The sequence below is a fragment of the Tenrec ecaudatus genome, chromosome 13 (genome assembly GCF_050624435.1).
Source record: "Tenrec ecaudatus isolate mTenEca1 chromosome 13, mTenEca1.hap1, whole genome shotgun sequence".
NCBI lineage: Eukaryota > Metazoa > Chordata > Mammalia > Afrosoricida > Tenrecidae > Tenrec > Tenrec ecaudatus.
In genome coordinates, this window is record NC_134542.1 from 67085809 (window position 1) to 67229987 (window position 144179).

Below are 144179 nucleotides of genomic sequence, written 5' to 3' on the forward strand. Positions count from 1 at the left end.
CAAATCAGGGTAGCCAATAATCTTGAACTTCTCAGAGAGAGAAAAACTAATCAAAAAGTGAAAAATCAGCCAGATACTTACAGCTTTGTGTCCCACTTAAAAGTGTAACTGAAAATAACAAATAAGCTATTTGTTTCTGTAGCTGAGTATTCCTTAGAATTCTAACGAGTACAGAGCTGTGATACACTTTTCTATTCAGCTTAATGTTGTCAATAGATTTTACATGTATGTTTTTCTGCATATTTTTGCTATTTGGTAGCTAAACTTGAAAGGTAATTCCCTACATTATATTCATCTGTTCCTAAAAATGCAGACGAATGGTGAATGGGCAAAGGTCCACACCATACTTTTGGGGGAGGGGGTGCTGGAGTGATTTTCCAGAAGCAAAAAAACTCTTTTGATATTAAGTATTTTTGCAAATACTTGGCAATTTAATTCCTTTTTCGTTTTCCTCCCACAATTGAACTAGTCAACTTGGGTCACTGAGCATCCAACAAGCCTTACTACTTGATTTCCTACTTGTTTAAAATCATGTTTTAACACATAGGTAGTTCTTCTTTTCTAGTGATTTTTATAAACAGATTTTGAAACTACAATATTATAATCCCATGAATTTTTCTATACAGTGTGATCCTGTAGAAATGGATCTTCTGATAATTCGGGAGGTTCACCAACTGACATAACAAAATTCACCTTGGTTAATAATAGAAAATTATGGGGTGGCAGTTTATGAAAATCAGATAATCAGAAGAGGCCTGGGGTAACTGGAATGAACTGTTGCCGATCTAGGATGAAATTTAGAAACAATCTAATCCAAAGGCATTTCCCAGATGCGGAGGGTAAGGTAGAGAGCCAGCAAGACCTGACGAGCCCCGATGGCCGAGCCCAAACTAGAGCTGGCTCTGGCATCCAGTTCAATTACTCCTCATGCTATGTAATGACCAGAGCCAAGACGTTCCATTACTATTTGTAAACTTCTTTCTTACCAGGTCTTTGTTAGGATTATTAACAAAAACAAAACAATACTGCTTAAATTCTGATTTCTAATCTTCCCTTCTAATTCACGTTCTGGTAACTAAAGAGGTGGTAAAACTTTAGAAGAATAAAGGTTGGAGATCAAGGAGAGGGCCCTTATAGATCCTAGTGCTGGCTTCTGATCCGAAAACAGGTTGATTTCAATACTAATCCTTAGGAGCGGGTCAGCTACCTTTCAGATGCATAGACAAAGTGGCCCCAACAAGGTTCAGAGCTCAAGATGTGGAGCTGATTCAATGATAACATGGGGGCTCATGTGAGCACTTCCCTTCCTGGCTACAGCAACCATGACATCAATTCTTCTCAGGGGAGGTTTCTCCCTCTCGGTGGGCTCACATTTCCTAGTCATCTCAATCAGTGCAAATAATAGGCAGCTTTCCATTTATTCTTTAAAATAAGTATGTTTTACATGCAAAGAAAATAAGATATCAAAGCACAGGTTAACTTGGGAATTTTTTACACTGAGATTAAACACCAGTTCGCGCTGCATGGGGAAATGGACAGGATATTCTGTCTAGTGTATTTGAGGCGTAGAGCTTTAAAGTTTCTGAGGTGGCTGATCACAACAGGGCTTAAAGGAGGATGTTTAAAAAACCACTTAGACACTTTAGAAAGAGATGGGAAAATCCAAACTGCAAGGAGTAAATCCAAATAAAAAGTTAATGCATATTTGCTTTTTATTTATAGATCGCTACCACGTGAATCATAAAGAAGAAAAGGGGTACTAGGGTAGAACTTGGGTAGATGTATTCATGCCAAGGTGAAGAAGAGACAATGTTCCTATACGTTATGGTTAGTTTAACAGAGAACTGCGACCATTTAAAAATATGCAGAACTTATATAATCTGTGCTTTAGAAAGAGCTGCAATAGCGTTGTAAATTGAAAAGGATTCAAAAGGATAACTAATATGAAATATATAACTGTATATAAGAATTCAGAAAAGGCTGCATTTTGTAAAGTCAGTCAGCTGTATTAAAAATGACACAAACGCCAAACCAGATGCATGTTCTATAAAAAGGGCACTGTAAGATATGTTTGCGGCATTACATCCACGTGGTTTCCTTTTAATTATCATTGAGACAGAAGCATGCACATACTCGTAGGATCTACTTAGCGGGCGTCCCAATCTACAAAGGCTGTGCCTCCCACTTCAGGAACTAAGCAGGAATCCGAGCGGCTGCTTCCTCCTCGGCGTCGGCTCGGTTTGCGTTAATTTCCGCGAGCGTGCGGCCAAACCGGGCCCACTCATCATTGCGGGGGACAGCAATCTGCTGTAGAAGAAAGATATTGTGAAATAAAAGATCATCTTCCCCATTATCATTCAGTTTGCTTTCAAACAGTTGTTTAACTCCCCCACTCCCACCCCCTCCCCCTCCAATTAAAAAGTATTAAATGGCCTGATGACCTTTCCATCGTTAGAGGGCTACAACACTGACGTACACTCTGAACCAAAGGGTGGTGTTTGTGAAGCGTGTTGTGCCAGCCTCAGGAGTGACTGCAAAGGTGAGCGTCCGCGCGGGGAGAAAGAGCACAGTGCTTTGTCACCATACGTCTGGCTATCGGCAGCTCATGCAGTTTGCTGGCAGGGAAGAATTCCTTCAACTGTTTTTCACTTCATTCTTAACACCATTCCTACCTGTGTAGCTTTTTAAGTGTGATTCCCAAAAGCTGATTTATCTTAAGTAGTCATTTTTGTGTGGGGCATAAGATAACCTTGACTAATGTCTCAATCACGCCATCAGATCTGACGCCAATTCTACGTCTTCAGTGTTGCACCAATGGAAAAGGGTGAGATGTAAGAGGTTTGTGATGCTTTCCTCCCTGAAGCAGCTCATGACTATTTGGTAATTGTCGTTACAAAACAGTGGGAGTCTGTCAAGGCTAGATTAGAGCACAGGACAATCAGTGGGGCAAAGAGGGGCACCTGCTTCTAAGCCAACAGGGTCTAACCTGATAGAACATCTAGCCCTCAACTCTTTATACTGAATTACTGAAACTTAACAGAAAGTTAAAAATGCAGTTCCTCGGTTGAACTAGCCACATTTTAAGGGATCGCTAAGGTTAGTGGTCAGGAACCCTGGTGGTGTAGTGGTTACGTGCTAGATTGCTGACTGCCAAGGTCAGCAGTTAGAAACGACCAGCCATTCCTCAGGAGAAAGATGAGACTTTCTTCTCCCATCAGGTTAAGTCTCAGATGCCACAGAGGCAGTTCCACCTTGTCCTACAGGGGCGTAATGAGTCGGAATTGACTCTATGTTAGTGAGGGCTTTTTTGATTGTCATTGGCTATAAGAGTGGATAGTATCTCTATAGGATAGTTCCATCATCATGGACAGTGATGTTGTAAGCAATTTAATTCCTCTCCCTGCAGACCCAGTTGCTGGAGACATTGGGGCGGGCAGGAATCATGAGGCACAGCAAAATGAAGGTGCTGGCCGGTCCCCCATCGGAGGAGCTCATCCCAGGCATTGGGTAGGGGCAGGTTGGGCACTAAAGGAAAGCAGAAAGCAGCGCCTCAGGTTAAATTTGATTCGCCATGGTTGTGCAGTACAGTTCAAGGTTCACACTTGGCTAGAGCCATCGGATGACTCCCAAAAGACATTGCTTCTGGTTTCTATGACCTTGCCCAAGCAAATCTATGGACACAGGAAAACAAAATCTGGTCTCATTAGCTATTACATGCAGTTCAATTATAACTACGAACTTCTTTTTCCACCCAAGCAGTTTCTAATTTCTAGCTAATGGGCTTCTAAAAACAGGCTACTGTCAACCTGTCAGGCTCCCCTCAAAATCTGTTGCACGGGACACAGAACACCTGCAGGGTTGCGTCTGCAGTGGAGAGTACGTTTTGCTTTACAACCACATGGTTTCTACAAATGCATGCGCCTCAGAGCCTAGGCTTAGTCACAAAGATACCTCCACTGCGTTGCTGTGAAAGCCAAATGGATGTGTCAAAATTATAGGCAGCAGGTTCCATACCTCTCCCACATCGTATATAACAATCTGTCCTTCAGAATCGCCCACGGCAATCTCCCTTCCCGAATGGGTCCATCTTACACGATTCAGAGCAGGATTACCCTCGACAGAAATGCTGGCAGTTGGCACCTAAAGTCATTGAAAATACAGCGCAGTGTTAAAAGTTTCATCAAGATTTCTATAAACATGTAAAACAGTAATTCTTCTTTCTTCCAATCTGGCTACATTTTTAAAAACGAAGATGAAAATAGGTAGATAAAGAATTTCTCCAACTTTCTTCCTGTTCGATGATATATTATAGATGGCATTATAGTCAATCCCTGAAAAATGGTTTGGCAAAAATACTTAAGTCCTTAGATAGGAAATTCTCACCTGACCAGACACATCACTTTGGGAGAACTGTCCTTTAATAGAATATTCTTTGTTGTTTTAAATTCTTTAAGAAGTCAGGTGTTTGAAAACATACAGCTACAGCTCATTAGAAACAAAGACACGAAGCCACACCAAGACAATCCAGGTCTCCACACACAAATGAGAGTCCAGCTGTGGAGGATTGGAGCTGCTGTGGCAGCTTGCATTCCTGTTGGCAGAAACCTGTGGGCTAATCCCATGCCTAGAACGGGTTCTGAGAGAAGGTGCAACACAGGCCTTTCCGGCTCCAGTTCCAGAACTGACTGGAGGGAGGCAGGCTGCAGGTCCCAGCAGTGGCACCAGGCCCTTCTAATCCACGTGACCTCTCCCATACTGGAGAGACAGTGACATGCAGAGCAAACAGTCACTTTGTGATTGTGACTACATACTACAATAACAACTCTTTAAAAAACACAAAACTTAAAACATTTGAAACCAGATGAAAAATAATCCTTCTAAAAGAGAATGTGGTTTTTACACCAAAGAATAAGACTTTGATGACTCTGAGGAGGCCAAGGATGGGGGTGGGGACAGGGAGAGGGGAGAGATAGGATAAGAGAGGGAGGGAGGAAAGAATCGCCTTCATGGGGCTTAATAGGCGATTATTACTGATTTCATTTGTTGAGGTGGGCTGTGTAACTATACACAATATGTTTCATTAAAACAAAATAACCCAAAAAGCAAAATAGAAAAAAAACAAAACAGTGAAGACTTACAGTCAAAATAGAAAAATCCCTCTGACCTAAATCTTCTTATACATAAAACTGTATTTAGATATATTATTTATTTGACTGTGAGAGGAAAGATCCATATTAAATTGTGGCCATAAATCTACAAGCTCAAAACCCGCACCAAGAAAGTAACCTTCTAAGTAACTGGAAAACATACAATCACATCCAAGTATTTAGCTATTGGTAGCAGTATTTGTACGTGTTTCCCTAACAACTGAACACAACATTCATGTTCTTATATTTCCAATATATTATTCTTCATTGCCCTGTGTAACCAACTATTAGAAAGATACCACCAGAGAAGAGGTGGAAGAGTGGGTTTGGGACAAGACACTGAGCAGCGTTCTCCTTGTTGACAGAACTACTAACATGAAGGCTGCTGCCACAAAGCAATCTACGTTCTAAGGGCGTTTTAAGTCTCCATGAGCTGATAGAGATACACATGGCTAAATAGAAATAGTTAAATTGTACCGCTAATAAGTGGTTTTAGTACCACAAATTGGATATCTAGTGGCTTTTTATATTCATTTTATATGAACAGTAACACTATTTTCAATCCTGCATGGGAAAAAAAAGTCATCAAAATACATTTTTGCTTCAATCACACGTCAGTCTTAGACTAATGCTTATAGATGATACACAATTCTATCAAGGCTAAGAGATAATTTAGAAATCCAGAATTAAGGTTAACATACTTCAACAGTCTGAAAGTACCTGCTTTCTAGCCTGTGACAGAAAAATCTCCCTGTTGCCTTATAAATGAGACTTTGCCAGGCCATTAGAGACACGATGGTGCTGTTCAGAAGGAAGAGGAAATGCCCCGGGAAATGGTCTTGGTCACATTATTTCTGCCTTCAGTTCTGCACAGCATGCTGTTTATTATTTAGGGTACAAAGCTTATTTAGCTTCTTTGTGATGAAGCCACAATCACTGAGCCCTTTTACATTCCTTGGGATAAAAGGAATTTCACAAATTATTCAATAAATCTCCAATTTTCTGTTTTTCAGCTCAATTTTGGTTATTTTCCTGCTCACCTCTGTGTCATTATTGAGATTCCACAAATCCAGTCTCCCCATGCCATCCACACAGGCAAATAGGGCTGGGTGGGTGGGTGACCACATCACATCATAAACATAGTCTGAGTTATCTTCAAATGAGTACAAAGGCTTGTTATTCTGAAAGGGAAAAGTTGATTCTTAGCACGGTCAATATCTGACAGACATTCAACAGGCATGAAAACATTTTATGATATTTAACTCAGCCTAGAAAAAGTTCCTATAATTTGTTTCACTAGAATATTGCTTGTTATGAATTATGGATTAAAGAGGAAACTACTGAACTGCTTTATTTTTTCCCTTTTAAACTTGCCGTACTGTTTTAAAAAAGGAATAGAATGTGTTTTCAGAGCAATTGCCAGTGGCACTGCACGTTTTGACTTGTACCTAAATCGTCCCAGAAAACTAGGCAACACGGACAATACTAGGAGACAAGGTGTTCTCAAAAACCTCCAGGTACAACCCCCCAAATGCAAACTTACTTCAATCGAGCCAGTGCCGACAGTGCCCCCAAGAGGGAACACCTTCAATCCACAAGTTCTCGACATCACGAAGCATCAGACTGTCATATCACGTAGGCCTCTCCTTACTGTGTGCCCACTCGCTTCCCCCTGCATTCAAGTGGGCTCCAACTTGCTCCTCTGCATTTCTGGCGAGAGCGGGTATGTGTTGGGCTGCTAATCGCAAGGTCAGCAGTCTGAAACCACCAGCCGCTCCACGGGAGGAAGAAGAGGCTCTTTATGCTCATGAAGTGTCACAGTCTCAGAAACCCGCAGGCACAGTTCTACCTGGTCCTGTAGGGTTGTTATGAGGGACAACCACCTCCCTGGCAGTAAGCTGGGTTTTGCTGGTTTTTTTAGTTTCTCAGAGAGTAACTTTTTATGGGAGCAGAAAGCCACTTGTATCTTAGGAGAATAACCTACCCAACATCATAAACGCCAAACCACATCCCCTGCTGTGGAGTCAAAGTAACCCTAACGGACACAGTAGAAGCATGCCCACAGGATTTCCAAACTGCCACTTTCTCCCGCCAGAGCTACTGACCTTTCAGTCAGCAGCCAAGCTCTTTAACCTCAGCACGGCCAGGGGTCTTTGTCCCTAACGCATCATTCCTGAAACAACATGAACACACAGGGTCCACAGACACAGCTGAAAACTACAGCGCTTGAAGCTGAGTGTCCTTCCCAGGAAAGGGACTCAGCGCCTTGGGGGCCCTGCATGCTGCATCTTTAACAATTTGCTGACAAACATGATGAACAAATTCCCCCTGCTCCTTTTTGAGTAAAAGCAAGATTCGTCTCCTCTTCTAATTTCCTTCTTTAGCCAGAATAGGTAGTGACGTAAGTCTTTCCGCAAAAAGAAGTGGTGTAAAAGGAACTTTTCTCAAAGGGCATACTTGTACTTCTCTTTACTGCACAATATTCACGTCCATTAATCAGCGTTTGATGTGCTGTTCTGGAGAGCTCTGACGACCAATGGCAGACTTCCAGGATAGGTTACTGGGGAACCTCCGAATTACACTCCAGGTTTGTGAAATTTCTGGCACAGACTAATTGGCAACCCATCCCAAGGTGCCTCAGCCTGGAGGTCGGCTCCCAAGAGCCATCGCCCGGTTGGCTTGCACTGACCACTTTGCAGAGACCAGTCCATCATCAGGGCTCCTGCGGTGCCAACTCATAGCGCCCAGTAAGACAGCAGAGCTGCCCATAGGGTCTCCTGGGCTACCGTCTTTATGGGAGCAGATGGCTAGGTCTTTTCTCCTGTGAAATCACTGGGTGGACTTGAACTGCCAACCTTTCAGTTAGCAGCAGATCACCTATGACTGCACCGCCAGGGTTCCTTTGTACCGACTCAACAACTCATTGCCACAGAGTCAATTCGGATTTACAGTGATGCTAACGGATAGCGTAGAATTGTCCCTCTGGGTTTCCAAAACTGTGAATATTTATGGGAGTAGAAAGCCTCATTGTTCTCCCTGGGTGCCACGGGTGGTTTTAAACCGCTGACCTTGCCATTAGCAGCGCAGCTCGGAACGCTCACACATCGTTGGTGGGAACAGAAACTGGTAGAGCTGCTCTGGAAAATAGTTTGGCAATTCCTCAAAATTGTTCTCTCAGGTAAAGACCCAAGAGAAATGGCATCATAGGCTCACACGAAATGCGTACACTAACACATTCATAACAGTCAGAAAGTGCAAACAACTCAAATGGGCATCAAATGAGAAAATGGAATAAAAGGTGGTATAAGGACATGCTGAAACATGACTGAACAAAGACACAAAGTTTGGACCTGCATACAACATAGATGAACTGTGAAAACATGTCCAGCGAAAGAAGCTAGTCACATACTATCTGATTCCATGAAATGACCATGAATCGCTGGCCATCTCAGGCAAATCCAGAGCCTGGAAGCAGACTGGTGGTTTCCAGGGGCTGGGAGAAGGGAGGCATGATGAGGGAGCACTCAGGAGGATGGTGATCTATTTTTTGAGATTTGAAAATGTTAAAACAATGAGATTGTGGTTATAGCCGTGCAAGATGCTCACATGCATTAGATTGCACATTTTAAATGGGTAAATATGATGGTCTGAATTATATTTCTTTTAAGGCTGTTATTAAAAGAAGAAAGGATGAAAGAGCTAAAGAAAATTTTAAAAAAGAAAGATTAGCAAAGACACACTGATAAGCAGCCCTAAATAAAGCTGGTGCAACGTTCCGGAACAGACAGCAAAAGCTGTCCCTCGAGAGAATGCTCGTAAAATAAAAGGCAGCTTGAAATTACATATTGAAAGGATATTCTATGTATCTAGGAAAATTGACCCATTTAGGACAAAAAAACCCTTTGAACACTCGGGTAAAAAGACCGAGTCACGGGCCATGGAAAGAATGACCAGCACCGGCTTTGTGATGTCAGCGCGGTTTCCTCAGAAGACAGCAGTTAACACAGGCTCAGAAGCAGGAAAATGTAAGTCACCGACTTTATGTACGACCAGACTGACCTTCATAAGCAGATTCGACTGCTGTGAACATGGGAATTTTGTGTCCCTGAGTACATGGACATCTACTACAGAACGTGGCTCAGATGACGGGAAAAAAAATCCCAAAATGTGAGAAGGCATGAACATATGGACTAGTGTGGGTCCTCTTGGCTGTTAGCTACTAGGCAAAGAACTAAAGTATTAAAATCAATTGCAACCCTACGTGTGTTAATGGACCCAGGCAGGATCATCACCCAAAAACACAGCAGCCAGAGAAACCAGTCATTATGAGAGAAAAAAGTGAATGAAAAGGTAATAAAATTTCCCAGGAACTATTTGAAGCCCCCTGTATACATATCCCGATGGAAGCAGAGACCACCACCTAGGAAGTGGTTGACTGAACCTGTGTCTATCTCAAGGTTTTATGCCTACGCATAAAACAAGAAACACAGGCAGTAGAGGGGCACAACAGGAGATACCCCAGAAACACAAAGTCCACATCATGAGAAGCTCTGCAGGCTGACCAACTGTATTTTCCTCCAACACAACAAAGTAAGAAAAAAGAAGGGAGAAGAAAACAACTTTTTCAGATGATAGTAAATTATCAACACCACTATAATCTTAACATTAAAAGGGTTTGCGCTTTAATGTTTCGAAAAGCATGAAATGAAACGTAACAGCAAATTGAAAACCCAAATGAAGAGTTTTTCCTCCGATGGAGTTCTAGTTGCTGTGGGAGGTGCTGGGCTGCTCCCTGCGTGCTCAGGGTTCAAAGTCACTTGTCCAGAAGGGGAGAGACAGCTTTCTCCTGCTGGGAAGGTTGATGGCCTTGACAGGGCACAGGAGGTAGACTCAGCTCAATGACATTGGCTGGTTTGGTTTTCAGATCACAACTTCCCTATCCCTCCCCTTCCTCCCGCCCCGGCAAGTAGGTCCTGGGGGAAGCCAATGATTTGCACTTGGGTATCAATCTTAGAGGTTGGGGTTCAAAACCCCCTCCCCCTGTGGCCCTGCAAAAGAAAGGCGTGTCAATCTGTTTCCACAAAGATCTGAGCCAAGGTAACCCTGCGGTAGAGCAGGTCGACTTTCTAGCATGGGGGCTGCTGTGAGCTGCAACTGAGTGTCTCCCTGGAAACTACACTGGTGCTGTGGCTGGGGCTTCCCCAGCACCGCGCTTTCACAGTAGAGTACAGCCGCAGGCGCACTCTTCAGGTGCACTCCATCACAGTCAGGCGAGGCTCCACACGTGATGCTGACGCACAGTAACGGCTCCGGACCATTGTGCTAAGGTCTGGGGCTCATGAACTAGATGCAAGAACACCCCATTTTCAAGTAATAGTTCACCCATTCAAAGAGCGACTTTGCAAGCAAGAACAGAAGCAGGACAGACTCTCGTTAAAGGGTTTCGTTAAAAAGAAAATACTGCAAAATGCCATTGCCTTCCCCCAACTTTACAATTGTAGTTTAGACAATGACCAGCATTGGAAAAGTGGCCTCACCTAAGTCCGTTTCAGAACGTAAGCAGTTTGGTGGCAGAGTGAGCTACACAATGAACTGCTGTCCTCAAGGTCAGCCGTTTGAACCCAAAGGGGGAGTTCTATTGTGTCCTAAAAGGTCGCTGTGAGATGCAATGGACTTGATGGCAGTGAGTTTGGGTTGGCTCTTTCCTTACTTCTAGAATAAGGTTTTGAACCTTGACTGTAATCCTCTGGGGAACTCAAAATTATGTTGTTGTCTCTGAGTCACCCTACTAAGAGAGTCAGACTTAGTTCATCTCAGGGGCCAGGTGAGCACTGAGAGCGTTAAAAATTGCCCAGGTGATTCTAATGTGGGGCCACGTCTGAGAACCACAGAAATGGATCTCTTCTAATGATCACTGCAGCTCTTAACTACTTACATGTGAAAGCTTCTCAAAATATATTTGCAAAAGGATGGGGAAGAAAAAGAGAGCTAAGCTTCTTTTGAATGACGGCCAGCATCTGAATTAGGGAAGCTGCCTCGTGCTGTGAGAATAAATCAGTACGAACGACCACGAGAGAGGCTATGCTTTTCTGGGGGGGGTCCCAGATTAATTACAAAGAGTCGCTGCAGTACATACATGAACAAACGATGACATCCTCCATCACTGTAAAGTTACGTCGCTAGGCTGGATGAGGACAGAGACAGATGTCTGGAAACAATAACCCACAAGGTCCAGACGCTGTTGTAGGGTGTCCTCGACTACCCCTCGGTCCCATGCGCCAGCAGAACTGCCCCCTAGGGTTTCCTGGGCTTCAGTCGTTAGGGAAGGAGCGCAACAGGTCTTTGTCCCGTGGAGAGAGGTGGGGAGGCATCAGCCTTCCAGTTCACAGCTCAGCGCTAACCACTGCACTGCCAGCGGTCACTGACCTTCCCATCAGCACCTGATGGAAGACATTCACTTCTGGAGAAGCAATGTGCCCTTTAGAAGCAACAGTAATGTCAAACGGCAATGTCTTACAAGGAAAATGAGGACAGCAACTATTCAAGCGCTGTCCAGGCGAGAGGGCGTCTCCAGCAGGGGAGCTTGAGAATTACCACCCCACAGCAAGGCTATCTCTCTAGGAAGATGAGTGAATCAAGCTATCTTAGCTTGATGCCATTAAATATTCAAATTCTGAAACTTCTTTTGTTCCAAATCCTTGCTCACCAAGCAACCTTCTGATTATAATTTGGCTTCCCCTGTAGGTTGTCTGTAGGAAACAATGAGCTGGTCAGGCTAACGTGAGGATGCGGGCCTTCTAGCAGCTGTGCTTGTCATCGTTAGCTAAAAAAAATAATAATAATGAACAAGGAGTAATTTATAATAAGAATGGTGAAATGTAGAAGAATATTAAGCTAATTTACTAGGCCTACTGCACATCAAGTTTCTATAGAACCCTTAGGTTACCTTGAAGCACTTTCTCTCACCTAATCTCCTTAGCAAGGAGGCCTGCCTGAGCATTTCTGCTCTGTACGAAAAATGTTCATATTTAGTATTTGAGAAAGTAAGATTCCTACACATATACTAGACGCAATGTCGTGGCTGACTACACTTCACCACCATGTGGAAAAGTAGCTGTTTATGTTCCAGACACAGGAGCCTGGGGCGCAGTGGTGAGAGAGCTCGGCTGCGGAGCATCAGGCTCAAGCACACTAGCTGTGCTGAGTGAGAATGCTGCGGCAGTCTCTGCAGCCTTGCAAACCCAACGAGACAGTTCTACTCTGTGTTACATCAGGGTCGCTATGAGTTGGAATGGACCTGGCGGCACTGTTTATTAGGGTGGTGGAGGGGTGTGTGTGCTGTGATATTCTGTACTAAAAATAGCCTAGCTCAAAAAAAGGTAAAGAAAATAGTGTGAAGAACCAGAGAAGTAACTCTGTGAGCGCGTTATCAGTTCCCAAGTAGGTGAACAGTAGAGGCTGGCAGATGACTTTGAACTAATTTTGAGGCAGTGCTAAGTGACCTTTCAAGGAATTGCTGGCAGACCCACAGAAAGGAACAGAAGGAGTCTTGTTTTGTGTTTAAAGGACACAAAGGTACAGCAACATCTACTGGGTGATGCTTCCAATTTCTTCCAAAGTCAGAAATCACGGCAGAGGCAAATAAGCACGGTTTGAAGTCTGCTAACTACTTGCAGTCTGTTAGATCCACGAAGGTGAAGACCCTGGTGAAAGCAGCTTGAGGCAGCACTGTTGCTGGGGCAGGGAGCACTGCGCCGGAGAGCACGAAGGGTAGGGATACGGAGCAGCACAAGCACCCGGGGGGGGGGGGGGGAGCACAGTCACAGCATGGCCGAGAGAAACACATTTACTCCGTCCAGTGTTACCGAGCTACTTCTCACAGTGTACCGCCATTTGTGTAGACAAAAGTTAGGATACAAGGTAATTCTTCCCAGTAAGTTTTAGAGAGTCCTTGAGCATGGATGAAAATATACTGCTCTACGTATCCAAAACAAACCCTGTGGCCATTAACATGGGCAGTGAGGGGGAGGGTGTTGATGTGTGTGGAGGAGGGGAGGCATGCATCATGGCTGAATGAGTAAATGAGTTTTCTTTAAGAGGCTCAGAGAAGGGAGGAAAGTTGAGCCCAGGTAGCCTGACATTCTTATTCAGAGGACAGTTCTGTGTTGAAATACAGCAGAATACAGGTACAAAACCACCAACCACAAATCAATGAGCCATGTAGTACCACAGTGGCCGGCATCAGTCAGTCTGCTCTCGTAGGGAGTCCTGCTCTTGTTCAGGCAGGCTGAAATGTGAGGCAGCCCCATACAACAGAGCCAAAGGAAGGCTGACAGCTGAAGCCCTGCAATACCAAAAAAAAACCAAAAAAAAAAAACCCCAAACCTACAAACAGACCTAATCATTCTTTTCAGCTATGAAAAAAAAAGCAGGCTAACCACCTACCAAAGATGCAGTGTCCTCTGTGTCTACATATACAGGACTAGTAAAGGACATCCAGAAATCTAGCAACTTACAGGCTGCCTGCAGCCTGCTGAAAAATAGCTGGCTTGTTCATCCTTCCACAGATCTGGGCTTTGTTTTCAATGTGTGAGCTGTAAGTCTGCATTTCCTTACTAGAGTGTGTGAGACTCTCCTCCCTCTGCCTCCTCTCCGGTTTTAGTTTCATTTTAGAAAACCACAAAATTCAAGAACAATCCCAGAAAGAAACCTAGTGATTTATTACATGCATTCCAGCTCTGTCTGACCCCACGGAAAGGAAAAGGAGGAAGTGAACAGTTGTTAAGTGCCTGTGACATGCTGGACACTGTCTTAAGCACTTTTAAAACATGGCTCCTTCACTAGTCTTAGGGTAAGTACTACTTTCTGTGCCTACTAACACCCAAACTGAAAACATTCCATTTTCAAAAGGCAGGTTTTGAACCCACTTTGATTACACTGGAAGGAAACACCTAGAAGCGAACAAGAGTGAAAAGTGCGTTCTGTGAAAGTGCATTCTTCCCAGATTTCTGAGGCCAACACTTAGTAAGTCTACACCAGTGTGGAGCATCTCCTACGAGGACTAGGAATTCTTAAAGAAATGAAAGAGCCATGCCTCTCATTCAGGGTAAGATGGAGGAAAACATGGGGAGAGGGAAAGTTTAAAACTGAAACAGTACCTGATAGACAATATGCAGTTTCACTAGCAACAATGCAACAAATAGTAAGCTCAAAGCACTTTAATTTAAACATGGGTGGAAGGAGACTGCTGGAGTGTCAGGAAGCACTTTATCATCTAAGTGGGCTTTTCACACAGCTGAAGCTTACTAAAGCCCAAAACAAACTACTGCATCCATCTAGTGTAGAAGATGAGGGTTAAAACGCACCTATGCCTTTACACGATGCTTTCCTAATGACTGCTGTTTCTGAGTTATAACCTTATTTGATAGGACCTTAAAGTACGTCAGCTTTCCTCTCCCTTTCCTCCACTTCTCCGTCAGTTCTTTGATCTACCGTAACTCCACATAGATGCCTCACAGTTCTAAGCGGTGTGACACGAGATGCTGCTGCTGTTATGTGCCAGGGAGCTGGTCCTGACTTACAACGACCCGACATTCAAAAGAACACAATACTGCCCAGTCTTGGGCCACTGGGGGTTATCTCCGCAAGTCAGGGCAAGGAGCTCTGTGTTCAAAACTCCCGAAGTGCTGGGAAGTCTGGTCCAGGTGGGGGTTTACACTTATCCTGTGTAACTTTTTATCTGGCTTGATCTACCAGCAAGTAACTCCAGGCTCCTTGAAAGCTTTTCATCTCTCCTACACAGTATTAGAGCACCACCTTGTGTCAGAAACTCGAGCAAATGAACAGACAGCTATAGTTTGGGTACCTTAGTTGTCCACAGTTTTACTGTCCAGTCAAATGATGAAGTGACAAAAAGATGTGAGAAGTCTACTGCTCCAACAGCTGCATGACAATGGATGCCCGTGATTGGTCCTTGATGCCCCTCAAACATTTCACTGATTCCAGCTTTGCTATTTTATAAAAGTGAAAATGTTAGTGAAATCTCTGTAAGTAGATAAGTTACAAATACAGGGGTTGAGTATCACACCTTGACATAATTCATCAAACTCCAATTCTTAAACATTTTTTTGGTTTGTTTTTCTACCCAGATTTGGCAACACAGGCCTACCTCAGAGAGATTGCAGGTTCAGTTCCAGACCATTGCAATAAAGTGACTATTGAAATAAAGCAATTCACATCATTTATTTTTGCTTTCCAGTACATGTAATAAAAGTTATGCTTATACAAAAGCCATGCCTATATTATGTACTACGTTAGGTACAAATGGCATTATGAAGAAGGTGAAATGTGATCCTTATGAAAGTGTGACACGGGCATAAAATGCGTCTAAGCTGTGGGAAAAATGACACCAACAGACTTGCTTAAGGCAGAGTTTTCACGAACCTTCAATTTGTGAAAGACTCAGTGTGTGCCAAGTGCAATACAGGGGAGCACACAGAAAGGCGGTGGAAGAATACAAAGTGATGCTGCTACATGTGAAAGAGACAGCTTGGGCTACCTTTACATCAAAAGCCTTGACGTGGTGGTGATCTGTATTGAGTGGAAATCTGGACAGCCAATTTTATGTAAGGAAGCAATTGATAAGGCACAGCTAGACAATCTGAAAACAGATTGAACAGCATGAGAAATACTGGTCAATTTAAAATATGTATGTGACATTACTGTACAACTAACAGGAGGGTGGAAGTAATGCCCCAAGTCCAAATGCATCAAACCGGGAAAGCAGCTGATCATCTTCTTATTTACACCTTTATGGATGGTATATTTGAATTTGCCAAATAGTTTTTTCTACCACTAGCTTGTGCACATGCACTCGTACACATAAAAAAACAACCAAAAAACCCCAAACCACAGTCTACACCACAGTCTAAAAAACCTTAGACATACCATGAGTCCAAAATGATCTGTGGTTAAACAAACAAACAAACAGTAAGTTTTAATTCTCTAGGCCTGAACATAAATAATTTGTCACATATAATAAGTGGTTGTAGGGCAGATTTCCATTTAAACAGGGGGCAATTTGTTTCAATGAGATTATTCAAGGGAGAATATTCAATAATTGCAAATTCTAGTTTAGGTTTACCTGCCGTGGCGGCATGCTGTGTACACGGAGCCTTCTTCACTCCCAACCACAAAGTTGTTGACGTCTCCCACAGGGAAGGACATAGATGTCACAGCTACTGCCTTTGACTGCTTATGCACCAGCTCCATGCTATCCTGTACAGAGGGACAAAATGACTCTGTTTTGTAAACTTGCCAACTCTACATTTTTATAAAAATACTCTTGAGAATGACTGGGGCAGGGAATGTATGGATGTGCTTTATACAATTGATGTATGTATATGTATGGATGGTGATAAGAGTTGTATGAGTCCCTAATAAAATGTAAAAAAAGAAAAGAGGAGAAAAAAATGATTAGGGCAAAGACTGTACAGATGTGCTTTATACAATTGATGTATGTATATGTATGAACTGTGATAAGAATTGTATGAGCCCCTAATAAATTGTTAAAATAAAAAAAATACTATCTAGTTTTAGTTCATTTGTAAATAATGCTTTTACTATCCTCCTTACATTAATCTACTTTGATGATTAAATGAAGTTTGAAAATAGAAGGTATATACAATGAACATATCATGTTTAGGTTTATAAACAGTTATAATACTACTACTATATAAAATAGTTTATTAAGAACAAGCTTTGAGTTGGGATATGTAAACACTGACATAATAGCAGTATTTGCTTCACAGTATCAGTTTCTGAAGCTGATCCTACCTGTGGATGGGAGAGCATGTCCAGACTCCATGAACAAATTTTTCCATCAGTAGAGATGCTAATCAGATTGTGAGCGTTTTGCGTTCCAACTACATTTACACAATATACAGGGTGCTGGAGAGACAGAAAGGAAAGGTTTCAGTTATTTTACTTTCTCATGCCGTGCTGTCATAGGTATATCTCATAAGGAACAGTCTCCAATAACTTGGTGGTATTGTTCATGTGAAGTTTCCTGTGGTCCTTTGGGGTAGCCAAAAAATTCAGCCTCAGAAAAGATTCAGCCTTACAGCCTGTCAGTTTCTAATAAAGCAGAATTCCAAAGCAAGAAAAACAAAACAATACAAAACATCACCCCTTCGTTCTGGGTTGCTAAACAAGGAAGATTTCACACATCAAAGGCAGTGCATTCTGAGACGCCTCTGGTGGCCACCGCTACACACATAATGGGGAAGGCGCACAGACGTCTAAAGGACACAATCCGATTCACTTACCGTGTGTGCAGCAGCTGACAGTGGAGTCCTTTGCACGGGAGTTCGTTTATTGCTGCGGTTATCCCAAAGCACAATTTGGCCTGAGTAAGTACCACCAACAACAAGGTTGGGGTGAAATTTTGCAAATGTAGCAGACATCACAGCCGACTGCAAAGGAAGGAAGGTTTTTACACTTGCTGTTCAAATGGAAGAAGCTGACAAGTTATACAAATGCTTCCTCCATTATTTAAGGTGTTAATGGTTATAACAACAACACAATAAATTCATTAACAATTTATTTTGCTTCAGGATTATAAAAATATATCGTTAAGAGTTTTTTGGCTAAAAAGTGAGTGTAATGATTTTTTAAGATAAGCATGTTTAAGAAATTTTTCTTAAGAAAACTTTTGCTTCAAAGAAAGCAAAAATTATTCTATTTGATTATAGTATTTTTAAAAAATCATTTTACTGGGGACTCGTACAACTCTTATCACAATCCTTCCATCCACTGATCCATTGTGTCAAGCACATTTGTACATTTGTTGCCATCATCATTCTCAAAACATTTGCTTTCTGCTTGAGCCATTGGTTGATTATAGTACTAAATAAAGAATTTACCTATTTGATTATAGTAATAAAAGAAAACACAAAAAGAACTGCATGAGCCGTTGACAGCAATGTATGAGCTGGTTTTGATCCAGTTAAGTGTTGTTGTCCCCCCTAGAATTATGACATTATTAACAGATCTTAACTTTACAACTAGACAAGGTTTGCAAATTCTAAGTTTGCAGTAAATCCACTTTAAAAATCTGCATCTGTTCTCTTTTTTAAACATATGTTTCTACTTAAAACTATCTAATTCCAACTCCTCAGGCCATGTATAAGTAATTCAGTGGGCCAACCGTCTAATTGTGTATTCAGCTAGGAAGTTCCTGAGAAACTCCCTGTAGAAAAGACATTTTATAAAAGATTCCTTTTATACAATCAATCACAATAACAAGGGAAAAATCACAACAGCAAGGGACTTTAGGTGTGATTAAACATTATAAGAGATGTCAGAAAAGCTACAAAAGGCAGATCATGTTGAACTGAGAAGTCTTCAGTTTTTTGCTAACATCTGTTTGCAAATATGGAGTGGTTTTAGTAAATGCCAATCCAATGAAATCATTATGTTGACAAGAAAAGAAAAGGGCATTTGTCTAAACTCATCAATGAATTCTCAAACTTGGGGAGACTGTTAAAGCCGTCCTACCTGGCAGTGGAACACATACTCGGGGGTAGTTTTCTTGTATTTCATGTTCCATACCAGGGCTACACCATCAGGCTCGTGGGGAGCATCTTCATTGTTATTATAGGAAGCAACAAGTAACTCTGGATACTGGGCACAAGAAACAAGCAGAGAAGAAAGCGTACACATTTGTAAGAGCTATTTTGTGTTCTTTGTTGTACAAACGTTTCCATCAAATTACTCTGAAAATACAAGTATTGGAGACTTTACCCACAAGGGTATCTCACGTTATGCTCATTGGGAACCTAGGGTAGTTTTATATTAACACAGTTAATCCTTTAAAATGTTTCAGTATTAAAAGATTTTATTAAATTTGGTTCTAAGAATTTGGTGAGCAATTGAAATCAGTAACAGAGCTGTGGCTTAAATGAAATGCTGAGTATTAAGTATAAGTTTCTTCCACAATATATCAAACAAAACAAATGGTAACAAATGGACTATGGTAACATTAGAGACATTACGTTGTTATTTTTAATTATATATATTGATTTTACTACCAACAGTTCCCATGATGGAAACCGCTGGTTAATTATAAATAGCAAATGAGTTAATAACATCTAATTTTTTAAGCATTTACCTGAGATGACCAATCCAAACAACTAACAACACGATGCTTTGACCAACGCTCGTCAAAAAATTGTCGATTTAACGACAGCTTAGCACCTGCTTGAATCTCTCTACAGAAAAGACCAAATCCAAAATTAAGGGTTATACATAACTTATATGACTCTTAAATCTTCAAAGTAATTTAATACTGCTGAAACTATAAAGTTAACAATGAAATATTACCCTTCTTTGTCTTCCAAATCTCTCCCACTGTAGTCAAAGAAGATGTTAATCTGCTCGGAAAGAGCTCTTTCTACAATTCTTGTAGAATGGTCAAAGAAACTTAGAAATTCCTCAGAGTGCAAAATTTGTTGCTTTTCTTCTTCAGTGAGCTCATGAGGGGGAGCTGGAAAACAAGGACCTGGCTGAAGTCTAATTTACATTCGCTCAACTCATGTCAACTCACAATCGAGACCACCGATCCTTTTTCGACTAGGGTTACCGCTTTGACTTAGAGCAGCTATTTTTAATCATACATAATGCAGTCAAGCTCAACAAGAGTCCACAGACTTCTTAAAGTTCAGTCTTTTTCAAGTACCTTTACTATCACTGTCTTCATCTGTCTTTAAAGTTTTCTCCTCCTCAGGTTCGGTAGGTGGTTTAGGTGCCACGACGTCATCTTCTTCTTCTTCATCTGAAATCATCAGAAGAAGGCAAACATTATTTCTATGAAAAGAGCCAATAATTGTTCAGGTACTTCAAAATGTACCACACCTTACAACATTAAGTGCGAAAGTAAATCATTCATCAGACAGAGAAGCATAAATAATACAAATTGGTACTAGCCACTTTTAAAGACAGAGTTAAGCCGAAGCACTTGGTTAAATTTTTATACATACCTATGCATATGTATACCTTCATCAACAGGCATGCCAAATTCTGTAGTTACATAAACCGAAATAAGATATGTAAGCAATTGGGAGGAATTCCTCACAGAAACCCCTGAAAGCTCGCAAGCACTTATCATTCAGGACAGAACGACATTGCAACTCCAGCACGGTTTTATGTCGCATGCTGACACATTAATGCTGTAGAATGAAGAAATCAAATGTCTAAAATAGCCTACAGAGCTGGCTGCTTCCTTGTGATCTCAAACCATCAGTGTCTAATGGGTCTTCATAGAGCATAAAGATGGCTTACATTAACTCTCCGGTTGCTATTTGAACGGCAGATTTTAAAGATAATAGCTAGGAAACCACATTTTCTATTCTGTCATTTTAAATGCAAGTCTCATTATCTACCTCTATATGATGTGGCAATAAGCACTTAACATGTTTTCTTAATTTGAATCAAAATTTATATGGATATAATATGCAATGTTTACACTTTTTTTCCATCACTAAATATTTCCTTCTTTACCTGCCCACGAAGGAACTTCAAATGCAATCTTGTAAAATGTTATAAGACATACCCCCACCATGCCTACCTTTCTCCTTCTCTTCATCCTGAAATGGAATTTTTTTAAGAAAAAAAATGTTTATTTTTATTGTCTAAACAGTTGTGCCATTTGTCAATAAGGGAATGGCAGCAGGCGTCGGCAGCAGAGTGCCTATCTCAAGTAATGAGCGCCTATTCACTAAGGGGACTTGTTAGTTAAGACTTACAGTCATTTCCCTGACCCATGTTCCAAATGACCTGAAACACATCCCCAGATGACGTTCACAAAAGAATGGTCAAGGATGGGAACCAGCTGCCAAGTCATGGTCCCAGCAGCCAGGCCAGCTGACTAGATAGCAACAACCAGATGGCACTGCTGGGATTGTGTCTTTCTGTACAAGGTGGCAATGGGATGGCATAACATTCTTCCGCCTGACTGCTTCCAATCCTGTCTCTCCCCAATGTGGAGCTCCGGCAATTACCCGCACTCCAGGGGGCCCACAGACAAGCCTCTACCCTGCAAACAAAATGCAGCTTGTAGGCCACACCAGCTGCCAAACCACACACATAGTGTAGATTTAGAAAGCCAGGAAAATCTTCTGACTCTATAGAATAAGCAGTAAAAATGCAACTGTACCTGTAGGGAAGAAAGCTTTAAATGACACTGTATAATGCACACAATGATACAACCTCAACTTAATCAAAATGATAATGACGTATGCCAATCCTACATTACTTGAAATTGAGCGATTTTTACGTTCTGACAAGTTTACAGAACTAGGATAAATGGCACGAATGATTTCAATATATGCTCATACTTTTGAACCAAATGGTGAAGGTTAAAATTTTTCCTTTCAAGGGCCTCAATCAGCCACAAAGGAAAACAGTAATCACTGTCTTTTCAGCCAGCCCAACTACATTTGTCAGCCCTTTCTCCGTCAATGCCGCCAGAGCAATCAACCTGCCAAACATTCAGAATGGAAAAACAATCTGAAAATACAGGGTATAATGCACCTGCCAGGGAAAATGGCCATTTCAAGAAAAGCTAGTGATCTCAGTGACCCTGCTGAGGAGGCGGCGGTGCAGAGGGGAAAGAACACGCACAAGAATTCTTCGTGATCGCCACTCTCCTGCACACTGACACTTCCTTACAAAGCATGCCAATTACAGCTTTTGTGCTACTTAAAAAAATGAAAGCTTTTTTGGGCAAATAATCACAGAGAGAAACAGAAAGACAGTACTCCCTTTTAGATGAGTTCTCATATACAATGGATTATTAGTCTGAAAACAGTCTAACTGGAGGCGATTCTATGCCGCACTACTCAAACATCAGGAGATTCTGCCACAAAGTCACCTCTGGGTGTGATGTAATAAAATCATTTAATTACACTTAACTTAAAAGTTGACTTTTTAAATAAATGGATATTTATGCCCACTGAACATTCACTTTGGGAATATAAGCCGTTTTCCATTTATGCTAATACTATTAAGTTAGTCTAATATATTTTATTTACTAGGAAGGTTCACTGTATGCAAATCCTAAAATCAAAGATTAGGGTTTTGAATCACCCACATAAGGTCATTGTTAAGCATTGTGGATTATAAATTATAGCCTCCTTCTCCACATATTCTTCTTCCTCAACTTTGCTGCATTATCCGGCTTCTAAGTACCATTTCCAATGACAGGTGTCAAATTCCTGTCATAATGCGTATGGTCAGTACTTTAGTGCTAAGTGACCTCACAATCTACATATTTAACAGAAGAGATCTTGTTTAGACTCCTTTTTCCTAGTAAAATTTAAAATGCAGATGAAGCATACTAGATGCATTCATATATCTGTCTTACTACATGGCATTTTCCATGCCTATCTGATCATATAAAATATTTTAGTTGTAGTTGATATATCAACTACTTAAATATATGTTCTCAGGATTTTATTTTAGAATAAATATACAAACCTCCATTTCTATGGACAGAAAAACTGATTCTACAACTATAATAGGTATTTCAACCCAAGTTTCATAAAAATTATGAATCTAAATAAATTTTAGGGATCATAAAATGATTTGCAATTCTTGAATTATCTATATATACACCAAATATTTGGCAAAAATATAACACATCAAAGATATCAGATAAGAGCATGTTCTTCAGAAACAATACAACTAATATGATAGGTATTACAGTATGATTAACATGACCAAAAATATAGTATTCAATTGTAAGGATTTTCTAAGCTAGTCCATACTACATGATAAACTATAACATATTTATAACTGGAAAAGAGTGCAACAGAGCAGGAAGACTGAAAATGGGACTGCCATGTCACATCAATTTATGGATGAATATTCATTACAATATGCTAAGTGGTTAACTCCATGCTTTCATTGACAGGGAAGCTAAGGTTATAAACTGAGCAGTAAAGAGTGCAGAAAAGTGGGATTCGGGGAAGATGGCCGACAGGGACACCCGCATACTCTGAGAGCTCCTCCAAACAAAGCGGGATTGGCGACCAGGTAGCTGAATAGTAAGAGTCTGGTGAGTGAAATATCCCCCTGGGACAGCACCCCAGTCCTACCCCACGTATTTGTCCGGAGCAGGGGTCTAGGTCAATGAGGACCGGACTAGTGGGACATCTCTGGCCACTAAGCTGACGTGAGCTCACTGGCGACCGGCTTAGGCTCCATCCCCAAACGGACGCCAGCCCAGAGCCACTTGCCTGCCCTGCCTACTCCAGCGGCCCACTCCCCACTCCCCATACGCGGATCTCCACTGGGAGAGAAGCTTTCCTCTCCCGCAGTTCCCCTCTCCCCGCAGGGCAGCGATCTGCCCTCGGGCCCACGTCCCTCCCTCCATTCATCCAAGCTCAGGGGAGCGGACCCGCGGGTTGTCTGGCGACCCCCACGGGGGACCATCCACCCGCACCGCTGCCGCGGACCTCTCCACCTGCCCTCCGTGCGCTGGCCTCCCACCCCCGCCCGCCCCCGCCAGCCCCTGGCAGCCTAGCGCCAGCTCCACTCCTGGCCGGGACCCTGCGCTGAGCACTTCCCGCCAACAGGAGCCATAGCCCAACCCGCGCCTGTCCCGGACCCTGAGCTTCCGCGGAGCGCCGCGCCCCGCGCTGCTGAGTCTGCCCACCAAGGGCCCCCCCCTGCGCAAGGCACAAGAGTAGGTGCCCTCCCCAGGGTGCTGCGGGGACCCCGGCGGCCGCGACTCTGAGCCTGAGCAGAGGAAGGGCGCCATTGCCCCCTGCGGTTTCGCGCCAAGCCTCCTTTGCCGGCGCCATTACCCCCTGCGGTTTCGCGCCAAAAGGGCGGAGAGCGAACACCATTGTTCCCTGCAGTGTCCAGCCCGGGCAGATCAAACACTCCACCTGCAGTCTAGGCTTTGCAGTCCCTGAGGAGCCCTCAGTGAGCTCCAGCCAGCTCTCACCACCTGGGGCCCTGTTGGGTCCCCAGTGCCAGCCCTAAGCCTGCCGCAGCCCGCCCCAGCCACCCCAGGAGACGGCACAGTGGCCTGAGCCTCCACACAATAAGGTTACTCCTGTCTCCCAGAAGCATGGGGCCTATTAAAGGATCAAGGAAAAATCAACAGACCACATCACTCCCAACAAAAAAATCAGAAAAACGAGGCACTTTAACAGACCTAACGTCACTCATAGAAGAAACAGATATAGATCAGCCACAAAAGGAAATCTTCAGAACTCTGCTTGCAGTAATACAGGAGCTAAGAGAAGAAAACCAAAATAAGGATGCAACGATAGAAGGGATGAAATGCACAATAGAGGGGATGAAGTCCACAATAGAGGGGATGAATACTATCCACCAAAAGGAACTGCAGAAACTAACAGAGGAGGTAGCAGAGGCCACACAAAAGGTCACAGAAGCTATATCTAGGCTTGAGGAGGCTGAGAACCGTATCAGTGAACTCGAGGACGCTCAAAACAAACGAAGCAAGCGAGAAAAACAATCAGATAGGAAAATTAAAGAAACAGAAGACAGCCTGAGATCAATGACAGATGCTATGAAGAGGAAAAATATTCGAATAATTGGTCTACCGGAACACAACATAACACACAAATCGACCGCCAAGATAGCAAAGGAATTCCTGGAAGAAAATTTCCCCAACCTAACAAAGGAGAATCCGACTCTCATACAGGAAGCAGAGAGGACGCCGGCTAAGTTAAACACCAAGAAGAACACGCCAAGGCATATAATTGTAAAATTATCCAACTTAGAGGAAAAAGAGAAAATTCTACGAGCATCAAGAGAAAGGAAGACAGTCACATACAAAGGAGCGCAGGTAAGGGTATGCTCAGACTTATCAGCTGAAACCATGAAGAGGAGGAGAGAATGGAGCAGCATCTTCCAAATTCTGAAAGATAAAAATGCCTCCCCCAGAATCCTATACCCTGCCAAGTTATCCATTAAGATAGAGGGTAAGATAAGGGTCTTCCAGGACAAGGAAGAACTCAAAAAATATACTGCAAGTCACCCGACCCTGCAGAACATACTGGCTGACTCACTATGGCCAGAAGATCAAGCTCCAACTAGAACCTCCAGGAGACCACCATATATCCCATCTCCATCTAGAAGCCAACATGCCAGCAACACGTACCAGGACAACACGGTCTCAGATGGAAAAGAGGACAGGATAGAAACCCTCCACTCAAACGCAGTACACTGATATGAAGGAAGATAGGCAAAGACCCAAAACACAAAACAGAATATGGCAACCATGAAGCCAGAGATTGTAATAATCACTTTGAATACAAATGGGCTCAATTCATATGTTAAAAGAAAGAGGCTGGAGGATTGGATTAGAAAACATAACCCATCAATCTGCTGCCTGCAAGAGACACACCTTAAGCAAGCAGACAAGCATATGCTGAGAATAAAGGGCTGGCAGAAAGTTTACCAAGCAAATGGTAACTCCAAGAAGGCAGGAGTGGCTATCTTAATCTCCGACAAAATGGATCTCAAGATCCAAAACATAAAAAGAGACAAAGAGGGACATTACATAATGCTCAAAGGCTCAGTAAACCAGGAAGCAATAAGCATACTGAATATTTACGCACCTAATAATGGTGCGGCAAATTTCGTCAAACAAACTATTAAAAAAATGACAGAAGAAATCACGGAAACAACAATAATAGTGGGGGACTTCAACACTCCACTATCAGAGAAAGACAGGTCACAGGGAAAGAAGCTCAGCAAAGAGGCCAGAGAGCTAAACAATGTAATTAGGCAACAGGGCCTGATAGACATCTATAGAGCCTTTCATCCAAAAGCAAAAGGTTTCACATTCTTCTCCAATCCACACGGATCTTTCTCAAGAATAGATCACATGCTGGGGCACAAGGCCAGCCTGAGTAAATTCAAACACATAGATATTATCCAGACGTCTTTCTCAGACCACCATGCCATAAAGCTGGAGATTAATAGAAGGGCACCCAGAAAAGCAAGGGCCACCAATTGGAGAATAAACAACGATCTCCTGCGACATGAATGGGTTAAGGTCCAGATCAGAGAGGATATCAGGAAATTTCTAGAAACTAATGAGAACGAGCATACAACATATCAAAACTTATGGGACACTGCAAAGGCAGTTATCAGAGGTAGCTTGATATCACTGAATGCATACATGAAAAAAGAAGAAAGGCGTATGACAGATATGTTAACACAAAACCTCCAACAACTAGAACAGAGTCAACAGAACTACCCCTCCAATAGCAAGAGAAAAGAAATAATAAAAATCAGGGCGGAGTTAAACCAGTGGGAAGACAAAAGAACAATGCAAAGGATTAACGCAACTAGAAGCTGGTTTTATGAACGAATTAATAAAATTGACACTCCCCTGGCAAAGCTTACCAAAGATAGAAAGGAACAATCATCAATAGCCAGGATGAGGGATGAATCGGGGGCAATAACAACAGACCCCAATGAGATAAAAAGGATAATCACAAAGTACTATGAAGGTTTGTATTCTAATGAATTCAGAAACCTGGAAGACATGGATAAATATTTAGAAAAACAATCTATCCCTAGATTATCTGAGACAGAGATCAAGAACCTCAACAAACCCATAGCGAAGGAAGAAATAGAGAGTGTCATCAAAAACCTACCAAGGAAAAAGGCCCCAGGGCCAGATGGCTACACAGCAGAATTTTACCAAACATTCAGGGAAGAGCTGACACCGATCCTCCACAAAGTATTCCATAACATAGAAAAGAACGGCAAGCTCCCAAACTCATTTTACGAAGCCAGCATTACTTTGATACCCAAACAGGGAAAAGACCCCACAAGCGTAGAGAATTATAGACCAATATCTCTAATGAACATAGATGCAAAAATCCTTAACAAAATATTGGCCAATAGAATACAAAGGAACATCAAGCATATCATTCACCACGACCAAGTAGGATTCATCCCAGCGATGCAGGGATGGTTTAACATCCGAAAATCCATCAATATCATTCACCACATCGAGAAGAAAAAGGATAAAAACCATATGATAATATCCATAGATGCAGAAAAAGCATTTGACAACATCCAGCATCCATTCCTAATCAAAACACTCATGAAGATAGGATTGGAAGGTAAGTTCCTCAAGCTCATACAAGCTATCTATGAAAGACCAACAGCCAACATCATAGTCAATGGAGAAAAGACAAGAACAATACCACTGAAAAAGGGTACAAGACAAGGATGCCCCCTGTCCCCTCTTCTATTCAATATCGTTTTGGAGGTTCTGGCTAACAACATAAGACAGCGGAAGGACATCAAAGGGATCCAGTTGGGAGAAGAGGAGGTGAAACTATCGTTATTTGCAGATGACATGATCCTATACATTGAAGACCCCCAAAACTCCACAGTTGGAATACTTACAGCAATAGAGGAATACGGAAGAGTAGCAGGATACAAGATCAATAAACAGAAGTCGGTAGGGTTTCTATACACATCGGACAGGGCCATGGAAGAGGCGATTAAGAGGGAAGTACCCTTCACAGTAGCCAAGAACAAACTGAAATACCTAGGAATATACTTAACAAAAAATACTAAAGACCTATATAAGCATAATTATAAAACCCTATTACAGGAAACCAAAAGTGACCTTCACAAATGGATGAAGCTCCCCTGCTCATGGTTAGGTAGGCTGAACATAGTAAAGATGACAGTTCTTCCTAAAGCACTCTACAAGTTCAATGCTATACCAATCCAATTACCATCAACCTTCTTCAAAGAATTGGAAAAACTGACCACCAACTTCATATGGAGAGGGAAGAAACCCAGAATTAGCAGAGAACTCCTCAAGAAGAAGGACACAATTGGAGGACTCGCCCTACCTGATTTTAATGCCTACTACACAGCTACAGTGGTCAAAACAGCATGGTACTGGCACAATGATAGACACTCAGACCAGTGGAAAAGAATAGAAAGCCCAGGAGTAAAATCATCAGCATATAGACAACTGATCTTCGACAAGGGCCCCAAAAACGTCAAGTGGGAAGCAGATGCCCTCTTTAATAAGTGGTGCTGGAAACAATGGATATCCACATGTAGAAAGTTGAAACAAGACGTCTACCTCACCCCATGCACAAGAATACACTCAAGGTGGATCACAGATCTAGAAGTCAAACCCCAAACCATCAGGACCATTAAGGAAGGAATTGGGACTAATCTCAGAGCACTGGCCCAGGGAGCACATAGGCTCACTGCAACAGGGAAGGGGACACACACAGGTGATCTGGAAATCGACAAATGGGATCTAATAAGAATAAAACACCTGTGCACCTCGAAAGACTTTGCCAAGAGGGTGACAAGGCAACCCACAGACTGGGAGAAGATTTTTAGTAATGACACGTCAGACAAAGGGCTCATTACTAAAATCTACAACACCATCATGACCTGCAAAAAGAGGAAAACAGTTAACCCCCTAAGGAAGTGGGCAAAAGAAATGAGAAGAACTTTCACTAGAGAGGAGATCAATATGGCCAATAAATATATGAGAAAGTGCTCGAAGTCCCTTGCCATAAGAGAAATGCAAATCAAAACAACCATGAGATACCACCTAACACCCCTGAGGCTAGCCCAGATCAGTAAATCAGAGAGCAACAAGTGTTGGAGGGGCTGTGGTGAAATAGGAACCCTCCTCCACTGCTGGTGGTCGTGCAGATTTGTACAGACACTGTGGAAAGCAATCTGGCGATACCTAAAGAAAATGGAAATCGATCTACCTTACGACCCAGCCATCCCTCTACTGGGCATATACCCGGTTGAAGCAGCAAATAAAACACGACCAGTCATATGCGCTCCAATGTTTATTGCGGCACAATTCACAATAGCAAAGACTTGGAAACAGCCTAAGTTTCCATCGATAGACGAGTGGATTAGCAAACTTTGGCACATACACACAATGGAGTATTATGCAGCATTGAAAAGCACCGATGAGCACATGAAACACGTTATTTCATGGGAAGAGCTGGAAGGAATTATGCTAAGCGAGGTAAGCCAGTCCCAAAGGGACAGGTACAACATGAGTCCCCTGAGGTAAGTACAATCAGCATGACAGAAATGGGGCATTAATCAACCCAAGGGGAGGGTATTGTTTATATCTCCACAGGGAAAGTGGGACCAGACTTCAACCCAGTGTCGCAAGGTGTGAATGCATTATCCCGGCGTGGAGGACAGAACCGGTGGAGAGGTCTGGGAGGCAGGCCCCAGCACCATAAATTAAGTGGATTCCTGCCCCTCCCCCGAAAAGAACTTGTTCCAAAGGACGACATTGACCCTGCAGCTATGGGAGATGGTCATATTTGACCAGAGCACACGGGAGCAGATGAAGGGGCAGGAGGAGAGAGTGGAGCACAGCCTGGCCCACCAGGCCGTGATGATGATGTTCCTGAGTAGAGCAGCCAGTCCACAGAGAGAACAACATGGCTGGCCCTACTATGAGACATGATGCCCCTCAGTGACTAAGGGCGATACAGGGGACAGCACCGGAGACACAGTGTGGGAATTGCACCTGACCTGATCCCACCACACCGAGGCAAATCACTGGGGGAGTGCAGCGGAACAGCAAGGGAATGGAGTGGCAAGGTCCCCAGGGAATGCTGAAAGTGGACTTTGGGGCCAGGGCGTGGTGCCCCAACAGACTGGACTGGAAAACGCTCCTAAGGGCCAGCAAAGATCCCTGAACTAACTACAAGCTTTTCTCTTGTGAACTGTTTTGTTCTGTTCTTTTTCAGTGGTTTGTCTTGGTTGTTTTGTTGTCCGGTTATATACTGTTGCTTTGTGTTCCTCTGTCTAGTTTTCGTGCATGTTAGTGACTCCACAGGTCTGTCTGAATAGGACAGGCTGGATGAACTATCGGGAGGAAAAACAACGGGACCGACAGTTCCGGGGGGACTTGGGGTGGGGGGTAGGGGGGGTAAGGAAGTGGTGTTAACAAACCCAGGGACAAGGTAAAAACATGGGACCCCAAAGGGTAGAGAAGGGGGAGTGGCAGGCCTGGTGGGAAATGATCAAGGGTAAGGTTGATTAGAGAAGAGGTATACTCTAGCCCAGGTGGCAATGAAGCATGGTAGTAGGGCAGGAGGAAGGTCAAGGGAGATGGAGGAAAGAGCTAGGAGTCAAAGGGCATTCATGGAGGTCTAGACAAAGACATGTACATGCAAATATATATAGGAGGTTGGGGAAATAGATCTTTGTGTCTATATTTATAGATCAAGTATTAAGGTGGCGGAAGGACCTTGGGCCTCTACTCAAACACTCCCTCTATGCATGAATACCTTCTTTTATTAAATTGGAACTCTATGATGCTCACTCTCCCGACACAACAGCTGGAGCCTACATGGGTGAACAAGTAAATGTGGTGAAGAAAGCTGATGGTGCCCGGCTATCAAAAGAGATAGTGACTGGGGTCTTAAAGGCTTGAAGATAAACAAGCGGCCATCTAGCTCAGAAGCAACAAAGTCCACATGGAAGAACACAACAGCCTGTGTGATCGAGTGGTCCCAAAGGGATCAGTTACCAGGCATCAAAGAACAAAAAATCATATCATTGACTGCACACCTCCATGATAGGATCGCTGAAGACAAATGGGTGCATAAGCAAATGTGGTGAAGAAAGCTGATGGTGCCCGGCTATCAAAAGAGATAGTATCTGGGGTCTTAAAGGCTTGAAGGTGAACAAGCGGCCATCTCGCTCAGAAACAAATAAGCCCACATGGAAGAAGCACACCGGCCAGTGCGATCACGAGGTGCCCAAGGGACCAGATATAAGGCATCATGCAAAAAAAAAAAATATGTGTGTGTATGTTTGTGTATTTATGTGTATATGTATATATGTATGTGTATATATATATTATATTAAATGAAGGGGGAAGTGCAGAGTGGAGACCCAAGGCCCAAGTGTCAGCCAATGGAGATCCCCTCATAGAGGGGCTTAGGAGAGGAGATGGGTTAATTAGGGTGTGAGGTAGTATCGATGAAGAACACAGCTTTCCCCCAGATCCTGGATGCTTCCTCCCCCCAACTACCATGATCCGAATTCTACCTTGCAGGGCTGGATAGGACAGAGGCTGTACACTGGTACATAGGAGGGTTGGAGATACAGGGAATCCAGGGTGGATGATACCTCCAGGACCAAGGGAGTGAGGGACGATGCTGGGAGAGTGGAGGGTGAGTGGGTTGGAAAGGGGAAACTGATTACAAGGAGCCACATGTGACCTCTTCCCTGGGAGAGGGACAGCAGAGAAGGGGGGAAGGGAGACCCCGAATAGGGCAAGATATGACAAAATAACGAGGTATAAATTACCAAGGGCATATGTGGGAGGGGGGAAAAGGGAGGGAGGGGGGGAAAAAAAGGAGGACCTGATGCAAGGGGCTTAGGTGAAGAGCAAATGCCTTGAGAGTGATTGGGACAGGGAGTGTATGGGTGTGCTTTGTACAATTGATGTATGTATATGTATGGATTGTGGTAAGAGTTGTTGGAGTCCCTAATAAAATGTAAAAGAAAAAAAAAAAAAAAGAAAATGATTAGGGCAAAATATGTACAGATGTGCTTTATACAATTGATGTATGTCTATGTATGGATTGTGATAAGTGTTGTATGAGCCCCTAATAAAATGTTTAAAAAAAAATAAATAAATAAATAAAAAAATAATATTACCCAAAAAAAAAAAAAAAAAAAAAAAAAAAGAGTGCAGAAAAGTAGAAGCGACTTTTAACATGACAAATCTCTTGTCAATGACTGCTAAAACTAGGTTTAATGAACCACTGAGTTTTTACTTTGAGTTACATCAAAAGTGTGATGTATTCTGGTGAGCTGGAAAGAAGAGCTGTGCTGGAAATGAAGCTGCACTTGGACATAACACCAAAGAATGAAACCCTCGTCCTCGGAATAGTCTGTTACAATGGTGCAGGTCAGTCAAGGTTAGATCGGCTGTGAGATGGGTGCCTTTTGTTAAGCGAAAGGAAGGAGTCTTCAGGGCAAGTTTTCTCTTTGTCATATTACACTAAAAACACTTAGGATTCATTAAAGCTACGAATAAGCTACAAAAGCACATTCAGAATTACTTCAAGATATTATAAGTCACTGGAAAGGTTTTATATGCAAGAACCTAGAAGTTCTTATTAAACAAACATTAATACTGATCCTTATGAATCTATCACATATAATGAAGTCAATTCTCAAAAACAAATATCAATATTAGTGTATTAATATTGTTCAGGGACTACATTTACTATCATCTCAAATGTAGTTTTCATTATATAGGGATGTAACCCAATAACCTATTACGATATCCTAATAAAGCCATTTGATTATTCATGGCACAAAGGAAGCTGAATTCTAACAAATCAAGATATCTGTCTGTGACATATAAAAAATAACTTGATTTACAAAAATTCAATGTATGAATAACCTCACAAACATCTTTCATAAAATGAGAATTTGACAGGGAAATGCTTCAATTATTAGTTTAAAAATACAGGTTAGATATGAACATTTTCCTTGATATTATATATATTTTTTCATTTCTAGATCAGTATTTTGAATCACTTCATATCAATCTACTTGCCCATAATATTTCATCTCCTTATACTTTTGTATTTAAGAAAGAGTGATGTCAGGACAAAGTTCTATGGGTCTAGCAGTGAAATCTTTTTTCTTTAAACAGTAGAAAGTGATACAAGGCTACTTGGGTTTCCTTACTCGTGTGGCTCCTTAAGAAGGGAGCATATGTAGCTGACTTGTTAATCAGGAAATATTCTGAACGCAGATAGAATGCTGATTTGGGGGAGAAATTTAAAAAGAGTAATTTATTATACTATTTAATTGACTTGTACCCAGATTCTTTTCCTTTATGCAGTTTTAAAAAAAAAAAAAGTAACATACTTTATTTGGGCAGTACTAGCATCATTTAGCGAGCTAATTCTAGTGATGATTTCTTACCAAATACTATGTTTTTCTGAGGCCATAGTTTCAGATCGGCTGACTAGTGACTTGGAAGTGAAAAAATAAGGACAACGGCTTCAACTGTCAATGATATTTATATTCTCATGGATTCTCTGAGGAGTAAAACTAATTTAGTAAATGTGTCCACTTTAGGTGAAGGTAATATTAACCAGAAGGCCCCCACAATTCCTCTCTTGGGAAGTGTGGGTTCCAGATGTTAAGATTACACCACAAAGGGTTATGAGTTCTTCACACATATTAGAAATGCTAATCAACATTAAAGATACCGAGAGGCATGTACTTGAGGGAAAATATCTGACTACCAAACTAATAAAGACAATCATTATAAAACCTCAACATCTCTGAGAAGCAGAAATCCAGGGGCAGGTTCTACTTGTAGCCTGACACTGACTCATCCTGAGACCTCAGGATCATACATTTACTTCCCTGGGTGGGTCTCAGTTTCCTCAGGTATAAGAAACTGATTAGATTAGATAACCTCAAGCTTTTCTTCCTCCTTTAAAAATTCTGTTTCTTAAAAAGAGTAAAATTTAAAAAAATCATACCGAACAGGTGGATAAGAAAAAAATGTCACTTCAAAAGAGTTAAAAACTTACCTTTCTACGAGTGTGTCTGTGGGCGCCATGCCCCTGCCATGAGAAGCTTTTTACCTGCCGAGCTTGAAATTGACTGAGGTCACATGGTCCTGGTCAATTTCATTCACAGTAGGGGCTTTAAGACGGCAAAGCCCCTCAGTTCAGAAATAGTACTACCAACTTACAGCGTCAACTTGAAAGCAAGAAGATGGCCAGAACGGAAAAAAGGATGAGGCAGAATAAAAACTACTGCTTTAAAAAAAAAATTGGTTCCGCCATTAAAAAAAAAAAAGATAAGTGTTAAGTCTAAGACCAATTTTGATCTTCAATTTGGTAACTCACATTATTTCTGCACTGATTACTCCTCAGCCTACCCAAGCTTAATTTACTATCTGTTACACTCAAATTGTGATTTCGGCAATTTTGTCTCATGGTGAGTTTTGGAATTTGTTACATAATTCTGAAGTGGAAACCAACCAGGCTAAGTTTAAGAACCACTGTATTAAAGCAATGGGTAAAGAATAAGGACTATTAAGCACAAAGTGTTTTTATTATAAAGCCTTAATTTCAGAATTTTTCTCTTTCTCATTCTAAAACTTGTACAAATGTGGAAATTAAACTTAATGTAAGAGCTATACACATGAAATAATTTTCATGATACAGGAAGGAAATTATCTCCTTTAAAACAACACAAATGCCAAAGGCTGAGGACGACTCCATGGTTATCAGGGTACGATGTCACAAACCTCATCGGGTCAGGAACAGGACAAAACTGAAGAAAGAAGAGCACCTGTGTGCAATACCACTGAGAGAGTCAATGGCGAGTTTGCTGACTAGGCACGGATGTGCACGGGCCTTTATAAAATTAACATCTACACTAGTGCTGACGAAGAGAAATCCGTTAAACATTGGACTCAGTTCACTCATTTTCTCCTTCTATAAGTGAAGATAATAAAATAAATTCTATTTAGCATCATGGAAGATAACAGCCACTTAATTCATATATTAAAATTATATTTTTCTGATGCAGACAAACTAATGTATAAAAAAAGCAAACAGTTTTATCCTCAAGTGTTTTTCAGTCTATGGGTTCAAATACATTCAGTGTGTCATGTTCAGCTTTCTAAGACAACGAAAAGAACTGAATGGAAACCACGTGAAGGCCTTGTGGCTGACGCGGAGGAAGGTCACTGTCTCAGAAAACTTCTCAGCTCCACACAGGTGTCTGTGCTTGAATGAGGCTGTACTGGAAACTGAACGTCTCACTGGAATTGCGATTAGGAGAGCATGACGGCTGCATGAGGCAGCAGGGGAGGGAAGGCCCACCTCAAATCAGGTAGACCGTGGGACTTTCAATTGCCTCATAGGCCTGTGAAAGGTACACAATGAAGGCTGAAGAATGGGTGTTTTTGAATTATGGTGTTGGCAACGAATATTCTAAGTAGCATGGAATGCCTGAAGAATACACAAAAGAAGTTGTAAAAGAAGTACAGTTCTATTGCTCCTCAGAAGCTCGGATGGAGTCTTCATCCCATATACCTTGGACATGCTCCCAGGAGGGCACATGTCCCGGAAGAGACTATCACGCGTGGCAAAGCAGAGGGTCAGCGGGTGGATGGGCAATAGCCTCGAGCATAAAGATTGCTCAGGGTGGCCCAGGATCGGGCAGTGGTTTGCTCTGTCCTGCACTGGGGTCACTCACAGTCGGAACTGACTCCGCAGCACCCCAAACATGGATCTTACAGACATTTTCCTCTCTATATCCTTGCAGTATTCTAAATTTTGATGATGTTCTGCTATAATTACAAAAAATTATTTTAAAAAATGAAAGTCTTCGCTTACACTGAATATAATTATAGGTATATTATAATAGGTATTACCCAAAATAGCTTCAGAACACTTTTTATTTCAAACAATCCAGAATGCATTTCAAAAGTATGATGATCTAACTAAAAATACAATTTCAAAATTAGCAGGTGAAGAACAAAAGCTAATTTATTTTTTTAAGAGTCATTGTGATCTCATTTAGACTATTTTGCCTTCTTTCTGAGTTAACATATCCAATGACAGAGCTCCAAAAGGATAATTAAAATGCTCATCCAATTAATCCAGTATTATTAGTACCTTAATATCTTAAGAAAACTATGGAGTCCTGCAGTCTTCATACTGATATTCTCCATATTGCTAGCATAATACTCTTTTCATTCTTGGCTTCTTAAAGAGCTTATCATCAGTGGCTGTTTCCCCTTCACCATGAACAAGGATTTCACAGGTGTGAAAGCTATCTGACCAACTAATGGAGCAGGAGGAATAAAATATTACTTGAATGTGATCATGATCATGAGCAATTAAAAAACACTTGGATAAAAGTGTCACCCTGATTTCCTCAGATGTTTCAGAGTGTAAATGAATGAGAAGGCTTCAAAAAATTCAGAGAAAAATCCCATAATCTTTCAACTCCATTTTCCATGAAATTTTTGACGGTCCCTTATACATTTGGCAATATCAACTCCTTTTGGGATGAGATGAAAGTGAAAGGAAAAACCTAGGCAATTTAATTTCCATTTTTAGTGAGCAAAAAAAGGAGAGATGAAAAAATGCATATGATGATCTACTGAGTCAAACAAAGTTGTAAATAGTTATAAGTTTATTTTGAGGTATAAAACGAACATAAAAACATAATGTTTTCTTTGGTAATACTTAAGGACTTCAAGTCATTTCCCCCTTTCACTTGCCATTGTTTTCTGCAATAAAACTTATTTTTGTTTTTCCTTAGTGGAGAACTATAAAAATATAACTAAAAATTTAAAAATAAACACCTGATAAATAAAGTTTTTATGCCTGGTTGCTTATAATTGATTAGGAGTACCTTTTCCTGGCTAAAGAGAAAAAAAAAGTTCCTTATACACAAACTGTTTAAAGAATAATGAATAATTTATTATGGGCAGACAATGTCCAAAACGTCTGTAACTCTAAAGTTGAGTATTGGGTCCACTGACACATGATGGAGCTCATTGGGTGGTGAGCCCTGACATAACAGGAAGGAGGCAAAGCTATTTATAGTCGGTATTTATTTTACTTAGTGTGAACGTTCATTATATTTTGCTGGCAAGATATCAATGGCCAAGACCCTGTTGATATGTTTGTATATTGTATCTATCGTATTTTTCTAAAATCTGAAACATTCTGCATGCTAATACATATATGGTCCCGGAAGTTTCAGAGAAGAGATGTGGACCTGTATCAGGGATCTCATATAAACCGGCTAGCTTTAAGATTACAATAAAAATAAACAAATTATTTTATACGGAATCTTAGGTTATTGGTAAGATTTGATCATTTATCCCCAATTAAAAAATGGTAACTTTTTGAGTTTATTTAAGAGCTAAAGGGTCCCACATTCATGACAGTATCTGTGCATACGTCCTCCGTCACACATGTTACAGGCTGCTATACAGTCTATACAGCAGAGCTCTGACAGCACCAGAGAAGCTGCGAATCAGGGCTAAATTTGCTCATCAGGATGGATAACAACGATAGCATATCACACCCAGTAGGCACTAAAGAAGGGTAATTTACATAATTTCATTTACTGTGGGACCCCCTTTTGGGGGAGGGGAGTAGTGCGCTCAATGACAGAAACAGAACACGGTTGAGCTTTTCAGCTTCTAAAAGCGGCCCACGTAAATCACAACACGAGAACTCAAGTCACCATAGTACAGTTTATATAATCGACATCTAAAAGAATGTTTAAAACTCTAAAATATAAACATACAGACATCTCAAAGCACTAGCTTTGAATTTCTCTAATTAAATATGCCTAAATAAACAACACAAACCGTGCAGGGTGAAAGGCGAGAAAAAGAATTCACTTATGTGATAATCATGTCCAAGGCAGACACTGACCTTCTTTGGGCTGCGCCATAGCTGGAGTCTGAGTTTCCTTTGTATATGTGACAATCTCTCGCGGAGGAAAGTCAACTTGTGTAATTTTCGCCATTCCCAGTTTAATAGGTCCTCTTCTACATGAAGGAAATACAAATGCTTTAAAATACAACAAGTGATACATTTTAACTACATCAAACCAGATTATATTGGAAAATTAAGAATGAGACATGCACATATATCCAACATTGTAATTTAAATCCTTAATTAATGAGCAATGAATTGGCTTTAACACAAGAATTAGAAGGTAGCAAAAAAAAAAAAGGGCAAACCAAGCAAAAGGCATTTCTGAATCATTCAGGGTGTTTACTTTTCACTCTATAAAGGCAAATTATTTCGTTTCTTAGAGCACATGTGTGAGTGGTACTAGAGCAAGAAGCAGGAATTTCTACATGGATTGTTGGCGATGGTTGGTCCTGAGGACTATTTTCAGGAGCATGATATCACTTGACTTGTTTTTGAAAAGTTAGAAATCTAGATCTCATTTTGATCAAGTTTTGTGTTCTTCAACAGATGTTCATATTAATTTGTTTGAAAACTTTAGTTATAGCATCACATTTCTTTACCAAGGAAAAAAATGAAATAGTGCTTATTGTAGAAATCCCAGAAAATCATTGAAGATCATTTTTTTCCTACTTCTTATATTGGATAGAAATTGAGAGTTGTGTTGTCAATTTAGATTTTAAAGTAAAATATTAAAAAATCTCTAATCTCCCTGGTTAATAGTCTCGTGGTTAGTGGAAAACTAAGGAACAAATATATTTAACCTAAATGAAAGCAACAGATATTTTGAATACAATAAAGCTCTTACACCCACTTTTGTTTAGTTAGAGAGGGAATAAAGTATTGTTGTTGTTGTTGAAAGGTGGAAGGAACAGAGGATTATGGCTGAGAAAAACGGACTGAGTGAAAGAGTTCTTAGTAGATATCTGAATGATCTTTTCTTGGTCATTATATTAGATGCTTAAATCCTAAACCAAATAAAGTATGCTTCCAAATTCCTATAGAACTTCTCAAATGAAAGTCTGCCTTATAAGGAGATCCAATATCCACTATCAAACTTCTACAATATCAAGCAGGATATCTGAAACATAAGTATCACTGGTAAAGTATTAACTGTTTTTCACATAAATATCCTTTTCAATTTAATAGTCATCTAAAAAAATCCTGAACCCAAAACTATAAAATTAGCACATTTAAAAATTAATTTTTTAAGGTTCCAAATGTGGGCTAAAAAATTTCTAATGGGGGGGAGGGAGGGGGGGTTGGGAAAAAAATTTCTAATGTGTTTTCTTAGAGAAAATGAAAAGCATACTGAAAAATTTAATGGGAGAGTTTACCAACACTTAGAATAATCTGGTATTCTTTTTTTTGTTTTTTATTTTTTTGGTTGTTTTTTTTTCTTTTTAATCTGGTATTCTAAGAATAAAGGAGTCTTAAAGCTTTATAGTCTGATTTGCAAGATGTGTACGATATGAAAGGAAGATCACTCACATATCTGAACAAAAAAGATCAAATCAACAGAGTCAGGACCACGTTACTAATATGTACATTTAAGCTCTAATGAACAAAAATCACAATATTAAAACACAGAAACATATATTACAGGATTTATGGGTAGCAGGGTAGGGAGAAAATACCTCACTTATCCAAAAGCCACCTTTTTACAGAGAATTAAGGAAGCAATGGGGGGAAAAGCCTCAGGGCAGCCAATTGAGAGGCTTTGCAGTTAATGTATTAGAGGATCATATGATTTTCTTTTATGTCCTAACGTGACCTATTTACTCTTGCTTTAAACACAATTCTAAAGGTCTGGTCATATGGTTTAGAAGCTGCAAACTGTCAGTGGGAAATGAGCTAGCTGAGCCTGGTACAATGGCAGCAACCACCATTTACAACTTGCACTAGAGGTAAGGAAAGGTGACTGAATGAATGGAGGAAGGAACAAACAAACAAACAGTCAGGGGTTAGAGTGCAGACATCAATGGCTCTGCACCTCTAACAACTTTATAAAGTATAGGTTAATTTTACTATCGGAAGCAAACTAATAGATCAAATGACCCCCCAAAAGGTTCAATCATATGCAGACTAGGTGTAGGAAACAATCTGGGAAGTTTGTTATATATCTCAGAGAATCTTACATTGGAAATACAGGAATCATAAAAGGACCTTGGGTACTTAAATGGGTAGACTCTAGAGAATCAGATAGATTACTTCTTTCACTAATAATAACAGGATAAATGAGGTGTCAAATATAACTTTTTCCCCTAGCTATATGTTATATATTAGAAGTGTAAGCAAAGTAAAATTAGGACAGTTTCACAAAGAATCAAATTAACCATGAAAGAGGGAAGGTAATAAATCTATTCAATACCCCAAATCGGAATCTGAGTGAAGCTGGAGAACTGATGGATCGGTATCCCAATGCAGCGTCCTAGATGGTTGTAGGACAACCATGAAGCATTAGCAAAAAAGGCCATAAGTTAGTCAAGCAAATACAGTCTGTGAACAGCTAAAGCTAAAGTACGGTTTACAATTAAAAACGACATATCTTGTTAGTAAGAAAACCAAACTCCCGAGTATCACTCAATGTTTTAGTGCACGCACTAGGCTTAAGATGGTTAAAGACACAAGCATATAATCCAGAAAAGTAAAAAGACAGTGCATATTTTTAGGGCATAGAAAACTAATATTGCATGATGGATAAGGACAACTAAAAGAGCTAACAGTCCAAACACATTATTTATAAACCATAATAAGCTAGGATAAACCCAAGTTTAAATCCTAATAAAAAAAATAGTGAACAAATCTTGATCAGCATTAAATATGTGCAGGATATTGCCATATTGGTAAAGGAAATGAGTCAACACATAAGCTTTTCGGTAAGGAAACCAAAGACTATTCCACTGGGATACAAAATGGCTAAAGTTTCCAAAACGTGACCCTTCTGTAATTTATGGGTTAAGCACTGCCTTGGGCTTACATGTCATCTGCTTTAAAAAGCAACTAAAGATTTCTGTCTCTAGGAAAAAATAGATTTTTGTTTTAGAAACAATATTTGATGTTCAAAGGATTTATTTTAACTTGTAGTCTTCTGGAGAATATCAATTCTAAGTGAACGATCAGTTGTGCTTGAGCCTCGCCTACTGGGGAAACAACTTCCAGAGATGGAGTGTGCCCCATTTAGGTCATCTCTAGCGATCACTAGTACAATGGCACTTTCCCACATCGGCATTCTCACAGGTCAGCAATGTAAAAATAACTGTAGAGTATTGCACGGGAGGTTTTTCTGCAATGTGAAAAAGTCCATAAGCACAATGTATTTAGTGCCACCATTTTTGTCAAATGTTTTTCTCACATAAGATAATATACTTTAATATACAATTAAAACTGCTACAATGTTTTAATTCATATATAGATTTCTCTATTTTACCTGTCTGTACAATCTATCAATAAACAATTGCATGAATTAAACTAGATAAATCCTTCACTTAAAAAGAAAGTTCCTGGAATTTATATAGGATTGTGTGTATGTAATGAACGAAGAAGCCAACATGAAGATCTACTTTGTGCTACCTAATGAACAGCAACAAACTTAGGCTTCGTTAAACCAGAAGGGGTCCTATGAGTTGCTCTCCAAGGAATGTTCTGTCCACAGCCTTTAATATTATCTGAGAGCCCTAGCTGTTACCCATGACATAGAGTTCCTTGTTGAAGATGTCATGTTAGTTTAAAATCAAGTAAGACCTCAAAATACTGGCAATACATTGAAGAACCTATGTGAGTATAGTTCTTAACAATATCTGCAGACATAAAGTAAAATTCCAATATGATTCCAAAGCCTGAGAAATAAGCTGTTCAACACAGTAAAAAAGAATAGAAGGCACAGAATATGCCTGCCACTTAGATTCTGTTAGAGACGACAGGGCTGGCTAGGAAATGCCATGAAATACAACTTTCTAATTTGCAAAGCTAGAAAAATACCAGATCTCATGCACTGACCTTTATATTTATTCATAAGTTACCATCAGGACCAACAGAAAATCTTAGCACTTTAAAACACTGGCTCAGACATGTTTAGACAACATTTGGCCATGTCTAATCTATCTAATCTATCTTTTCTTACTCCCTATGTGCACTAAACCTAGACTAAACCTAGTAATGAAGCTGAGTGTACAGGCTCGTATATCTGTGATATACCTTCTTCTCCTTGTTCTTTCTTGTTATCAAACTCACTCAATTCAAGTTTGTTCTTCTTCGTTGTTAGCCTCTAGTAATAGTCTTTTAAAATGCCATGTAATTAGAAATACTATTATTTTCCTGCCAATATCACCACCAGCAATATTAATTCTCTCTGCATTATGGAATCTGGAAATGATTTCGTGGAAACCACAGCTTTCTACACAGAGACAAAAAGAATATACGTGGCTCTCTCCAAAAGCTGTGTACTAAATGTACCCCGGCTCTCAAAGGAGAGAAACCAGGCATGGACTTCGATTAAAAGATACGTGGTCACCTCTTTCAAGATAGGACTTTCCCCCCCTCTTCAGTTAAATATAGAAGAACATTTAAGTGTATTCATTCTCTAATAAGAACAAATCCCTAAAAAAGCTATTAAACTTCTCATTTTATTTTACAATTTATAGTGAGAAAAAAAAACAACAAAAAACCTATAAGCTACTCTCAGAAATTTTCAATAAACTGAATCATATCTTTAATCGCATAATCACTAGATGTAAAGTCTTTGAAGGCCAGGGCCTGAACATCTAACTTTTTGTGGTAACGGTATTTAAAACAAAGTGGGCAATTCAATTAGTATTTTGCACTATACATCAATAAATATTTTAAGAGGTTTACTCCCTGCTCCAACTTATAATATTCCAAAGGGCATTTAAAATTTACAATATTCCAAAACTAATCTCTGTGGCCTACGCAATTCCAGATAACATGAATTTTGAAAATCAAGTATATGTTACATAGCACTTTTTAAAGCTAATTTTACATAACCTTCCTACTCCTATTAAATTTCAGAAAGTCTAGAAATGAACAAAGTATAGTATCAAGATAAAAGTAATAACCAAAGCAAACAAAAGAAACCTAATAAATGTAATAGTTGTTTTAATTTTGTGAAACATTTTAATCATAATGTTGCAAAAGGAAAAGAAATCTTTTCTTTGAAAATAGCACTTAGCAACATATTTACCTAAAAATACATAGGTATAAAACAAATATAGTCCTAAAATATAATTTAGATTAAGAAAATCTACTCTGCAATATATACTATTTTATAAGGTGATATAACATTATTTCTTTTTTTTATAACATTATTTCTAAAAAGAACATTTTTAATTTTTTTAAAGAGCTTTTGTCATTGATTTCCAATAATAGTACTGCTTAGCTTGGCAGGGTCTGTGATGTGGGCTCTGGGTACAGACAGATTTGGGACGCAAAGAAACACTATTCCCATGTGAACAAGTACAATGAAGAGTAAGTTATACTTTGTCCAATATGCCCTCTAGAAGGGAGCTAAAAATCTTCCTGGACTTTTGAAAGGAAGTGCCGACCTGGGTGCGGCTCCTAAAATGGACCTGAAATATAGCTGTACAAGGAAACGCTCCTCCGGAAAACTTGGCAGTAAACATGCTTAGTGTCTTTAGCACTTGTTTCTTAATGTTGGTATTTTATACACTATTATTTTCTCTTAATTAGCAGAACTAGTGATTTAACAGAACAGAATTGGACTGCTTAACTGAATTGTTTAGCTCTTCAAATACTGAATGGGTAATTAAATTAAGCAGAGCAGAGGTTTTGCACTACTATGGGGCTTCAAAAGTTTGTGGAAAAATACCATTAGGTTTAATTCCATTTTTCCACGAACTTTTTGAACAATCCTCCCCCATGTTTATGGCTAAAATACTCAAATAATAACCAGTATCAAGTATGTTTAAATGAAATAACTTCAAATACATTAAAACTTTTTAATTTAACAGAATTAGCATAAATCAGTTAACTACTCAGTACTAAGTTAATCGAGTGTGATAGTTAAAATACAATTTACAATAGTCAATTTCCCTGTCACTTAGAGTTTAACATGCTAGGACGAACTCAACACAACTTTTGAAGAGCCCATAGCACGGGCTCAGTGCACACCCCACCGCTGACACAGGAAAGGGAAAGGACTGTACCTCGATCCCACGGCGCCGTCTCCGGAGTCTTGGCTTCCAGCTTCGCTTGGGGTGCTCACAGATTTGGAGGATGGAGACATAGGAGGAGGGACTAAATAGTGAAATAGACAGGTATCCGCTGTTACTACACGGAGAGGTTGCTCAGCTTATGAAGTTTCAAAAGTAATTTGCCATGAAGTAAGTAACAAAAGGGAAAAACAAAAAGGCAAGCCAAAACCAAAAATAATACATGAATGAAAATGAACAGTAGAAAAAAGAGGGAAAAGACACAGTTAACAATGCATGCTGAAGATTCATGCACTTTCTCAGGCAAAATGCATTTGAACTTTATATTAAAAAGGGGGTGGGGTGGGCAGGACTATGGAAGGATGCATCTTCATCTCACCCATCACCAAACGTGGGCCTTAATTTTCAGAGGACAGCCTTCCTTCTCCTCTAATTTTGTGTTTTTAAGATCACCAGATGATTCATAATATTAAAATACGCCAAAATTAAAGCTCTGAAATACACTTTAAGTCATTTAATCTCTGGTTTCCTGGCATCTCTTTTAAAATGTTGATTTTTATCCAACAATTTCTCTTTCAAAACATAAGGTTTGAAATGATTTTATATCCCCCCACCAAACAACAGGTCAGTTTAGAGAAATGGCAGCCCCTAAAGGAATGACTCCACTAAAATGTCTATTAGCCTCCAGCAATTTGGGTGAAAAATGCAAACAGGCCACACCCAACGTGCCTTCTAGACATGCGTAACGTAAAGTGGTGCATGCAGCGTAAACCAGGCAAGACTTATGGGAACGTCCTTACCCCAGCATTCAGAAAAAACTGGAGTGTGCAGACAAAGATACAGACATCCAAAATAGTCTTAACCCCTTCTTAGAGATAAGTACACATTTCTCATAGCGCATAAAACAAACAGCAAATGTTTCCCCTACACGGTCAACTTGTAACAGTTAAACGTGCATATTTCATGCTATTACATTTATAAAACTTTTTGATTGCCACTGCAGGGAGTATAGAAGGTTCATCACTGCCATCTTCTGGTTAAATTTTACCGTAAATGTCCCCAATCCCAAGTTATCTTTTAAAAATAATTTTTCAATGTACAATATTAAATTGCTAATAATATAGCTTATGTTGAGCTGCAAATCCTTCTTTTCACAGTCTGCTCAACCAAAGCTGAGTAGCTCTACAAGAATGAATCTAATGAAAAGCCTGAGTTTTTTGAATACTCCGTCACTGACCCATTAAAGTCAAGTTTTCATGCTGCAGTCAACAGTGGGTTTGATCATCTAACACAACGTGTAGCTGTAGTGGGTTGAAAAGAAGTGTAAAACTGATGACCCACATTTTTTCAGGAACAAATTCTCAGTAAACTTTCACACCAATTATAGAAAAACGTGAAAAGAGAAAAAATAATGCTAAGATTAAGGCTTGTGAGGGTGGGTGAAGGAATCATAGCTAGAATGCTCGATTCCTGAGATAAAACAGTTAATTTTTGCTTAAATTTCAAAGGACTATACAAATATCGCTATCTGTTTTCAGTTTTGTGGTTTAATCTCTCAAAAACAGGTTAACAGATCACATGACAGAGAGATCAGATATGGAAAATACTGTGCTGGGTGCTGTGTACACACAACTCAAAGTAGCTAAAAATGTCTTCTATCTGAAGTAAAAAATATTAATATTCCCTAGCTTCTCTTAGGGTACATTTCTTACACTTTTTATCCTTCTTTCATGGTGAGGTTCTTCTGAGTCTTAATTTCTGACTGATGAAGGAATAAAGAAAATCTACCACCTGTTGGCTGCCTACTGCATTGTATGTGAGAATAAGTCTTTGTGAAGTTATTGTGAGTAATCACGATGCTTTCATATTAGAGAATTTCAAAGGAGAAATTTTGTATTTTTAAAATTACATTTTAAATGTTATATTTAAGAAAATGTGTTTTAAGTGTGGTAAGCAGTAGAAATATTCCAATGAAAGAGATTCCTTATGCTGAATTATGTACAATTCTTCTCCAGTTTAATATCTCTTTGCCCCCTTTCCTGTGGCTTTAAGTATCAACAAGTCTACTCGAATTCAATAGCATCTTACTGGGGTAAGGTTGCATTTAAGAGAATATGCCATCTCAAATTCCTATGGAACCAGGCTGAGTAATAATAAGACATACACAACTATATTACCCTAGCCAGTTTTGAAATTAAAAATTCTGGAATAAGTTTTAGTTAGATAAAAGTCTCCATCCCAGAACTCACTTCTACCAAAAGTTGAGAGAGGATGCATACAGGGCTCTGGTTATTATCTGGCTCACCAACTTCATCTTGCAATAATGATAGCTAACACAGAAGGGACAAACAAGGAAAGAGAAAATTGTCTTGAAAAAGGAAGGCTGTTAATAGTGAAAAAAAGGGATGGTAGCTATCATTTTGTGACTACAGTAATTCAATCCAATTAATCTAGATAAATCACAGAATAAAGTAATTGTAAAATAAGACAATGCCACTATATTCCCAGATTTCAATAAATGATCAGGGGGTTCGGGGGTATGGAGGGGGAACTAAAGCATTCATTTAGAGAAGTAAAAATTTGAGCAATGCATCAACTCTCAAATTTCAGAAATTATTATTTATTTTATGTATGATTCAACAGAATAATTAACTATGGAAATAACATAATCTAGTCATAATTAACCTTTGCCAACTACCTGCAATATGACTTAGAAAGAATAGTGATACTAAAAAACTAACCTTCACGCTAGTTCTGTATATAAAAGCTCAAAACCAGGCTTTAAGTTGTACAAAATAAAGGAAGTTATATTAGCACAGGTGAATATATGAATGAACCTAAGTTTTTTAGAAGTTAAAGCAAAGATATTTATCTGCTTGAGACCTAAGGAAGGGGGGTTTGAAATAGGAAGTGAACTGGAAACCAAATCTATACAGTGGCCTTCACACGCCGTTCGGAAGTAATTCTGAAGGACTGGAGTCATTCACTTTCTAGGACAAAATGTAAGCTAAAGGGTCCTTCCTGCCAGTGTAGACCTTAGTTTCCCAAGGACGTACACTTGGTGCTGCCCTTTTACATAAGCAACTACCATGCTTTTAAACATGGGAATACACCTACTCAGGACCTACACACTAGTTCCAGGGAGAAAAGAGGGTGAAGGGCCCAGCCGTAGCCACCACCACATCACCATCATCATCATATTTAATGCATATATGCTGCTTTTAATTTTTGAAGAAAGCTCTAGCAAGAATAATGTCAGGGGCTTTTGCCAGGAAAGAGGACTCAGAAAAGGTATAAAGTCAAGAGAAATTACTGTGGTGTGTGGAAGGGCTGGGAGAACCCAGTGAAATGGAAGGAATGAGCTTCGAGATAACCAACTTTGTAAGGTTTCCTTTACCATGTCAACTTGACACTTGGGTACTCCAACAGAACCCACGTCACAATAATGCCCCCTTGTGGATATAAAGGCTCCTATCCTGGAATAGTAACTGGTTTTTCATCTTTTATTTTTTTGAAGGTCACTGATTTAAACTTAAATTCTTTGAAACATTCATTTGTCCCTCTTCTTTAGGTTTTTCTACTGGGCCCAAATCAAACTCACTTCTCTCTGATTTCTATTCTGAGTCTGCCTTTTGGGCGGACTAGAACTGTCTGTGTGGGTCTCAGAGCAGACAGCCGTATCATTCTCCCTTGTAGTGGTTGATACGTTTAAACCACCGATCTTTTAGTTAACGGCACAACGCTTAACCCACATTACCACCAGGCCTCTTACTCTTAGTTTAAAATCCTCATTGCCATCAAGTGAATGGTGACTCTTTGCGGAAACCCCCTGTGGGTTTCAGAGACTGCAATTTTCTCCTGAGGGGCTGCTGGTGACTTTGAACTGCCGACCATGTGGCCCACAGCCCAACACTTAACCACTACACCACCAGGGCTCCTTCTCTTCTCATAGGTAGGTCCAAACGCTTATTCCTTTGAACTCAATATCCCAAATGAATAACTAATGCCAAAAATTTCCTATTAATTAATGTAAGAATCACAATTTTATTTTTTCTTTCACAATGTATTTTAATGGATATTTGCAAGTATCTGAATTTGATATAAAATATAATTATTCTTACTTCATTTACATGTCAATCAAAAGTGTAACTTTTTAAAAATTAAGAGCTGCTTACTTTGACAAAATAAGGACTATCAATGATTATCTACCCTTCTCTTTATGTACCAGAGTAAGTACATAATAACTGAAGTAAGAAAAAGAATATTTGTTTTAAGCATTTGAAGAAGCAAATTAAACTGAAATGTAAATAATGTTATACTATGAAAGCACTATAAAGACCCAACATTATCTTTCATGAAACAGCTCATAAAATTATGCCCTCCACCAAACTAAACCCACTGGCACTGAATCAATTCTGACTCATGGTTACCCCGGAGGACAGAGTACAACCAACTTGGTGACATGGAAAACATTCTATTTAAAAATCCCAGTCTAAAATATTCAAAATATTATAAATGGCTGGGAAAGGGGGAAATGAATACAAAAGAATACATATCTTGACTAGTAGCTTTTAAAATATTTTTAAAGCTTTTTCTAAAATAAACTTTCTTAAGAGTGGCCATGAGGGAGCCTCAAAGGCTGCTGAGTAGCCATCTAGTGGTCTCTCTCCATCCAGGGGAAAGAAGGATGAGGAAAATGGAAAGCTAGATGACAACATTAGTTCTATGGAACACGGTACTATCCAAACATCATTCTCCACAAACCCCAAACAAGGTGAACAAGATGGTACCCAGCAGCTACCACTACTCCGGAAAGGATCACATTAGAACATACTGGATAGAGGAGGAGAAAAAATGTAGAACAAAACTCAAAATCATAAAAAAAATCAGGCTTATTAATCAGAAAGTGGCAAGCTGGGCAACCAGGACGATGGCCCTTAATCATCTTCAAGTGTGGAGCTGAACTCACTTCTGTGTCAGAATAATCATTCACTGAAGTTCAAAATCAATTTCCTCAAAGCGGGACAGAAGAGTGACTACAGGGCACACAGAGAGGAAGTGAGATATAAGTGATGGTCCATTGAGAGGATTGCAATGCACATGTTGAAACAAAATCTGAAAAAATTGTTGAATGTTAAACTGAGTATCTGCTCTGTAAACCTTTACCTAATACTCAATAAAATGTCTATAAATGTATAAAATAAAACTGAATTAGTAAAATTTAGCAATAAATACATAAACTATGCTTAGTGAAAGATTCAACTTTCAATCATGAATCTTCCTAAAGTTTAAGCAGTAAGATCTTGTTGTTTTATTAAAGCAAGATGGTGTTATTTTTCTTTCCACATTTTGGTATTAATAATTATTTCTATAATAGCCAAACTTTCTGACTTACCTTTTATAAAATCATTTTATTGGGGGCTCGTAGATCTCTTATTACAATCCATACATCCACCCATTGCGTCAAGCACATTTACACATTTGTTGCCGTCCTGACTTACCCTCTTATAAATATTTTTGAACATAAGAGGTTGTTGTTGTAAGGTGCCATCCAGCTGGCTCTGATTCATAGTAACTCTACAGAAGAACAAAACACTACTAGTCTAAAGCAAGATTTTTTTTGGGGGGGGGGGGGTTGGTTTACCACGTAAAAGATGAAGCTTCCTACGCTTGTAGAGTTAGTGTCTCAGAAACTCACAGAGGCAGTTCTAGCCTGTCCTATAGGGTCATCATGTGTCAGAATCACCTCCATGGCAGTGAGTTTGGTTTTTTGGTTTTCACCAGGTAAAAAGATGAACAAACACTTAAGTGTGTAGCCTGGGTTGGGCTAGGATGTTAAGTAATACGTTATCCTTAATTCCAGAAAGCTCTGACAAAAAAACCACACCAAAAAACAGCAAAGTAAACAAAAAGATAAGAAGCTACCATTCAAGCCCATTGCCATTGATTCGGAGAATCTACATAGGGTTTCCAACATAGTAAATCTCTGCAGGAACAGAGAACCTCATCTCTCTCCTGCAGAGAGGTTGGCGATTTGAACCGCTGATTTTGCAGTTAGCAGTCCAGGGTTAAGCCACAGCTCCACGAGAGCTCCATAGCAAACATGAACTAAGAGATTTTTTTTTTAATCATCTTAATGGGGGCTCTTACAGCTCTTATAACAATCCACACATCCACTGTATCAGCACATTGTACATGTTGCCATCATCCTTTCAAAACATTTTCTTTCTACTTGAGCTCTTAGTCTCAGCTCCTCATTGTCCCCCCCATGAATCCTTGATAATTTATAAATTATTATTTTCTTATCTTGTACCAACCGCTGTCACCCTCCCTTCACCCACATTTCTGTTGCTCATTCCCTGGGCAGCTGGCGGGGAGCGGTGGTTATACATTGTGGTAGTTCCCCCTCTCTCCCCCCACCTTCCTCCTACCCTATTGGTATCGCTACTCCCATTATTGTTCCTGAGGGGATAATCTGTCCTGGATTCCCTGTGTTGAGAGCTCTGTACCAGTGCACATGTTCTGGTCTAGCCAGAGTTGTAAGGTAGACCTGTGGACTGATAGTCGGGGAGAGGGAAGCATTAAAGAGCTAGAGGAATACTGTGTGTGCCTTTGGTGCTATGCTGCACCCTGGCTGGCTCATCCCTTCCTCTGACCCTTCTGTGAGGGATGTCCCATTGTCTACAGATAGGCTTTGGGTCTCCACTCTGCCCCCTCTCCCCAGCCAACTCTTGTTCACATTGATGATTTTTTGTTCTGGGTCTTCTGATGCCTGCTACCTGATCTCATGGATACCCTCATGATCACGCAGGTTGGTATGCTTATTACATGTAAGAGAGATTTTATCAGCAATATCCTATTTTTAGAATTTGTAAAAAGTTCACTTTACAGAAAAAAAGACTGATTTTTAAAAACCCTCTTGATTATTCTAGCTCTGGACTTTATAACTGTAGCAATATGCTCACATAATGTACTTCACAGTGAAACAACCAACAAATACCCATTCTGGATTGCAATGTCTCATTGATTGTGGCTCACTGCCAAAAGTTTGATAGCCATCATCTTTAATCTGAAAACACATACTCAGTCCTAATTTAGATAAATGCTGGGCACCAATATTGGATCTTTAGGGATACGTTTCAAGAATTCTCAAATGCAAAAAAAAATATGAAATGCATTTAGCATAATTCTTTAAAGGTAGTAAGGGCTTCAAAAAGCCTTTAACCCTCATAGTTTCCATTATAATGACAAATCTGCCAATAAGAGATGAGAAGTAGTTTAGAAATAAGAACCTCAAAGACAGAAAAAGTTGTCTACATCTGACTTGGAAACTGAATGCTAAAATCTTAAGCACAATGTTAATGTTTCCCAAGAAAGAACAGCAGATCCTGTTCATTTCCTATTTGAAAAGACTCATAATTCAATGTCAACTCAGATCATGCTGCATTGATAAGCATACAATAAATCTCACATGCCTTTAAAATTTTGAACACTCCAATTAATACGAATGAAAATAAATCAAAGCAAGGACATGTGGCTACTTGCTTCACTGCCCCCAACAACACTAGCCTCGCCAGAACTGAACTCCCTACCCTATCACTACTAACAGCTAGACGGCCTCAACAGGATAGTTTATAATAGATAAACTACTATTTGATCAAGAGGAAGATATTATTCCCCCACTAAAAACCTTTGCTGTAAATAACATCAAGCAATGTATTATTAAAAATCTACCTCAGCCATTGATAATGATTCCACTTATAAAATAACAGGAGAGAAAATCTGCTCCTTTTCCCACTCTCCTTTTAGAAATTAATCAATATACAAAAAACAAAACAAAACAAAAAAAATCCAACTATATAAAATGTTTCTTAAAGCCTTCAATTAGCTAGTATGTTCATTAAGTAAAGTTACTTTTTTAAAGTCACTATTTATTTCACCCTTTCTTGGAGGCAAAATTTAATAATATAATTACACTAATAGTTTGGAGCTCTTTCTTCCTTCTTTCTCCTTTTCTCTCTCACATCTACACTTACAGACAAAATACTAGAACATCATCAAAAACTAGCAAAAAGAAAAGGGAATGATCTCTATATGTGTCTTTAAAGTTTGGAGTCTAAACATGCTACATAAAAATATAAAAATACAATAAACACTACAATATTTATTTCATCTGTATTAGAGCTTAAATTCTAAGCAACCCTGGTTTGCAGAAGGCTATGGATGGCAATGACAGCCCTTTATCTATTGTGGGTCCCCACATAGATTAAGCCTCCAGTGAATTCTTTCTGAACATTAACCAAGGATGTAGATAGTCTTGCCCTCTGGCAGACTGCCTGAGGAGGATTACTTCCACCCCTTCCAGCCAGTTTAGGAGGGGCGGTCTCTCTGGGTGTGTCCTTAATGGAGACCACCTTAAGGGGGCCATACAGTCATGAGTCATGCCTTATTAGTGACTTCCTGACTGCCTTGGTCAATAGGTCCTGGACCAATCCTGTAAGCTCTTCTGACAATGTACATGTCCCAAACATGATCCTGTTCCTGCTTCTGTAGTCTCACCCATACATGTGAGGTACTGATCTGACAGCAGTCATGAACGTGTGACAGATTCCTTTCTTTGTTCTTTGCCTTGTTTAACTAGTGTCCCTACTGCTGACTCCTAGGACACCATTTTGACTTTGCACTAATCATAGCCTTCCTCATCCATATCTTGTGTCTGTGCTTTGTCTCTTTTAAGCCTTAATAAATATTCTCCTTAAATTTTATTTGTGGTGCTCGCTTTGGCAGCACATATACTAAAATTGGAACGATACAGAGAAGACTAGCAAGGCCCCTGCGCAAGGATGACACGCAAATTCATGAAGCGTTCCATATTTTTAAAAATGTATTTGTGTTTGGAGTCTCTTTTGTACCCGAAACAGCTTAAAACATTCCCCCCTAACCAGTGCAACTACATTAAAATAAAAATTAATTTGTTAATGACTAGAAATGGTATATAGAGATACTTTTACCATAATTTTTTCAGAGTAAACTCTCAAAAGATATAAATGAACTTCTAGTGATACCTAAGCGATTATAAAACTGTTATAACTGAAGGTTGATTATAGTTATAAATAGGAGATACTGCTCCCTTTGATTAAACAAATCACTGTCCATGGAACTTTGTTTTAATGACCTGTCTCAGACACTCTATTACTTAAAGCCTGCCTCTTAAAACTTCTTTCATCACATATATGAGGGCCTCCATTATCTGGCCTCTGCTTACATCTCATACTTCCAATCTCCCCCACTCATGCAACAGCCAAAGTAAGCTAACTGAAAAAACCACGGGCTACTTCTCAGGGACATTGTAGTTAACTGCTCCTTCTACCTCAGAAGCTCTTCCTTCTCCTCAACCTTTGCACTGCTATCTCATTCTGGCCCGTCTGGTTTCACGTAATCAGGACCATCGAGAGTACTATGTCATGTAACGGTTAGGGGATGGTTAACGAAGACATGGATAGTCACATGGTGTTCACGTATTATTTGCTACACGTGAGAAAAATTGTGACTATGATGGTGAGGTCATCATAACCAAAACTTAATCAAAGTAGCACTATTAACCAGCTGGATACCCAAACCTATATGCCTACTGAGGGAACGCAATAGGAAGTACACAGCACCATCTACGAGACATTTTTGCCACAATGTTTAACCTGAAGTTATTCAGGATTTTTAAAGTATTTTCCAGTTTAGAGGAAATACAAGGGATAAAAGGAGAAGCCAAATGTGAGGAAGGCATCAGCAGTAAAATCAAGGAGGTAGGCCATTCTGCAGACCAAATGGTCGACTTGCCTCAACCAGTAGACGTCACAGACAAAATGTAATATGTGTGTGGGAGATGTGCAAGATTTTAAAAAATAATTACTAACACACGTAATAACTAAATAAAATGTATAACATAGCAAGATTTGAGGTGAAAGCTTGTAAAGCTGTTATTTTTTTAGGAACGTGATCATGAATTTAGGCTATTTTGAAACTGAAGACTAGAAGTGTTTAGACTAAGCTGAAGCAGGTCAGGGCCCTGCATGTGCTTCCCGTCCCTGAGGTCAGCAGCAGATGGCACCAGATAAGATAAACGGTGAAGCCAGATGTTCCGGGTTTAAAGAAAGCAGCAATTGACAAGCAATCCTCAGAATGTCCAGACCCCATATGCTAAATGCCATAATTGCCATACATTCCTCACCACCCTCTTTAAAAAAAAAATCATTTTATTGGGGCTCTTACAACTCATCACAATTCACACATACAACAATTGTGTAAAGCACATTTATACATTCATTGACCTCATCATTCTCAAGACACTCGATTTCCACCTGGATTCCTGGAATCAGCTCCTCATTTTTCTTTTCTTTTTTTTTCCACCCCTCCCTCCCTGCTCCCCACTCCCTCATGAATCCTTGATAATTTATAAATTATTATTTTATCATATCTTACACTGCCCAACATCTCCCTTCACCCACTTTTCTGTTGTCCATCCTCCAGGGAGGAGGTTATATGTATATCCTTATAATCTGTTCCCCCTTTCTACCCTACCTTCCCTCCTGGTATCACCACTCTCATCACTGGTCTTGAGGGATTCATCTGTCCTGGATCCCCTGTGTTTCCAGTTCCTATCTACACCACTGTGCAGCCTCTGGTCTCACCAGGTTTGTAAGGTAGAATTGGGATCATAGTAGTGGGGGCAAGAGGGAAGAAGTGTTTAAGAACTAGAGGAACCACCCCTTTAAAAACCTGCGCCCCAGCTGGCTGCTGAGCATGACTTCCCTGACCTGTTGGTCTAGATCATGTAACCTTGTCTGGGAGCTCCCCGTCTAAAAAGCCATCTCTGTTTCTACTTTCCTAAGTCCTGTCAGTTATGTCTGTTCATCTCCCTGTGCCTCAGTTTTACCTTAGATTTGGTGCCAAAACCCAGAAGAGGTAGGGAGACGGGCTCCATGCCGTCCTGGCCTTGCTTTGGCTGGGACATAAGCCCACCCCTCTTCTCCTCTCGAACCTCTGGAGCCTGTCTGAACGGGCGACTTCTGGTCAGTATCTCTGTGTATGTTCGTTTTGTCTCGTTCGTCTTTCTGGACACTGAGGACCAGAAAACTCATATGGGAATTTAGGGTCCCCGTTTTTTGGAGCACTGCTGCAGGGGTTTATTCTGCTACCCCAGTACTACGAGGAGCTGGGAATAACTGCCTTTTCCCGAAAGGGGTGCGACAATAAGGTCAGTTTCTCTTGTCCATCTTTTTTCTGTGACTATCTTCTCTCACGTGGCCGCCAGCCTTTTGTGTCTGTGTTTACCTCCTGGGAGTCCTGCTGATCACAGGACTCCTAGCACTGGGCCTAGCAGTCACTGCAGCTTCTGACTGGACTAGAACACAGAGGGTGTGGCTGAGCCTTTTTACCTGTTTGTGTGTTTTATGTTTGCAGCTCTGAGGTGCTTTCTCTAAAATTTTCTACTTCCCTTTCCTCTCATCCTGAACAAAAGCCTCTGACCGCCCTCCATTTTACCAGCCATAAAGCCAGGCCCTCCTCCCCCGCATCGGTTTCCATTGTGTCTCTCACTGATCCAAGGTCCCTGTCTGCCAGGTAAAGCCGCATGCCTGTGCCAGGGAACCTTCCTGTTCCAGAGAGTTCAGGACTCTCCCCTGGGTCCCTACCTCTGATTGGGATGCCCTCAGGGTGACTGGACCGCTTTCTGACTGATGGGTGTGAACTGGGGCCAGGGGACGCCCTTCTCCTCTGTCTGTACCCCCCCCAAGTTTGAGATACCACGAAAAGTCCTCTGTCCCAACCCCTACTGACAGTCCTCTGGGGTGCCTACTGGCCAACCTTACTGAATTGGGTTTGGCTCCTGGTCTCCACCCTAAATGCCGGGTCTTTTTCTATAACCAAGTTTAGCTTCAATACCAATTGGACAATGAGTAGCACTAGCCAGAAAATGGCACTTTTGATTTTAACATTCTCTGCGACCTCAACAATTTTGTCAATGAGCCCACAAGTGATCAGAAGTTCCATATGTCCAGGTCTTTTTCTTTCTTCGCTCCTGTCCCTCTCCTGTCACCCTGCTCTAATTCTCTTAGCCAAACACTCTCTTAATCAGGCCTCTGACAGTACTCCCCCTCATCTCTCTCTGTACCCCCTGACTCCTGGTCTACACCTACAGTAAAGCCTCCTCCATATGCTGGGTGCCCCTCACGATCACCTCCCCCTGCAACTGCCTCAACTCCCAAAGGCTGAGGTGACCGCACCTCCCTGGAGCAAGACCCTTCAGACTCCATGGAATCTCTCCACTTCCCAGCCCCCTCCCTGCTCAGCCTCCTCTGAGCCAACATCCCCTCTGGCAGACCTCTCTCAGACAGGGAAGGAAGCAGCGCCCAAATCCGTGGTCTCTGCCCTGAGACTGGCAAGAGGGAGGGGTCAGAAAGAGCCAGGAAGTAACAACTTAAATTGCCTGCTGCTCTTTTGATTTCAATAGCCTTTGAAATCCCGACAATTTCTGCCAGTGAACTCATAAATTGTCCGAGGTTTCGTATGTCCAAGCCTTCTTTTCTCTGCACTCCATCCCTTTCTCTGAGTTTCCTGCTCTCTTTCCAAGTCCTCTTGACTAGAAAAATTCCTCCTCTCCTCCTGCTTCTGCACACCCCCCCCCTCCTGTTTTAAGACCTGCCTGAGTACGGTGTCTCCCCTCCTGCTCGCCCCTCTCCCTATTCTGGCCATTCAACCCACCCCCCAAGTCCTCTTCTCCCAATCTACCCACCTCGCTGAAGGAACCTGAGTCTGCAATCTCCTCGCCAGTTAGCAAGCACACACCATCGCAGAACCCCCTTCTCTGTCCGCTCCAGAAAGTGATCGGAACTGAGAGAGGGTCTGGTTCATGTCCCTGGTCTCTCCCTGATTTCTCTCAGGTTGAAAAGCATTTAGGCTCCTTTCTAATGATCCCACCACCATATTAAGGAGTTCCGACTTTTAACAAGCTTGTAATTTGTCCTGGCATGATATTTTTGTTGCCCTTTCCTCTACCCTAACCACAGAAATGAAAGAACACGTTTTTCTCGCTGCTCAGCAACACTCCAACCAGGTTCATTTAACTGACCCTGATTTAAGCGGTTCCCAGACAAAAACCCGGTTAGAGTTATCAAATTAACAATCCAGCAGGTAGGGACAGACATGCCTGCCATGATAAAATCTTTCAGTGTGTCCTGGCTGGGCCTCAGGCCATTTCCCATATAGAGGTCAATTTTAATAAACTTAGGGACATCATTCAAAAACCTAACAAAAGTCCAGCCACCTTTTAAGCCACTTGTTACTTTACATTAAAAGGCTTACAAAGGCAGAAGAAAGCCCCTCAAACTCTGGTCCAAGATTTAGTGAACATGACATTCAAGGTTTTTAACAGCCATGAGGAACAAGCAGAGTCAGTCTGTGATGCCTGGTTCCGGCAGAAGGTAAATTTTCAAACTCAAGCCTTAGTAGCAGCCCTGTGGCAGGTAATTCCCCCACTGCCCCAAAAGGGGCATGGATATATGGAAACGACTGCCACCTGGCGCCTGCTTCAAGTGCGGAGAAGGACACTAGTTATAAAAGTGCCCCAGGCCTGGAGCTCCAACCAAACCCTGGCCGGCGTGCAGAGAATGCAGACACTGGAAGTCTAACTGTCCTTGGAAAAGTGACAGACCCTTTGCGTCTCCACGCCGGGGGACTGTTCTTCCAATTTTTGACCCGCTGTTGGCCTTACTAGAATTGGCTAAAGTCTGAGGAGATCCTGACTGGACCCCACCACCACCCTCATCAAGTCTAGGGTGTTGTTGAAGATATTGGGTGAATAAATTTCCTTCTTACACAAAGGCTACCTTTCCTGATGGGCCCTCATTTTCAGGGCTATGCAGTCCTTCCTTAATCTCAGTCATGGATATTGATGGTGAGCCTACCTGGCCCAGGTGTACTAGGTCTCTACTCATTCCTTCCTTATAATCGCTTCATGCCTGGTCCCTCTGTTGGGTAGAGACATTTTAAATAAGTCAAGAACCTCCTTACACCTTACTTTTGATCTCACAGCATCTCTGCTCCTTCCCTGTCTTTCACCCTACCCACAGGAACCGGCCCTACAGGCCTCGTTTGCGTCCCAATGTTAACCCATCCTAAAATGCCTCCTTCCTAACAACCTCATTACTCCTACCCACTCTCACTGCAACACTCCAATCTTACCAGTTAAGAAACCCAATGGTACTTATTGCTTGGTCCTGGACCTGCACCTTATTAACGATGCTGTTATCCTCATTCACCGGGTAGTTCCTGACCCCTGTACTCATTTGTCCCACATTCCCCACTCCATTATGCCTTTTTCACCATCCCCCTTAACGGAGTTTGTCGGTATTCGTTTGCCTTTACCTGCAGCCCCTCCTAGGACAGTTCTAAGGCAACCCCAGCTCAATTCCTTAACTTCTTTCTCCCTCCAAGTCACAATTATCTTGTTCCTTGGTTTCTGTTTAGGCCTGTGCCCCACCACCACCACTCAGAGTTTGACTCTAAATAAACATCAGGTCATAAAAAACCCTCCAACCACCCCTCCCTGGTAGCAGCAGAGATTTCTAGTAAAGCAATGAAGCACAGCATTCTCCAAACACAAAACGTTTTGGAGTTTCTTTCCTCCTTACAGTGACAGCTTACAACCCTGACACAGACAATCCTTCAGAACTGTAGTGCATTAGATCTGTTAACAGCTGACAAGGAAGGTACGTGCATGTTTCTAAGAAAAAAGTGTTACTATACTAATAAGTTGGGAGTGGTTGAGCAAAGTGTTAAAGTATTAAAAACCGTGTCTGAAGAGATCAAAAGCCACCACTGGGGCAATGCAGCAACCATCTCCTAGTTCTAAAACCCCGTTATGTCCTGGGTCATGCCCCTGGTAAGATCCCTAGTAATAGTTTGCTTACTGTTACTTTTAGCCCCTTGTCTTTTGTTACATCCTTACAACCCCCTACCTGCCAGTGGTCCAAACCATTCTGGCCCAAAGCCCACCACCTCCCACAACCCGCCTCATTGTCCCATACCAGCAGGAAGTAATCAGATCATATATTGATGCCCCTCTATCACTAAAAATGCTAGAATGTTTAGACTAAGCAGAAGCAGGTCATGGCCCTGCACGCCCCGAGGTCAGCATCCCAAGGTCAGCAGAACTGGTGAAACCAGATGTTCTGAGTTTAAAGAAAGCAGCAAGGAGTCGACAAGCAATTCTCAGAGTGTCCAGACCCCATATGTTAATTGCCATACATTCCTCACCACCCCTTTAAAAACCTACACCCCTGGTTGCTGAGCACGACTTTCCTGACCTGTTGGCCTAGGTCACAGAACCTTGTCCAGGAGCTCCCCCCTAATAAAGCTATCTCGTTTCTACTCTCCTTTGTCCTGTCAGTTATGTCTGTCCATCTCCCTGTGCCTCAGTTTTACCTTTACAGTAAGACTTCCTTTAGAATATACAAGGGTAATATAATAGAAAGCAACAGTAATTAAAATAGGAGATTAATAGCAATAGAATCAGGCAAAGAGAACAGTATTGGGATGACAAGAGTCTAGAAATGTCTGTGAATATGAGAACTTCATGTATAATAAAGCTGGCATCAGATATCACTGAACAAAAAAATGGATTATTTATATTTAATATATAGTACTGAGAAAAATAGCTATTGCCAGAGAGAAAAATAAAGTTGGATCCCTATCTCATACTAAAAATATATATGCTAAATACCTAAATTTGAAGGGTAAAAACTATAAAATAGAATTAAATTTAAAAGTAAATCTTTCTCTACCTTAAAAATAAAAATATACATAATATATTTCAATATGTACTATATATACTCATTTTAAATATTTATTAAAACATTAAATTTTAATTTAAAATGAAATAAAATATTGAAATAAACATTTATATACATATATTTTAAAAGCATATTTATATGTTCAAGGTAGAAAAAATTTTTCTTTTATAATAATGTAAGACCAGAAAGCATAAGAAAAGGATTATAATTAGATTTGACCACATCAAAATGAAAAGATTGTTCAATGGAGATTACATATCATTAACATCAGATTAGACATATTCTAAAGATTAAAACAGACAGAGTAGTCCTCCCTAATATATAAATGGGACTCTTGTAAATCAGGAAAATAAAGAATCCCAGTAATAAATAGGCAAAGTATATAAACAAGCAAAATCACAGAAAGGGAAAACCTGAAATGACTAATTAGTGTATGAAAAAATGGTTAGCATCAAACTACTTTAAATCGATCATGTTGGCACAAATTAGAAAACTCGATAATATCAAGTAAAGCTGCAGCTATAATGAAGCAGCTACCCTCTCATGCTTTGGTAGTGGTAGTCATTTTTTGGAGCGTGTAGTCCTTCTTGGGAGTGGTATACAGAACCTACTTATTTAAGTAAGCCTATGCTGTAGCACAGCAATGAGATTCTTGGGCATCAATCCCTCAGAAGCTCTTCCACAGTCCTTAACGGGAAAGAATGCACTCACCGTACTGTTGTTTATGACAGCAATGCAAAGGGAAAAAGTGCTCCAAGGGCATCTTAGGGGGAAGAGATACATAAACTAGGCAGCATTTCGAATTTGTCAGAAACACCTAGATTTATATATAGGAATATGGCTAGATTTCAAAAATAATACTCTGGAAACAAAGAATAAATAGAACGAGACATAGAACAATGGCATTTATATAAATAAATTTACATATAAAGATGTGAAATCTCAAAAAATTAAACCTGGAAAGTAGACTGAAAAGGGATATGTTAAAATATAAGGACACTCATGGAGGGGAAGGGGAGTGGCATTACATAAGGGAAAAATTAAAGACACATACAAACACACAACTGGTTGGGGAAAAACAGATAGCTGGTAACAATGAGTACAAGAAGGAAGAAAATGTTCCCCAGACTAGGTAAAACTAGCTCAGAAACTGGGAGCTCTCGTGGAGCAGTGGGTTAAGAGTTGGGCTGTTAATCAGAAGTTGGGCAGTTTGAATCCAACAGCCACTCCTTGGGAGAAAGATGAGCTAATCTGCTTCATGAAGATTTACAGCCCTGGACATTCTATGGAGTTCTACCCTGCCTTAAGGGTCACTAAGAGTTGGAATCAACTTGATAGCAATGGGTTTGGTTTGGTGGGAAAGTGTTAAACATTTTTAAAATCATGTAACAGCACCCAGCACAGTACTATTTTGATTAAGCATATAATGTTTCATAATATGCAATGACAGTGCCTTCATTACCTCTACTACTATTCCAGCTTTGTGATGTAGTAGAGACCATAAGGAATAATCCAGAAAGAGGACAAGATTAAGTATTATCACTGCCAAAATCTGATAACAATAGCAGAAGGCCCTAATCTCCACCTTCGGCTCCTCAAGCAATCCATTTACCTCTGTCTAACCTACAGAAAGGAATAGTTAAGTTCAGGAATCATACTCATCTTTGAACTTAACATTATACAACACAGAACTTGCTCAACAAATGCTTGTTGAAATACGTGACTGATTTAACAAGAAAAGTCAGTTGGTGGTTTGATATATGTTAATAAAGTTAATTAATCTGGCAGCTCTTTTGAACAAGTCAAATAATCATGTATTAGTACATCTGAAAAAAGCCAATTCCAAGTAAATGATAAGATCAATGATTTCAAGAGACACAAATAAGGAAAGTATGCAAAACATTTCACATCAACTCATCTCAGCTACTGATGAGTGGAGTAAACTATGTTTCTCTCTTATAAATAGCTATATTGTTATCCTTACCAATGGGGGATTCTGGAGTCAGCCCCATGCTTTGGAGCAATGCTTCAGCTTCTCTTCTTTTTTTTTCAAGATCAGATTCTTCTGGCACAGGGGCAACAGCTTCCTTCTTCTGATCACTCTAAATGTTTTAAGTTAAAAACCTAAATTTACATATGATATGAAACTGGTTTTTTTTTAAAAAATAACAATTTTAATTAATGTGCTAACACTGTTTCCAATAACATTTATTTAAAATAACATACTAGCATTGTTGTACTTTGAAAAGTGAACTCAGTTTGGCTATAGATTAGTAATTTATAGTCATTCAATGAGAATCACTAAATTAGAGTTCTAGCAAGTAGTTTCAAACGATATGTACAAAAATTCACCATTTTAATCAAGAACTTTCCATAAATATTTTCCTGAAAGATAAAAAGGGTTGGGGAAGTTCTAATTTTATACAGTCCAGAATTGCTATCTGAGGTTCAAGAACTGCAAACATGTTCCCCTAAATGGCATAAAAATTCAGATATAAATGTTACAACATTATGAAAAAATAGAGTAGATTACTTAAGAAGTAACAAGTTTTAAATGGATACTTTGATGTGTTGAAAAAGTATGAGTACCTCAAACTTCTGTATAAAGTGTTAATTGTATTTATGAAACTTTATGCACAGGATAAAAACAAACAAAAACCCAAGCCCAATTTATTGTCATCGAGTTGATGCTGCCTTATAGCAACCTATAGGACAGAGTGCCACTGGGTTTCCGAGGCGATAAATCTCTACAGGAGCAGCCAGCCTTATCCGTTTCCTGCAGAGAGGCGGGTGGGTTTGTACTGCTGAAATTGGAGTTTGCAATCCAGGCTCACCTGACAGTGCCACCAGGGTTCCTTAGACATATGATTAAGTTGGATAAAATTAAAATACACTTTCACATAAACCAAACGAGATCAAACTTTTGCCAGTTTTTATTGCAGTCAATTACCATGCTTGAGCAGAATCGCCTAGGACACACTCTTCCATGGCCATTTAAAGTAGTGATAACATATACAAATCTGCCTAAAGCATTTCTAAAGAAATAAATGTATATTTCTTCAAATGCAGAAGAAAGTGAAATATTTCTATCTGTAGCTCAGGGTCAATAAATATTTGCTGTATATCACCAAATGGTGATGCTAAAAATCAGAAGACAATAGTACCTGGTCTACCTTTATGGCAATATCAAACTTACTGCTTATTCCATATATTTCAATAGCTAATCATGATAGTGGAAGAGAGAATAGATCCCCTAATGAAGTATATTATCTATGAAAGTTCTAGAAAGGGGCTTAAAAAAATGGTGGAAAAACTCCATTATTTTTCAATCTCATGTCTATTCTGACACAGTTTAGGTTAGTAAAATATTCAGATAAACAAGTACAAAGTCCAAATTAAGTTACGATTTGTATAACATGTCTTATGAACTGTTATAATGCAGAGGCCTCTTACTTATATAACAAACACTGTCCAAGGAATCTAAAGATGTAAATTGAACTTTTGTATAGCAAATCCTAGATCAATGTATACAAGTTTTTTGTCACTGAAAAATAAAATCATCTTTTAATTTACAAATTGTGAATTTCCACATAGCTGATTTCTTTAAAGTATGACGGAACTACAGTGCTATGTTTGATGGATTTTAATTATTCTGAAATGATTACCTAAAGGAATAACTATATGAAATAGAAGCACACTCTTTTATACTAAACTTATTTTCTTTAGAAAATCAAACATACTTCCTTTTTTTTCCTTTCTTCTTCCTTTCTCTTCTTCTCCTCTCTGATTTGAGCCAACCGCTGCTTCTTACGCTCCAACTCAGCTTTTAATTCACTTTTGTCCGACATGTTGGGGTCCTGAAGAAATATGCAATCATTTTTAAAAATCATCACATGGGTAAAAGCAGTCCACACAAAAAGGTAATGCTTCGAAAACTTTAAGGTCTCAAGGGGTTTGTGATGCCTGTATCTAAAGAGGGCACATAAACCTTGCTTTTAAATAAGAGACTTGAAAAACGTGATAAACAAATGTATATAAGAAATAAACAATACCCAGTCTTGAGCAGAGCCTAGCAATATTCAGGTCCCCAAATTTAACATAATGCCTTAATTTGTTTTATTTTTTAACTTGTGATGTGAGTGAAAGTTTACAGAGCAATTGATTTTCCATTCAACAATTTAAACACATTTTGTTTTGCATCACTGATTGCAATCCAGATACTTTAATAGCACTCCTCCTACTTCCTCCCAGCGACCATCCCATCTGTTCTTCCTTCTTTCTTATCCTTTCCTGCATTCAGCGCTTTACCCCTGTTAATGGTTCCCAGAAGAGCATACCTCCCTGCAGTTACTGTTGAGCTTATACGTCTGCCTGTTGTATGGATGCACGTTGAGCCAGTTCCAGATCTGAAGTCTTAGGCCTTCCACCAGTCTTTTATCAGACCAGTCACCCTGGGCTCCTTTGAGCCTCAACGCTTTCTGATGGCAATATATAAGCATAAGTCAAAAAGTACGGCGGCTACTACAGTTCTAGTTCATGTCATTGAGTCCTGCCTGACTTGTAGTAACCTGATAGAGCAGAGTGGACCTGCCCCTGTGGATTTCAAAGGCTATAAATCTTTATGGGAGCAGAAAGCCTCGTCTTTCTCCCGCAGAGCAGACGGTTGGTTCAAATTGCTGACCTTATGGTTAGCAGTAAAACTTGTAATTCAGGGCTCCTTAGTTCATCCGTGCATGAGTTTATTCAAAGCAAATTATGTTTAAACACATCTCTGTGACCAATGGATAACAATGGATAAAGATCTCTCAGTAATACATTTGTCTTAACAAACATTCAGAGCTAATACTAAATTTTTAACAAAACTCAGATGGTTTTCTTCCCAAATCATTACATCTTTAAAACAAATTTACAGAGAACTAAATGATGGGACAGCTATTGAAGTTGGGATCTCACAACATTCAGCAATTTCAATTTTAAGCAAACATCTTACCCTCAATAAACTTTCAACACGCTAGAATCAAAAGCATTGCCCCCGATCAGGTAATTCAGAGCTGATCTTTCCATTTGTCTTTTAAGCGAGATCGATCGTCATGAAAATGATTTCATGGAACAAATGGTAACCAGGGATGAGTTCTGGATTTACCAATGTGATCCAGAGAACAAGATCCAAGCAAAATATGGCTCGCAAGGGAATCTGCTGAGTCAGTTAAAGTCAAGGCTGAGAGATCACCTCAGAAGGTTGTGGTGACTATTTTGGGGGGCCCCAAAGGGAGTCATCTTGATGTCTGGCTGCATGTGGGAGGTGGGGCTGGAGGGTGGGAGCATGTAGCCCCAGGAGAGTGGTGTCCAGTAGCCTGTGGAAGGATAGCAGCCAGGACAAACTCAGCAGGGTAGTGGCCACATTCAACACCAAGAAGGCCTCAGACCACAGAGGGGTTCGCTAGAGGCTATGCATGGGCAAGCTGGACATCAACGCCACGATGGTGGGCAGAGTCGCCTTCTTCTAGATCATCTTCATCCTGCGCTCTGTCACCAGTTACTACTTGAACAAGGGTTGATGTGTGCTCTTGGAGCTGACTGAACATGGGCAGGACAGTCTGCAGGGACTCACACATATGCATGGGACACCCCATGGGCAACGCCCTATGTACACAGACCCCAAGGGGAGAGGCCTGCAGATACATGCACACAGCACAGCACAGCACGTGAACAGGCACCCAGCACACAGGACATCACTGCACAGATGTCCCAAGTGTTGCAGAAAATGTACGGACAAATGGCATGGGTACTCAATAAGGCAGATCTCCACAGGGACACACACACTTGGCGCATGTACAATGAAATAAAAATGGGCTCTTGTATGTAGTTCACAATATGGCATCAACAGTCAAGTAGAATACTCCTAAAAATAAATCCTCCCCAGCCATCAAATACTTAAGCCTAATTAAACCTTTTAACTGCCTAGATTCCTGGAAGTCAGGCCACCCTCCTTGACCAATGAGCTCCTTAAATTGGAGCCACAGAAATAAGCCGTGGCTTCTTCCTCCTGTCAATTGCTTTGGATACTCAGTGGAGTAGCTTTCCAAGTGTGGATTGGTGTCCTCCTGATTCTAGTATCTTCTTTCCCAATAAACCTCATCTAACAGAAAAACAAAACAAACAAAAAAAGCAAGTCATCTTAATAGATTTTTATGAAAGGACACATGATGATTAGCAGTTTTAAGAAAATCAAGAACTGTATTGGTGAGAAAAGGAGGAGGAAAGTTGTATCAAGGAATGTTTTCCCATCACGTCAATGCACACCTACTCCTTTCTCAAGGGTAGCAAGGGAAACCTCCCCCTAACCACTCTACAGTCCTGGGTTTGCCCCATCAGACTTCTTTTTGTTCCCCAAACTCAAGGAACATTGAGAAGGAATACTATTTGAATTCTAGAGGATGCTAAACTGCATCTCACTCACTGCCATCAAGTTAATACTGACTGATAGTGACCCTAAAGGACAGAGTGGAAATGCCCCCGTGGGTTTCTGAGACAGTAACCTCCGAGGGAATGGAAACCTCCCTCGTTCTACTGAAGAGCAGCTAGTGGTTTGGAACTGCTGAGCAAGCAATTAGCAGTCCAACCCGTAACACGCTATACCACCAGGGCTCCTTAAAACTGCATCTAAGAGCGTAGGAAAGGTTAGAGAGATGGAAACATTACTTTCAGAAATGTATATACTTAGATACAAGGAAAGTCAAGAAACATTTTGATATTTCTGTTTAACAAAGGTTCCTAAAATTTTATAGCACTACCTTTTGATTTACCATCTTATTAGGGCACTGGAGACAAAGGTCAAAACTAGCTCTTCATACAGAAGATATGGTTGATGTTAAAGAACTTAAGTTACAGGACACAGATCAAAACTCTTCCCGGAGTTTTGTATTCATTCCTAACAGTTTTGAGAAAAGCAAGCCAAACAGAAAAATTCCTACAAATTCCTAAAGTGACAGCTAATATTAGAGCATGCAAAGCATAAAAGACATCATTATTAACTGTGAAATCAAAGGAGTTTCCTTCTCCATAATAACACCATACCTATACCTCTTACTTGTAGTCCAATTATTTGTTAAATTTTCTGCTAAACAGTGATCACCTTAAAAGAAGGAACTATGATTTAGTTCATTTTTTATCGCCTTCATAGCACTCAGTGCCTGAAACATTTAAAGTGACTGAAAATGGCTACATAAACAATGGTTAGCAAGAGAACATTACAAACCAAGTGTCAAAAATAATTACGTAAACACTACTTTAGCTTCAGTTTTAGTTAGGAATAACAAAATTTTAAAAATTTCAATTAAAAACACATAACAATCTATGGGCTAAGTATAAACAAGAAGCCTAAAAACTATTAGCATATGTAGATTATCAACATATTATACGGTAATTCATTTCTTCATGTCTACATATGAGAAATGTCGGTATTAATACTTTTCATTAATAAACACAATATTTGGAAAATTGTCGTTAAAGGGGAATCTCTTTAAACTATCATTCAATTTGAATAAACCATAATTATTTAATTTGAATAAAGTTAGTGGGAGGGATTCATCTAGTAATAAAACTCATACAGGCAATTTCTGTGGCTAGACTATCAACAGATTCGTGTGTACATGTTGGTAACTTAAAAAACATGGAAAGAGCTGGTAGGCAGATACTTTAAATATATGCATAGTATCTACCAAGATTTGTCACAATACACCAGGAACAAGAGCATGCTGAAATGTATATGAAATTGTTGAACATAAACAACTGTAGATGAATTGTTGAATGTTAGGTTGATCATCTGCTCTATATACCTTCACCCAAATCACGAAAAGTTCAAAAACCAGAGACACGGTAGCACACGTTTGCAAGCAGCCTCTTCTAGGTCTGGCAAAGCTTCACATTAACAACGATCTGACAGAACTGCATACATAATTCTGGGTTATGTATGGTAATTTTCGGTTCAGTGTCCATTGTAAAACACGCCAATATCCACTGGTACTGGTTAAAGTAAGTTTAGTGTTTGCAAAAGCCCAACAACAAAACTCCTCCGGCTGAACTACAGCTGACTGATGGCTCCTCCGGAGGGCTGACCCCTTCCAGAATGACATGTCCACTACCTTAAAACGATGGGAGAGAGAAACGTCTCCGCAGGTTGGGGCAGGAACCTCTACGTTAAGGGACATGTCAACACAATCAAGGTGAGGCAAACGCTGTCGACGGGGATAATAACGATTTTATTAGTGGAGCACAACAACGTGAAGGGGAGCCACTTTCTCCCCTGGGGTCACGGCCAAGACGGTGCGGTCCGTGCCCGGGCGTCTGAGGGACAGTGCCGGACAAGGCTCGGCTCCCCCGGCCGCCCCCTGAGGCCCGGAGAGGTAGAGGGCTCCCCTCCCCCGGCCGCCCTGAGTCACCGCACCCAGCTCTCCCCGCCTCTCCTCCCCGGAACCGGACCCGGCGGCGCCGGTCAGCGGGAACTGCCAAGCCGCCCTTCGAGTCCCAACGTGGGACACAGCAGGTTTGAGGGTGCAATCAACCCACCTGTAAGGTTTTGGGATGGGGAAGAGTCCGCCCGCTTGCAACCTCCCGGGCACGTCGTTCGCCTTCGATCTAATCAATGCCAACTGTCGCCGCCACCAGCTCCGAGGCTTCCCGATGCACACAAAGAGGGCTGGGCGGCGGCTGCTACGGCGAGAGCGTAGGGACAAACGCAGTCACCAGAACGAGGTCGCTCTCAGAAGGAACGAGGAGGACCCTGCTGCGCAGAGCTGCAGCCCCCGGTGACTTACCTGGTGTCAAGCAGAGCCTGAGGAGTGAGGCAAAGAACAGCGCGGGCCAGGTGTTTCCCCCGGACAAAGCTGGAGGATACGCCGAATCTCCTCAGACTAGACCGGCACCCAGCAACCTCGCCGTACCGACTGACGCCACCAGGAAGAACTACAAGCCCCAGCGTGACGGGAAAGCTGAGTCAGAGGGCAAATCCGTCTGCGAGCCGCAAAGTATGCTGGGACATGTAGTCTGCGGTCTCCACGTCGTTTCTCACGTCAAGGCGGGCCTTCCTCAAGATTGCCCTGAGAACGTTGAAGGACTGGCCTCACCGGCACTGCTTACACTTGCCACACCTCTCACCCCGCCCTTATTTGAAATTAGAGGTTCCTACGAAAATGTTAGGCTTCAGAATAAAGCAAAGACACAACTAGCATTCATTTTTAGGAGGAAAAAAATTATGTGGTTTTTTTTAAAGCTTTCCCAGACTCCTAGATAAAAACCACTGCCATTGAGTGGACTCAGACTCTAGTAGAATTGCCCCATTGGGTTTCTGAACTGTCAATCTCATGGGAGCAGAAAGCCTTATCTTTCTCCGTAGAATATCTCCCAAATATAAAAAAAACCCAATCCAACCCACTGTCACCATACCCAGAGGATTTCCAAGACGGTAGATTTTTAGAGAAGCAGACTGCCACTCCTTTCTCCCGCTGGACGTACGGACCTTTCAGTTAACGACCAAGCTCTGTAACCACCGCCGTCAGGGGCCTTTGTCACTAATAAATTGTAAAATAATACTAATAGAGTGTCCACTAGAAGCCCTGGTGGTGTAGTGATTAAGCATCAGGCTGCCAACTGCAGGGTTGGCATTTCAAACCCTCCAGCATCTCTGTGGGAGGAAGACGGGCTTTGACTCCCATCAACAAGGGAACCTCAGAAACCCCGGGAGTCCCTGTGAGTCTGCCCAGATGGACGCCAGAGAGTGTCCAGAGACACAGTGATGCCCAGTGAGCGGACTTCCCGGGAAAGGGGCTTGGCGCCGCTTTGGCTGTTGGGAATGAGCAACTATTTGCTCCCTACCCCCAAACACACACCCACTCCCTAGCTTTTGTTTCTTTCCTTTCAAAGTGAGAATCTTCTTCTGATTTCTCTCATTAGGAACAATGGTCACTAATGTAAGTGATGCAAAGTTTCCCCAAACAGGGACTACCTACCTGTACTCCTCTTTAACATGCTGTGTTCAAGTCCATTCATCAGTGTTGTATGTGTTGTCTTAAGGCCATGGTGACTGCTGGCAGAATTTTAGGAAGGGTTCTTTACCAACGGTGAGCCCTGATATTATACTACATGTTTGTGACATTTCTGGGACAAACCAATGACCCCAAAGTTGGCTGTTAGGATCCATCGCAAACTGCTTCTGCCTGGAGATCTGCTCCTGAAGCCATCGTCTGAAAACCCTGGCGAGTACCGTCCTCGGACGGACTGACAGATAGACGGACATGTGCGCTTGGCGTCAGCCAGACAGCACCTAACAGCAGCACAGAGGCGGCTTCACATCCACTGATAGATTTCCTGTGGCATCTTAGGCAAAACGTAAATGAAAACACGTTCATCACAATAACAAATAATTCCCTAATATTTTGTTGTAGCATTTTGTTTCTCTCTCAAATAATGTCTGGGAAGAAAGTTTTTATACTATGTAGAATCTAAAGCAAGCAAGAAATGAGTCTCATGATTAATATACATATATTATAAGATATTGACATATTAAATATATTAATATATGTTGATATATATATTAGCATACAAAGCAAAATATATTAGAATTTGAGTTTATCAGAACTATTTGGATTTATACACATTTAAAAAATGTTATTCACACTGACCGGTGTTTCCTCTCACTCACTTTTCTGTTGTCAGTCCCCTGGGAGGGGATTATATGCAGATCATTGTGATCAGTTCCTCCTTTCTCCCCTCACCTTCCTCTTATCTTCCTGGTATCACTACTCTCATTATTGGTCCTGAGGGGTTTATCTGTCCTGGATTCTCTGTTTCCAGCTCTTATCTATCCAATGTACATGCTCTGGTCTAGCCAGCTTTGTAAGGTAGAATTGGGGTCATGATAGTGGGGGGAAGAAGCATTAAAGAACTAGAAGAAATTTGTATGTTTCATCTGTGCTACACTACACCCAGACTACAGGGTTCATGAGGGAGGGCGGGTGTGATAGGGGTCGAAATGAGCTGATATCAACGGTTCAAATAGAAAGAAAATGTTTTGAAAATGATGATGGCAACATATATATGAATGTGCTTGACACATGGATGGATGTATGGATTGTGATAAGAACTGTATAAGCACCCAATAAAATTTTTTTAAAAAAGAAACAAATTCTATGAGATTTCAGTGGGAAAAATCAGTAATATTTATGGGTATGCAAAATGTGAATCAAGTAGAAATATGCTTGGAAAAAGCCTGAAAAGTAAGACGAACGAAAAAGAATTGCCTTAGTATGGAAGTTTACTCTGTATCTTTTTTACTTTGATATTTTTCAAATTTTCTGTTCCATGTGTATATAATTTCTATATATAATACATTTTAAAATATTTTTTAAAGTTTTAAAAATAATTAAATGCAGTATTTAGAATGACTTATCGCTAGCAACATCTTTCTTATATTCTTGAAAATTGACAAAGCATTTTGCTCAAGTCTAGGATTAACCTGTAGGATTCAAATTCTAAGTTCTTGACTCTATTATACCTGATCTTTTCCTTATTTTGTTCTGCCTATGTATACATTAAATATTACCTCAGAAATGAATGTCAGAGAAAGAAAACCCTTTAAACTCCTAGATTTCCCCCACTAGCCTAAAATTCCACAGAGCTTTTAACTTTAAGCCTTTCTGTTTTTTTTTCTTGCTTTCTTTATATTTAGTTTTCATTTGAAAATTTGTTATCAGTTGCCTACCATATATTTGCTAGACAAGAAGTCAGGTGGTTTACCTAAGAGTTGAAAGGCGCATCTGTATTCTTAAAGGGGAAACAGAGGGCACTCACCTCAATTAAGTGCTATAATGGGCTTACGTTGTAGGAAAAATGATGGAAAACTAAAGAAAACATTCTAGGAGGAGGTGATTCTAGACATTTGAATAAGTGTTGATTCTGGATGGGTAAGTAGACGTTAAACATGTAAACAAAGAAGATGTAGAAAGATACCTTGGGAAAAGTAAGGAATGTGGTGTGGCAGTTACATAAAATCTACTGTCAACTTGAGAAGGGGGTAGAGTGTAGCCTGTCAATCAGGTTGCAGCTTGATGACCTCATTGGGAGGTGCAATGGAGATCAATAGCTCACAGGAGGCCAGATACACACTCTCACTGTGACTAATTCCTGCTGACAAGCCAGGTGGAGCTAGACAAGCACACTGATGGAGCCAGAGTCCTAGAGCTGGAGGAACCGCATGGAGACCTACACCAGCGCTAAGATGCTTCCACCACCACTGGATCCACAAAACTTTCCACCCACTGGCCTGTGATCTTCCTGCATTCAGTGTCATTACATGTGTTGCATGAGTCTGAAGAGGAACTTATAGATTGGTATAGGACACATGGCTAACATTGGACTTATGGACTTGATCTGGACTGGGCTGGGATGTTTTCTCAATATACAATTGCTCTTTCATATAAAACTCTTTCTTATACACATATAAGTGTCTATGAATTTGTTTACTCAGCCCAGACTAAGATACATGGTCAAAGTATACAGGTGTGAGAACATGGCTGTGTGAGAACATGGCTGTTTGAAATGATAGGAATACTTAAAATGTCTGGAGGCTGAAAAAGATTCAGAAAATTAAGTCCTAAACTGATGCCAAGCCACAAACCCCAACTGACATTGGGTCCCAAAGGTCATGGCAATTCATTGACAGATGTTTACATAGGAGGCGGTGAAGTTGGGACATTCTTTTCCATTTCCATGTCTCTAGTAGTGGCTTTATACCTTTCATAACTATAAAAAAAGCAACTCACTGACATCAAGTCAATTTGAGCCATAGTGTCTATATAGGACAGAGTAGAACTGCTTCCAAGAATTTCCAAGACTGTAAATCTTTACGGGAGCAGACAGCCTCATCTTTCTCCCACAGAACAGCTGGTGGGTTTGAACCACCAACCTTGTTGTAAGCACCATGACTACAGCTCTTGCCAACTAATCCCTCTTCCATGGTTCTAGCTTTCACAGGGTTCTGGAAACTCTCTTTTCTCTCTTTATGTCTGTAGTCCCACAAATGGGACTGTCTCTGTAGCTGGTTTCTGGGTGTCTCTGAATTCCTGTTTGCTTCCTTTATTCTGCCCCTACCTCTCTGTAACTGGTCCTTTCATTTTAAAGTATTTTTATTTGAACTTTGTTGGTGGTGTTACTTGCTGTTGAATCTTGGCCCCTTTATGAAATGTTGGTGAGCAGCACTGTGCTACCTTCATGACGGCTTGGTATGTCTGAGTCCATTGTTGTAGCTGTTCAGTAGTGTCGTCCAACCTAGAAGGTCGATCTTCTAGTTCTGCATCTTCTGGCTAATCTTCAGAGGTATCTAGCCAGGTCTTTTGTCCCAGTCTGTGTTAGTTCAGAAGCTCTGCCAAAAGCTGTCCACCACAGGTGACCCTTCAGGTAGGTGACATACTGCTGGCATCGCTTCTGATGTCACAGCAACATGTCGCTGCCATACTGTGACCAGCTGACAGGTGGATACTTTGTGTAAATTCTTTCTCCTGATGACACCCTTACTAATCTTTTATTTCATATGTTGGCGGAATAAAGAGAAGAGGCAGGCTGGAGCCTGGAATCAGGAAATTCAGTTGACAGACGTTTGGATGAAGAGAAGTTATAAAGGACAATACCAGTGGGGACGAGAGACGTAGCTGTGCTGGAGAAATGGCAAAATTGTGTAAGACTTTTCAGCAATAATGCAGACTGAGAATCTGCCCGGAAATGAATATCTTTAGGTGGCCCTTTGCCCTGAGTCTTGGGAAAACTGTTTGAGAACTTTCCCCTTACAAGCCCTGAGGAGTTTTCTTTCTTTGTCCTAGCTTCCTACCGCACGGGGTTTGCTATGTTTGTCCAGGTTGACTGATATGTTCTGAGTAGGCTGAAACGAGGATGGATTGCTTCTTCTTGCCTGGCCCTGGCTTCTTCTGCAGCCTGCCCTTTGGTTGGTAAGATCTTGCAGAAACTGGCCATTAGGCTGATGAGGTTCATTGTAGCCCACTATGTAAATGAACAGGAGCCCTGGTGGCATAGCACACACTATGTATGGGTCTGGTAATCACAAGGTTGGCAGTTCAAACCTACCAGTCACTCTGAGGGGAAAATTTTGAGACTTCCTACTCCTGTAAAGACTTAACAGCTTTGAAAACCTACAGGGGGCAGCCCTACTCTATCCGATAGCCACACTATGAGTCAGAATTGAGTTTACAGCAGTGAGATGTAATGAAATGTCTTTGACCTATGAGAGGGGATTGGCCAACCTGGGCCCTGGTGGGAATGCCTTGCCTTGAAATTGACAAGGAGTCTGTATATTTAAGGAGCTAGTGCAGCAGAGACTTTTCAGATAGACAGAAGAAGCAGAGAGAGGGAGAGATATGGAGGGGTGGGGGGTGGGCGCGGAGAGGGAATTTCCTAACACTGAAGACCATGGAGGCCAAAAAGGGGCCCAGCAGCATAGCCAGCGACAATTGGAAGGGATCCAGGGTCAGAACTGGTGACAACACGTGGCAGGGCCAAAGTCTGCCCTGAGGGACTGAGAGAAGACCACACTGTTGAGAGACAGAGAAGTCTTGTACTGAAGAAGGAGACTGTGCCTAAATATTTCCTGATTCTGATTTCTGAATCGTAGCTTGTTGATTGTGCTCCTTCATAATCACTTAGCTCTCCGTAGGGTGTGTGGGTTCTATGTGGCTGTTGTGATGGATTCCTGAGCCCAGCATAAAAGGAGAGAGTGCCATGGAAGGGAGAACTGACGTCAGAACTGGTAAGAAGGTTGCAGAGTGCAGGTATGTCTGACCTCTACCTCAGAGGAACCTGCCTTGGACTGATTATTTTTCTTTTCTTTTTTATTAATCATTTTATTGAGAACTCTTACAGATAATATAATAATTCATAATTCAATTAGATCAAGCATAACTTTCCAACTGCTACCATCATCAGTTTCAAGACATTCTTTTCTTGAACTCTTTGATATCCCCTCCCTACACCCTCCCACCAAGGAATATATATATATATATCTTATACCATCCAATGTATCCATTTACCTGCAATTCTGTTATCCATTCCCCTCAAGTGAAGTGATACAGTCATCATTACTATCAGCTCCCCTTTCCCCCTATTCCCACCCTGTGATAGTCCAGGTAGACTAGAGAAACAAATCCAGAGACACTCATATATGTAAGAGAGAACTTTATATCAAAGAGCAACTGTACATTAAGAAAACATCCCAGCTCAGTCCAGATCAAGTCCCTAAGTCTGCTCTTTTTTTTAAAACATTTTATTAGGGGCTCATACAACTCTTACCACAATCCATTCATACATCAATTGTGTAAAGCACATCTGTACATTCTTTGCCCTCATCATTCTCAAAGCATTTGCTCTCCATGTAAGCCCTTTGCATCAGGTTCTCTTTTTTTCCCCTCCCTCCCCGCTCCCCACTCCCTTATGAGCCCTTGATAATTTATAAATCATTATTTTGTCATATCTTGCCCTGTCCAGCGTCTCCCTTCACCCCCTTTTCTGTTGTCCGTCCCCCAGGGAGGAGGTCACATGTAGATCCTTGTAATCGGTTCCCTCTTTCCAAACCCCTCTACCCTCTACCCTCCCAGTATAGCCTCTCACACCCCTGTCCTGAAGGTATCATCCACCCTGGATTCCCTGTGCCTCCAGCTCCTATCTGCACCAGTGTACATCCTCTGTTCTATCCAGACTTGCAAGGTAGAATTCGGATCATGAGAGCGGTCGACAAATGGGCTTTGAGTCTCCACTCTGCACTCCCCCCTTCATTCACTCTGGTAAGAATTTTTTTGTTCTGATGATGCCTTATACCTGATCCCTTCGACACCTCATGATCACACAGGCTGGTATGCTTCTTCCATGTGGACTTTGTTGCTTCTGAGCTAGATGGCTACTTGTTTACCTTCAAGCCTTTAAGACCCCAGACACTATCTCTTTTGATAGCCGGGCACCATCAGCTTTCTCCGCCATATTTGATTATGCACCCATTTGTCTTCAGCGATCGTATCCTGGAGGTGTGCACCCAATGATATGATTTTTTGTTCTTTGATACCTGATAACTGATTCCTTCGGAACCACGTGATCACACAGGCTGGTGTGTTCTTCCATGTGGGCTTTGTTGCTTCTGAGCTAGATGGTCGCTTGTTTACCTTCAAGCCTTTAAGACCCAAGACACTATATCTTATGATAGCCAGGCACCATCAGCTTTCTTCACCACATTTGCTTGTTCACCCGCTTTGTTTGCAGCAGTTGTGTCAGGACAGTGAGCATCATAGAATGCCAATTTAATAGAAGAAATTATTCTTGCATTGGGGGAGTACTTGAGTGGAGGTCCAATGTCCTTCCGTCACCTTAATACTAAACCTATAAATAAAGGCACATAGATCTATTTCCCCAACCTCATATATATTTGCATATGTACATGTCTTTGTCTAGACCTCTATAAATGCCCTTTGCCTCCCAGCTCTTTCCTCTATTTCCCTTAACATTCCTCCTGTTCCATTATCATGCTCCGTCTCCACCTGGGTTTCAGCTATACCTCTTAGTTACATTACCCTTGATCATGCCCTACCATGCCTGCCAACCCCACCTCACCACCAATTTAGATCACTTGTTGTTCCCTTGTCCCTGGGCTTGTTAACACCATTCCCTTTCCCCCCACCTTCCCCTATCCCATGTCCCCCCGGAACTGTCAGTCCCATTGTTTTTCCTCCAGATAGTTCATCCAGCCTATCTTATTTAGACAGACCTGTGGATGTAATAACATGCACAAAAACAAGACAGAGGAAAACCAAGCAACAATATACAACAAAACAACAACAAACCATTGACAAAAACAAAACAACACTCAACAAGAAAGAAAAGCTTGTAGTTAGTTCAAGGGTTGTTTGTTGGCCTTTAGGAGTGTTTTCCAGTCGAGTCTGTTGGGGCACCACGCCCTGGTCCCAAAGTCTACTTTCAGAATTCCCTAGGGACCTTGCTGCTCCATTCCCTTGTTGTTCTACTGCACTCCCCCAGTGCTTTGCCTCAGTGTGGTGGGATCAGGTTGGGCGCAAGTCCCACACTGTGTCTCTAGTGCTGTCCCCTGCAGGGCCAGTCTGATCTTAACCCATATGTTGATACTAGTCCATAAATTCCTATTTAGACTCACGCAACCATGTAACGACGTTGAATGCAGGAAGATCACAGGCCAGTTGGTGGATCCAGTGGTGATGGAAGCATTTCAGTGCTAGCATGAGTTTCCATGTGGCTCCTTCAGCTCTAGGGCTCTGGCTGCAATCAGCATAGCTCCGTTTGGCTTGTCAGCAAGAAAACAAAGCAGAGAGTGTATCTGGCCTCCAGTGAGCTATCTATCTCCTTTGTGCCTCCAAATGAGGTCATCAAGCTGCTATCTGATTGACAGGATAGACTCCACCCCTTCACAAGTTCACAGGAGATTATGTAACTACCACACATCCCCTTTCTTCCTGTATCCTTAGGGAATTATTACTCCCTTTACTATTTCTGAAGGGTTATCTATCTTGGCTTGCATGCATTGAACAATCTTAATTATACAAATGAACATACATAGGTCTAACAAGACTAATGAGGTAAGTCAAAGGCCATAATAATAAAGGGAGGAACTATTAAAGAACAAGGAGATAGTTATGTGTCATCAGTGCTATACTGCTCTCAGATTTATCATCCCTCCTGTGAGGGACTGTCCGATTATCTTACAGGTGGGTTTAGGGTCTCCACTTTGTCCATCCTCCTTCACGTCAATTTGATTGCTGGTTTTGAACTTCTGATACCTATTCCCGTCAACACCTCATGATCCCACAGGCTGGTATGATTCTTCCATGTGGGCTTTGGTGCTTCCCTGCTAGATAGCCACTTGTTTAACTTCAAGTCTTTAAGACCTCAGATGCTATATCTTTTATCTATCTATCTATGTATCTATCTATTTTTGATGCTATATATTTTAATAGCTGGGCACCATCAGCTTTCTTCACCACATTTGCTTATGCACTCATTTTGCCTTCAGTGATCATGTGGGGAAGGTGAATATCATACAGAGCCACATTATTGGAACAAATTGTTCTTGTACTGAGGTAAGATTTAAGTAGCGGCCCACAACCTTGGACTGATCTTTATTCACATTATGCTCCCAGTAGCTAGACATGTTTTAACACTGATAATCCTACACCCAGCTTTTTAGTTCTCAAACTGACTTTGTCACTGAAAATAACAAAAAATGCTGGATAAATCACCCTCCTTCTTGTTTTCATGAGCTAGTTAAAAAAGCTGGAGTACTTAGACCATAAAAGGGTGAAAAGTTAAAGTTCACCTTACCTGGTGAACTTTCACAACCTTGTAAGAATTAGAGAACAAGAGACAAAGGTCAGGGCTACTATGAAGTAAAATCTTAAAAGTAAACCTTCCATTACTTTCTTGATGTAATAAATCTATCCATCCATCTCTTGGGCAAATTACTCGATAGCTTTGGCTCTGAGTGGGATGGGGCTGGGGGGGCGGTTGACTATTCCTGGGGGATCTGTAATCTGTAATTATAGGTGGCTCCTCACATGAGTCTATGTCCTGAAATTCCAGTTCCTGGTGGTTCAAAGAAATATGGGCTGGAAACTTGGCTTAAAGTTGTCCCAGACTTGTGCCTTAGGTGCCAAGGAGAAGAAAACATGTAACTTTTTTGGAGGAACCAATCTTTATTCCAGTCTTTGAAGAATCCTTATAGATAAATGACAAGAATTTAAACTCAAAAATTAAAAATATACATATGCAAGGAAAGAAGATATCACAAGTATCAGGGGAGCCAGTCCCTAACAAATAATCAAGGGTCTGGTAGGCGCAATTGTATGGCTATACTATATAAAGATTATAGTAAAGTCATAAAGAATAAGAGAGATAGGAGAGAGAGTAAAATAAAGGAGTCAGACACATTTCATAGTAGCATGCTCACCTCAGCCTCTCTTGATGGTCCACATGAAGGTGTGGAAGGAAGATAGAGGAGGAGACGGAAGAGGGAAGGAGGGGAGCACCAATGAGTGAGAGCTTTATTTCTAACCAAGGCTTATATAGGCTTATATATACTTGGGGGCATGCAAGCCCCTTGATTACAGGTAACCACATACATCACAGGAAGGGGTTATATTATAGGTAATACAACAATGAGAGGGGGGTGATCTAGGGGTATGCATGCAATAGGAAGAGGAGGGATTAGGGGTTCACATGTGACAAGATGGGTGGATCCTAGATTCAGGATGGCAGCCTAACCTTGGATGTCATTGAGTTGGTTTGACCTGTTCTGAGCTCTCCATCAGGAAAGCAATACACTGTCCTTAACAGCAGGGAGTGAGCCCCACCTGTGGCGGGACAGACAATAGGGTCTGATTGCTGAGTGGTTCAATGCCTTCAGGGAGAATATCTCCAAGCATCAGATTTCCCACCATGTGCTGGAAAGCAGCCTCTTAGGTTTGACAGATATATAGGTGAGATAAACTGGAGAGAAGCCTTTTTGTATCCTACACACAAGCAAGAGTCAGCCAAAATAACAGATCACATAGGCTCACAAAGATTTCAGCTATTAAGATGACCAGTCACAGAAAATAAAATAAATGATTAATATGCTGGTGTGTCAGTCTGGGTAGACTAGAGAAACAAATTCATAGACACTTGTATGCATATAAGAAAGAACTTTACATACAAGAGCAATTGTACATTAAGAAAACAGCCCAGCCCAGTCCAGATCAAGTCCATAAGTCTGATATTAGCCCATATGTCTAATACCAATCTATAAAGTCCTCTTCAGACTCATGAAACACATGCAATGACACCAAATGCAGGAAGAAAGATCACAGGCCAGTGGGTGGAAAGTCTTGTGGATCCAGTGGCGTTGTAAGCATCTCAGGGATAGCAGGGATCTCCATGTGGCTACTCTGGCTCCAGAGCTCTGGGTCCATCAGCCTCTCTCCATGTGTTCTCAACAGGGATGTCTCGCAGGGAGTCTGCCTCTGTCCCACCTCCAGTAAGCTATTTACCTCCTTAGCATCTCCATATGAGGTCATCAAGCTGTGATCTGATTGACAGGCTAGACTCCACCCCTTCACTCTGAATCCTCAAATGGACACCAGATCATGTAACTACCACAGCTGGTAAGCTAAAAGAAGGAGTCAAAGGCATAAATAAAAATCCAGGTAAGTGACAAAGCCCACATGGAAGAAGCACACCAGCCTGTGTGATCAAGAGGTGTCGAAGGGATCAGGTATCAGGCATCATCAGAACAAAAAAATTATGTCATAGTGAATGAGGGGGGAGTACAGATTGGAGACCCAATGCCCATCTGTAGGCAACTGGACATCATCCTTAAGGAAGGATCACGGAGAGGAGATGAGCCAGTCAGGGTGCAGTGTAGTAACAATGAAACATACAACTTCCCTCCAGTTCCTAAATGCTTCCTCCCTCCGCCCCACTATCATGATCCCATTTCTACCTCATAAATCTGACTAGACTAGAGGATGTACACTGGTACAGATAGGAGCTGGAAACACATGGAATTCAGGGAAGCTGATCCCTTCAGGACCAGTGGTGAGAGTGGCGATAGATGAGGAGAGTGGACGGTGGAGGGAGGGTGAGGTAGAAAAGAGGAACCGATTACAGGGATCTACATATAACCTCCTCCCTGGGGAACAGACAACAGAAAAGTGGGTGAAGGGAGATGTCAGATAGTGTGAGATATGACAAGATAATAATTTATAAATGATCAAGGGTTCATGAGGGAAAGGGGAGCGGGGAGGGAGGGAGAAAAATGAGGAGCTGATGCAGGGGCTTAAGTGGAGAGCAAATGTTTTGAGAATGATGAGTATAACGAATGTACAAATGTGCTTTACACAATTGATGTATGTATGGATTATGATAAGAGTTGTATCAGCCCCCAATAAAATGATTTTTTTAAAAGCCAGGTAAGTGTTATGTAATGTCTGACTGTAGATGCATTTGTGCTCCCATAGAGTTTTTTTAATGAGAAAAAAACCCCAGTCTCTTGTTTATTATTGCCCCTTGATCATTTTAAAGAGCCCTAATCCAGAAACCTGTAGCACTGATCTCTGGGGTGGTGCAGCAGGTGAGGCAGTCCTTTTGAGAGTAGAACAGAACCCTGAGAGGTTGAGCACAAAATCGGTCTTTCAGGCACTGGGGATGGCATTTGGATTTGTAAGTTGAGGTGTTCATTTAATGTTGTTATAGCGTGAGACAGAGAGGAGGGGAGGAGAGAGGTGTTGGCTGGCAGTTAGAGAGGAGGGGAGGAGAGAGGTGTTAGCTGGCAGTCAGACGTTAGGACAACCCTAGCTGTCCAAGAACTTAACATTCAAATATGTTTTATTTATTTGTGAGGTTGATTCTTAACCTTTAAATGTGTTCTACTCAGAAAATGCATATAACATGACACGGTCATTCTCAGTAATCTCACCTCAAGACATACTTGGCAGATTCTGCATGTTCATCATGGGGATATCCTATTTCTAAAATTTTTGTTAGATAGCATTGTTAGTAGAAAGATGAAGTTGGATGCTTGAGAAGAATATACTTTATCAGGAAAATTAAAATGGAGGAGTTGAAGAAATATACATTGTACGTGGACTTCCATTTTGACTCTTCCCTACGTCCAATATAGTGCATTATTCACTATGGCTTTTGTTTATAGTGCATTATTCACTATGGCTTTTGTTTATAGTGCATTATTCACTATGGCTTTTGTAGCCTGAGACTTGGTGACTCCCACCAAATGATCTTTGCTTTCCTGATGGGTGTGGGGGAAGACACTGGTTGTATTGATTCAGCTGTGAGAGAGGGCTGTCCTGCTAGGGATACAGTGAGCCACTGCAGAAACTGTGAGTGCAATCTCAATCCCAGCAAGAGCTGGGTGGGAGTGAGGCTGATAAGGTGATTGGAGTTCCGTGTAGTTTGTTTTTTAAGGGGGTGGGAGGAAAGTAGAAATTGATGCATGGGGACTTTGATAAGCAAAGTAGAGGAGGAGGAAGCTCCGAACTGAGAACCACTTGGCTTCAGCAGAACGAGATGTTGAGCTGTGGTGAGAAGCTGGCCAGAGGGAGCCAGGATAAGACGTCATTCCATCCCCACTCAGGCCAGCTGGGTCTCAAAGGGGCAGGTGGCAGCCCCCTGTGTCCTCTGAGAACAACTGAGATGGGTTCAGTCTTCCACCTTGTCATTTCCTAAATTTGCCCACTTTATTTATTTATTATTAATTGGGAGTTCATACATATACCATTCCTTAGTTCAATCACATCAAGAATTGTACAATTGCGACCACAATCCGTTTCCAAACATCCATTTTCTTCTCGGACTCCTTCACATTATCTCTTTTTTACTCCCCCTCCCGCCCCCTTTGTACTCCTGCTCCTGAAATCCTTATTTTACATGCTGTCCTTATAGGTTCATCAATCCTGAGATTCATAAACCCAAACCAGAGAAACATGTAACACAACAACTTCAAGAGGGTGACCTCCAATGACATAACACCTTTGAGAGACAGCCTAAGAGGATCAAACAAAAACAACAAAACAGAAGTACACAAAACGTTGAAAACCAGTTCAGATCCAGCCTGTATCAGAGGGGGGTTCAACTGACAAAGTTTTAACTGTTCAAGTCAGCTATATGCCTCTGACCTTCTGTACACATCTCTCCAATGCCCGCTGTTCAGTAGCCCCTCTCCTCCCACCCCTCAATTGTGGATAGAGGGAGTTCTCTAGACGTTTGCTTCCTGTGTAGTTCCCACAAATTTGTTCTTTGATGTGATCTTACTTTTCATAATGAAGTTAAAGTCTTGGTGAGGTCCCCCCAAAAAGCAAAAGCATGTAGCTCTTCCAGACCAGTAGAAGGAAAAAGGAAAGGAGGAAAACTGTCAAAGTAATAATAAAAAAATAGAAAGAAAGAGATACAGAAAAATATAGCAGAGAGTCCATACAAAATTATAGGTTATAAACGAATATGTAGCTATGGACCAATCCAACATAATTTTGAGGTACATAAATGTTTTTTAATAAGTGAACACTACTAGCCTGTGGCATGTATCAAAACATTATTATTACTGTATAATTTTCATTTAAGGTTATTTTAGTGTTCCTGGAGCATTTCTTTAATATTTTATGTGAGGAAAGGTACATTATGTAATAAGATAACACTTGACTAGCTGATGTTAGATATGAATACCTGTGATCTCTTCCAGTTTCGGTACAAATTCAACTGAAAGGCAGGTTCAGGAATGGAACTTGTCTTGATCCAGGAATGACTGCATTTGGATAAAGCAGAATGTATCAGAGATTTTTTTTTAAAAAAGGCAAATGGACTAAACACTCTGTAAAGACATTAGCTAATAAGAGTTTTTAAAATGTATTGGTATTGCAAGAGGCTATTTTAAAGCATAAGGGGAAAAAAGGTTGCCTATTAAGAAGATGGAAAAAGACACACTAAGCGAATACTGATGAAATGAAAGCTTATGTGTTATATTAATAGAAAAATTAAAGCATTTCTAAATAAAGACAGGATTGATGTAAAAACTTCAATAAGTTTGAACTTTTCTAAACTTGTAGGTCTCAAAATACAGCTACAAAATATTTTTTAAATTTTAAATTGACAGATCAAAGAGAAATCTTCAAATCCAATGTCATAGTGGGAAATGTTATGACAGCTCAGGAAATATTTACACTTACAACAACAACAACATCCGAAACCCAAACCCAGAAAGAACTTATAAGCTGCGAATGGCACGAGGTTGTAAGACTGTCTTAATGGATCTGTGTAGCATGCACCCACCCATGTTGTTGTTAGGAGCTCGCAGTTTTGACTCATAGGACCCCATGGTGACACAGTGGAGCTTCCCCATATGATTTTCTAGGCTGTAAACTTTGGGGGAACAGTTTACCAGATCTTTCTCCCACAGGGTGGCTGGGTTGATTTGAACTGTCAACCTTTGGCAGTGAGGCACTTAACTGTTGTACCATCAGGACTCCTTCTTCCTATCCCCAAACCTCAGAATACCTACTATTTTCAGAAAAACAGAGCACATTTATAAAAATTGACCACACACTGGGACCAACAGAAAGGTTCACTGACTTTGAAAGATCGGCACGTTATAGAGCGTGTTCTCTAACCATATGGCAATTACATTAGAAAACAACAGCAAAATGTGAGTCCAAGGAAGGGGAAATCGCCCACTAGAGGGGATTAACGTGGTGAAAGGAAAGGCAATGTACCACAAAATCGTCAAGGCAAAGGGAGACACTGGGCTGAGGACACAAGTTAAACAAAGATCAATACGGTTACACACACAATCCTGCATTAATGTTCGTAATAACGAAGAGCTATGAATGCATACCTAGTGAACACACAAGCTGAACAGCGTTGGAAAGACAAATGGGACTACACCCACAACGTTATATACCACATACATAGAGGTTTGACAGGATATTTCTGCAAGTGTTTTCATATGTGCCTAAATATGTCCACAAATAGGGTAGAGCATACAGGAGCAAAGTTATGAAAACTTCTGAGGCATAAAAGCAAACACCTGGAGGGAATGAGTGTCTGGGGACTCGGGACCACAGTCTCTGGAAGATGTCAAGTCCATCAGCATGACATAGTCACAAAGACAAGGTTCGACATACTATTTTGCTCAATAGCAACTGGGTGGCTTCTGAGTGGCCATCTAAGGTGCAACTATTGGTCTCTCTCCATCCAAAGAAAAGAGTAGAAAATCAAAGATGCATGGAAACACGTGTGAGCCTCAGCCTCCATTGTGCCTGAAACCAGAAGAGCAAGATGGTATCCAGGCACCACTGCCGACAGCTCTGCTATTGTGTCTAATGGAGTGGGTTGACAGAGGCGAGAGGATCCAAGATCGCCTCATTCACATATCTAGAGCTCTTGTCTTGGCTGGTGGATGGGTGCCTTGGTTTTTTCCTCCATTGTCTCTCATCGTTCAGTATCTAACCTGAACTTCTTTATACTATAGTGGATGCTTCTGAGAGGGCGTAATATCAGAGTATCTCCTCACGCAATGCTAATTATATGCAATGGTCACTCTATGTTGGGAAACCTGGCAGATACCAACTTGATCTAGGGAAGAAGATTAACATCATCAACAATGAACTAGATGAGTTGACACCATGTACCTTCTGATGTAAATGCTATTGAGAAGAGCAGAGCTTCATTTCCATGGAATCTCACCAAAATGGCAGAGCCTGGTTAAGAGGAAACATTAGATGGGTTCAGGTGAGGATCAGCTGACAACATGACTTACACATTAACACTGTCAGCCCCCTAAGAGATAGGATAAGGTTCAGCTGCTCCAGATGAAAGGAGATTGAAGAGACATGACGAACAAACATCATGTGCAATCTTGGGTTAGATTAGGGTCAGAAAGGAAACAGGGACACCATGGACAAATGAGAAAATTCAAATGGGAGATGTAGATTGAATGGCTATGTTGTAGAGGTGCTGGTTTGCTGATTGAGAATGTGTACCCGTGAAGAAGGAGGGGATCCTCCGGGGCAGTTACCTACTGGCGTACTTAGGGTGTACTTAGGGTGATGAGTTATCCAAAGAAGGAGACAAAGTTCAGAGGGTTAGGCAAGAAGGAGGAAGGGAGAAGGCAACAACAAGGAGCACGGGGAGTAAGGATGGTCCACCGAGAGGACTGCAGGGAGGGATTGAAACGAAGTGTTTACGAATTCTTGAATGTGAAATGGATGATCTGCTCTGTAAACCTTCACCTAGTTCACAATACAAGTTTTAAAAAGAAAATTCATAAAAAATTAGAGTTTCCTTCCAACTTGGGGAACTCTGTGGTCCTTCTTGCCTTTTCTATGCCCAAGGGCAGACATTGAAGGAACTGTCTTCACCGGGGGAGCGCTCGTGAATCACCGGCAAGTCTTTCCGTATAATTTAACAGCATGATTTTTCTATTATCCTTATTATTGTTCTTGTCTGTATTTTTCCCTTTGGAGTGTTTGAGGCCTTGTTAACTTAATATAGGTGGATTTTGTTCTTCTTCTTCTTCGTTATTTCCTCTACTTGTCTTGATGCACATATTTTCTCTCTTCGTGTCAAAATAAGGTGATGGTGAATTATGAGTCCCTTCTGAGCCAAGAATACTTTTGTAATCTGGTAACCTTTGGCATGAAGCACATATCCTAGTGAATGGTGGAGCACTTAAGAGTGATTCACCACTGAGCATTACAGAAAATAGGCTGACGGGTTCACAAATTCTAGGCAAGTTTCTTCTACTCAGCGTGGTGTAGATACTGTACTCTCACTTTTCTACCCCCTATTATGTGGTAAAGAGAGAGGAGATAATAGACGGCCTCTTGAAGTTGCCTATAATGCACTCACAACCCTGTTAGGTGTAATGGTTTTAAAAGGCAGAATGAAAACACAGCGTGGAGACCAACACAAAAGGAATCATTTTCTGACAGAGACAGTGAGGCTCTCGCTCTTCTTGATGCACACATGCACACATGCAGCCCCACTAACTACAATGGGGATTCTGAGTGCCCCGTCAATGGAGTATCTGCCCCCCGAGAATGGCCGGGATGTACTGTCTCCCCCGGAACTTGTGGTATTGACTTTGTTTCTTGTGGTAGAATGCCATATTATCTTGTTTTTAACAAGTCACTTGTGGGTATTCCACGCACAGTATTTCAAATATAAGGGCCTACAACTACAGTGACGAATTGTTGGAGCTACAGTTAAACAATAACCAAAACAAATTCCACGTCAAGCCCAAATCAGACGTAGATGGATTCATTTTTAGCATTGACCGGAAGCATTCCTCTGTGAACAAATGTTTACTCACCATCTTGACCTTTCTAACTTTTGGCAAATTTCAGCGTGATGAAGACATTCTATAGAAGCATGGAAAATGAGTGTCTCATATGGAACTGGTGATTAATGGAGCCCTAGTGGCATAGTTGGGCTGCTAATTGCGAGGTCAATAGTTCAAAGCCACCAGGTGCTCCACAAAAGACAGATGAGGCTTTCCCAGAAACCCACAGGGACATTTCTTCCCTGACCTACAGCGTCGCCGTGAGCAGTAAGAGCGAGTTTTCCTTTGTGTTTTGGTGCACAGTGGGTTAGGAATTGGCTTGCTAACTGAGAAGCAGAGGGTTCATACCCACCAGCTCCCTCACATGAGAACGAGGAGTCAGTTTCTAAACTTAAAGGAGTAGTTTAATTTATCTTTTAGGGTTGCTATGAGTAAAAAACAAAAACAGAAACAAAAAAAACGGCTGGTGATGGGTTTTGGTTGATCAACAATGTGTATAGATTTGCATACTGGGAAAGAACTGCAGTGTGTTCAGAGTCCTTTCTAACTATACATGAATTTTGTATCTTGATCCCTGGCAGATGATTATCTTTTAAACTGTGTGTGTTTAAAAGTTTGTGGGGAAATTCTATTACCTTTAAATTCCATTTTTATACAAACTTTTTGAAGTCCCCTCATAGATATAATCTTCAAAAAGTATAAATTTCCTCACACACACACAGATATATTTATACAAGTAAAACATTTTCCCCTGAGCTTTTAAACCAAACCATACACCAACTCTCTCCTACAGACCCGACGGGCACCTCAGACTCCAACATGTTCAGAACGGAACGTGTCATATTCTTCAGAGTCGGCTCCGTCCTTGTTCTCATTTTCACTGAGGGAAACTCTTGAGTCATCTGAGTTCTAATGCCTACAAAAGCAGTCTATGTTGGATTTCCTATCCCCCACGCTCACGGCTGCTGATTCCATCTCCAAAATATTCCCTGAAGGCAAGAAGAAGACATCCGTTCAGATGGGCTGGTTGCAACAAGCATGAAGCTAACATCAGATCTAAAGGGGCGGTCTTCATGAGAGACGGGAGGTCGCTGCGAGTGAGGATTTAATCACAGGGTCTGGTGGTGCTCAGCTGCAGCCAAGGTAGCTTCATTCTCAGATACCTGCTGTACTAGGTGGAACATTAGGTGATGGTAGGAGGAAGTCAGGGATGGATACTTGAGATGGGCGATGTATTCCTGGAAAGGGGCTGGCAGGCGGGAATTTGTTCATGTACAAACTAAAGAGTCGGTTGCTAGGAATAACATATAAGGTTTGAAGTGCACCAGCAGTACGGGTCCCTTGGTGCAGAGCTAGAGCGTCATGGGTGCTACACTCTTTACAAGTCTTTGGCCTTAGGGCTAAATTGACTTGGATGTGAAATAGGAATAGGTAACAGTTACATGGTTCCAACTGTCAGCTTCTTAAACTTTGGGCAGAAAGGTCAACAGTTAGAATTGGGTTTCACCATTAGATCTGTCGCTAATAGTCCATTCATCACTTTAAGTTACTACATACCATATTTTAATCTAAATAGCTATCAGATTCCAAAGAATGGTATTTGTGCCATCTATTTGGATGCTTTCAGCTGTGTCCTGGATTATCAAGGTGCCTGGGTAAAGAGCGTGAACTGAAAGAGGGCAGGGCCCCATCTAGTGTGGCTGCCACTGCATCCTGAGCCTGATAACAGTGTCTAGCCCGGGATGGGCACTGAAGAAATAGTCAATTGATTTAGGATGAATTGCTATGTAAGTATTGTGGCACACATTGATTTGGACCATATGTATGTAGAATTCTAATAGTTTGGGCTTTGTAGATTGTCGTCTTGCAGTTCACACTGTAAAAATAAACAAGGAAAAGTGGAAGCACTACTTGCCCTCTCCCGCCACCACCCCAGTTATATTGTCTTCCAGTCGCTCTGTAGTAAAACACTTGCAGTAAAATACATGATTTTGCTATTTATAAATTATTGTTTATATTCGGAGCACTTAGATAAATAAAAACAAAATCATAGGACAATACAAATATACTAGGAAATACAGAGGCAACGGAAAGGTTTACAATAGAGCAACTCTGAATGACTGATCTGGAAATGCCCTTTGGTCGCTGTGGTTAGCTTTCCGGTGGCTCTGACTTGTAGCGACCACAGGTTTAAGAGGAGGGAACATTGCCTGGCCTGCGCCACCCTCGCAGTGTTCCGGAGTTTAAGCCCATCATTGCAGCTACCTTGTCCATCTGTCTCACTGACGGGCTTCCGCTTTCCCCTCAAACATAATGTCCTAACCAGGAAATGGTCTCTTCTGCTAACATGTCCAAAGTACAGGAGATAAAGCCTCACGGTGCTCACTGCAAAGGTCATACTGGCTAGACCATAAATCCAAGATAGATTTTTTTGTTCTTCTGGGAGTCCATGGCATATTCAATATTCTTCATTCTTCAAAGACATCCATTCTTTATTTAAAAATAAATCATTTTATTGTGGGCTCTTATAGCTCTTATCATAATCCATACATATATCCACTATGTCAAGTACATTTGTACATATGTTGCCATCATCATTTTCCATTTTCTTTCTACTTGAGCCCTTGATATCAGCTCATTTCTCCGCCCCCCATCTTCCCTCCCTCATGAACCCTTGATAATTTGTCATTTTTTTCTCCTATGTCTTATACCGCTGCTGTCTCCCTTCACCCACTTTTCTGTTGTCTGTCCCCCTAGGAAGGGGTTATATGTAGATCATTATGATCACTTAGTTCCCCCTTTCTCCCCCCAGCTTCCCCTTACTCTTCTGGTATCTCTATTCTCATTATTGGTCCTGATGGGTGAATTATCTGTCCTGTGTACATGCTCTCGTCTAGCTGGATTTGTAAGGTAGAATTGAGGTCATGATAGTAGGGGGGAAGAAAGCATTAAAGAACTAGAGGAAGGTTGTATGTTTCATCAGTACTATAATGTACCCTGACTGGCTTGTCTCTTCCTTGTGACCCTTCTGTGAGGGGATGTCAAATTGTCTACAGATAGGCTTTGAGTCTCCACTCTGTGCTCCCCCTCATTCACATTGATGGGATTTTTTGTTCTAGGTCTTTAATGCCTGATACCTGATCTCATTGATACCTCATGATCACACAGGCTTTTTCCATGTGGACTTTGTTGCTTCTCAGCTAGATGGCTACTTATTTAGCTTCAAGCCTTTAAGACCCCAGACACTATATCTTCTAATAGCTGGGCACCATCAGCTTTCTTCACCATATTTGCTTATGCACACACTTTTCTTCAGCAATAGTGCAAAGACATCCATTCTTCAGTCTTCTTTATTCATTGTCCAGCAGGTGAAAATATCAAGGCTTGATATCATGACATTTTTGCATAAGAACACTTTATTTCCCAGTGCAATGGGTCATTTTCCCTTTTTCTTTTTTAAGTATTGCTCATCAACATAGATTGTGGATCCAAGTTAAATGAAATCCCTGACAACATCACCTTTTCTTTGTTTATTATCTACTGGCCCAGTTGTGAGAATTTTTGTTTTCTTTCTGTTGAGGTATAATTCATACTGAAGGCTGTATTCTTTGATCTTCATCAGTAAGTGCTTCAAGTCCTCCTCACTTTCAGCAGGGAAACTGTGTCACCCACAGAGTGCAGTTTGGTAATGAAGCTTCTAATCCTGATACAGCATTTTTATTACGCTTAAGTGCGTTTTCATTCAGAAACTAGAATAAAGCCCTGGTTTCTGTTAGGCACCCATACATTACTATGTCTTGGATTTCCGCTGACAATAATGTCCGGCTTCAGGTAATTATGACAGCCCATCTTGGATTAGGTGCCTGTCATTAAAGCACTGCACAGGATCAGAGTAATGCCTGGAAGGAGAGAGGGGGCAGTGTGTGTGTGTGTGTGCGTGTGTGTGTGTGTGTATTTACTATCCTAGGTCAATTGAAATTCATGTACATTTTGCTACTTACATAAGTTGCGTGAGGAAAACTGAATTAACTAACACCACATTTCTTTTTATTTACATTGAACTCACTGTACTTATTATTTTTTATTAAAAGATCATTTTATTGGGGGGCTCTTACACTCATAACAATCCACACATCAATTGTATCAAGCATATTTGTACATAGGTTCCATTATTATTTTCTAGATATTTACCTTCTATTGAGCCCTTGGTATCAGCTCCTCTTTTTTCCTTCCCTCCCCCATCACATTTCTAATTTATTCAAATAATAATGATAAGCCTGTACTAAGCATTAAGTGAATAATTTCTTTTAGAAAGATCAGCACGAAGCTGATTCCTGTGAGGCAGCGGTAAAAGGTGTCCCATTTGTCTAACTTTTCCAAACTTCTCAAACACTAACTTCTCCTCCAGGCAATACTCTCCATCCCACCTTTGGGTTTCATAATTTGCTTCATTGTCTCGTTAAACAAATGCCTTCTGTGGCTGTGGAGGCTTTACAAATCAGGAGCCAGATGCCAGACAGGAAATGTCTCCTGACTCACCTTGGTATAAGGGCCAAAGAACCCAAACTGACAGGTCAGATTACAGACTGCGGACTAAGCAGGCTTAGAGAGTGCCATCAGGTCAGAAAATGGGCTGCTGGCTTCAGTTCTATAAAGGTCAGATGATGAAGGCTCCGGAGCAAGAGAAACAACTTGGCTAGAATATATATATATATACAGAGGGACCATCAAGTTAACTCCCCTGACTTGAGGAAGGTGGTACAAGGGGGTGACCTCAATAAGGGTGATAAGCATAGAAACTAGTAAGGCAGTGACTCATGATGCACCCACTCTAATTTGGGCTCATTACAGACAACTCACTCCTATATGGAACCATAATTTCAAGCAAAATGGAGGATGGTTCCATCAAATCACAAAACAGAGGACAACGACATTACTGTCATACTCCTGAAAATGATGGCCCGGCCAAGTTACGAAAACCTGAACCATCACAGGTTCATATACCTTATTTGAAGTATCAGCAAATGATCTAATCCTTTTGGTGGGCCATATGCACCTCATGTGGGAAGTCCCACCAAATCACTGTGTGAGAGTTTCTAAGACTATAGCTGGATGGGCCATATTAAATAATTCTCTGTAAGCACACCGGACAGTGGTCAAGCTGACTGGCCTGGCGGTATGAGGGAGAAAAAGGGTTTTGAACTTCTTTAAAGGTATTACATTTGATGGGGGCAGATACACAATGGTTCTTTTTGTCCAGCCAAGTTGATAGTGACTTGAGATAAAGAGAAATGAGCCAGACAGATAGAGGTAGAAACATATCATGGGAAAATTGGATGATGAATCATGCTAATATTTCACTTTTGAGTCAGGCAGCCTTATCCACTCAATCACTATGAACCCTGAACAGCAGCAGGTCTCCTTGGAGGATTGCATCATAAAACTCAGAGAAGAGGGAGGAATGCATATATGCTTTCTTCTGTCACACAGGTGCCAAAGGAAAGGAGAAAGTGTAGGGAGCTTTTCACTCCGAAACTTGCCAATCAAGATCGTTCGCTGTTTCCACAGGAGGAATGAGGGCGGGGTGCAGAGCACGGACAGATGTGACTCTGAAAGAAATGCCCCCAGAGGAAACGAGCTCAGAATAGAGGAGTTTCTCCAACAGGTGCCAACACCTTGCCTTCTTGAATGCCATTAAAGAATATGGGAGGAGAGGACAGCAGTGATGCGATTTGGGAAGTTCGCTCTGAGGAGCAGGCACGTCAAGGTGGAGGTGTGTAATAGGCAGTTGCACAGATAGATCTTAAGTTCAAAAGAGGTGTTGGGCTAGAAACGTAGATTTGAGAGCCATGTGTACAGATAAATGATAGTTGAGGGCTAATACGGACTCTGAGCCCAAGAGCAGAACTTAAAAAAAAGCATGGCTCACACATATTTATGTCTGTATGTGTGTGTGTGCGCACGTGCGTGGTCACTCGTGTGTGAATATGTATGCATGTACATATACAATGCTGGAAGCACGTAACTCACCTATGCAAAGAAACGTGGACAGTAGCTCTCTGGTCAACAAACTGTAAGAGATCCCTATTTGTGCTCATTTCAAAGAAAGGCGACTCAATAAAATGTAGACGTTATAAAACAATATCATTAATATCAAATATACCTGGAATTTTGCTGAAGATAATGCATCTGCAAAGAACTGGCAGTAAATCCCAGCTGGATTCAGAAGAGGACTATCAGTGCTGAGGTCAGACGGCTCTTGGTTGAAAGCAGAGAATCCCAGAAGGATGTTTACTGGAGCTGTGTTGACTGTGCAATGGTATGCGTGTGGATCACAGCAAACTAGGGGTAACGTTATGAAGAACGGGGGTTCTAGAATACTCCATTGTGCTCGTTTTACTTAGTCACAGATCAAGAAGCAGTTCGAACAGAACAAAGGAATGCGTCATGGTTTTAAATCTAGAAAAAGATCCGTAGGAGTTGTATCCTTTCACCACACTTCTTCAATCTGTAGGATGACTAAATAATCGGAGAAGCGGCACTCTGTGAAGAACGCAGCACCAGGATGGGAGGAAGGCTCATTAACAACCTGTACTATGTAGATGATACACTTTACTTGCTGAAAGTGAAGAGAACTTGAAATCTTTACTGGTGTACATCAAAGACTGCGGTCTTTAGTATGGAATACTATACATACATACATTTAATGTAAAGAGAACAAAAATGTCCACAACCAAACCAACAAGCAGCATCATGGTAAATGGAGAAAAGCTTGAAGTTGTCAAGGGTTACATTTTTGCTTGAATTAGAGAGATGCAGCAATAAAGAGATGATTTGAGTCTGGCCACTGACAGCATGGACCTGGTTTACAGGAAACTAGAGGAGAAGATGGGAGTGGTTTCACTCGTCTGAAGTTCATGACCTAGCCCAAGGGGGGTAGGCTTGTTGAGAATATGTGATGGGTTCATGGTCTAAAGGCAAGGCAGCCAGAGGGCAACCTGGTAAGGCTAAGTGAGGCAGCCCACATTGAGTTGACCAGAACCTGACCAGATGAAGAGATGTTTGAGCTTATGAACTGGTGCATATCGCTGCTGACTTTATGGATGGCCTATTCTGGTTTAGCTTTGCTTATGCATGCAGACTTTACAAGGTTCCAACTGGAATGAAGGTTCTTCATGCCGAAGATGATTGTCTCCTCAGAGCCCTGGGTTGACGTTAAGTGGACACTACAGAAATTGTATACCTAAAATGGGGAGGATAAAGGCTTGACGTGGCTGGCTTATAAACTTTCATAGGTGCTGGGATATATTCATAGGACTATAGGATTAAGGTGTAAGTGCTCACATAAGTATAGAATATTTTTGTTTTGTTCACTTATAGAATGTTATATTTAAATGAGGGTGGAACATCTTGAATTGTATGCATTTTAGTTTTATCCTGTTAGGTACAGATATGATTTTATTATTGTTTATTTGAAATTTATATATGGCTAAATATCTGTGTGAAAGTATCACATTGACAAGGGGTGGTCTGTGGTGGTTACATAGTCTGTTGTCAATTTGAGACTTAAGACTGAAGGGGTGGAATTTAGCCTGTCAAGCAGGCTGCAGCTTGATGACCTTATTCGGAGCCCCTAAGGAGATAAATAGCTTGCTGTAGGTGGGATACATGCTGACAAAGAGCCTTATGGAGCTATGCTATGTAGCTAGAGCTCTGGAGCTGGAGGAGCTACATGGAGACCCTGCCAATGCTGAGATGCTTCCACCACCACTGGACCCACAAGACTTTCCACTCACTGGCCTGTGATCTTCCTGCATTCAGTGTCATTAAATATGTTTCATGAGTCTGAAGAGTAATTTATAGACCAGTACTAGACATAATATAGGACTTATGGACTTGGATTGAACTGGGCTGGGATGCTTTCTTAATGTACAATTGTTCTTTGATATAAAACTCTCTCTAACCCATACACATTTTGTTTGAATCCACAATCCATACACATGGAAGCAGCAGTCAAGAGATTAAATGATGTACTAGATTGGACAAATCTCCTGCAAAAGCCTATTTAAAGTGTTAAATAGAATAGCTGTCACTTTGGAGATTTAAGTGTGTTTCACTCACGTCATGGTATTTTCAATCACCCCCTACGCATGCCAAATCTAGGCAATGAGTAAGAAAGACAGGAGGGGAATTGATGGAGTTGAAATAGGATTTCAGTTCAGAATATTGAAAGTACTGTGGACTACCCAAAGAACAAATGTGTCTTGGCAGAAGTATAGCAAGAATGGAATGCTCCTTAGAATTGAGGAGGGTGAAACGTTGTCTTACGTAGTCTGGACATGTGGTCAGGAGGGACCCACCCCTAGAGAAGGACATCAGACTATAGGGGCAACAACAAAGAGGAAGGGCCTCAACTTTCAACAAGATGGATTGATACAGTGGCTGCAACAATGGGCTCAAAATAACCAGAATTGTGAGGAAGGCGTACACCAGGAAGTGTTTTGTTCAGCTGCAGTGTCACTGTGAGCTGGAACTGAATCATCGACACCTGACAAAAAACAACAGCAACATCCACAGTCCTGCAGTAATGGTGATCTATGAACGATGCACAAATAGACATGAAGGCTGAATAGCTGTGAGAGGGAGAGTGGGGCCATGCCCATACACACGTAGCCTTGACAGAGGCTATGAGGGGGCTCCAAAAGTTCATGGAAAAATTACATTACCTTTTAATTAATTCCATGTTACCATAAACTTGAAGCCCCTCCTATTTCTACATGTGCATTTACCTGTGCTACAATAGATCCAGGAATATGGTGGAGCACACAGTCGACACGGTTATGAGTCACTGGGCCTGGGGGCTCAGGGTCATAGGCTGAGGGTGCACCGAGGTCAGTTGGCATGACATAGTCCACAAAGACAAAACATTCTACACCCTACTTTGGTGAGTAGCAACTGTGGTCTTAAAAGCTTATGAGACGTCATCTGAGGTGTGACTACTGGTCTCTCTCCATCTGGAACAAAGAAGAGTAATGGAAAGCAAAGGCACGTGCAAACAGTGAGTCCAGTGCACTGATGGATCATGTAAACTAGCCCCCATGACAATGACACCAGAAGAACTAGATAGTTCCAGCTGCTATTGCCAACTTCTCTGAACGGAATCACATTAGAGAGTTCTGGATAGAATAGGAGAAAACTGTGGACTGAAATTTAAAAGCATGAAAAAAAAAAAGATGTGCTCACTGGTAGCGAGATTGAACAGAGACCAGTGGAACTCCCAAGACAATGGACCTCAGACACCCTTCAGGTCTGGGATTGAACTCACCTCTGTGGTTCACTGACAGTGAATTAAAACCACATTTAAGATGCTGCAGTGAAAAGTACCAGTAAGACAAGATTATTAACACAATGAAATGTATTAATATAAACATTCACTGGAGAAGTGGTCTGAGGAATAACCAACATGCTGGGCTAAAAGACAGAAGCAGATTATATTACCGTGAGAATGCAGAGGAAGACATTCCTCAAGTTACGATCGTCTCAACCAAAGTGTTCCTTTATACAATATTCCTGGAAATCCACTCTTTTTTAATTAAAAAAAACTTGGAATTGATGTGCTCTATATCAATGTCATTAACTTACCAAATAGTCAACTCAACTCTTGACGTTAAAACTTAGAAATATAACAAGATGAAAACCCTGGCGTCTCCCAGTCTCTTGCATGCTGACTGGTTATAGCAACTGAGTCAGAATCTGTTAGAACCTTCTCCTTCCTTCGCTATCACCCATCTTTTAGCATGCCTAGCCTGAGACCCAGTTTCCTCCGATTTCTTTCTTCTGCTTCCTGGGGTTTTGGAGGCAGTTTCTCTTTTCATGGCAGGGGCTGCTTACAGGGCCACGGGGAATTACTTCACTGTAACTGCATAATGATTCCCTTCAGACAGCAAAGGACACAAAGCAGAGGCTTCTTCTTCTTCACGTAAGTATGCATTGTAAACCATGAAGACTTGCAGCCAATGAGGAGCCAGACAAGGGATGTCTTGCTTTACAGACGAGGGTTGTTGAAAGGCATTTTCGAACACTTACAGTCCTCCCCCTCCCTCCCCCCCAGCTAACTTTTATTCAAGGATTCATACAAAATATTCCACAGAATGGAGTTTCAGTCCTCATCTTCCTCTTCCTCATCCTGGATAGTCTGGAAGTAACTATAACTTGTAACTTTCTTCGCTGTTGGCAACGTGTGTGTGTGTGTGTGTGTGTGTGTGTGTGTGTGTGTGTGTGTGTGTGTGTGTGTGTAAAGAGAGAGAGAGAGAGGTCTTTTTGGAAAAGGCACCTCAGAGGTTCCAGTCATCTTGCTCTTGCTTCTTTCCATGTTCACAACCCCTCCACTGAGACGACCAGCTTCCCATTCACCGTGATTCTTTCTCGAAGAAACTGCTCAACATTGGCAGCCTCCGTGATTCCATCTTCTGCAGGATGGGTGCAGTCAAGGCCAACTTCAGAACTCACTTCTTTTTTGTCCTCCTGCACCACAGGCTTTTTCACAGATGCCATGGCAGGAGTGGGGGCAAAAAGAACAGCAGTCCTGTTTTTTTAAATGCCCATATTCGGAGGGAGGGAAAAACAGAGGAGCTGATCCCAAGGGTTCAAGTACAAAGAAAATGTTTTCGAAATGATGATGGCAACATAGGTACAAATGTGCTTGGTACAACTGATGTATGGATTGTATAAGAGCTGTAAGAGCCCCCAATTAAATGACTTTTTAAAAAAATATCAATATTCTTGACATAATAGTAGCTAGCATTCATAATGCTGAGAACCCCTACCTAGTCCCAGTGGTAAAAGGTTATCATAACTTCCCACCGTGGGAAGGGAAGAGCATTTGTCATTTCGAAGTCCAATAATGGTAAATAATTAACCACTAAAGAATATTCCTAACTAGGGGCGATGCTGGGAGAGTGGAGGGTGAGTGGGTTGGAAAGGGGGAACTGATTACAAGGATCCACATGTGACCTCTTCCCTGGGAGAGGGACAACAGAGAAGGGGGGGAAGGGAGACTCCGGATAGGGCAAGATATGACAAAATAATGATGTATAAATTACCAAGGGCACATGAGGGATGGGGGAGAGGGGAAGGAGGGGGAAAAAAAAGAGGACCTGATGCAAAGGGCTTAAGTGGAGAACAAATGCTTTGAGAAAGATGGGGGCAGGGAATGTATGTATGTGCTTTATACAATTGATGTATGTATATGTATGGATTGTGCTAATAGTTGTATGAGTCCCTAATAAAATGTAAAAAAAGAAAAGAGGAGAAAAAAATGATTAGGGCAAAGAATGTACAGATGTGCTTTATACAATTGATGTATGTATGTGTATGAACTGTGATAAGAGTTGTATGAGCCCCTAATAAATTGTTCAACAACAACAAAAAAGAATATTCCTAACTGAGCCCTGGTGGTGTAGTGGTTACGCTATGGGCTACGATCCACAAAGTCCACAGTTCGAAAACCACCAGGAGAAAGACACGGCTTTCTATACCCGTCAAGTGTTACAATCTTGGAGACTCACAGCGATAGTTCCACCCTGTCCTACAGGGTCCCTGTAAGTCAGCATCAACTCAACGGCAGTGAGTTTGAAAGAATATTCCTACGGAACCGTAGTGGTGCTGTGGGTTATGGTTGGGCTGTTAACCACAATGTCACCAAGCCCTCGGCGGAAGAAAGATGAGGCCCATAAAGATTCACAGTCTCAGAACCTTTAAAGAGCAGCTGTACTCCATCCTATAAAGTTGTATGAGCCAGAATTGATTTGATGGAAGTGGGTAAAGGGTTTTCTTATACAACAATCAGGCTCTTGTAGTTAGTTCTTGGCATGCTTGCCTTGGAATTCGACTCACTGACAGTTCAGATTCTCATGCAAAAGATGCTCTGCTTGTGATGACCACAGGCTGGGTAATTGGAAACGCTCATTGCTAAGAAAAGCATAGGTACTGCAAGCGGTGTTTGTGAAAGAAATACATGGGTGAGCAGTTGGGGCGTTCCGTGTGTGTGTGGGCCTTGAGGTGTAAGTGTTTTTAAGTCTCTAACCAACTCGCCTTTGAAAGCATCTGGTCCTTTTATGAAGCATTAATCTTAGCAAATATAGAGAAATCAATGTATGATTCTTTTTGTTTAAGTACTGTATGCTGGAAGAAATCAAATAAAAAATTGATTTCCAAATCTCTAAGACCAAACTCTATTTGGTTAGAAGAAATAAAATTATTGACTCAACAAACAGACTAATTAAAGGGGCTGTAACAATTACCATTATTACTTTAAGATAACTTTATTGGGGCTCTTACAGCTATTTTAACAATCCACACATCAATTGTATCAAGCGTATTTGTACATATGTTGCCATCATCATTTTGTAACAATTATTTTGTCCTTGGTTGACAGTGTGTTTCAGGTGGCGCGAATCAACAGCTTGGAGAGACTATTACAGAATCAAGTGCATAGATGTAAACATACTTGAAACGCAGCCAGGTTAACGTCTACCTCTCAGCACACATACTTCTCCCTAGAATTCATTAGGTTGATTATTTCAGTGCACATACTTGTATGTTTAGCATAACTGGGCAGGGTTAAGTGATTTGCCTTCATTTCAAAAGTTTGAGATGTGTTCCTTAAGAAAGAATACCTACCTAGTCCATCTTTTTAAAAAATGATTGTTATTGTAAATGGAATACGCCATAAAACAATTGAAACAGAACATGAAGATCCAACTTCCACTTAACTTCATATTTGATGAGTACAGAGACCTCTTAAGAAGAAACATATGTCATTATCTACTACCTTTCCTAACCAATTATCAAAGCAATTAGCAACCCGATGAGATCACAGATGTTGCATAGTGACTGGCAGGTTGTATATGCGCCACAAATGTTAGTTTTCTACCCTTGCCTTTCCATGGACTTCCTTTAGCCTTTTAAGAGTTTTTTTTAATCCAGACTATACAACTTAAGTCTATATTGATATGTAATCGTTGTGGATGAAACTACTAATTGTGTCTATGTGCTCCCCATACACAGTTGGTTTGTTTGATGGATATGAACTTCTTTGTCACTAAAGACTCTGAGTCCATTTCGATTTCATTTTTCTTCCTCCCCTACCAATTTTTTTAAGCCACTCAGGAATCTGGAGGGATTGAGGTTTTTGTTTTTAAAGAAATGTACTATATATATTTATACACCCCAAGAAATGAAATCAATCACAATAGCCTATTAAACCCTCCTTATATGTGGTTCTTTGTCTCCCCCACCCCAGTAACACACAGGCTGGGTTGAGGCAATGCACACTTAGCATCTTACAGTTCAGAAGTCTGACGTGGGTCTCTCGGGACTAATGTCAAGGTGTCAGTCAGCAGGGCTGCGTTTCTCTCTGGAGGCTCGAGGGGAGAGTGCATTTTCTTGCCTTTTCCAGATTCTAGGAGCTGCCCACATTCTCTTGCTCCTGGTCCCTTCCATCTTCAGAACTAGCAATAACAAGTCAATTTTTCCCCCTTTCTTCTGACACTGTAACCTTCTGCCTTCTTCTTCCAAATGCAGGGACTTTATGGTTATATTGGGGTCCTTGCATGGTCCAGATGGTTAATATGTTTGGCTACTAACTAAAAAGTTGGCAGTTTGAGTTCACTCAGAGGTGCCTGGGAAGAAAGACATGGTGATCTACTTCTAACGATCAGCCACCAAAAACTCTACGGAGCACAGTTCTATTTTGATACACCTGGGGTCAATAACCGAATAAGCCAGGATGATCTCTGTATTTTAAAGGAAACTAGCCATCTTAATTCTATCTGCAAACTTGATTCTCCTTTACCATGTCGCATACATTACTCACAGGTTCATTCGTTTCTCACAGGTAGGGATTCGGACCAGGAGTCCAGGTGATATAGTGGGCTATACATTGGGCAGCTAACTGCAAAGACTCCAGACCCAAAACCGAACTCACTGCCATTGAGTCAATGCTGATTCTATAAAGAGCTGCAGCCTTGAAAACCCACTTGGGGCAGTTCTAATCTGTCCTATGGCTTGCTAGGAGTCAGAGTTGACTGGGGTTTGGGTTGGGTTTGGAGGATGAGGGTATGAGCTTCTTGGGAGGTCTTTCTTCTGCCAACCACTCTCCACAACCAGACTGAAAACTCCTTGTATGTCTTATCATGTCTAATTGTACTTGATTTTTGGGGGGGAGGGGTGTTGATTCTTGAGCTAGTACGGTATAAGATCTCAAAGAATGGTTCCAATGAAAAATGAAGAGAACATAGGGAAGTTTTGAACTGTCAATGGTGTTGGGGAAAATTATGGGATCACAGATAAAGTTTCATCTATTTATTTTATAGATTAAGAGGCCTTCATCTTCATGACACACTTTTCCATTGACTTATCCAGCTTGACTAGTTGAGGGGCAGGTGTTTGGAAATAGACGGGCTGGAGCCACCACCCACAGAAGGCTGCTGAGGAATGGCAGGCCACTGACACAACCTGAGGCCCGAGAACAGAATCTCTCATAGACGGTCCAGTCACCAAGCTCGGTTCTATCGCAGACCATATTTACTGAGCATCCTAGTGCCTGGCACTGTCCTAGAAGCTGGGGCTATCGTTGTGAGGACAGCGACATCATGCTGCCTGAAGAGATGGTCCTTAGAGCCAACCATGCAAATGCCAATTAGGAAGCATACAACTGGATATCCCACTTACTCAGAACCAGTCTAGAGTTCTAACCTGCCACATTTGCCTAAAAGTTTCAGAGGAAAGAGACTCTCATGAAATCTGCAGTGTTCCCAGTGTCTGAGCCTTGAGGGGCAGCATGCTTCATGTGGGCTGTGGTTTGCTCCCTTCAATGTCCCCCCCACCTCCCCTCAGAGAAAGACTTAAATTCCATGAAAAACCAAGCCACCCTGTAGATGAAATCAGTCTCTAATGACATTACACTGGCACAAATTTGAAATGGGGTTAAAAGCTCAGATGGTGGATTCTGAGGTTTCCGGCTGAGCTGGAAGCTTTGCTGGGGCTCCCTTCGAAATGAGCAGTACCGTTTAGACCTCTTTGTTGCTGACGAGACTAAGCAAATTAGCAAGTCGGAGGCGAATCATTTTTGATTACTGAATTATTACAAATGCCTCCCAGCCAAAGAATAACCTCTCTCCAGAGAGAAATGTTCAGCGGAACCTTTTGCTTAAATTCATAAAACCTGTTAAAGCCAATCTCTCACCTTTCCATTAAGTTGTAAATTACTTCTGGGGGAAGAGGGAAAATGCCCGGCTTTAAAATGGCTGGACTACATTAATGATGGGATGTGGGGCTGCCAAGGTGGAAGGATTGAGGCGACATTGACAGCGCTGAGCATCGCAGCCCTGTTCCTCAGGTGGGGCTAAATGTAAATGAGGTCACCTTCTCCTCCCCAAGCGAGAGGCAAAGTGATCGGGCCGCAGAGGCTTTACAGAAAGCGTGTGCCGCTGACACGAAAATGACCACGCGGTGATTTCTTCCCCTGTCTACTCTCTTGGAAATTTTTTTTCAAGTTTTTATTGTAGATGGGGAAAGTACCGCATAATGCTTCCAGGAAACAAAGGCCTCGCTCTATCCTGGCTACTGGATTATTGCCATTCTATCTGGGTGCAGATTGAAATCCAACCCTCGTATCGAAGCCTTAATGAGATGCTGGCAAATATCTTTCTGCCCCAGTGGAAATGTAATCTTGCTCCGGAACATTTTGTCCCAGCGAATTTCATCTGCAGCAGCATCTTGCATTTGAATCAGAGAGGTGACCGCTTCTGAGCAGACAGAGGGGCGCTGGCTCTGTTCACTTTGGGGTGAAATGGATCGCGTTGAAAGCCCGGCCGCGAGGCGCTGTGCATGTTACTTCATTGTTTCAATCAGACGATTAAAGACGTCCTATCACTGCTCCATTCGGGTTTTAAAAATCACGTTCTCTTACGTAAATGACATGCCAATTCCCATGTCCTGCTTCTTAGGTATATCGAATTGATATACTGCCTTTTGATGTGTCTCTTACGCCCCTTGATACTTACCTGGGGAAACTCACACATGCCATAACTTTTGTCCCTAAAAGGGTCCTATGTCCCTACATTTTTCCCTCAGTTCTGTGTGCATGGGGGAGTAGCCCAAGCTGTGAATTTAGGCTAACATTCGAAGTGAAAGATACCATACCCTTGTCTAGCCATCAGCATTTTCTAAGTTGTTGAACAGTTAGTCAGTCAGCAAGCAAAGTGCTAAATCGAACTCTTGATTGCCAAGGTGAAATGGCACTGGAGCACTCAGCGAGTGGTCTTTTAGACAGGTAAGAAACAATGACCAAACACGTTGACAAATGCTCCACCGGGTCCTGGAGTCCTTCATACCACGCTGTGAACAATAACGTCTATTATACAGGGAATACAGGACGTCCCCGGGTTCTGATGCGATTCATTCCTAAATCCGTCTTATATTGAATTGGTAGATAGGTAGGGACAAACGTATAAGGCTCCAATTAACCTTGCTTGAGTGCAAGTAACGGCTTCAAAAGCTGCGTACACAGTGAGTGGAAGTAATAACCTGTCACCCACTTGAAGTGGCCCTTTATGTGGCTTCTGGGACTACCCATCTTTCTCCTGTCGAACAGCTGGTGGTTTTGAACCAGCAGCCTTGTGGTTAGCAGACCATCACTTACCCAACAGCATCACTGGGGCTCCTTAGTGAAGGTGATGGTGATGCAGAATTTATTACTAGCAGGAGCTTGGCTCAGTGTTTCAAAATGAAGGCAAGTTCACATAACATTAAACAGCAAATATGAGTGGTCCCGAGGTCAGACATTCATAACATAGGGACTGTGTGTGTGTGCGTGTGTGTGTGTGTAGTCATTGTATACTAGCAAAATATCAAAACTGTTGCCTTCCTTATGAAAACTTCTTAGACAGAGCCAAACAGCTCGAGGCAATGAGTCTCTGGGCATGAGGGCTCAAGAACATAGTAGTCTCAGGGACTGCAAGGTCAATTGGTATCAAGTGTCCAGAAAGACATCCTTCTACATCTGACTTTGGCAGATAGCCACAGGGGTCTTCAAAGCTTGTGAGCAGCCATCTGTCTGGAGGAAAGAAGAGTGGAGAAAATCAGGGACCTTTGGCAACAGTTAATCCAAGGGGCCACATGGACATTAGTCTCCCTGGCCGTGGGGCCTGAAGAATTAGATGGTGTCCAACTACCACGACCAAGTGTCCTGAAAAGGATCCTATTAAAATGTTCCAGATGGAGTGGAGAAAAAATGTGAAACAAAGCTCAAAATCATGAAGAAGCGGCTTCCTAGTTGGGGTTGGACAGAGACTGGTTGTGGAACTTCCGAGACTTTGGCCCTTTAGTTGCCCTTCAGGTCTGGATCTGAATTTACCACTTTGGTTCAGTCCTCAGACAAAAATAAATCAAAACCAAACACACTGCCATCGGGTGATCCCACAGGACAGGGTAGAACCGCCTCTGTGGGTTTCCAAGACTATCTCTATAGGAGTAGAAAGCCCTGTCTTTCTCCCTCAGAACAGCTGGTAGTTTCGAACTGCCGGCCTTGCAGATTGCAGTCCAACGAGTAACCACGATGCCACCGGGCGCCTCTCAGACACACGAGAGAGGTCTACACAGGCAACAATAATACTAGAGAAGTACGCACACCTCTGGATAGTCAACCACTTGAAATCAAAAGGACAGCATTTACTCAAGGACAAGGTTCAGAAGGGCTAAAGCGGAGGACTGGAAACAGGAGGCAGAAGGTAGAAGTGGGGTAAGTTTTGCTGGATTGAGGGGATTGCAGTCAAAGAGATGAATGTTTGTGAACTGTTGAATGTAAACCTGATGATCTTCTCTGTAAACCTTCACCCAATTTACAATAGAAATTTAATAAGCACAGATGCTTTTCATATCGTGCTAAAGATCAAGAGACTGAGCATTTAATTGTTTGGTTGGGCACATTATTCATAATATGCAACATGCAGATTCTTTATCTAAGCATTGCTCAATTTATTGTGCCTTGCCTGATTTTTCTTTTCATTTCTGTTTGCTGTTGGTTTGCATAATTCTAAAAATTATAAATCCAGAAAGAATGATTTGTTCCACAGTGCCAGGAATGTTTGATATTGTACCCAAAATTAAGGACTCTGCTATTGTAGCTCTTTAGATTGAGGGACTTCCAGCTCAGTAATTTCCCAGCCTCCTCCCCACTCTTGAGATTGTAAAAGAATGTGCAGGAAAATGTAGCAGGGTCTCTGGTTTGGGATCAGTTACTGAAAGTTACTGATCCTGCTTGCCGGGGCAGCACAGTCTGACGGCAGCTGGTTCTGCTGGTGGCTAGTTCCCTTGGGCTTAATGTGTTCACAGTGACTTTCACACTCATCCAGGGTCTCCTCAGGCAGAATGCAAGTTCCCACTTTCCTCACCACCATCCTCAATTGGTCTTCCCAGCTCCCCTTTCCTGCAGAAGCATCAATTTCTCTCTTTGGACATACCACTCCATTGTGCAGTAGGCCTAGTCCTTCTGAATGAAGACCTATGGGAGTGATGCCCTAAGTGTGGTTCTTTGTCAATCTGGCCCCATCCAGAAAAAACAAAGACAGTTCCTCTCCTGGAACAAGCAAGACCTATATTCAGGTACAACAGCTGGCTTCCCTTTGGTGATACTGGTGATGGTTTGGGAGAGGAAATACTTCCCCCAACCCATTCTAAAATAAATATAACAACAGCAAAAAGGAAGATGACAATAGTCAATATTTTAAAAAATAAATGGCCTTCTTATGGTTTTGTTTTAAAAATATTGACACTTTCACTTTATTTTACAATTTACACCAATAGTCACAACAACAACAACAAAACAGCTACCTATTGTATTCTCAACACTTTCAGGAAATGAGTGGTACCAGATAACATAATCCTGTTGCTAAGAAACTAATTAATTGAACCAATTTGTACTGCTTGACTGAGAGATGTAAAAAGCAGGTCAATGTACAAAAGAAATTTCTTCAGGGCAGTCAGACTTCACTTTCTCTCAGCTCCCACATTCTTCCTACCCACTCTACCTCAACATTTTTTGGGGGGGAGGGGGGCTAATGTGATACTGAGGAATTTGCTAGTCAACTTGACCGGTGAAGCATTCCAGTGAAACCTTCTTCCCTTGATGGGCCAGGGACTAATGCACTGGCCCGAGCTGGCCTGCTGACTATGTATCCAGGCCTTGAAGAATCAAACCAACATTGCCAGCATCTCATAGGTGACACCCCTCAGGGATCCAGTTCCACAGGGAGGCTTGACCCTTTCTCCTAAATGTCATGGGCATTGGTAGCACTCAGTCTACCCCAAACAGATCGACCTCCAGAGACGAGGAGATTCAAGTCCACAAGATCTGACACAGTAAAGAACATCAAGACTGTGTGGATGCTTAAAGGAGACTGAGATAGTTTATTGTGCCAACCTGGCTGATAAACACATGTGGGGTTAATTGAAAGGCGGAGAGATAAATGGCTCAGTGAGCCTCGCCTTTCTACTTCACGGCTCTCTTGTTTTGTGATGGTTGGACCAGCTGCCTTACTCAGTTCCCTGCTTCAGCTTTCAAGGCTCACTTCCTGCAAGACATCCTCAAGGATGCCACATGGACCTACCCTGATGCAGCCCTGGGTGTTGGAGCACCTGTGTGGAGACCCCTGCCAGCACTGAGATGCTTACATACTCACTGATTCGGTTTTTCTCCTGCAGTCGGAGTCATTGCGTGTGTTTTGTGAGATGGAGGAGGACGTTGTGGATTGGTGTAGGACATATGGGTTAATGTTGGACTTGTGGGCATGGGCAGCACTGGATTGGGATGTTTTCTTGATGTGACTTAACCTTTATATAAAACTCTGTCTTATCCATAAGAGTTTCTGCAGATTTGTTTCTCTAAAGTACCCAGACTAATACAGGGACTCGAGTCCTGCCTTTGCCACACTACTATCTCTCCCCAGTTAGAGCACAAGGTAATTGAACATAGGTCGATTAGTTCATAGTTTGGTTTTAGATGTTTACTTGAGATTAACAAAGGAGACCCCTAATAATAACCTTCCAGCATGTGATGGATTGTTTTGCAGTAAGAAATGGTCCATTGTCTTTCCTCCTCACTAAAGACAGGCTAAAAGCCTAAATTATAGCCTGAGAAAATTCGATGGCCATTTCCAAGGGCCAGTTACTCATATATTGATTACCTGTGTTTCTCTTGAGTGTCAATAGCTATTCTTTATTAAACACTTACTATGTATCAGGTTCTGTGCTAAATATTTTATGTGCTTTTTTTTCTCACACCAAATTTTGACAATAACCTTGCATAGTTGGCATTTAATATCTATCCCAATATACGAAGGAACACTGATATTTAAAATTTTAAATAATTATTTTTCAAATTTACATGGATTAACTAGTTCAACTGGATCTATCTGCTTTCAAAGCTGGCTCTTACTGCTGATTTTAAATCATTTAGGACACTTTTGGCTGCAAGAAAATGTCAGCTATAGTTAACCAAAGAGAATGTCTTACCCACAGAATCAGATCTAGAGGCAAAGTGGCACACAGGGCCATACGGCAGGGATTATCTTGTCTCTGTCGTCCTCTGTCTTAGCCTGATAGCCAGATGACTCGTCAAATCCAGGTATAACACTCAGACACAAACACCCAGGTGTCTATTTCGTCAGAATTTGCTCCTATACACATTCTTAGAATACTTATTGGCCAGACAAAGAACATTATCCGGATTAGTGTCGATAAATCATGTGGGGTAAAATAGAAACTTGGATTACAGTTCTACAAAAGAAGATTTATTTGGAACACTCCAGAGCCAAAGGTCAGATAGAGGCAAATTTAAGGATGCTTACTCTTATTCCCGCTCACTACCAATAAGTCTATTCCACCTCATAGTACCATTATAGGACAGAGTAGAATGGATTAACATCGAGGTCTGGGGTCCTACTGCATAAAATCATAAGTGTCCTGGTTTTGTTTCTCTAGAGAGCCCTGCCTAACAAAATATCTTTCATTATAAGTTACTTCAAATCCTTCCTACGATGAGGTGGAGTTAAAAAATACTTAGGAGCTATTGATACGTACATTAAAAAGTATATGAATTGCATTCATAACCTGCTTTATTATCAGTGAATTTCTTATGAAGGATAAATTAATTATATGCAGATTTATGACATTTATGTACTTTACTTCAAGGTTGGCTTAAAGAGGAATTCTTCGACAGTGAGCCTAGAATTCTAGTAATGAAAGAGGCTATTAAATTTTCTCTGGAAGTGTTTGCATATTCAGCCAAACTCCATGTGACTTAGTTTGCGAGTTGAAGAGGACTTAGAAACCAAAAATCCAAGCTGTCATTGAGTCGATTACGGCTTATCGATACACAGAGAAGAACTGTCCCTGTGGGTTTCCTAGACTAGAATTGTTTACAGGATTAGAAAGCCTCATTTTTGGGTGGTGGTGGTGGTGGTGGTGGTGTGTGTGTGTGTCTGAACCGTGTATTTCGTGTATTGCTGGGGCAGGGAGGGGCTCAGGCGAAGGTGAGCCGTTGAGCCCACGTTGGCGGTGTTTACGCCATAACAGTTGATGTAGATGCTGTCCCGGTGGATGCGCAGACACTCGGCCAGTGGGCCGCGCAGCAGCTTGCTGTACGTGCGGTTCTGCGCCCCGCTGATCTGACCGATGCCGTGCAGGCTGCAGAGGGCACCCGGCCCTCCAGAGCCGCCAACACCACGAACTGGTCGGGGCCAAGTGCACGGCGATGTCCTGAGCCGGCTGGCCGGTGGCCTGCGCCAGGTGCTGGGTAAGCTCGGAGAGGAGCCCGTCAGGCACCAATGCGCGGGGCAAGTTGGTGTTCCCCGCGAACATGGACATGATGGCGGCAAGATGGCGCGGCGGGCCAGCCACGCGGATATACAACAGGCGTGGCAACCACAAGCCTGGAACCTGAGCTACGTGGCCGCCGCATGGCCCCACCCAACCAGAAAGCCTCATTTGTCTCCAGAGTCACAGCTGGTGGTTTTGAACTGCTGGCCTGGTGGCTTGCAGTCCAACATACAACCACTGTGCCACCAGGACCTGAAGAGGGGAGTCAATTATTTATTCAAAACCGTCTCCCCCCCACCCCCCAGACATTGGATGGGTAGAAAGTGTGAGATTCCAGTTTTTCTCCAAAGAAGTTTACAAACGAAATAGAATTATAATCCCCCTCCAGAAAACAATCCGAGAACAGGCACATACACTGCACGACGCCAGCAAGTGTGGGACGGGCTCTCCATTTCCCACTCCGTCGGTTGGCCTGGCTGAGGAATTCCTTGGTTCTTGCAAGGCTCCCTAGTATTCTGTCATCTGGCAATGTTTCTAAGTGTGGGGTTTTGTCACTATTTCCTCCTTATTTCCACCCTGAGTTTTAACACAGCTAAGAGGGACCAAAAGGGACACAGAAGTCCAGGAGCAGAATCTAGAATCCAGGCCAACCTGGATAAATCAGAACATTCCATAAGTGAATGGTATGGATGCCTTTGTTGGGAGAAAACAATACATCACAGGAAAAGAAATTTATATCAAGTTGGGGTTTTTTTCCACAATAAAAGAAAACTTCCAGGTAAAATGTGACATCCTCTTCTAAGCCTTTGGGACCTCTAACTAAGGAATGAGGTCCAGAATGCTTAACTTGAGGCACTGGGAGAGCCCACGTTAACAAAGAAAGACTCAAGTATGATCCGTGCATTGTATTTCCGAGAGTTCCTGGCACATAGTGAGTGCTTACTAAATGCTTATGGAATGAATTTAGTGCAGTGAGTGAGTGAGTGATTGAATGAGTGAGTGAATGAATGAATGAATGCTTTTCATCTAAGTGGTTCTGTCCGACTTGCCTCAGAAGCCAGTTCAAAAGACAGCGATCTGGAGGAGGGGGGCAAGTAGGGAGGAGAGAACCTGAAGGAGGACCTGATGAGGAAGGAGAAGAGGGAAAGAGGGGAGAAGGGAAGGATGAACTTGAACTTTGGTGCAGTTTGACTTAAGGCCTCAACTGCCCCAAGAGGAGGGACTCTGAAGCATTATTCCAAGATGGGGCCAGGAGAGCCGGCCTTCATACCCACCTCCGTCTGTTTTGTACCTGGACAGTTCATGGAAAGACACTTGACCTTGGACAAGGTAGTGTGACAATCCAAAGAGGACCAACAACAGAGACTGTCTTCTAGCAACACTCCCGGCAGTTGGGGGAAGGAAGCCTTTTCCTTAAAGGGGAGTCTAGGTAACTGATTACAGCGTTCACCAACACCAGGGTTGAAAAAGAGAAAACTCAGAACGTCTGTTTTGGAACAATACCATTTCCATGAATAGGTGGGAAGGGGGTTGGGAAGCTTCTCAGAGGAAGTAATAGAAAAAGGACACTGGCAATCTCTGACAATCCATACAGGTGACCATTGAGTGACTTCAGCCCCTGAGCTTGGTGACTGTCACTGGAAACTGACCTACCTGTCATTACTCCTCGGATTCCCATAGAGGCACCCTCTAATTAGTGTTCTTTCTGAGACCTACCCTACTTTACATTTTATCTAAAACCTGTATTTTTGCCATTATAGATCTTATTTCCAAAAAGAACTATAATATTTCTTGATTCTAATGAGGTAGCTGTTCATTTACCGACTTTTTACAAAAAAACTCCCAAATTATACACATTATGTGACTGTAATTGCTTACTAACTATGCAGGCTATAATTTAATTATATCTTGCATAAGAGATTTGCGTTTTATAAGAGCATTTGGTATTTAGCTACTAAGTCACTAGAAGAAAAGAAATCCTTTTGATTTGGAGGGTTTTTAAATATTTACATTTCAACTAAAATAAAGACGGAAAAACCCCAGCTCGTCTTACGGAGTATTAAAATAATCGGTACCATTCAGAAATAATGCTCCATCAAGAAAATTGCATGTGTGCTACTTGAAAGGAAGGTTGAGAATATCTATGAAATGTAAAGCAGAGAACTGAAGGTTTATTGGAAAACCTGGAAAATCATCACAGATTATTTGTGAAAAGGCTCTTGTCTCCATGAAATTTTGATGTGTTCTTTACATAGCTGAATTGTTTCCCTTCATTGTTGAGTGTCACAAGTCAGAGAGGTCTAGAATTACCATGTTATGAATGTGACTGAATTGGTTTCAAAAATATTTCAGAATAGGTAGTTATGAACAGAGGATTGAAGTTCTCATTTAACAATCAGTGTTACTTGAAATGAATGCAAGCTTTTTTTCACATCTAAATCCCCCCGTTTCCAAATCCAGTGCCCTCAAGAAGATTCCGACTCATGGGGACCCTAAAGGCCAGCGCAGCACTGCCCCAGAGGGTTTCCGTGGATGGAAATCATTACAGAATCAGACTGTGGTATCTTTTTCTTGCAGAACTGCTGGGGGATTGGAACAGGTGACCTTGGGGGTTGCAGCTGAGTACTTCCACCACGGCACCTTCAGGCCTTCTTGTTTCACCTCTAAATAATACTAACTGGTCATATTCAACACAAAGAAATGTTACATTTGGGAACGTTAGAAAAACTTCTGTTAAAGTTAATATCCTGTTATCTGAGCTCTGGTCCAATTTCTCTGATACTTTTAGGTCACTCTCACTGCTATAGAGTAGAAAGCCTCGTCTTTCTCCTAAGGACCAGCTGGTGGTTTCCAACTGTTGACCTTGCCATTAGTCCAATAAGTAGTTACAGTCTCAGAAACCCACAAGGGCAGTTCTACTCAGTCCTGTGGAGTTGGGGGGTCGCAATGAGTCGGAAACGACTTGATGGCAGTGAGTTCTAAGTCAAAGCCACTCTTACTGATTATGTAAAAAGGAAAAAGAAATTGAATTTAGCAATAAGGAAGAGGTGAACCAGAGGAGGAAGCGCTATGGGAAAGGAAGAGTGGGAAGATGGGTTGAGAGAAGTGAACAATCATGGAGATGGATGGACATTCAAGGAATCGAGTTTTCTAGCCTTACATAAGCTCTTCTAGAAAATAGAAAGCTAGCGGACTCTACTGAGCTCATTTCATAAAGTTAGTATTACCCTTGACCCCAGGCAGAGGCAGTTCAAAAATGAAACATACAGGGAAATTTTTCTCCTGAGCACGGATTTACCAATTACAGGTAAAATATCGGCAGCCTGAATCCAGCAATGTCTAAAAAAGATAATATACCATAATGAGGTTATGTTTATCTCAGGAAAGCAGTATTGGTTTAATATCGGGACATTTTTTTAATATAATGATCCATATTAACAAGACAAAGGAGGCAAGTATATGCATAGGTCAATCAAGGCAGAAAAGATATTGTCATATATCAACTAATGACTTTAAACAATGCTTAGCATATCAGGAATGGGTATGTATATTGTAGTCGGTATATAACTATATTTGATAAAAGAAAAGCTAAAAATAAGAGAATAATAAGCACAAGTTCAGGACAGTGGTTAACTCTCGGTGGGGAGATCAGGTTAGGGAGGAGGTAGTAGGATATTAATAATGGGTACTGGGAATTCATTTTATTCTTTGGCAAGAAGGAAGAGAAAGAAAGCTGTGAATATTCTCAGATATGATTGTCAACATAGAAAATCTAAAAGAAACGCAAGTAAATTATTAGAAATCTGAACTCCCAAAGTCAACACATTGCTAGGGGCCAGAAACAAGCAGAAAATGCCATTTGAAAATCTTTATCTTTTAAAATAATGTCCAAAAACAATACCTAGGAATAAATCAAATTCATGTATACATGTAAATAAATATATAATATGTAAGTATATAAAATAAGCATATATGTAAGTAAAATATATAGAGAGCATTCTCTTTTATAGAGAGAAAAAGTTAAAGCTCAATTGAAAGACATCAAAGAACCCTCATTGAACCATGGCGCTGCGGGGACAGCACTGGAGACACAGTGTGGGAATGGTGCACGATCTGGCCCCATCACGCTGAGGTGAGGCACTGAGGGCATGCGGCAGAGCAGCAGGGGGAGCAGAGTGATGAAACCCCCGGGGAATACCAAAAATAGATTTTGGAGACAGAGTGTGGCACCCCATCAGACTCGACTAGAAAACACTCGTAAAGGCCAACAAACAGACCTTGAACTATTTATAGGCTTTTCCATTTTTGTCAGTTGCTTTCTTTTTGTTATTGTTATTTTGTTTTTGGTTGTTGTTGCTATCATTTTGTTGGTTTTGACTTCCTTTGGTGTTTTATTTGGCTTTGCCAGCTTTTTGCACTTGTTAGTGTATCTGCATATCTATCTAGATAAGATAGACAGGATAAATAATTTGGAGATGAAAAGAATGGGACCAGTGGTTCCGGGGGATATGAGAGAAGGGCAGGTGGGAGAAAGGAAGAGGGGGGAGCCAATCCAGGGACAAGGGAAAAACACGTGAACCATAATCAATGGATGCCTCTAATGGGGCTTCATCAAGGGCAATGTAGCAGTGAAGAATTACTGAAACCCAAATGAAGGCCGAACATGATGGTGGGACAAGAGAAAAGTGAAAAGGAAATAGAGGAGGCAAAGGACATTTATAGAGGCCTAAATACAGGCGTGTACATATGTAAAATAAATATAATGAGAGGGGACTAGAACCATGTACTCATATCTATATGTTAAGAATTAAGGTTGCAGATGGACATTGGGCCTTGACTTAAGTACTCCCTTAACACAAGAACATTTGTTCTAACAATCCGGCATTCTGTGATGCTCACCTTCCCGACACAATTGCTGGAGACAAAATGGGTGCATAAGCAAATGTGGTGAAGAAAGCTGATGGTGCCTGGCTATCAAAAGATACAGCATCTGGGGTCTTAAAGGCTTGAAGATAAACAAGGGGCCATCTAACTAAGAAGCAACCAAGCCCACATGGAAGAAGCATACTGGCCTGTGTGATCATGAGGTATTGATGGGATCAGGTATCAGGCATGAAAGACCAAGAACAAAACTATACCCAAGGTGAATGGGGGTGGGGCTGGGGCATGGAGACCCAATGCCCATCTGTAAACAATTGGACATCCCCTCACATAGGAGTCACAGGGAAGAGATGAGTCAGTCGGGGTGTAGTATAGCACCGATGAAACACACAAATTTCCTTTAGTTCTTTGGTGTTTCCTTCATCCCATTCTTATTATCTCAATTCTACCTTACAAATCAGATTAGTCCAGAACATGTACACTGCTACAGATAAGAGCCCACAACACAGGGAATGCAGGGTAGATAAACTCCTCAGGGCCAACAATGGGAGTAGAGATATCAGGAGGGTTAGGGGAGGGTGGGGGGAGAAAGGAAGAATCGATCACAAGGATCAACCTAGAGCCCCCTCCCAGGGGGACAAATAATGGAAAAGTGGGTGAGGAGCAACAGAGGATGATGTAAGATATGGAAATAATAATCTGTAACTTATCAAAGGTTCATGAGGGAGGGTAGGTGGGGAGGGAGGGGGAAGAAATAGGGAGCTTATATCAGGGGCTCACGTGGGAAGAGAATGCTTTGAAAATGATCATGGCGGCATCTATGCAAATGTGCTTGACACACTGGAGGAATGCATGGATTGTGATAAGAGATGTAAGGGCTCCTAATAAAAGTATTTTTTTTAAAGAAAGAAAGACATCAAAGAAGATTTAAATAGATGAGAAACAGACTATGCTTATTGGTAGGAAGATTGAAGTTTGTAAAAGATTTATTCTATACAAACTAATTAATGGATTAACAGGAAAAGCCATATTAGCATTCAGCAGCTGAAAGAAATTCAATGAAATTCAGGATCCATTCATAAGTTAATAAACCCTGTTAGCAAAGTAGGAGTAGAAGGAAACTTCAGTAGTCTGTGTTGTTCTTGTTATTATTCAGTGCTTTGAGTGGGGTCTGGCTCGCAGTGACACTGTGTACAGCAGAGCTCAGCTCTGCCTGGTCTTGCACGAGCTTCACAATTGTTTAAACTCTGCCAATCATCTCAGTGAGAGTCTTCCTCATTTTCCTTCCCTCCTGTTCACATGTCCAAAGTAAGAGAATTGAAGTCTCCATGATCCTTGATTGTAGGAAGCAATCTGTCTGTACTGCTTTCATGCTGGGCTTGTTTGTTCTGTTGGAAATCCATGGCAATTTTAATATTCCTCACCAAGATACAAGCATCACTGCTCCTCTGGTCTTCCTTATTCATTGTCCAGCTTTGTCACGCACGATGCAGCCCAAATCAAACCCCACTCTCTTTGATGGCATTCCAACTCATAGCCGTCCTCTAGCTCCGAGCAGGACCGCTCCCTGGGCCTTCTAAGAGTGTCCGTCTTCCTGGGAATAACCGTCACATCTTTGTCTCATGAGCAGCTAGCCGTCAAGCACGTGTGCCTCTGAGGTTCTTGTGTAATCACAACTATCCCCTTCCGGAAGGTTTGCATAGTCCAGACAGACAGCCAGTCCTCCTTCAGCAATAACTAAGCCCTATCTTCTCTTGAATAAGGAAGACTGAAGACGATGCTGCGTATTCGAATCGCGGGGCTGGAGAAGAATGCCGACAGTACCACGGAGGGCTAAACGGACACACCAGGCTGCCTTGGTGGAAGTATGGCTTAGAGGAGGACTTCTTGGAGGAGTGCTCCTTAGAAGGCAACGGTGGCCAGTCTTCATCTTGCACCCTTTGAACATGTTGTCAGGAAAGACCAGTCCCTGGAGAAGGACATCATGTTTGGGGAAGTGGAGGGGCAGGGAAAAAGAGGAAGGCGCTCAGCGAGATGGATGGACACAATGGCTGCAGCAATGGGCTCAAGCCTAGGAACAATTGTGAGGATGGAGTGAGCCTGGGCAGTGTTTTATTCTATTGTTCATAAGATCGCTATGGGTTGGAACAGATTCAATGGCACCTAACCATAATTTTCCCTTCTCCATCGCCCTGGTAACCAGTAAAAAAATTTTTGTCTCTATGTATTTGCTTATTCTAGATAGTCCACGCTATGAGTCAGAATCCATACTCAATGGCAATGGATGTGGCTTGGAGTCATACAGTATTGTCCTTTTGTTTCTGAATGATTTTACTCAACATAGTGTTTTCAAGGTTCATTCATAAAATCGAGTCCTTGTGAACACTGTTGAGTACCGTACAACATGTGGTCAAGGCTAAAGTGCTCAGGAATATTGTCTCTCTGAAGCATTTCATGAAGTACCCTGTACCTTTCCCATTAGCAAGCCAATAACAGAGGAAATACTCTTATTTTACCTCCAAACTCCCAACATGGAGTTGACGAGGACTTACAGCCACACTGTAACTTAGGGGAGACAGTCCCTGTGAATTCCCGAGACGAACTCTTTACAGGAGTCGAAGACCCGTCTTTCTCGCACAGAGCCCAATGCATAACCACTACACCACCTGGGCCCCTTTATTTTCATCTAGGCAGAGGATTCAGCTTTGCTTCCACATGAGGGAAAAATAGGCACCTGGTTTTCTATTTGGCTGTTCTCAGTTCATCTACGCATACACGTAATTGTAATGACTGTAAGGAAAAAAGAACATACTTATAAATTCTTTTAATAATAGTTCCCCCAGCCTTCTGCCCTCTCCCCTTGGGCCCAGCTGCTGCACTCCGTCTCCGGCCCATGGGGTGGCCTGTGTTCATGTATGAGCCCATGCAGTTCATGCACGCTTTGGCACGCTTTCCCGAAATAGCGTGTGCTCTTTTGAGACCGTAAAACCTGACACTTCTTCTGTCCCTTACAAAAATCCCCTTGGATCGCAAACCAGACTTTGGCATGAATACTTTCTTGTGCAAAGCCAAGAACCGAGAGTCGGTTCCAACCCACGGCAACCTGGTGCACAATATATGGAACCACTGCCCGGTCTCGCGCCGCCCTCACAGCTGTTCCCAGGCTTGGTCCCAGTGTTGCAGCCTCCGTGTTAACCTATCTACTTGAAGGCTTTTGTCTTTTTAGCTGTGCTTTGACAACACATCATATCCTCCTCTAGCGACTGGTCTCTCCTGACGCTCCTCCATGACATTAAATCTACTTATCCATAGTATGTGAGTCATTAAATCAATTTACTCTCTGCATCACCCCCCCAAATATATTTTACCAGGTTCTAGCAGAATGTTACATAGCAAATTATACTCCCATTCAACCATTTCTACACGGCTGGTTTTGTGACATTGGTTACGTCCCCAGAAAAGGTGTTTGCACGTTCCCCAGTTCTACCCTGTTTCCATCCATCTAATTCCCCTGCCCTGTCTCTTCTTGTCTTCTCAAATCTTTGCTTTGCTGTTAATATTTGTTAATGAATTCTTTTGGAATAAATTGTACAAAGGCTCTGTTGGGGTTGCTTTTCTGATTTTTCTAGAGACCATGGCCCTCAGACTTGGTGAAAATAAAATCTAGAAATATAGATAAATGACTAATAGGAAAAAATGAGCCCAATGTGAGAAAATTCATTTGCTTATGGTAGGAGAATGAAATCCCCTCTGACCATAGACCAGGTCTGTGAAGAACCTATCATGAGTGTGCATTGGAAAGTGGATGATGGTACATAAAAATTTAATACCTTATCATTTGATCGTTCTTCTGACCTATTTTAAAGTTGTTCTGTTTTTTTATATTTTCTTGCTTTTCTATTGAAGTTTCTCTGTATTTTATTTTGTTACTGTTGTTAGCTTTTTTGTTCTTGTTTTTGTATGTTTTTCGATATATGAGATCCAGGATAGGGAATCTACAGGGACAGTAACTGGATTAATGTTTTCCTGGGGGTACGGCAGCCAAGGTTGGAGGAAGTAGGGAGTTAATAGCAATGAGTACAAGAAAGAAAATGTTCCAGAATTGATTGTGACAACAATCTTTGTATAATTCTCTTTGGTATGATTAAACTATTGAATTGTATGATATTGGATTATGTTGCAATAAGACTATTAAAATAAAAGGCAGATCCACCAAACTAAGGGAAGGAGAGAGAGAGAGAGAGAGAGAGAGAGAGAGAGAGAGAGAGAGAGAGAGAGGATAATATAAGTCCCAAATGTCTTTTTTTCTTACTTCATTTTTTAAAAAGCCACAGGCCCAATAAAATCATCTAATGCATAAATACATTTTGGCAAGAATAAACATCGACCCCAAAACCTATGTAGAATTCTGTGAGGTACTGCTGTTTTAGTAACACGTCCCCAGACTTACCCTGAAGTCAAAAGTGTCTGTTTCATTAGGAAAAGTTGGAGTTTCTGGAATGATTACAAAGTAAGGGTCGGTGACATTGGCCCTCAGTCACGGTACCCAGCACTCATTTCCTGTGGTGTCCAGCACCCTAGAATGGGGTTGGTTTTAGCTCACAGCAGCAGGAGTGGACGTGAGAGGATCGGTCCATAGGTCTGGGCAGCTCCAAGATTCACACGCTACGTGCTATCATCTAGCTGAGTTCTATGAAGACTCACAGAAGAGGGTCAGGAGAGGAAAATGCAAGCCAACAAACCAACACCGAGAACCACCAAGAGCCAGGATCAGTTAGGGCAACGGACACTGCGTTCTAGTCCTGCTGGTGTAATCCCCTCAGGTACCAATTCAGACACCTCACAGAAACTCAGTGAGTGAGGGGTAAGGGCCAGAAGAATTAGGGAGAGGCAGTTTCTCACGGGATCCCCCAGTTACTTCCTGATAGGTCTGTTAGGATTTGATATTCCTGGTTCCAAGTCAACATTTTCTAAATTGATTATACATCCAATCCAGGACTGATATTGACTTGCTGGCCATTCACAGTCACTGTGTGGCTTGTTGTGTACTATAAACCATCTCCACGTGTCTCTTTCTGTTCCCAAGAATGCTGCGCCATCTACGAAAGTGAAAACAGAGAAAGCACGATTTAAGCACGTGTAAGCTTTGGCATTAAAAACAACAATAGAGAGATTAATGCAAGGTTAAGTTGACATGAGAAGTCAGAATGTATCAGTGTCATTGATAACAGTCCACCTTTCTCACACATTCTCCTTCTCAACCCCAATAAAGGCTTCTATAAACACACCTACCTCTCAGATCGCTCGTATTGGATACAGTGCCCTCACGTGTCTCTGTCTTGTAATGTCATTTTAAGCCTTTCAAAGGATGTATTCTTTTCTTTCACAGTGTCATGCAATTAGTAATGGCATTTCACACAATAAACTCAAGTCAAATCTGAAGAGTTTTTATGTCAAGTTAGACAAGCCACTATGACTCAGGCAGGTCACCCCTGGGCTCATGTTGAATTCTAAGTTTAAAGATAGAAAATCTACCAAGGTTTGAGATCAAATAAGTAAATATGTTCAAAGGGGTTGATAGTGAAAATGTTATATTCCCCTTACAAGCCAACCTGAAGCCACTTTGAACTTCAAGTTTGTATGACTTTGAAACCAAGTTGCCTTTCTGTTCAGATTGTAAGGAACAGTAATTGTGCATTTTGTAAGAAAATACATTTGTTTGACAGTAGCTAACTCTTCTACTCGGAGGCATGAAGTCAGAACTATTTATTTCAGAAAGGTTAATTTCAAGTCATTTCATTTTATATTTTAAAATAGGTCTTAAGAAAGAATATTTAAATGTAGCCTCAGTTTAATTGGTTTAGCACCCTGGAAACTCATGTTAAAAGTAAGGACATTTGTAACAAAGAGACACTGCCATGACAGAGAAATTATTACATCCCTTATTCCCTTTGGGTTTTTAATTCATTACGTTATAAGCTCTCCTCAATGTAATTGCTTTTAATTTTTTTCTTTTCTTTTTTCTCTCTGTAAGCTTATAGAATAGTCTCAGCCCATGAAGCCAATGCTGTTTGCTAGGATTGGCAAATAGGTCATCCAAGTCGGGATTGGCAGCCAGGAACAAGTACAACAAGATGCAATTTCAAAAAGGTAGTTTGTAAAAGAACAAACATAATGTTTTTCTCCTTGTCAAGAGAGCTAGTCAATGTTAGAAACAACATTTAAATTGAAATTGCCGTGGATACCATCCTGAATCGGCACCCCGCAATTTTGAGAAGAGCAAGTTGAGTCCTAGGCCCTTTGGGCAGGATGTGCGTGAGAAGAAAACAAAGATTTAGCTCGGACCTCGCCTTGTAGGTGAGGAGTTCATAAAGACAGTATTACATCTGTAGGGATGGGAAAGAGCTCGTTCAGCTCTTGTATTCACATTTGACTTCATTCTTTACGTTAACACTCCATATGACACATGGGTGGGGACAGATGAAAATCGTAGATGTGTAAGACCCTGGCTTAGTCTAGGTAAACTAGAGAAACAAATCCACAGAAACTCATATATGTATGAGAGAATTTTACATATAGGGTAAGTGTACATTCAGAAAGCATCCCAACCCCGTCCAGCCCAAGCCCGTAAGTCCAACTTAGTCCATCTGTCCAACACCGATCTACAAAGCCCTCCTCAAACTCACAAAACACACACAATGACACTGAATGCAGGAGGATCACAGGCCAGTGGGTAGAAAGTCTTTGAATCCAGTGGCGGTGTAAGCATCTCAGCGCTGACGGGGGTCTCCATGTGGCTGCTCCAGCACCCAGGGCTGCATCAGGATAAGTCCATGTGGCTTCTCTTCAGGGATGTCTCACAGAAAGTGAGTCTTGCCAGCTGAAGCAGGGAACTGGCTAAGGCAGCTGCACCCTGGTCTGACCATCAAGAGACCCGAGAACCAGGCAAGTGAGGCTCACGAAGCCATTTATCTCACTGCCCTTCAATTAATCCCACATGTGTTTATTGGTCAGGTTGGCACAATAAACCTTAACTATCTCACTCACTGTCTGAAGAAAGATTTACTTGTCACCTGAGAATAGTGCCAAGATATGTGGAGCAAAGACAAGCATGAAGACTTCATGGAGACTGGTCTTAAGACATGCTCTGACTGCCCTGGGGAATCCCTGGACCAATATTTTAAGCTCTACTGTCTGACAAAATTTACATGTCCCAGGCATGGCCCCAATCCTGCTCCAGGAGTAAAACCAGTAACTATCCTATATTGATCTGCTATCAACTGTGTTTATGTGATAGTCTCCTTGACCTCCCATAGCCTATTTAAAGCTGTGCATCTCAGTAAACCTTGGACACCATTATGACCTTGGATTAATGGTCTCCCTCACTTGAATGCCTTTTTAGTTATCCTTGTCACAGTTAATACTGAATAAATGTTCTCTTTGTGAAAAAAAAAGAAAAGACTCATCTTTCTCCAATGCAGCGGTTGGTGGTTTCAAACTACAGACCTTGTGGTTGCAGCCCATCGTGTAACCCCTATAAACTACCAGGGCTTCTTTTCTGGATAGAAGACACTTGTTATTTTGGTGATGGAAAAGATGATACCGAACATGGATGAAGATTTCACAACTCAAAGTGAGTGAAAATACTGACGTGTGCAAGGATAAAAGACACTTTTGGTACATGCTATGACTTAAATTTGCAACTATATTGAGAACCAAAAATATTGTATCATTACACAGATATGAATGAATGCCCTACGTATGAGTAATGTGAATGCGTACATAGGTGTGTGTGCAGGTTTGTGGCTATACATGTTTGTGTGGGCCTACTGCTCGCTGACATCCAGTCTGTTCTGATATATGGCAGCTCTACAGGGCAGAGTAGAACTGCCCATAAGGTTTCCAAAGTTATACATCTTTGTGGGAGGAGATTGCTACATCTTTCTCCCTCTATTTGTGTATGTTGTGTATACACTCATATACCACAAAGGACCGAGGGGATGTGGTAGTGACATAACTTCATGTCAACATGAAGATTTATGAAAGTGTACAGGTGGTATTCAACCCATCGATCAGGTCCCAGCCTGATGGTGACTCCTTATGGGCATGGCCTTCTCATAAGGAGGGCTCTCCTCTTCTCTCTGCCTTCACCTCTCAGCTTTCAGACCCTGATTACTACCAGAGCCCTGTGATACTACCATGAGCATTGGAACCACATGAATTTGCACCTACTAGCCTGTGATATGCCTGCATTTTACGTTATTGAAAGTGGCTGCATGAGTCTGAGGAGGGACTTATGGATTAGTATTGCAGTTGACCTGGACTGGGCTGGGATGTTTGCTTGATATATAATTACATCTTGATATAAAGCTGTCTATCTATCTATCTATCTATCTATCTATCTATCTATCTATCTATACCAGCTTTATTGGCACTTCATCCACATATCACACAGTTCAATAGTTCCATCATATCAAGAAGAATTGTACAATCATTACCACAATAAATCTTAGACCATTTTCTTTTTCATGGTTAAATTGCTTTTAAAGTGGGTTGTGTAATCACCATCAGGTCTAGTACTCCCTCTGTCCTCCCATGTACATTGTTTGCTCCCCAACCCCCTCACCCTCCGTATCTCCTACCCTAAAGCTCTTTCTTATATATAGGAGGGAGTGCCAAAAAAAAAAACAGAAATTTTTTTTCAAAACTATGTATTTAATTTTTTTTTAACAAAACAACCTTATCACCTTCAAGGTACTCTCCATTACACTTAATACATTTGTCAAATCTGTGATTCCATTCTTGGAAACATTTTCCAAACTCATCCATTTGAATGGCTGACAGCACCTCTCTCGTTTTTTTCTTCACCTCTTCTACGTTGTCAAATCATATTGTCCTTTCATGTCCCTCTGCATTCAAGGAAGCAAAAAGAAGTTGCATGGAGCAAGGTCAGATGAGTAATATGTGAGGGGCAAGAGAAGCATGCTGGTTTTTGCCAAAATCTGGTGCACTGAGATGGCTGTGTGAGCAAGTGCATTGTCATGGTGGCAAAACCAGCCCCTGTCTACTACAAATACAACCTGTTTTTTTGGTACCCTGTTAGGCCTTTTTTTTTTTTCAGAACCTCTGAATAGAAAGCTTGATTAACAATCTTACCCAATGGAAAGACTTCCAAATGCACTATGAGTTGACTTTTTCCTCCATTCGGGAAGTTGACAGATGTCCAGAATGAAGTTTGTCATCAATCTACATTTCTTCTTTTTGGAAATGAGAAAACCACTCGTACACTTGCATTTTTTCCCATAGCGCTTTCCTTATAAGCCATGTTCAACACCACAATAGTTTCCTCGGTATTTTGCCCAAGCAGGAAACAGAATTTCATAGCTGAACCCTTTTCTCTTAAATCACCCATCACTAAAATACGAGGTTCAAGCGAAACTGTTTTAGGAAAAAATTCATTGTCCCCAAAGAGAACCTTCCCAGGTGATGCCGCTGGGTGCAGTAACTGAGCGTGAGTTGTTCAATGCTTGCCTAGTGGGGAAAATGCATCCTATGGAAGCTCTACTCCGCCCAGCACAATTCCAGTTTTGTGGGGGTATCCCTCGTATATAACATGTTTCTGGATTTGTTCCCAAATCAACCTGGCCTAACACAGGGAGCGTAGTAACAGAGATTTCCTAAATGTATCCAAAAACCTGACAGGACTGGTTTACTGGGTTAAAAAGTTTAGGGGCATAGTCTCACGAGACAACTCTGTCAAATGGCACAACATAGTTCATAAAGACGATATGCTATCTTACCAGCTTGCGTGTGGCCTTCTAACATACAACTGTTGTTGGTCTTTGCTCCTAGGGAGGAAAAACAACTAAGGACATGAAAAGCTCAGAGAAGGAACCAGACTACAGGACGATCGGCCCACACCAAGCACACATTCATGTAGCCTGAGACTGAAAACACCAGCTGTTGCCTGGAAACCACTAACAATGGGTTACCAGGGACACAATCACAGGTCCTAGATAGAATGAAGGAAATATGTAGACCAACACTCAAATTCCCCCAAATGACCGGACCTACAGGTCTGACAGAAACTAGAGGCATCCCCATGACTCTTGTCCTAAGGTAACCTTTGAACTTGGAATGGAAGCCACCCCAGAGGTCACGTTTCATCCAAACAAAACAATTGGCTTATAAAATAAATAATATCACCAAGAGTACTATGCTGCCAATGTGACAAAATAATAATTTATAAATTATCAAGGGCTCATGAGGGAGGGGTCGGCGGGGAGGGAGGGGAATAAAAGAGGACCTGATGCAAAGGGCTTAAGTGGAGAGCAAATGCTTTTGAGAGTGATGAGGGCAATGAATGTACAAGGGTGCTTTACACAATTGATATATGTATGGATTGTGATGAGTTGTATGAGCCCGTAATAAAACATTTTTTTTAAAAGAGTACTATGCTGCCTTAAATAATCAACTGCATTCACTCGAGTAAAGTTGAGAAGATGAGTTGGGGAAAGGATGCTGGGGTGGTGGAGACAAAGCAAGTAGAATGGAAATAAGGAGGAAACTGACACATGGTGAAAATTGTGAGAAATGTCCCAGAAAAATTTGTATAAAAAACTATTCCATGGAACCTAGTTTTCTGTGTAAATTTTTGCCAAAAACACAATATAATCTTATTTTTTAAAAAAATTCTTATAAGGGTCACATTCCATCAATTAAGAAAAATGCCAATAAAAAATGAAAACAACGTACTCAGATTTCTTTCTGTTGGGAAATAATTACTGTACATATTTTGGTGGCAATATTTCAAGAAGTGGCTCTTTGCAAACAGCACACACATTATGTTAATGAGATTATACATGAATAGTGCTTATAACACCATTTTTCAATTTATAGTACATTTTAGGGATCATTTCATAATAGTGATTATACAATGGATGTACTATAATTTATTAGAGGAATTTTTATTTCATTTATTTGAAATGTTCTCTGTTATAAATAATCCCAATCAAACACACTTGTAGCTAATTAAACATAGGTTAGCAGTGTAAGCTGCTTCCCCCATTGTAAATACTTCAATTGTCATTTTAAGTTCCACTTCCTCAGGAAAACCTTTCCTGAGCCCTGGTCTGAAATCCACGTCTTCTGGGGCAGGGTCGAAGGAAACCGCACAGTCGGGCAGACTTCTCTCCTCAACCAGTCTAGCTCTGCACACACCTCAGGGCTTACTTACTCATGGATGTCCATGAATAGTGCCCCAGTACCCACAGGTGCTCCACTTCTGCACGTGGCAATATGGAGATGTTGGCATTGAAGAAGATACAGCTCTTGGTGCCAAGACTGAAAATGGATAACTGGCTCCCTCTCCATTCAGTTCTGAAGAGGAAACTTCAGTTTATTCATCATGAAATGTTTTTCAAGTCAGGAGACTTATTCAAGTCTGGTGCTGGGTCTGTTTCTAGCGAGCTGAGTGAGTGTGAATGGGCCGTTTATACCCCTTGTAGCTCGGTGTCCTCAGTTACCAAATGGGATCTATATAATGAGCTCAGAAGCGGTGTCAGTCTGGGTGGACTAGAGAAACAAACTCAGAGAGACTCATATGTGTACAAGAAAAAGGTTTATATACAAGAACAATTGAGTATTGGGAAAACATCCCAGCCCAGTCCAGATCAAGTCCATAAGTCCAATATTAACCCATATGACAGATACCAATCTATAAAGTCCTCTTCAGACTCACAAAACACGTGCAATGATGCCAAATGCAGGAAGATCACAGGCCAGTGGGTTGGAAGTCTTGTGGATCCAGTGGCGTTGTAAGCATCTCAGCACTGTCAGGGGTCTCTGTGTGGCTTCTCCAGCTCCAGAGATCTGGTTGCATCAGGGTAGGTGCGTGTGACTTCTCCAGCTCCCAGGGCGTAGTGCCATGTATCGTGTCAGTAGACCATCTCCAAGGGAGTGAACCAAGAGAGAGAGTGTGTCTCCCACCTCCAAGAAGGAATACAGGATTTTCCAGAATTCTCAGGAGAAGGTCATGCCCACACAGAGGCCTCATTGACTGTGATCTGATTGGCAGACTAAATTCCACCCCTTCCCCTGTAATCCTCTCAAATTGACACCAGATCATGCAACTACCACACAAGCCCTGGGTTAGACATTGGGTTTCTAACCTACAAGGCTGGCAGTTCAAGCCCACCAGCTGCTCTTCAGGAGAAAGGTAGATCTGAGAATTGACTCCGTAAAGTGGGTCTGGTTTTGATTTTGCTTTTTGGGTGGGGGTTTGGTGCCTCAATTTCCTCAGCTACCAAAGGAGATTTATATCATACATTCAGCCTACCTCACTGGATTGCTCTGAAAAGTGAAATGTCATGGAAACTAGTATTTAAAATGTGACGTTTGTTGCTCCTGTATGATTTCCAAACCCAACCTAACCCACGGCCATCGAGTTAATTTAGGATTCCAGAGACCCTGCACAGCGCTTCTGAGGCTGCACGTCTTCAAGGAAGCAGATTACTCCCTTAGAGTAGTTGGTGGGTTTGAACCACCAACCTGCTATTAGCAGTCCAATGGCTACCCAGAGCGTAAGCCCATAGGACTGGTCATAATAGAACGTGTTTCTATTGCCATTCTTGCTAATCTTCTCTGTATCATTCCAGCTCGAGTATGTGTGCTGCGGAAGCAAGCACGACTATTGACATTCTCTGTTTAGGATCCTTTCCATGCAATAGTCAGCAGACTGATGTCTCCTGAAGTGATTTGGGGATGTAGTGAAACTCGGATGCATATAAACGTACACACATCAGTGCCTACACAGCTTTCTCATTTGTTTAAGGAGAGCGAGAGCATCACATTTACTACTAGGACACCCACTATGGGACCGCAAGGGTTCATGTGTTTACAACTCCTTGAAAGTAGGTTGCTCCCTCACCACAAATCTCGATCTCAATGATTATTGCTGTCATTACAGCCTGTATTTCTTTTTAACACATTAACTTCCCTCTACTGAGCAAACTGCTCGATTGCTAGAAGGACGTGTCGCCATGCCTCTCTCCCTGATGCGTCTTGCTGCTGTTGGGCTAAACATTTCTTTAGTTCCCAGGGTGCTTATTTAATAAATGATGCTGGGAAGTTCCCGAAGAAAGACGGTCAATTTTCTTCTCGTGTGATGGCTGTGATCAAGCTCCAACACCCTGTGGTCTGGCTCAATGAGAATGTATACTTGGAACTCATTCACTGACATGCTGGCTGTATTTAATCTGTTAAAGTCTATAGACTGTAGAAGTCCCGGATGCTTCCCTTCTCCCTTGACAATTTTCTCCTCTAGTTTTCCTCAAACTTGGTGGAGAGGGGGCGGAGGCAGGTTAATTGCAGATATTTGGGAGCAAATTTTCTCTGACTTTTATAAGATGCTGTGCAGGGAGAGGTTATCCGTATTTTGTCTATTTCTTACAACACAGAGAAAAGAAAATGCGTCCCAGCGAGAAGCTGAGTGCAAATCACAGTGGCTGGCCTGAAACTGTCCAATCGTGGTGTGATTAGAGACCTCTGAGATCTAGTCTGGCTTTACCATTTCACAGAAGAAGAAACCGAGGCTCAAAGAGGCCAAGATAATACAACCAAAGCAGGATTGAGATTTTGACCTTCCGTGCTCCAAACCCATTCCCCCACTGTCTGCGGCAATAAAGTTTTATTGTAACCCAATGACACTCAAGCATAATAGTGTCTGTTTATAACTGCGTCCATGCTACAATGGTAGACTTGGGTAGGTGCTACAGAGACTATGTGGTCCATAAAGCCTGAAATATTGACTATCTGGCCTTTACAGAAGGTTACTGACCCCTTTCTAGGTCTTCAGTCACCTGCCTTTAGCTAGCAGAAGGGGAGCAGACATGGAGCAGTGTACATGAAATGGGGCTGGGGAGAGGAAGTCAGGGGGCCTGTCCAAGCCTCCAGTGGTGTCATTACGCTTGCCCACATTCCCTGGATGTGCGGTAGCCAAGAGGTCTCAGTTAGATGCAAGAGGACTGGGAAGAGCTGTCCTGAGACTGGTCCTGAGCAGCTAATGCCCTGCATAATGCCAGCCTGTGGAAAGAGGCTCATCAATCAATGACAGCCAACTGTCTGCCACAGGCGCTTTAGCTTACTTATCTCTAATGGGTCAGTAGTTGCATTTAGCAGAGAGCTGATAAGCCGAAGGCCCCCAACTCTGAGAAATGTAGCCTCGCATGAGGGTGAGGCCCGGTAGCCCTGTGTTTATAATCTGGCCCCACAACTTGTCATAGGTCATCGTGAAATTAAAAGAAGATACCTGACCCAAAAGATCCAGGGATTTTGATTATATACCAGTCGGTATCTGTAAGTGTTGTGTATGCGTGTTTTTCATTTATTAGCCATTTTTTAAGGATGACTTTTAAGGAGCTGTAAAAGAGACAAAGTCAACACAAAGCCATCATCCGGATGGGGAAGGCCGTCAGCACGATGCCACGGAGGTGCCCTCACTTACTCACTATTCCACACCAAAACGATACATGCGGTTCTGGAGAACACGTTTGGTTTTTATTCTATTCCAAAGTTTACGTATCTCTGGGGCTTTTAAAATAATGTCCATGGCTTATTAGGCTAGAGGAAAAAAAGTATAGTATCATAGAAATAAGAATTGCCTGACATTAATAATACCAAATCCATGAAGTGGAAAGTCAATAGGTGAGCCTTTTTCTGTATCCTGCCACACACTGTAAATGCTGTTCGCGTTTTAGCTGGGAAAATGCGGCGTTACCTCCGCATCCCCGAAGGCTCGGTGCAGACCGAGTGGAGGAAGACGCAGAGGCGCACAGAAGAGCGGAGACGGAGCTCACGGGGCTCCACCAAGAGCACCGAGTATACGTTCCTGGTGGGCCTTGACTTGCTCGTGCCCGTTCTACCTGGGGCTCATTTGTGTTCCCTGACTTTGGGCTCCTCAAAAGACCATTGTCATGGACAGATGTGGTGGACGTATATGGCGGAAACAACGCAAATGTTCGTCAACTAGAGAATGCATAAACGTAACGTGGCGCATTTTCACAATGGCCTCGTATTTTTCCACACAAAGCAATGCACTATTGATGCGTGGTCGGACCTTGAAAATGTTATGCTAAGTGAAAGGAGCTAAGCACTGTCTTAGTTACGTGGCGCTGCTGGAACAGAAGTGAGTGGCTTTAATCAACAGACATTTATTTTCTTAGTTTCTAAAACTTAACATCCCAATTCAGGGTTCCGATTCTAGCAGGAGTTTCTCTTTCTTTCGGCTCCGGGGGAAGGGCTAGTCTCTTCCTGTAAGATGGCCTCTATCTTCCCCGGTCTCAGCTTGCTTCAGACGGGCTCAACACAAACCCAACAACAGTACTGTAGTACTAACATAAAACATAAAACTCATTTGTGAATGGGATGATAACCACTGGTGTGGGGGTTAGAATTTACAAAATGTGTTTGTGGGGTGGGGTGGGGTGCAATTCAATCCCTAACTGTCCTGTATGATGATTCCGCTTATATGGAATGGCCGGAATAGGCTGTCTAAGGAAGAACAAGGTTAGTGGCTCCCAGGTCTAGAGGGAGGGAGGCCTGGAGTTTGACTACTAATGGGGACAGAGAGTTTCTTGGGGTGATCAAAATGTTTTGGAATTAGAAAGTGGTGAGGTTACACCGCTTTCTGGATGTACTAAAAAACTCCAGATTGTATACTTTAAAGGAGTGAATTTTATGGAATGTGAATTCTATCTTAATAAGGCGATTGTTATTGTTGTAATTCACGTTACAATGGATTCCAGAGCGCCACAGCCACTGGGGCTCAGAGACGTACACCCCCAGGCATGCAGATCTGCGAGGGGTATTCCCGGGGCTCCCATACAGGCGCAGGCAAGTCTATTCTCAGTGTTGGCTGTGATCCCATCGACCTGAAAGGCATAAAGTGCAGTCCAGAGGAGGGTGGTGGGCCACATGATTTCCCACAGAGAATTTTTTTCCTCACGATTCAGTAAGTACGAGGTCCTGAAATGGTCCCTGAGTGTTTGTGCAATTACTGCACTGCTACCCTTTTGATTGTGAAAAAGCAAAGGATCTATGCGCCTTCGCGGAGAGGGCGAAACCGTCTCACACTAGTCAGCGACTCTAACAGACATCAGGAGTACATGAAAACTCTCATCTTTCCCACCACGGATCTGAGCCAGGCATCCCCCATCTGCCACTGGTAATGTCTTCACACCCCCCTCCCTCTTTGCAAATCAAATGGAAAGGAGGAAAGATGGGGTGGGTCCTTAGAGATGATGAGGATGCTGGTGGCTCAGGTTACTCACTAATATTTTTAATTACAGATTTGCTTTTTTTTTTATGTAAGTGAAGGATAGACCAAAAATCAATAATTTTTTAAAGTTACTTTGGTAAATCCGTATTGCTGACTGAAGAGCCTCATATTGGTTGGGACCTTTTTTAAAAAAATCATTTTATTAGGGGCTCTTACAGCTCTCATAACATTCCATACATCAATTGTATCAAGCATATTTGTGCATATGTTGCCATCATCATTTTCCAAACATTTACTTTCTATTTGAACCCTTGGGACTCTAACTCTTTTTTTTATTTCATTTTATTGGGGGCTCATACAACTCTTATCACAAGCCATCCACCCATCCATGGTGTCAAGCACATTTGTACATTTGTTGCCGTCATCATTCTCAAAGCATTTTCTTTCTACTTGAGCCCTTGGTATCAGCTCCTCATTGTTTCCCCTCCTTCCCTGTCCCCCCTCCCTCATGAACCCTTGATAATTGTTAAATTATTTTTATTTTGTCATGTCTTACACCATCCAACATCTCCATTCACCCACTTTTCTGTTGTCCATCCCCCAGGGAGGAGGTCACATGTAGATTCTTGTAATCGGTTCCCTCTTTCCAACTCACTCTCCCTCTACCCTCCCAGTATCGCCATTCTCACCACTGGTCCTGAAGTGATCATCTGTCCTGGATTCCCTGTGTTTCCAGTTGCTATCTGTACCAGTGTACATCCTCTGGTCTAGCCGGATTTGTAAGGTAGAATTGGATCATGATACGGGTGGCGAGGGGGTGGGGAGGGGAAAAGGAAGCCTTTAAGAATGAAAAAGGAGGAGGGGGGAAAAAGAAAGAAATGGGTAGCAGGGGCACAGGGCACTAACCCACCCAAGGGGAGGGTATTGTTTATATATCCACATGGAAAGAGGGAGCAGACTTCAAACCGGTGCTCCAAAAATTAATATTTTTAAAAGTTTCTCAGAGAGATGAGAGTGGGCAAGGAATTAGAAACTAGTGACATAAACAGGACATTTCTGAGCTTGCCTTGTTTGGAGATTTGGCTTTGGAACCATGTAACTGGTTTACATGACTAAAATCAACCAAGTATAAAAAACCCAACCAATGGTGTCGAGAGTGGGTGGGTGGCTTATCCGTACAATGGAGAATGATTCTGAAGCATGCCAATTCAACTGCGTGTACTCAAACAAAAAGAGCTGCAAAAGCAGCAAAGGCAAACGCTTCAATTGTTTCTAAAAGTCATGTTACAGACTGAATTATGTACAAACCCTAACCTCTCTGTTTGTGGTTATAATCCCATTTGGGAACAGGTTTTCTTTGTTATACTAGTAAAACAAGATTAGTATAGCATATATTTTAAGTCTATCTCTTTTGAGATATACAGAAAAATTAGAAATTGAGTCGAGAGAAAGATGGGATAAAATAGGTAGGAACACCAGCCTGTGTGATCACAAGGCGTGGAAGGGACCATGTATCAGGCATCAAAGACCAAAAAAACCCAAAAATCCATAGCACTGTGAATGAGGGGGAGTGCGGAGTGGGGACCCAGGGCCCATCTGTGGGAAATTGGACATCCCCTTGCAGAAGGGCTGCGGGGAGGAGAGAAGTCAGAGTGCAGTGTAGCAACGATGAAACATACAACTTTCCTCTAGTTCTTGAATATTTCCTCCCCCCCACACTATCATGATCCCAATTCTACCTTACAAATCTGTCTTGACTGGAGGATGTACACTGGTACAGATAGGAACTGGAAACACAGGGACTCCAAGACAGATGATCCCTTCAGGACCAGTGGTGAGAATGGTGATACCAGGAGGTTGGAGGGAAGGTGAGGTAGAAAGGGGCAACCAATTACAAGGATCTCCATATAACCTCCTCCCTGAGGAATGGACAACAGAAAAGTGGGTGAAGGGAGACATTGGATAGTGTAAGATATGACAAATTAATAATAATTTACAAATTATCAAGGGTTCATGAGGGAGGGGGAGCGGGAAGGGAGGGGAAAATGAGGAGATGATGCCAAGGGCTCAAGTGGAAGGCAAATGTTTTGAGAATGATGATGGAAACAAATGTATAAAAGTGCTTGACACAATGGATGGATGTGTGGGTTGTGATAAGAGTTGTACGAGCCCCCAAAAAATGATTTAAAAAAAAACACTAGGTGTCCAGATACACGTAGAGTGCTAGGGGAGCAGCAGAGACAAGGCCCTACCTTAAAGGCCCAGATGTGTTCTGAACTGGGACTTATAGCTTCCTAAATTAGGAGAAAATCAATTTCTTGTGTGTTAAAGTCATTCGCTTGTGATAGTTCTGTTATAGCAGCACTAGACAATTAAAATGCATATTAGTAATAGCAAACTAGTATGCATGAAAAAGGAAAAAATAAATTTGTAATCACGTCAATCCCATAGGAGTCAAGATTTTCAACCAAATAGAAAGAGAAATATAAAATCAGACAAGTTACGTGAAATGATTTACTTCTTGCTTTGAATTATAGATCTATGATGTATTTACTTCTATGTAAAAATATTTTCTACTTCTAGCTACTGACCAGATTTGGGAACCCTGGCACTTCCAGTAACAATGTTCTCTCTGCTTTAGCCCCTGGGTTGTGGCTCCTAAATCCAATTTCCCACCCAAACAGAACACGGGCTTCTGGCACAATGACAGCATAACTGGGTCAGAAGGTGATACGACAAGCTCAGAAGGGCTTGTCACGTTGGAAGGTACGAACATGATGACATCTTGCTGCGGTTGTGTCAAAAGGATCAGAGACTGGTTGGAAGGAGTTCTCGCTGGTCACAGATGGCACCATTCTAGGGTCCAGGTGAAGACTGACTGCGACAGAGTGAAACCCACAAAACCCAGTAGGTTGAAAATGACGCGTCAAGCACACATTATTGATCCTCTTTGGGGCATGCTAGGGAACCAATTCATTTTTCTGAGAGAAAAAAAAAACAGACTAAAAAGGAAAAAACACCAAACATTTATTTTATCTTTCTTATAAAAGGCATGTTCCAAAGCAATCAAATTATTGATGAGGAAATTTCCTCTGGTAAAAATTTTAAACTAATAGAGCCCACTAATGAATTAATGGGTACACTCAATAATCACCAACACTATTAACATAAAAAAGAGAGGTTATCAGACACTTTGAGCCTCCTGATGGAAATTCACAGCCCCACTTACGGCGTTTTCTTGGTAAATAATTAAACTTGAATCTATGTGCTACCCAATAGCATAGCCACTATCCACATGTGACTATTTCAGTGTAATTTGAAATGAGCCCCTATGCGCTCTCCAATATGATAGGCACTCACTGCTTGTGGGCATTTAAATTTAATGGAATAAAAATAAAATTTACAAAGTGAATCGCTTAGTTTTATTGTAACCAAGCAGGTGGCTTCCTGACAATAGCCCCATGTACAGATACAGAACATTTTGATCATCACAGAAGGTTCTGTAGGGGTTGCTTAAAATCTAACTACCAGTTTGCAGGCTGGACAGAAGTCAAAAGAACATGATGAACACAGCACAGTAATGGAACCAGCTCAGTCCAGAACGGGGGAAACACTACAGGGCAATTGACCTACCCTCTTCAACGAATTAGTTCCAAGGAAAACCAAGGTGGGATGAAGACCCTGTACACTGAAAGACTTAAAAAAAAAGAAGTCAATCAAATGCCAAGTATGGACCTCGACTGTCTCCTGATTGTAAAGTGGAAACAGCGTCAGTGAGAGAGGACTGCTGGTAGGGCTGAAAGACAGTGCGGCCACTGAGGGAAGTGATACGGTGCTTTCTTAAAGAATTGGAAATAGAAACAGTGTAGGGCCTCGCAATAGTGCTGTGATAGCAATATACGACTCTAGCAACATGCTGCTAGAGCAATACACGATCGAGCCGAAAGAAATAAGAACGTAGCACACACCGATAGATACATGCCCACCCATGTTCAGCACAGCACTACTCAATGGCAAGAAGACGGAAGCAAACTTCATGCCCATCAGTGGTTGGATGTATAAATAACCTTGGGTACATCCACACACGAACAGTTTCATCGTTAAAAGAATAACAACGAAACAGGAATAATGAGGACACTGAAGCACGTCATGCTATGGATGGATCTGGAGGACACAATGCTGAGTGGAGTTAGTCAAACACAAAAGGACAAATATTGTGTGAGACCACTGTTATGGGGGGTGGGAATGGAGAAAAGATGTACATACCAAAAGAAACAGACTTTGGGGCTCCCAGGGGTCGGAGGGGAAAGAGGAAGCAATAGGCTGGTGAGCAGAGGGTGTTAAGTTGGGTGGAGAGGAAGTTGCTATCCCACAAGTAAGCCGGAAATGGGTAAACGTGGGGGTGGGGTGGGGTGGGGTGGGGAGCATAGGTTGAACCATTGGAAGGGTTGAGAGAAGTTGCTGGGTGCAAAAATGATGATCTGATGTGTAAACTCCCACCTAACTCACAATAAAAGGGTTTTGTGAGGTGGGGGTGGGGTGGGGTGGGGTTTGGGGAAGGGCAAGTACCTAAAAATAATACATAATAAATAAATAAATAGATAAATAAATAGGGAAAGAGGAGAATTTTCAATGCTGACTGGATATTTGATTATTCTAAGGCATTGTTATTAGTGTGTGTTCGCATTTGTGGTTATAGAAGCAGGTGTTGAGACCGTAAGCACAGAGTTCGACTTTCTGGAAAGAGATGCTTGCCGATAAAGCTCCCATGTGCCTCTAACAACCACTGTCGTCTTAACTGGAAATCTCAATCCATTCCATTAAACCACCTTTCTATTCAATTTAATAGCTGTCTAGTAAAGCAGATGAGTAGCTAAATTCTATCATTGTGCATTCTGGGAAAGTTAAACACCCAGAATCTGTAGAAGTGAAAATATTTTCTGGTATGACTTATATGTTTGGAATAGTTACAGAGAATATTTAGAGAATTCTTGAGGAGTAAGGTAGCAGTTTCAAGGAGACTTAGAGCAATAAAAACAAGTGTGGGCCAATATTTTGTCCTAATGTAATCTAATATCTATTGATAACAGCTAATACTGAGGGATCAATACAGTTCAGTCTTTGGGTTAACAACACATACTGCTTCACTGAAGCTCATATTCATAAACAGAAAAATCGAGATTTGTGTGACTTGTGTAGTAGGCAGTTTTCTCTTGTATTTCAACTGTAGATACTGGGACTGTCATGCCTCAAATTTGCTTCAACTTTAGCTAGTTTTAATGCATATGAGGGTTCTTGTGGGGGTGGGGTGGAGAGATCGGGAGGAGGGAGGGCAGGTTGAGAAGGTATATCAGGGAGCAATACTGATTCAAAGGAAGCCCTTGAGCTGGCTAACTACACTGAGGCTTGGAGGGAACAAACAGCTGGGCTATTGTAATTCATTCTCCCGGGAAATGGACCTGATAACACAGAAAGAATTGCCTAAATGGAAGCATCAAAACCACACCCTCTGCCATGCACCCACTGCCCTCTCAAGGAAGACCTAAATAAGATGTCTAAGACTGTACAGTTCAAGGGGAAGCCAGCCTCTAGCACATCATCACGGTCCGGTAGGCGCAATTGTACAGTGACAATAAGTAAAGATTATAGTAAAGTCATAGAGAGCATGAGAGATAGAAGAGAGAGTCAAATCATGGAGTCAGGCACAGTTCATAGTAGCAATTCTCACCTCAGCCCTGCTTGGTGGTCCACGTGGAGAGAGGGGGAAGGGAAGGAGGACAAGGGGAAAGGGAAACAGGGGAGGAGAGAGAGAGAGAGAGAGAGAGAGCTCTATTGCTAACCCAGGCCTCTATACCTTTGGGGTACGTGCAAGCCCATTAATTACAGGTAAAGACATACATATGTCACAAGAAGGGGTTGCACTGTAGGTTATACAGCAATGAGAGGGGGCGTCTAGGGACATGCCCCCAATAGGAAGAGGAGGGGGTGAGGGTATACATGTGACAAGGTGGGCGGATCCTAGATTTAGGATGGCAGCTTTGACCTGTTCTCTGGATCTCCATGGGAACCATTATCAGTAGGGTGTGAACTCCACAGACAGAAACCAAATTGAGGACTGCAGGCCTGTCCATTGTCCTGAACAGCAGGGAGCAGGGCCCACTTCAGTCTGGCCCTCAGGGAGGATGCCTGCAAGGTCTGACCTCCCCAAGAGTACATCTCTATGGGAGTTTACAGCCTGGTCTTTCTCCAGAGGTGGGGCTGTTGGGTTTGAACCATGACCCAGCAGTTTGCAGTTCAACTTTTAACCCCCAGGGCCACCATGACTGCTTCTATTGGGGCGAGGGGAAGCAAATACATGGAGAGCAAGAATCTGAACCACCTGAAAGTCTAAGCACCCAGGAGAAGCACCTGTGGTGGGGCTGAATTACCCATTCTGCTTTCCACGGTCTAAGTGTTTGGCTTCTTGCACACCTGCCCTTATATAATTGGCATGGATTTTAGAGTCTCACAATGTATATGTACATGGATGTTTTGTTTTTGGCCTCAATTATATTCTCTGGTCTCAACTCAAGTCTTTTTTGTATAAACGCACATCAGACATGGAATTCTTAATCCCCCCTTTTCCTTTGTTCCCTCCAAACCAAACTTGAGTCGATTCTAACTCATAGCGATCCTGTCGGACAGGGTCTAACTATCCCTGTGGATTTCCAGAACTGTAACTTGACAGGAATAAAAAGCCTCATCTTTCTCCTGTGGAGGGCTGGTGGTTTCAAACTGCTGACCTTGCTTGCGATTAGTCATACAATGTATAACCCACTATGCCACCAGGGCTCCTCTTTTCTCTCTAAAGCAGCAGTTCTCAACCTGTGGGTTGCGACCCCTTTGGGGGCGGCCAAGGACTCTTTCACAGGGGTCACCTAAGACCATTGGAAGGCACACATTTCTGATGGTCTTAGGATCCAAGAGACCGCTCCTTTATCTGTCTCCAGGTGGGTCCACCCACATGTAGGTATGTCCACATATGAGTGCCTGATGTGATGACATCATCATGCCAACCCCATCACATACGCTCCATACAAATACGGGTGTATGTAATAGGGTTGGCACCATCATGTGCTTATGTGGACCGGTCACCCATGTGTACAGAGCAGTTACTGTGTAGAAAGCAGCTTCTGAGTAGAAAGCAGCTGCTGTGTTGAAAGCAGCAGTATTGGAGGTAAAATGACACTTCATGAATTATAATTATGGGGTAAGTGTAAAACATATACTGTAAAAGCATCAACTACTGCAAAAATGTATATGTGTGTGTGTGTGTGTGTGTGTGTATACACCATGGGAACTTAATCTGGATGCTGATTGGTCTTTTTATATTTAGCTGTGATTGATGTGAATACTGCCCCTTGTGATAGTAACAAGTATGTAAAAAAAACAGAGAATGGAAAAATTGGGCCCTTTATTTATTTAGTCATTTTATTGGGGGCTCTTACAGCTCTTATAACAGCCCATACACCAATTGAATCAAGCATATTGGTACATATGTTGCCATCATCATTTTCAAAACATTTTCTTTCTACTTGAGCCCTTGGTATCAGCTTCTCATTTTTCCTCCTCCCTCCCCAACGTTCCCTCATTTATGAACCCTTGATAATTTATAAATTATTATTATTTTCATATTTTACACCGACTGCTGTCTCCCTTCACCCAGTTTTCTGTTGTTCATCCCCCTTTGGGGAGGTTATAAGTTGATCATTGTTATCAGTTCCCCCTATCTTCCCCACCTTCCCCTTCACCTCCTGGTATCACTACTTTCATTATTGTTCTGAAGGGGTTTATCTGTCCTGGATTCCCTGTGTGGAGAGCTCTTCTCTGTACCAGTGTCCATCCTCTGGTCTAGCTGGATTTGTCAGGTAGAACTGAGGTCATGGATAGTGGAGTGGGGAGCATTAAAGAACCAGAGGAATACTGTGTGCTTCATTGGTGCTGTACTGCATCCTGGCTGGCTCATCCCTTCCTTATGACCCTTCTGTGAAGGGATGTTCGAATTGGGCCCTTTAAAGGAAAATGAGATTTAGTTCTTTCAACCAGCCTGGCTCCTGTGTTAGAAAATTTACCTTTTTCTGCTCTTAGTTTTAAGAGTCTAAATTAGAACACCCAAGATGAGCAATGATTTATTTCTTCTTGGCATCATGCCCTGTCTTCCTAAGGACAGCCAGCATGGGAAGTTACCTGCATCTGAAAGTGGGATGAGGTGCCATGGTTACAAGAGAGGTTGAGGAGAAAACTGTAGTTGATATTGCAAAATGGAAGCTACTCACATATTACAAACACTGACAATGTTAGTTTAAACCTAGACTGGAAATAGCTACCATGTCTTCTCCTGCCTTTTTAAAAAGATAATTATGTCTGGATCCATGTTCACTACATGTGTCATGTCAATCAATCTCCAAATTCCAGTAGTTGAGAAACAAAGTATGATATTTACTGTATTTATAATGCTTGAGGTGCCTTGATGAGGTTTCTTGCAGTCTAGGCAACACAGAACAGAAAGCCCCTTTTATAATGCTGACATTGGGGCTCTGGGATACTGTAGAGCAGAGATTTCCTGATTTAGAGTGGTAGATGTAGGATGTCACTCTGTCCACAGGTAACAAGATCCAATCCAAAGCACTGCCAGCCCGTGAACTAGCATTCTTACTCTCGGCCATTGAGTTGATGTGACCCAGAGCGACCCTACTGGTTAGGACTGAATATTACTGCCACTGTCAGGGCCTGAGCCTGACTGTTGACTGGAGTAGAAAGCCTGGTCTCTCTTCCTCTGAGCAGCTGGGGGTTTCAAACATTGGATCCTGGGGATCATAGCTCAATGCATAGCCTCTCCGCCACCAGGGCTCCAGCTAGCACTCTTTCTAAAGTTTCCTATATGGCTGAGTCTTTCCATTTTACACCTAAAATTAAGTGGAATCCATGGATAACCTACCCACTTCATTTTTGTCAGTATTTTCAACATCTAAAGAAATGGATAAAAAGAGCCCAGGTGGATCAAGCATCAAGCTGCTTATCAAAGGCCAGCCTTTGGACACCACCAGCTGCCCATGGGAGAAAGACAAACAGCCTTGGCAGCGCTATGGAGTAATTCTGTGCTGTCCTATCAGGGGAGTTACAAGACCAAGCCAACTGGAAACCAATGCATTTGTTGTTTTGAAATCTAAACGGACTTCAACTGGACACGGGCAATTATACTTGTATCAAATCAAATAATTACTTTGGAATTTTTTCCTTCTTGGACAATCCTTAGGAGCCTGCTGGCACAGTGGCTTCACGTTGAACTAACTGCAAGGACAACCCTTGGGAACCACTGCTGTTCAGAGCAGGAGAGACCAGGTTTCTACTCTCGTAAAGAGTTACAGACTCAGAAACCTACAGGGGCAGGTCTACTCAGTCCCCTGGGGACACTGTGAGTTGGCATCGACTCGGTGGCAGTGAGTTTGTTTTTGTTGGAGTTTTGACAATCCTGGAGGGAGATGAATAGAGAGCCAAACAGAAGCCAGGATACAAGGAAATATCAGGGGGTTGCGATGTCCAGTCAATGCTAGAATCACAACTAGGTAAGATGAATGTATACAGATTCAGGCCGGGGATGGGGGGACTTGGAAATGGAAACCAAATGACTTTTAAGTGGAGTGAGATTGTGATTTTTTTTAATCATTTAAAAAAACGTAGCTAATATTGAGCTCTTAAGTAGAAAAAACGGTGTACAGTCATTTGGACTAACAGAATGATCGAGAATCATGGTTTTAAAGGTTTGGGAAGAAATGGGAAAGAGTGGACGAGTCAGGTTTACATACTCTTTCAGTTTTGGAAATAGCTAGGTCATCAAGGACACCTGGTGGCATAATGACTACACACCGGACTGCTACCAACAGGTCAGCGGTTTGAAGCCACCAGGCATTCTGTGGGGGAAAGATGGGACTTTCCACTCCAGTAAAGAGTTACAGTCTCAGAAACCCACAGGGGCAGTTCTACTCTGTAGAACTGTAGGGCCGCTCTAGTCTAACCCAATGGCAGCGAGTTTGAGAGCTAGGTCATTGACTTCTTGACTGGGAAGAAATGCCCAGAAATCAGTTGTTTAGAACTCACATTAAAAGGCACGTGTGAAATCGTCCACAATCAAGGCTGGGTGATTCATTTGACGAAATGGATGTTCAGGAGGGAAAGAGGTTTCCTTTGAGCCGAACCACACAGATGTCTCATCGGAGGTCAGGTCTGCAAAAGGCAGCCTTTGTCTGGCGAGCGGCACAGCAGATGCGAGACCGCACTCCCTCTTGTCCTCTCAGTGGATTATTTGCTTACCTGGGGAAGGAACGATGCATGGTTTGTGAACCGGGAGGTGTGATTCTCTGCTTGCATATCATGTTGGCTTTTTTTAAATATGGGAGAATAAAAATCACAAGAATATGTGAAAGTTTTTGATGAATAGAATGCGTTATTTTTAGGAGAAAATGGATGGAACCGTTTGGGGCTTCGGGCCGCCTGTTGCTCTGGTGTGAACGCCTCCCACCGCCTTGACTTTTTATTCTGCCCAGCACTCGGTGCCAAGATTTACATGATGGCTGTGGGGAACAACTGGATTTCGCAGAAGTAAGAATAACTGCTTTTCCCCTGGGGAGAGGCAAAAAGGATAAGTGCATAAGGCACCGAGGCAGCACGATCGGGAGTCATATTCCTGTTCAGCTCTTTTATACACTCTGCATCCTGGATTCTGTAGCAAAGAATAAAAGCAAGACGCCCGTTGGCTTGGAGCCAAATGCCTGGGATTAGCAAAGCGTCTGTTTTACTGGGGGGTAAAAAATGTGTTTGTCAGTGATGTGACTGTACATTGGAAATATAGCCATTTGGACAAAAAAGGTTCCCCCTGCCCCCTCACAAATTGATATTGCCAGGAAATGAACAAATTAATAACAATTTGCATTGGGCAGAGAAAGGGAGGCTCCTGGCAAACAGCCTGGGCAGACACACCTGTCCCTGCTTTCTGACCTGGTGCAGCTTGTCCTGAGTGTGTCGTCGTTTCCTTAGTAACCTGCACCCCCTTTTGTTCTCTTTTAGGTAGTTCAAGTTGTGAGCTGCCTCTTACTCTAGAACTCGAAACCAGATGATGTCACTGTTTCGCTTCATACGCTTCGCTCAAATGTCCTCCATACACACACACACACACACACACACACACACATACACACTTTTTCTTCATAAAATTCATTTAAACTGTTCAAGAACTCACTTTGAACTCAGGCAAACTTTAGTTGGGATCACAGTTGTCCTGCACACTATCTATTCTTGAGATGCTGGAGAGATTATTAAATTTTGCTTCATTTCCATTTTCTCATTGATAACATGAGGAGGAGGAAAAAGGAGGAGGAGGAGGAGGATCCATCACAGAGGGTGTTGTGGAGTTGGGAGAAAGAGCTCAGGTAACACATTTTTGCATGGCACCTAGTAATGATAGGCATGCAAAAAAGAGTTTGATCTTGACCGTTATTATGGGGTAAATTGGTGTTCATAGGGAAATTTATAGCTTAAATGCAATATTAAAAGGAAGAAAGAAGCAGCTGTAATAGGTTTGGTGTTAACTTGACTGGGCCAGGGATCTAGGCGGTTTGTCAGTAATCCCCCAGGATGTAACACAATGTAATCAACTCCGCGATGAGAATCTAATGTAATGTAGTCATCTCTTTGAGCAGCCAGCAGCTATGGTGAAATCACCCCCTTGATTCGGTCACAGTCCAGATACAAGTGGAAGAAAGACTTCTCAGGTGTGGTCTGCTCCTTGTTAAGTAGGCTTCTTGGGAAAGCTTCATTTCTGCTGGCTCTGGACCCTGTATCTGGTTACTTGACCTCTTGCCATTTTGTCTGCTGATTCCAGGAGCCTTTGGCTGATTTGCCTTTGGATTGGACTTTGCATCCGCCAGCCTGCGGTCTTTCTGCATCCTGGTCCATTATCCCCTTCACTACACAAGTCAGGATAAACCTCTAGCTTACCTTGTGACCCACACACTTGAAGTGGACTGGATGTACACAATTCTACCACTGTGTGAGCCATTTATTGATATAAATCTGTATATATTCGATGTAAATCTCACTGGTTTTACTGCTCAAGATAATCTAGTCTGGTACAGCAGGCAACTAAGAAAGCTTCGAGAAGGGCAACAGAATAAACCAGAAGAAGGTGGAGAACGAAAAATCAATAGAAAATGTGAAGCATGGAAGTGTGTCTTTGGAAAACACTCAAAATCTCTGAGTAGGGCAGTGGTGGCCCCAGTGTTGACTGCCCCTCTTCCTTGAGGGGGACGCAGGTCTGATTTGCTCAGCACGTCTGTCCGTGAAGGTTTGGGAGTTGCTATGCATCAGAACTGACTAGATGGCAGTTGGTTTGGGCTTGGTGATGTAGAACAGGCTTCAATACATATCCAAATGAAGGCGGATGAGGAAGAAAGGCCTCGCGATCTACTTCTAAAAATCAGTCAAAGAAAACCTGATGGGTCAGCAGATGACTCCTATCAAACATCTTTGGCAGCTAACAACAAAACTCCTATAAGCCTCCCCACCACCACCCCCCCAAAAAGGGGGGAGAAAAATAAAAATAAGCAATCTTATTAATGAAAAGAAGACGTAAGTCAGGTGTTAAATGAATTTTAAAGAAAAATATGCAAAGTGACTTTGCCAATAAATTTGAAAGCAGATGAAACACACTTATTCCTAGAACAATTATTTCTTAAGCTTTGGAATCACCTAGAACGATGGTGGTGAGAGGTTAAGCACTAGGCTGTGAATCCACCAGGCATTCTCCGAGAAAGAGCCAATGTTCTGCTTCCATAAAGGTTGCAGCCTAGAAAGCCCTTGGGTGCTTCTCCTCTGTGCAGGGGGTCACTGAGTCGAAGTGGCCTGCACAGCTCCTAGCAAGAGGACCGTGTTAGCACACAGAGGTGGCTGGACTCGACCTGAGAGTTTCCGATTTACTCAGAGACGGAATAATCAGAGAATAATCATTTGCATTTCAGTAAATTCCCAGAGGGCTAGACATTGAGGAACCACCACTCTAGAAATGACCCAACACACTCCAGAAGAAATGACATTATCTCATAATCCAGTGTCTCCCTGTCTTTTCAGGGAACACACATTGTATGATCGATCGTCCAGTTTATAAATTCTACTTGCGTCTCGAGATATATGCCATCAGGCCTTAGTTTCTTTGTCTTTATGATGGGTTTGAATGAGTGCCTGCTTCATAAGATGGTTGTTTGTTAGGTGCCATGGACTTTGTTTGGACTCAGTTCCACCCTCTGTGCAGCAGAACAAAACACAACCCAGTTCTGTGGCATCCTCACAATCATCATTCTGTTTGAGCCCATTGTTGCAGCCACCGTGTGAATCCATCATGTTGATGGTTTTTCTCTTTCATCTACTTGACCAAGAACGATGTCCTTCTGCAGGGACCGGGCTCTCCTGAAAATACGTCCAAACACGTCCGAAGCATATGAGAAGCAGCCTTTCCATTTTAGGTTCGAAGGAGCATTCTGACTGTGCTACTGCCAAGGCAGATCTGCTGGTGCTCCTGGCAGTCCTTGGTCCTCTCAATGGTTTTCGCCAGCATCACAATTCAGAGGCAGCGATTCTTCTGCGGTCTTCCTTATTCATTGTCCAGCATCCACGTGCACCGATGCGATGGCAGGGAGTTTGGTTTGGGCTTAGATCCTGGGAGAAGCTTTACACCCTTGCCCCAGGGAAAGGAAAAACACAGTATGATTTTGCATAGAGTATGAGGAGATTCAAGGTCCTCTTACATAGGTGCATAGTCTCTCTCTTTTAAAAAAATACTTTATTGGTGGCCCTTACATCTCTTATCACAATACATACATTCATCCTGTGTGTCAAGCACATTTGTACATATGCATCCATCACCATTTTCAAAGCATTCTGTTCTCACTTGAGCCCAATATCACCTCCCCATTTCTTCCCCCTCCCTTCCCTGCCCATCCTCCCTCATGAACCCTTGATAAGTTATAGATTATTATTTCCATATCTTACATCATCCTCTGTTGCTCCTTACCCACTTTTCCATTATTCGGTCCCCTGGGAGGGGGTTCTAGACTCATCCTTGTGATTGATTCCCCCTTGCTTCCCCACCCTCCCCTAATCTTCCTGGTATCTTGACTCTCATTGTTGGCCATGAGGGGTTTATCTAGCCTGGATTCCCTGTGTTTCAGGCTCTTATCTGTAGCAGTGTGCATGCTCTGGTCTAATCTGATGTGTAAGGTAGAATGGAGGTCATGAGAGTGGGGGGAAGGACATAGATGGTCTCTTACCCAAACATGGCCTATGGAACCAGGTGAAGGACCCTCTTGTAAGGTAATCTTGCTAGTTTTCTAAAGAGGTTCTACTGGGAGAACTAACAGCACAACAAAAGAACACACTGGTGATTCAGGCTCCTATT

At 41.8% G+C, this 144179-nt stretch overlaps 1 protein-coding gene, 1 non-coding gene and 1 pseudogene across 5 annotated transcripts; 1 reads left to right on the plus strand and 2 right to left on the minus strand.

The window, feature by feature from the left end:
• Positions 1-1689: 1689 nt before the first annotated feature.
• DYNC1I2 (dynein cytoplasmic 1 intermediate chain 2) lies at positions 1690-68729 on the minus strand. Of its 4 annotated transcripts, none has more exons than XM_075529302.1 (17): positions 68576-68729; positions 68328-68471; positions 63500-63616; positions 61744-61861; positions 43909-43999; positions 37685-37800; positions 19885-19980; positions 19530-19692; positions 19318-19417; positions 18705-18830; positions 17474-17620; positions 16983-17096; positions 16291-16424; positions 15013-15157; positions 6188-6328; positions 4015-4140; positions 1690-2304 (listed from the first exon to the last, which is right to left on the minus strand). In XM_075529302.1, exons 3-17 carry the CDS (start codon positions 63605-63607, stop codon positions 2194-2196), a joined length of 1836 nt encoding a protein of 611 aa, XP_075385417.1. In that variant the 5' UTR covers positions 63608-63616; positions 68328-68471; positions 68576-68729; the 3' UTR covers positions 1690-2193. The 4 variants fall into 4 exon arrangements, with proteins under 4 accessions (XP_075385417.1, XP_075385414.1, XP_075385415.1 ...); XM_075529299.1 differs by having other exon boundaries at positions 1690-2307; XM_075529300.1 differs by having other exon boundaries at positions 1690-2307; positions 68328-68468; positions 68576-68723.
• On the plus strand, positions 52686-52792 carry LOC142425075 (U6 spliceosomal RNA). The gene has a single exon (XR_012779451.1). It is a non-coding gene; the product is annotated as a U6 spliceosomal RNA (small nuclear RNA).
• Positions 68730-97032: 28303 nt separating the features above from the next.
• On the minus strand, positions 97033-108585 carry LOC142423996 (macrophage migration inhibitory factor pseudogene; annotated as a pseudogene).
• Positions 108586-144179: the final 35594 nt, after the last annotated feature.

What these genes read in the sequence shown, in the direction of transcription:
- DYNC1I2 (XM_075529299.1), bottom strand. Translation starts at nt 63,607, where the DNA reads ATGTCGGACAAAAGTGAATTAAAAGCTGAGTTGGAGCGTAAGAAGCAG. An exon ending in GACTCCAGAATCCCCCATTG is followed by an intron (nt 44,000 to 61,743) that starts GTAAGGATAACA and finishes TTCACTATTTAG; the next exon opens with TCCCTCCTCCTATGTCTCCA. An exon ending in GTTTGGATTGGTCATCTCAG is followed by an intron (nt 18,831 to 19,317) that starts GTAAATGCTTAA and finishes TCTTGTGCCCAG; the next exon opens with TATCCAGAGTTACTTGTTGC.